This window comes from Achroia grisella, unplaced genomic scaffold, assembly GCF_030625045.1.
Source record: "Achroia grisella isolate CSIRO2021 unplaced genomic scaffold, CSIRO_AGI_Agris_v1 utg2706, whole genome shotgun sequence".
NCBI classification, from domain to species: Eukaryota; Metazoa; Arthropoda; class Insecta; order Lepidoptera; family Pyralidae; genus Achroia; species Achroia grisella.
Window position 1 is genome coordinate 1 of NW_026712760.1, and position 109543 is coordinate 109543.

The window sequence follows — 109543 nt, forward strand, 5'->3', positions numbered from 1 at the left end:
AATATCAAAATCGGTCCAGCCATTTCAGAGATTAGCGGAACAAACAGATAGACAGACAAAAATTGTAAAAAATGTTATTTTGGTGTGTGTACCATATTTACATTCATAAGTATGTACTAAAAAAATGGTTATTTTGATATTACAAACAGACACTCCAATTTTTTTATATGTATGTATAGATAAAATTTCACTATTATATTTTAATTAATTTATACTCAACTAGCAAACCATCCGAATTTCATTTAAGTGAAATTAGTATTGAAATTTCCATTTTGTTTTAAATAAAATCCTTTCTACAGGTCAAAGAATTCATAAAATCAATCAAGTATTTTTGACTACATTGTTTACTGAGGGACAATCTTAAACATTTCTTTTTTATAATATTAATTTAGTGTAATTATATTATTGAAATGAAATTAAATGAAATGAAATAAAATAAAATTTATTTATTTGATGGTATGGTTATTTATGTTATATAGCTCTCACTTTTAGTCTTTACGGACATACAAATACATATTAGACTTAATATATTACTATTTTTTATACAATTTAATTAAAGTTACATATAATAATAATAATTAATATAATTTAGCTTAGGCTCGTACATACCAAGATTACCAGCGAAAGTCGAGAGTAAAAATAATAATAATAATAATAAAATTACAATAGTAATAAATGTATAATTTATTATTATTATAAAAGTAATAAAATTTATTTTTATAATACTGTTATATATTAATTACAAATGTTAAAATTATGTCAAGTTCGTATTGTCAATATATTATGTTTTCTAATAATCATAGTTCAACATTGTTTATATAATCACTTATTGTATAGTAACATTTGTCAAGTAATAAATTAAATAATTGTATTTTAAATGTGTCTATGGCAATTCCTTTATTTAATTTGTTGTATATCGGAATAGCCTTTGGATAACATCTTCTTCTATATAGGTCCGTTAACATTATAGGCAATATCAGGTCATTTGGATGTCTTCTACGATAATTATCGACATTATTACAATACTTTTCAAATAAATAAGTAAGTATGTATTATTTGTGTGACATGTATCAGATTTAACAAATTTGAATAAAGCATTCAAATAGTGATACTCAAAGCCAAATTGTGCTACTTATATGTGGATTTGGTGACTTATATATAATTAAAGTCGTCATAAATTATATATACATAATAAACTGTGCTCCACTTACATCTTGGCTCTTTTCGTCTTAAGTTCAGGTACATTGTGCAATTTGTCCAAATCCTCAATGCATTTTCCAAGGCGAAGTTGTCTATGTGTATCCGTCATATTGGTAAATATTACGCCTTTTTATATAGACGGTGAAATTAAGAATACCGTAATAAGTTTCACAGACTACTTATCACTACATTTGTTTTGTTAAATATTAAACAATAGGAGTATAGCAAAATTCAGAAGAAACAAATAATTCAGCAAGCAAATTCTATTCAACGAAAAATGACATATTGAATGTTGCCCACTCAATGTAAGTTTTTCAAGCTAATCATATAAACAATCTCTAAGATCGGTCTTAATTTGAAAATCAAGGTATATCATACGTTTAATTATTCACTATTTAGCATGTGTAGTTTTAAAAAAAATAAAACATTTTTGTAAAGATATGTACAAAACCATATTATACAACATAATTGCCTATAGGATTTAAATCTTTTTAAGAAATAATTGCTCTTTTTTTAATTTCCACAAATCTGAATAATTTGAAGCTAAATGCCCTTTTCCTATTCGTCTAATTCATTGCGCCATTTATTTATTCATGAAGAACCGTAAAGAGTAGTATTAAATTGGCAACACTATAAATATTTTTTTAATTCCAATAGTGATGGGATATGTGCATAAAAAACATACAATACTGGTTCACATTTCCTTAATTCATTATCATATTCCTATTTTTTTATTTATAAAAAACGAGAACAATATTATGTGAACAATTAAAGTACATATTCTATTATTTGTTTAAACTGGTTGCTTCCAATTATACACAAAATATAGATAGATTATTTGTTATTGTGTATTAAACGATTATACCTCCAACTCTAACGTTTTCCATAAAAATCTATCAACCAAACTTCAAAAATATTCGTTTCATGAAGTATTAGTCTTAGTAATGTTTGATATTAAATTCTGAAGTAACTAAACGAATTTGACAGCTGGACGTAATGTCGTTCTGACGTTTGCCCTCACGAACAAAAACCAGTCTTATTACTTTGCGATAAAGTACATATTTGGCTGTTATACTACCTGAACTGATGAAAATACTACATCTATCGAAGCAAATAACGCATGAGCGCAAGTTTTCATGCGCAGTGAACTCTTCAGTTTCCTGGTCGATTCTGGTTTTGCATTTAGTTTTTCAGCTGATCACGCTTTCCGTAGCCGCATCGCAGACTGTCCGCGTCGTGTGTCATGTGCGAAACTGTCGCAGCGTTGTGAAATCGCTGAGTGATTGTGCTGTGTGTTGATTTAGCTAGTGTCAGTGATAATGTTTTCAGGGCTTACGAATCAGGTCAGCTCGTGGATGGGGGCCGCGAAGGGCGAGCCTCAGGATGAGGAGGTCCCCACCCCAACCAAAGACGCGACCGGAGAAGCCTCGGCGGAAGGTGAAAGACAAAGGTACTCGGTTATTGATTCTTTGTTTACATTTTTCTTGTGTATGTAATATAGATATATTGTAAAAATTTCTGTACATATAGGAAAAGGATAGCAACATTAAACATTTCTGTTGAAATTGTAATGTAAAAATAATGTTTATGTGCTTTTCTATGAATATAAACTAAGATTTAGATTTCACATTGTTATGAAACTTGGTATTGATTCTTAAGGCGCGACTCTTATATAGGTCACTGATGCAGATATGCATATAATCTCATCTGCATACATAAAAACATAATACTAATACAAAAGCTTTTGAAAACGAAAAGAAATCCTAGAAAGAATATTTAAAATTTAACTAGAAGTATTTAAAATTTCTACATACATATTATTGCAATAAGTGTTAGAATAAATATAATTCATTTCACTAAGATTCTTGTATTTGTATAAGAGATATATGTTTTTAAATAGTTGATTTGTACATTTGTACATTATCACACTTTTTAAAAAATCAATATCTTTATTCTAAGATACAATTGTGTGGTTATTTAAATAAAATGAAGTTGTATATTAAAAAATAATTTCAATAATTGTAATTTCAAAATTATAATAAATATGGCAAATATTATTTAGCATATGCACAAGTTTTTGACTAGATGGCGTTGTTGTGTGATCTGTGAAACTTGTATTTTTTTATTGTAAAAATATTTTATTTTTTAAGCTTAGTTATACCCTGTATTATATTATATATTGATAACAATAAGATATAGGGTTTAACAAAAAAATAGATACACTGTTAAGACCAAAATATGTTACACTTATTACATAATTAGAGGAGAGGGGAGTGGAGTTTGACATAGTCCCACATTGTGTAAGAATGAATTACTATTATATATTTATAAACATAAAAAAATTACTTAAATTGGTGTAACATTGTTTAGAAGAGCCCCTAAGCTATTGCATACAGACACCTATGCTTAATCTTCTTGCTTATATTCCTGTTTGAAACACCATGACTGATACTGCAAATTTGATGCCAAATGGAGTTAAGCATCATGGAGATACTAGTCTACTGCCGACCAACACTGTTGGCGACAGCTCTTCAGGGTGTGCAGTGGACTATAAGTTGGTGGGATTTCAAACAAAAGGTTGTCTCTTGAAGCCTATTAATTCTCTCCACAGAAATATCACAATAGATTTACCGCTTTGTCTGTTGTTACATTTCAATTTCAGACTGTAGCTTGGACTGTATCACTGGAGAGGCAGTCAGAAATATTAATTGTAAGGTTTTCTGAGCATCCAGTGTCGAATTTTGGTCAGCAACATGCAATCACACCCCTGGTGTTTCAGGCTATGGTAATCATTTACCATCAGATAGACAATATGCTTGTCTGCCACCAAATTAGTATAATAAAAAAAAACACGACTTTGGTATGTTAAGTTGACTAGAAAACCATGACACTGAACTATGTATTTTATTCAATTTCGTATTTTAATGTAAAATCCCTTTGTTGCAGTCCAACGAAAGGCGCCAGTAAACTGGACCTCATCACCAACGTCAAATCACAAATGACGGGATGGTTGGGTTCCGGGATCCCCATTCCTGGGCTGAGGAAAAACGAGGCGCCACCACCAGAACCTGAGCCGGTGCCAGTTGAACCCGTTGAGGAACCGAAGCCAGAAGGGAAGGACGATGACGATAACTCTAGGTATAATAGGTACGCGGGGTGGGGCAGATGAAATGAGTTCGCGTATTATGCTTCGCAGTTGGTGTGTTTTTTTCTAATTGAAACAACATTGCACAGCCTTGATACTAATTAAAGAACAAATACACATATATATCATAACAGCTTCACAAATGGTAAGGTTCGGCTCTAACAATCGGGACGGTAGGGACATTGAGGTATTCGATGAAAAGGTACTAGATATACGATGATTATTATAATGATGATTTGAGTTGCTATTGCGGTGAGAGAATTGGCTAGCCTAGAAACTGTCTAGCTATGTTTCAGGTGCGCCGCGGGAGACACCTATCTTGCACCTAATAATATAATGATGGCCATAAAGACTTCAGTTGTCTTCACTTGCTTGCTGATATATTAAAATTTACTGTTGAAGTCACAATTGTTTTAGACCTTGTATGTTATTCTACAGAATTTAATTGTTTCGGACGTATAAATAAATAAATAGGTATACCGCACTTGACCTGGCCGCAATTATTCAAACATTTCTATAATAAAATAGTGATCTGCATAAAATAAACCTTAGTTTTTAGTAAATTAAACTGTCTACGATTCATTTACTATCTGTAGAAGAGATCGGTCGAGAATACTATTTTTTACACAGTATTTATTATCGTATCGGTGCTTTTTACAAAAAGAAACCTATTGCCTTGTCTGCTACATAAATAAATCTGAATATCGAATCATATTTTTCGCCACGTCGATTGTCAATTGTTCGATGTCTTATCTAGTAACTTGAAACCATAATGCCTCAATGGTTCGGAACGGCATTTTAATTGGCAATAAAGCAATTAAAACCTTATTTTAACAATCTCAAGATACTTATTACTCTATATTTAAACGACATTGTCTCACCCTTCCTTCGTCGTGTTACGGTAAATTCTCATTCATTCATAATTTAAGATTTCCTCTTTTCGACTGAGCTCTTGCTACTTACTGCCTTCCGGCATTCTCTTTAAGTGTTGATACGACACGATTCCAATTTTTTCTTTATCTGCTTGATATAATGCTTTGGTCTGTATTGCCGCTCTTTAAACGAAGGTTGCACTTGCTAGCACTAAGGATGTAGTCTGGCAAACAAAGTAGGGTGATGAATGAGCACAATGTCAGCTCTTGGAAGCGAATTATACATGTGGAATAATAACGCCATTGCTAGCACTGTAATGTGCAATGTGCCATGTTAGATTGACTTCCAGGCAGTTTCCCCTGGAAACCATTGTGGTAAATTGCCATTTGCCAAGATGGGCTAACTGATCTGACTTCATTCTCATTTTATCATCCTCCACTGGGGCACCAGCGATACTATAGCAGTTAGGTGCTCCATTTCATTATGACCCGTTTAAAAGTATATACATAGAAAATATATTATGAAACATGGATTAATGCTGGATTAATACCAGCTGCTGAGTTTCACCACCGTACCACCCGCCAGAAACTAAAATACCATCCTGATCATCTGGATGAATGGCAGTCCTCCACAGTGCGGTTTTCTAGAAACTTTTTGCCACGCACAATGTAATTGTGGAATCACCAGCAATGGTGTTTCCGAACAATACGATATTGAAACTTTCTCTCTCGCTCTCTTTCGCTCTCTAGAAAAGAGCTTATTCCTTTTTAAAAGGCCGACAACATACTTGCAATTCCCTTAGCGTTGCGGGTGCTCATGGGCTACGGTGATCACTTACCATCAGGTGAGCCGCATGCTTGTTTGTCCCCTGTGTTATAAAAAAATATATTATGAAATATAATAAAATCCTTTTTTAATAAAATAAATCGTGTCCCGATAGTTAGTGCCGGCCTTTATAAATCGCTTTCCCAATTGCAAGCTTTCATATTATCTCGAAAACAAAATAAATCAAACAGATTACAATTTTTTATTATTCCGGTTTCGTCTCTAGTTACAAATAAAAAATACATTGAATCGCTGAGCTTAATTTAAAAAACGGGCCGATAAGCTTTCGAGGCCGATAAATAGGGTTCCCCGACTTTTTAAATGTCGAACAGACAGAAAAACAAACACCAATTAAAATGGAATATTATGGCGAATTACAACTGTATTTTTTTATTTTGATTCTGATATTTTTTTTTATTTGAAAATTATATATACATTTTAATACTATCTGACATTTTAGGTACCTATTGGAATAAGGACAGACAGAAAAACAAACACCGATTAAATTGTATTAAAATGGAATATTTTGGCGAGTTAAACTGTATTTTATATTATGATTTTGTCAATTTCTTTTTTTTATTTGGAAATTAATTTAATATCATGTGGTGGCATATTTTTTTTTATCTGTCCGTCTGTTTGTTTTTGCTAATCTCTGAACTGTTTTTGACGGCACTTTCACTCGCAGATATCTAATGCTATAAAGATAACTTAAGCTTCTTAAAATTTCAATTATTTTATTTATTTAAATAAAAAAAGTTAAATTCCACTCGTATGAAGCCGCAGCTAACAGCTAGTATACATATATGTATGTTGGTTGTCCGTCGCCTGCAAACACCCTAATAAATTGTAAAAGTATATAAAAAGTCTAGTCATATAAAGAAGACTGGTTGTAAATGTGTCTCGAAACCAAAGTGGCCTAAAAAGTACTAACATAACGAAACGTCTGGTTTTATGTGGGTTTTGTGTTCACTTTTTTTACGATTGCTGAGAATCAGATTCTTCATTTTCTCCAATTCTCCATAAACTTCACGAACCAACAAATAATGACAAATTAATTATATTTTTTTTTTCTTTGAACGTGTTGGCTCAATGAAAAAACTAAACGCAATTTTTAAAGTTTTTATTAAAGTATTATACAGATTTTTTTTCATTATTTCATCTGTATGTGCATGGGGTTTTGCTTTTCACGAATTCTCATTATACATTATTTTATTCAATTACATTTTTGATGATTATTAAATAAGTACTTATTTTACTATAACCTAACAAAATCCACTCACTTTTTCATGCATTACTCACTAGATATTTAATTATAAAAAACTTATGTAACTCACTATTTTCATTAAGGCAAAGGAAGTGATATTCGTTTTCTTTTAATTCGTTAGTCGTAAGGCGCTTACGCACAATGGTTTAAATTACAAACAGAATCTACATGTAGTTAAACTTTCATTATTTATATTATTAATATAATTAAACTGTTTTAACATAAATAATTTTATGGTAAATAAAGTTATTTACCTCTCACGACGCGACGTTACGACTAGCACTAGCCGTGGTCACTCGCTGACTGGAGTAACGGTGATCTCAATGTTGATAGGTGCCGGCAGTTTGTTCAACTACCGTCATTAAATTGATGAAAAATCGCAAAACACAGCACTCACGGTATTCGTACACTTATTGACTATTGATGCTACTGAATTTTGAATCTATTTATGATTGGGTTTTCACGAGTTGATAATTTTAAGTCATCCTCTTTTAAAATTGAGATATTTGATTCAGTCAGCTCGTGACCACGGCTAGTCCAAGTCGAAACGTCGAAAGGTAAATACCTTTATTTACCATAAAATTATTCGTGTTAAAACCCGGTTAACAACTACATGTAGTGTTTAATATTTGTAATAATGTTGCCAATTACAGAGTATTGCCAGTGTTTGAACTATTTTTAATTGTGTGTAAGCGCTGTATTTTTTTTTTCAATAATCTTCTAGAAGCACACACCGAGTTTTTAAACTCATTTATTCTGCTCAAACCCCATTTTTTATTTATCATTGTTGTGCATCCTATTGTATGTTTTCAATCAATCTTTCGGTACAGTCACATGCATCAGATATATTCTCTTAAATTCGTGATTGAATTAAAAACTGTTGTTTTAATTTTTTTGTCTACTGTGTTTTTGTATTTTATATTTATTGCATATCCGTCGTTTTAAATGTTTAACAATTGTATTGAAATGTAATAATAATGACTCTGAACAACTTACACAGCACCATCTATTCCCAAGATAAGAAATTGTGTTATGAGTACTGGACAGCAGATATACGTACATAGATACATTTTTTTTATAAATACATACATAATATACATTGTAAATACCCAAACAATAATACGATACAAATAATCATACTCATGAATACAAATGCTTGTGCTGTGCGAGGAATCGAACCCGCTACCACCTGGACTTAAGCAATGTGCTAAACTGCTGACCACCGATGCCGTCAGATAAGGTTTGTTTTTATAAAACAGACAAGAATAACATTATAGAGCCGCGGCAATATTTTGGCATCAGTAGTTTTTTATATTTATGCGTTATAGCAAAACTTTTTTTCGAAGAAATCGATTTTGATTATTCTTTTATTGTTTCAAAGGAAAGGTGGTCCTTCTTATATATATGTATAGTAAGATATATCCTACTCATATATCTTATTAAAGTTATAAACGCGCAAGTTTGTGAGTATGGATGGATGTTTGTTACTCTTTCACGCAAAAACTGTTGAACGGATTTCGATGAAACTTTACAGTACTATAGCTTATACATCAGAATAACATATAGGCTATAAATTTCACGCAGGTGAAACCGCGGACCCACGAGTAGTATTTGAATTCTCCTGACTAAAGCGTATTTTTAGTATCCATCAATATATCAATCGCTAATGATTGAGATAGCTTTTTTTATTGCTTGAACACGCGAATAATTATTAATTGGTCTGCATTAGGTACATGTTACAACATGTCTGAACAATCACAGAGGAATAATTACACCTTTGTCTTCACTTGATGTGAACACAAACAATTGTGTGTGTTAGACAAACGACGGGTATAGTTGTCTATTTGTCTCTGCTTTGACAGGCGAAACCCCAAAGGGTATACTGTGTAAAGTCTGGAGTAGACGTGAAATAATTACATTAGTAATTGTATTATTTATTTAATTAAATCAGACTACTAATGGATCATAATATTATAATTTTTTATTTCGATTTATTGAGAGGACAAAAAACGCCAAAATGGACATTCCGATTTCCATTGATCGAAATTTGGTTTAAGAGTACACAGGAATAATGAGTTTTATACATTTTCCATTTTTTTTTTCGTCACACTCAACCAGACTGTTGATCAAAGTTCAGCTCAGCACAAGTATTTCTGATCCAACTTAATTCAATTTTAAGCAATAAAAAACTATTGTAACATCTACATAATCACGTTCAAGGTAAGTTACAGGGAAGTAATTTATTACCGTGTATATAAAATATAGTATTTGAAATATCTGATGCATATGGCTAGACTGAAATCTTTGTACGTATACCCGTTTTATATAAGGTCTTTATCGCCGTTTTTTACTATTGTAACTGACAAGAAAAGCAAATCTTTCAAATTCTCTTTTAGTATTAATTAGATTACTTGATTAATGGTACTAGAGTAAGATCAGCCTACCAGGTTAACATAAATAATTAGGAATAACATACACCGGTGACGCTATAAATTGTGCTGTCTTTGTCACACATACCAAATCATAAATTTAAAAGACTCTAGAGAGACGTCTACGACGTGTGTCCCTATCTCACCTATTAGAACACAAGCCAAGCCATTCAAATCAAATCTAAATATCTTTATTGATAATAAGATGTGAATCGGTTGTAGGATGTGAGGTATTACAGTGAACTTACAGGGTATAGAGGCAGATATTTGATCGTCCGGAATGGCAACGCTTATTACCAAGGACACCACATGATAACACGATGTCCGTGATGCTGCTCATATATATTAGCGACAGCTATCAGTCCATCAGCCGCTCCGATCGATTCTCCGTTCTATTCAAATGGGGATCGAAATTACGACGGCTCAGCGATCTATCCCCCGTCCAATTAAAAAAATCAAAATTACAACGGCCTGAGCCGAGGTTCGAACACCTAGCGGTGACCTCAGTCTAAAGTGGTATCCGTCAGATAGGAGTTGGCCATCAGCCGCTCCATAAGTCCTTGCGTGGATTTTAAGTGCCATCAGCACTTGCCCCCTATTGTCCGGTGAAGCTGTAAAGGCCATCTGCAGCCAAGAGTATTAGAGTAGTCCCAAATAAAAAACTCCACCAGGTCAGTTGCCATTTTAATTACTTAAAAAGAAATTGTCGTATTTTTATTTGCTTTTATATACGTATGTGTAGCATCATCGGTGTAGAGTTGCCAATTTACCCATAAATATTGATGTTGATCTTTCTATTACTACTAGTTCTTAAGATGCACTAATTGTAGGTTCAAATATAAACGGCAATCTGGAATTTATTTTGTGCGCAATTCTGAGACTATCTCTCTCACTCCGTCACCGACTAACTTGAATTTTGGAAGCTCTTGCCGTTCCAAAATCCAAGTCAGAATAAATTCAACTCTTTATGATAGTTTGTTTAATTATTCTATCTTTAGAAGCTAAGATAATTTAGGTTTACCATCAAAATCATTTATAGGAAGAAGCTTAGTCTTAGCATAGTTTAATGAATTTAGTCAAATTTCTACTCTACACGCACAACGGCCCAAATGCGAGGCTAAATCCAAAGAGAGTCTACTTAACACTTGTGACCTATTTTGGTTTAACACCAATATATAAAGTATATCTGGAGGAGTTTTATATCGATTTGTCACATGAACATTCTGGAAGAAGTCCTCGAAACAATAGTGCAAACCCTACTAAAATCCGTAGCTTGTTTCACAAGTAGTAAGCGTAGAAACATTCCGTCTGTTTCGCAGATTAGTTCTGTGAAAACACCGCCGGCGAGTTATACCTCCTTCATAATAATCTTGATTACTGTTTCATAAATTTTAACCAATGTTTTGATATATGTGTCATGTGATGTAGTGCAACTGGTGGGGCCGATAGCAGACCAGCGTCCACCGGAGGCACGCCTACTGAGGAGCCGCCAGCGGGCGTTGGCAATGGTAAGGCATTTTAAGTCTCTATATTCCATTATTTATCACCTTCTTGCATGGTAGTAGAGTAGTAATTACAGCTACCACTCGACACAGTCCTGTTTACAATTTTAGGCTCTTATTTAGAATATTTGAATTCAGACTTTCCTAATAGGATGTAATCAGGTTGAACTAAATCTCGCGAGTTACGAAGAGTTTGAAATTTGACTTAAGTTTCTCGTAATAGAATAATGAGGTTGTACTTAATCTCGAAAGTCATGAATAGCTGGAAACGATCTAAATTACACGAGAAATTTAATTTGAAATTAGAATCCCTATACCAAACTTCATATTATAAATAAATGATCATCACTCGTATTTTGTACTCTGAGTATATGCAAATCTGGAGGTTAGTGTTGCCAATATAAGATATTTTGCTCTATATTTAGGATATGAATTTTTGGGGTAATAATTTATAGAAAGGCTACTGAATAGATGTAATTAAAAAAACTAATCAGGAATAAAGGATAATGAGCAACTGGCAAGTTTCTTGTGTATTCTTCTGGACTGAATTTTGTATTTACCGTATAGTTAAATAAATAACTGTAATAGTTTATTAGATTAAAGATAATTTCTGTATCTAATTCATGAAAAACATAGAACCCCATTAGTATAATATGATAGCTATTGATATAGCATTACATATATGTAACCATATCAGAAACTAATAGCCCAATATATAGCATTGCACGTTATTTTTTCTTATATATGATGTTCGTTTTTTTTGCCAGTTCTTGTCATTTTTATTATATTTTTTCTTACATGTTTGCTAGATTTTATTTTTTTATTTCTCCACAAATTCCAGGTCATCAAAGTAGACTATTCACAGATGCTATTGAGGTACCGGACATGCAGGAATGTTAGTATTTTCTTTTGTTTTTTTAATGATTTTATTTTTTATACTTACTGTATCTGTTTTGTTTATTAATTTATTTCTTATACATACTTTACTTTAGAGCTCAACCCTTCATTACTAGTTAAGCCATTCATCAACTGCTGAAAATTCTATACAGTGTTGGATAGTTTAAAAATGTTTTGTGGGTAGTCTGTGTGAATTCACAAAAACATCATTATATGTTATATAGTAGGTTAACGAAGATGTATAATATAGTATTAGATACACTATTGTATTGAGTTTAGGTCTATAATAATAGTAGTGTAAATAAAAAAAAAATAACAGTCAGAGCTTTTTCTGAATTGAATGTAGGCACTTTACTATATCGACCTAGACCCCCAGATCCCCAGGTGTGTCTTAGAATTTGCTAGACCGAAAATACTTTGTGTGTACATACTTCCGACTTACTCTTCGGTGATGGTAACATCGGTAATAAATTAAAGTAATCTTAAAGCTGTAGACCTATTCCACAGTGGATTTGGCTTTATCAACACATTGTAAGAAGAACGTTCCTAACGTTCCGAATGAGTGGTAGAATAAAAAAATATGACCATTCAGAAGTGCTTATAATTAGTTTATTTGAATAAATATTATTTCTATTTCTATTTATTAAGACACAAAAAAACAGAATTAGGTAAATAGTGTGTTACCCAAATAATGAATTTTGAATATTGAATTTCCTTGAAACTATATGTATATTGTATACATATATGTGTATCGTATATATGTATATCCTACCATAATGTGAACTCATAAAGTGTTGACTCTGACCGTCCCATCTGTGTATATTTACCCAGGTGCGTTTATAATGTTATAAAGTTGTCTAGGTAACTCTGTCTCGCCTATTCTAGTGGCAAACACCTTACTTTTTAAGATATAGTTTATAGGCAGTGAAATTTCAGGGTGCATGATATGTCTGGACTGACAACGCATAATTGGTCCTACTGGCGTATGATAACATAATTATAATTACCCTGAACAATACACACAGCGCCATCTAGTTCCAAATTAAGCACAGCTTATATTTGTGTTATTTAGTAAGTATGGGACACAGTCACCTAGATACATAAAATAATAATTGCATTTAATAATGTCTAGTAAGACAAATTCAATATTGTCTACTAGGCACTGCTGTATCTAAACTGTGTCACCCCACCTTACAATTTCCTATTTTTATTTAGTATATAAGATCATTATTTCTATGTACATATTGTCAGTTTATCATCATCTGTAATATACATCGTCTCGACCAGCAACATCGTATTATCCCACCCGCAACAGTAAGCAATACAAACAATCATACTCATCAATACAATGTTTGATTGTGGAATCGAACCCGCAACCATCGGGTGTAAGTTGGTGAGCTAAACCGCTAGACCACCGAGGCCGTCAAACTTAGACAAAGGAACTTGCGGCTCACTGACGGCGTCTTACTGACGCCCATGAGCATCCGCGACACGGAAAGGAGATTGTTATGGTATTGTATATTGTCTAGGATGCCATCTGGAGCTTATAGAAATAGAAATAATCTTTATTCAAATAAACTCATTACAAGCACTTTTGAATAGTCATATTTTGATTCTATCACTCATTCGGAATGCAGATTCATCACAAGAAGAATGAGCAAGAAACTTGTGTGTTGCTCATTTTAATAGATGTTTTTTTTATATAAATAATTACAGTATAACAAGTAAGAGGCATGCGATAATCAACATAGAAGTCGCTACGCACTCATTATTAATGTATTCAGATAATATTGTCAGTGCTATAGATTTAAAGTTTTCTATAAAAACATTATTATCGTTAACGAATTCTTCAATTTTATAGTAAGCTTTTTTGCAAAGGAACTGTTTTATTTGACATTTAAATCTTTTTTCTGGCAGATTTATAACAGACTCTGGTATTTTATTGTAAAACCTTACGCAATTGCCATAAAACGAATTACTAACTTTAGCCAAACGACATTTAGGTAAAATCTTCTTATGGTTCTTATGCTTCTTATGGTTATATAGAGAAACTCTTTTTTTTGTTGAATATAAGATTTATTGCTTCATGTACAATTTACTTGTTTAAAGAATGTATAAAAATGTGTATAACTGTATGGATGGATGCGAATGTAATGGCTGTCTAGTAGAAAGTGTTTGAATCACATTGCTCTTCAATTTCAAAGTAATAATTTGTCTACCCTTTATTTATAAGCGCCTTTATGAATAATTAAACAATAACCAAAAAAAATAAATTGCTGTATGGAACTTTGTAGGCGCGAACATATATGATTGGTATGGTATATATGGACTAGTGATCTAATTGCTGGCAATGTACCATATTAGGTTTATCTCCATGCGTTTCCTCCTGGAAACCATCGTGATAAATTCCAGATGAATATATCACAATGGCCTAACTGACCTGACTTTATGTTCATCCTATCATCCTCCTGGTGCCCCACCAGCGTAAATCGTTAGCGCAGACGGGTGCATCATTCCATTGTCATTAACAAAAAAACAACACGGGTATTCGCATACGGTGCCGATCTTGAATGTTCTGCCCTTGTTATAGTGACCACGAAGGCTGTAGCTGGTGCCAAGTCCCTGGGCAACTTCCTGTACTCGGCCGTGAACAAGGCAGGTGCGAAGGTGAGCGAGGCCAGCGCCAAGATCAAGAAGACCGTCGAAGAGAACGTGAGTACATTCTAGAACTTTTTTCCACGGATATTTAGATATATCAACTCTATGTACTAGTAAAAGTATGTATTATAATAAAATAACAACTATATAACATTAATTTAACTAGGCCTCTAACACAATTCACTTTAGCAATTAAAATACAACCAGCACATCCTGTGCTCAAAGACCGAATGCCGCGGCCTACAAAAACCCTCCCTTTTATACAGAGAAGATATGAGTGGGGGTTATATGCAACTAGTTTAACGATACCGAGTAATAATGAAACTACCTTCTTTTAATATAAAATATTAGATTTTTCGACAATATCGATGTGAACCCTAACATTTACAATTCTATACATTATACTAGTACGTTGACCCTCGTACTACCCTTCAGAAAATAAAATACCATCGTGATCGTGGATGAGTGGTGGTCCACCATCGTGCGTTTCTTCAAGAACCTTTTTTTTTTGTTTAAATTATATGTATCTGTATGTAGTAAAAAACCCGCATCTTAGTTTTTTTATGAGTAATGGGGGCTGCCTGAAAACCAGCGCTGTATAGGTGCACCTCATTAAGTTTGTGCTTATATCAGCAACAGTTGAGGCAGCTCCTATTGCCAACTTTCTATGTTATTATTTATTTCTTAATTTGTGTCTTATTGTAAATTGTATTATTTATGTTATGTTGGCAATAAATCAATTATCTAACCCTTAAATATTCACACACAGTATAAACCAAAAGATTCATCAAAAATTCTTATTAAGAGAGAAATTTATTTATGATCTTATATCTCAAGAAACTTATATATGCTGTTTTGCTCGGCTTACAAGGAACTTAGAGATATGTTGGCCAAACACCTTTATAAAAAACATATCTGACAATTTCATACGCATTCAAACAAAGAGTCCTTCAGAGTTATGTATTGTCACAGCGCCATCTAGACCCAAACTATAGAGTTCCAGTACTATGGGTACTAAACAACTAATATAAATACTTAAACAGACAGATTTTATATACATACGCATAATATGGAGAACACTCTGCTCACCAACTTATAAATGAAGTTGAATTATAAATCGCGAGAGACTTCTCCGATCGATCCCCCGTCCAATTCAAACGGGGATCGAAATTACGACGGCCTGAACCGAGGTTCGAACCCATTGCCTTCAGGCGGGAGTTGGCCTTCAACCGCTCCATAAGTCCTTTGGTTTGTAGTGCCATTTGGATTCGCCCCCTATGGACCAGTGAAGCTGTAAAGGCCAGCTGCGGCCAACAGCATTAGAGTAGTCTGAAAAAAGACGAGAGTCAAACTAGCGAGTATCAGATGTAAGGCGACGTACTAAATCACTAGACCACTGAGATATTAGTGTAAATATAATGATAAGATATATTCTCATAATAGTCTTGGTATAATAGTATAGTATTACGTCCATATTTACTCTTCTGTAGCTATTAATTTCCTATCCTGAAGCAATATCTTGCTAATGAGTTCTCTATTTTGATAGTCGGTTACGAATAATCAACTATTGAGGATAATGTTTGAGATGTGGTTTTGATATTGAGAATGTGGTATTCCGGCCTTTATTTCTTATTTAAGACTAGCCGTCCCCGTAACTTCGTCCGCGTGGAATTTAACTATATTTTTCTAAAATAAAAGAACTTTTCTATAAAAGTAGCTAAGTTACTCCTTATTATATTAGCCAAAAAAAGTCCCGTCAAAATAGGTTCAGCCATTTCAGAGATTAACCCGAAAGAACAGATAGACAGACAAAAATTGTAAAAAATTATATTTTGGTGTATGTAGCGTATTTATATTCATAAGCATGTAGTACAAAACGGTTACTTCAATATTACAAACAGACACTCCAATTTTATTTATATAGATTTACGACTAGCTAAGCCTGCGACATTGTACACGTAATGTTCGGATTAATAATATCCCTGAACAAAAAGCACAGCGCCATCTAGTCTCAAGCTAAGCAGAACTTGTGTTATGGGTACCAGACAACTGATATAAATAATTAAATGTATAATTTTATAAATATATGTACCTAAGATACATAAAAAAACACCCAGACCGATCCAAACAACCATAGGAAAGAATATCGTTACATAGTATAAAACAAAGTCGCTGTCGCTGTCTGTCCGTCATCCTTAAATTTTTATAACTACGCAACGGATTTTGAAGCAGTTTTTTTTTAATAGATAGAGTGATTCAAGAGGAAGTTTTATATATATATAATACACGTACACCCGTGCGAACCCGGGGCGAATAGCTAGTATAATATAAGCCATAATCAACAATCATAAGCTGTGCTTTCGCACTGCAAATCGCAAAAGCATTAGAAAAGAAAAAAGATATATGTTAAATGGATCAGATGGTAACATGTTCATGTATACATATAGGCGATGGTACTCACCATCAGGTGAGCACTTAACTCGTTTGTCATTTCAGTTATTATACGCCGTGAATGGCAATTCATCACAATTTGTGACATGACCAGCAATTAAGAGTACGTTGTTTAATTACCCTTAATATTTATCACCCGAGATAAATGGATTACTCTGTGAAACTTTATGAATGGGAAGGATTATATACTGTATAATATTATTGATATACATGTTAGAGTTCACATCAATATTATAGAAAAAATCCGATATTTAAAAAAGATATTAAAAGAAGGTAGTATTGAGAGAAGGGGGTAACGGTTATCTTATGATAAACAACTTAGTTAATAATCTTTATATTAGGTACTTTTAGTACTAAACAGTACTAAGATTATTACAAATATTGTAAATAGCGCCATCTAGTATTTATGGACCGAACTAAGTTGTTTATCATAAGATAACCGTTACCCCCTTCTCTCAATACTACACTGACTTCAGTCTATAAATACGGAGGTCGGTAGTCGAATAATGCTCTTTCGTTCTGTGAATCGCGGCATTCAGTCGACGAGCGCAGAGCGTGCCGGTTGTGTTTTGGATACTAAAGTGAATTGTATTAGAAATGGGTTTATCCCGGTCTTAGTTGGGCCTGGGGGGAAGCTGCAATTAGTGTCACAAGTCACGGGCGCTGCTTGAGGTTTACCTCCCGGTAGTGGCTTCAAAGCCTAAGTCATTATTAGTGCTTCTTACATACACATATATTGTTGGAAACTATTTTAAATACCTTTTTTAGTGTCTATATTTTTTATAATATTATATTGTTTTTATATATATCATCATCATTGCCTTGCCTTTATCCCATTATTTGGGGTCGGCGCAGTGCTCTCTATCAGTCGTCATATCTAAACATACTCTTCTTTTATTCATATCATCTTTCACACAATCTATCCATCTTTTCTTAGGGCGTCCCCTCCCTTTACATCCATCCACATTCATATTATACACTTTCCATAAGACATGGTCCTCATTCCTCCGCATAACATGCCCATACCAGCTCAATCTGTTACCTCGCAACATTTCTATAACCGGCGCAACTTTCAAACATATACATAAGTCAATTTAATACAAAAATATTCTACAACTACAACGGTGCCGTTTTACTTTTTGCTCGTCATCTTGGTCTCCATCTTTCATATATATATTTGATATACACTGTACGATCTCTTCTAGAGATATGTCCACCTCAGTTTATTATCTGTGCAATAAAGCATGGGGTTTTTTAAGAACGGTATATTAAGGTTTCTTAAGTCGGCAACGCGCACGTGGTACCCCTGATCAGGCGTTCATAGGCTTCGGTAACCATTTACCATCAGATAGGCTTAATTGCCACCATCGTAGTATAAAAAAAAATAAGGTGTGGTGCTATATTCTCATGAACGACCCTCGATTATTCAACGTCAACGTAATCCAGTTCAGAATGCATAAATATCAATTTACACACGCCCTTCATCTGTTTTGGTAAAACCTGAAAACATGTAGAGCTATTCTGTAAGCATCACTTACGAATTCGAAAGCGGAATCCGCTGTGAGATAGTACATTGGTATTCTGTAAAACTCGACAGCGACTGCAGCGCCACACTCTCGAGAGCGGGATAGAGGTGAAAAAGGCTGTAGTGATTTTTTTAGAAATATAGGCAAACTCGATAGCTCAGTAGGAACTATATATTTGTAAACGGATACGATTGCCTAGAGTGAAATATATTTATTTATTTATTTATTAGCATACAAAACAGATTACAGTCAATATAATAATATAATAGGAGCGTGTAGTTCGGTACAGAACTGGATTGTAATCCAACACTATGTATGCCTAAGAGCTAAATTATATAGACGCATTCAATATACGCTAGATAGCTAGATAAGGTTATATAATAAAAAGTAAACTAAATAGAAAATGATATATAACTACGCAATGCAATAAATTATCATGTTAACAGAATTTTATTTATATTTATATTAAAGAAAAGAAAATTGGTATAATGTTAAATATAATTTGTCACTTTACGGTGGAAATTTAATTGTCTCCGGAATTGGACCAGCGTTGAAATCATCATTACATAGTTGAAATCATCATTACATAGTATAAAACAAAGTCGCTGTCGCTCTCTGTCCGTCCCTATGTATACTTAAATCTGTAAAACTACGCAACGGATTTTGAAGCTGTTTTTTTAATAGATAGATTCAAGAGGAAGGTTTATATGTATAATACATATACATCCGGGCGAATCCGGGGCGAGTAGCTAGTGAGTTGATAAAACGCTTACAGAATACCAATGCACTTTATTTGAATACGTTCGATATACTGTAGTGGAAACTGTAGAAATGAGTGAGCGCTTTATCAAGTTAGGATGGTAAAATACAGCTGGTTACTCGTCAGATTATACAAATTCGAGCATTGTTCAATTAGCGCTGAATAATTAAAACAATATAATTGTTGGATTACGAATCCTTATAAATTAATATATAAAAGAGAGAGTGGACTGTATTTATTGAAAAGAAAATAATTAATGGAAAAGGAAGTAAAAATACGATTTCGACCTGGAAGAACGTCTTCCACACTCCGAACACCCCAAAGTAAGCAATGTAACACCAAACTTACTCACCTTTGCTCAGAAACGTCCCGATGTGTAGTAATGTTTAGTGGCCACGCACTCTACAGTGTATATTTTCATCAAAAACAATTATATTCTATTAAATAAATCATTAATTATCTTGTTTTATATAGATAAAAATACGGAGCGTCCTTTTAATTCCAGTTCTTATTTTCAATTGTTTTTTTTATTCTTTTTTTTGAAATTTAAGTGGCCACATGTTTTTATATGTGGCCAGTATTACCGAGCGCCCTTTGCTTCAGTAAGCAAGCCGGTGATACAACCTGCTTAAATTAAGGAGGTTCGGAATACGGAACAATAATTAAGTTATAATGGACTATATATATTTTGCTGATTTTACACCAGTGCAGTTTTTATAGTTTGTTTACAAATAGAAAGGGATGGCAAGTCAGTTAGAACGGAACTTTTTCAATTTAAAATGTTTAGGATTAGACGGGCTGGGTCGAGCGGTTTAGCGGTCTACTTCCGATGATCACGGGTTCGATTCATCGCACGGTGCGTATTTGTATTTATAAGTATGAATACAAGTTGTTTAATCGGTCTGGGTGTTTTCTATGTATCTTATGTATATATTTATGAAAAAAATCGAAGTATTTGTATCAGTTGTCTACTACCTATGGGTATGGGTATGACACGAGTCTGCTTAACATGGGACTTGATGGAGTTGTGTATTAATTATTATTAATGCTAAAAGAAATTTTATGTTTAACAAAACGCATTTGAATGCCGCCCACTTTTAAACAGAACGACCATTGCACCAAATGCGACGATCTCATCTTGAGGAAAAACCGACTGTATATTACCAGCCTAAGCTCGGTTACTTTGCTGAAAAATTGCTAGTACACATACTGTACTACAATAAAACTCTATATCCAACAGATAAACACACCACTACCTAAAGTTACATTTTATCTGCCTCCATTAACCCTCACAATGCTGCTAATGAACCGGACGCGTCAAAGTATATATCATTAGTTGGATCACCAGGCCGTGTTTGATCATTACATTTTATGGGCACAGCTTGACTCGAGTATCGGTCTACGTGACCGTACTCTCAAAGTGCTGCATGATTGGTATCCTTGTTATTAAAAGATGTTAATAAAATCGTTAGGGTTAATATAGTCTGTGTTATTCTGATGTATATTGTAAAGTTTCATCAAAATCTCTTTCACGCAAAAACTACTGTTTTAAGAGTAACAAACATTCATCCATCGATCCATCCATCCATACTCACAAACTTTCATATTTAATAGAAATAGAAATAATCTTTATTCAAATAAACTTAATACAAGCAGTTTTGAATAGTCAAGTTTTTTTATTCTACCGCTTATTCCGAATGCAGATGAACAATGCATCACAAGAAGAATAAGCAAGAAACTTGTGTGTTGCTCTTTTAAATAAATATTGAATTACTTATATTTAATTAACAACAAGGATTAGGCATGCGACAATCAACATAGAAACCGCTACGCACTTAATCTATGTTCAATCATATAACATTGTCAGCGCTATGAATTATAATAATCTATACTTATAATAAATCTGTAGAAAGGTCAATCCTGTACATGAAATATATTTCCAAAGTAACTATCAGGGGTCATGGTCAACTGATCAGTGATCGATACTGATGCCAAAATGCAATCAGTAAAATTTTTGTCTGTCTGTCTGTATGTATGTTCGTTATAGAAACAAAAACTACTCGACGGATTTTAACGAAATTTCTTACAATTATTCTTCATACTCCCGGGCAGGTATAGTATACTTTTCATCACGCTACGATCAATAGGAGCTGAGCAGTGAAGGGAAATGTTAGGAAAACATATCAAAACCACTGACCCGTGAGGAAGGACATGAGCTACTTATTTTACGAAAAACGACGGAAACGCAGACGAAGTCGCAGGCAATAGGTAGTTAATAATATGTATGATTATTTATTCCGAAGTGCAGTTCATAAAAAAAAACACTTGATACCTTCAATACTATACAAATAGTGGGACAAGTTTTATACAAAGACTATTTAGGTAAAATCTACTTTTTACAGAGTTCTATTCTGCTTATACTAATTAGGAATCTGGACAGGGTAGCGTCTATGACCTGAGAAAAGCCTCGTTCGATTGTATCCTATATGGGTACAATAAAGTGTTTTACAAAAACTATTCAGTTAAAATGTATTTATTACAGATTTTTAATTTTATCTAAATATATATAACTCAAAGGTGACTGACATAGTGATCGCACAGCCCAAACCACTGAACGGATCGGACTGAAATTTGGCATGCAGGTAGATGTTATGTTGTAGGCATCCGCTAAGAAAGGATTTGATTAATTCTACCCCCAAGGGAATAAAATAAGGGATGAACGTTTGTATGAAACTTTGTCAATTTTAAACCGGTCTGGTTGAGACTTTGCATGCATAAAGCTACTATGACGTAAGCATCCCCTAAGAAAGGATTTTGATACATTCCATCCCTAAGGGAATAAATTAACGCGAGCGAAGCCGCGGCCAAAAGCTAGTTAAGACATAATTTACAAAGCATATTATATAAAGCAGGCCCTAGAACGTTGAAATAGATGATACAGGTATCTTACAAAGACTATGTACGTAGAATCTATTTTTCATCGAGATTTACTCTGCAAAGACATAATTTAGATTCTGGGTAGGTTAGTCTCAGTGACCTGATAAAAGCCTCAATTGTAACTCATATATTGATATGGCTACATTAACCTCTCCCCTGCAGTATATCTGCCATATTCCTGGCATGGCGCCAGAAAACGGGGCGTTTTCAATTTATCAAATGGAAGATTGCTTTTCCGTTTTGCAGCACTGCAACAATAATTCTAATTTTATTTCGCGTACAGTGCAATTTTATTTGTAGAATACAAAAATTTGAAACTGCGCAATCCAATAATAATATCACAGGACAAATTACACAGCGCCATCTAGTCCTCACCTAACCTAAACTTTTCTTATTCGTACTACAACTGATATAAATACTTAGATACATTTTGACCCCTGCATTAGATCCTCCGTCCAATTCAAACGGGGATCGAAATTAGGACGGCCTGAGCCGAGGTTCGAACCGCTAACGGTGCCCTCAGACTAAAGTCATATCCATCAGGCGGGAGTTGGCCTTCAGCCACTCTATCGATCCGCGGGTTTGGAGTGCCATCTGCACTCGCCCCCTATCGTCCGGTGAAGCTGTAAAGGCTGCTGCGGCCAACAACATTACAGTCCAAATCTGAAAAAAGTTTTTTTTTGGTAAATATGTACATAATATATATAAAAACACCCAGTCCAATGCAAAAATTCATACTCGTTAAATAATCAAATTTGGGCTAGTATGTATGTTGGTTTTTATTGTAAAAAAAATTTAATTATCTTAATTATTTCATTATTAATAGAGTATATATTATAATTCCTTTATTCTAAAGCAATTAGTTCAGATTTTCGAGCTTAGCGATCAAAGTTTTAGATTAGGAAGATATTGTTCCGCGTAACTACACAGAACATTTATCAGAAAGTACCATTGTTCGCAAGTTGCCTTGACAACGCGCTTTCATCTCTTGAAATTAGGACTCGCGTCTTACGAGAATATACGTTCTATATGTCTCCGGAATTATATGATTCTTTTTTTTAAGTAAATGGATTTGAAAAGTAGCTCACGTCCAATTTAATAATAAATTGTAACCGTTTCGTATATACACCTTTATTTATTACGTGGGTAGAATCCTTCATGGATACTCGCCCGTCTTAGGGGATGGACGGACGGGTACTGTGAGACTCCTACTCACCAAAAACCCCACGATATTCTTCTTCGCTGCTATAGTGCCGGGGTCGAGTTAAGAATCAACAGCGACCCCAGCGGCGATTGCCCGCTAACCTCCTTAGCGGGCAACCGTCGCCTCCTCAACGCGTAAGAAAAACCCTTCCCAGTTCCCCCGCCTCCGCCCACGGGGTAGACGCACCGGAATACGGCATGCGCGTCCCTCCATCTCGGATCCTGGTGTGTGGACGGCAGACTTGAACCCCTGAGACTGCCGCCCACATAGTCATAGCAGGAGCGGGTCACCCACGCGACACTTAACGGCCGGGACGGGCCCCACCCGGGCCCATTGTCCCAGCTTGCGCCGGCCCCATCATCGGACTATTCGTCAATATGCTAATGATAACCCGAAAGCATTATTAACATACCGTCCGGAACACACCAGAACCAAATACTGCTCAGCCACCGCTTCCCGCGGACGAGTCTACGAGGATGGGGGATTGCCGGAATATGTTAGGAAGACGTGTCCATGGGATGGGGGACCTAATATTGCCGGAATATACTAGGAGGTTGTCCGACCAGTGCCCCTTCCTATACCCACCTAATACAAGCTCTGCTTAGCTTGGGACTAGATGACATTGTGTAAATTGTCCTGCGTTATTATTATTATATTAAAAATACTAATACATAAATAATACTTAAAACATTTTCTATTTCATTTTTAAATTTTGATTTTATAAAATTACCATACACACTTGTTAAAGATTGTTTTATTTTTAATTCAGTTTTAGTCTTTTATAGGTGATGGAATTTAGAATAGATTTGAGCTACTAATAAAAAGCTATTTTCTTACAGTAAGACCATTTATTTCTTATATAATGTAGTTGTAGAACCTGCTGGAGCTGATCTTTGGTCTATTGCGACCTCCATCTTTCGTGGATTCCCTGTACTTATATAGAACAGTATAGTATTGCGTGTAAAATATAGAGTTATTGTTGTGTAAAAATTAATTAAAATAACGTACATGAAAAACCGATATTTAATTACTTGAACAGCATCGCAGGGAGCGTTAATAAATGAAAAACTGATGAATGGATCCCAATATTTCACTTTACAACGAGTGACCCACATCTGCGACCCAGTTGAGGTGGCCTCCAGCCGCTGACCTCCAGCGCTGCAGCGCTTTCAAGCGATCACCTTCATTTAGAGTTTCCTGTGAAGCCTTCCGTCGCATAATAATTCTACCTTGAACTTTGTTATTGTATACAAGAAGCAATTTAGTTAACTCTTGTATAATCCAATTATTTTATTTATTTACTAGCTGTACTCTCGACTTCGTCAGCGTGGAATTTAACTTTATTTTACTAAAATAAAAGTAGCCTAAATTACTCCTTATTACATCAGCTACCTTCCAATAAAAGCCCCGTCAAAATCGGTCCAGCCATGTCAGAGATTAGACTGAACAGACAGACAGACAAAAATTGTAAAAAATGTTATTGTATGTATGTACCATATTTATATTCGTATGCATGTAATAAAAAAACGGTTATTTTAATATTACAAACAGACACTCCAATTTTATTTGTATGTATAGATGAGGTCTGGCCACTATAGTAACAATATCTCGGGACAATTCAGTACAGACATCTAGTACCAAGTTAAACAGAGCTTGTATTATAGATCCTAGACAATTGATATAAATACTTAGACATATTTATTTTTATAAATACATAGAAAACATCCAGATCGATAAAAACAATCATACTCTTGAATACAATTATGCGTCGTGTGTGAAATCGAACCCGTGACCAGTAGTAAAGCGGCGTGTTCAACCGCTACACCACCGAGGTCGTCATAATAAAACTACATTCTATTTCAAGCACATAACAACACCTATACTTGAATTATTTTCTGAAACGACCCCAAAACATCCCCGTTAGCAAAGTCGAGCTTTAAATATTCAGTCTGTCTGTCCCAAGAGTATGTTACCCCTCAACACGCGTACTCGGATATTTTCAAGCATCCCCTCTACAGGGGTGGTACTTAACCCGATTTTATTCAACCCTTGGTACACGAAATATAGTTAAAATAGCGTGGCACAATTCGATATACCAGTTTTGGAGTACAATAATCACAATAGAATAGAAGAACTTTCTATCCTATTAATATTATAAACAGGATGTATAATATATATATATTTATATAAAAAAAATGTATTTAAGTATCTGAGATCGATACTTAAAAATATATATTGTTCGAGTCAAAATAGTTTTATACTAGTACAACTAGATGGCGCTGTATTTTTGCATACATATTTCTAAAACACGCTAATAAGATATTTTAGTTATTCCTTATATAAATATGTAATTTTTTATTTAGGCACTTAGATCAATATATACGGTTGTAACCTCATAACTGTATTTCATTCTATAAGTACAAACTCGCCTGATCTGCAGAACCTCAAATTTATACATATATATATATTGACAGCCTCGGTGGTTTAGTGATTTAGCACACCGCTTTACTATCCGATGGTCGTGGGTTCGATTCCTCGCACGGTACAAACATTTATATTCATGAGTATATCTGTTTGTATCGGTCTGGGTGTTTTCTATGTGTAATATGTATTTATTTACAAAAAAAGATGTATCCATGTATTTATATCAGTTGTCTAGTACCCATAACACAAACTCTGCTTAGCTTGGGACTAGATGGCGCTGTGTGAATTGTCCTGAAATATTATTATTATTATTTATTATATATATATATAGATAGGTACTAGTTACTCTAGGTGGGTCCTCAAGTTTAATCAATCAGACTTACAGACGTAAGTCGCACACGGACATCGCACATACAATACACTTATTAAACCCGGTATTGTCTACGTATTGGACGAAGTCGCGGGAACAGCTAGTGTTTCTATAAGACATAGTATCATATATGTGCCTACCTTTTATCTTTCTTTCCCTTTTTTTTACGTATCTACGTTGTCCGCTTTTATTACTTCATACATATAACTAATGCCCAATTTACACTCAGCCCGAGTGGGCAGGGAAGTGAGCAGCGCGAGTGGAAACACTTCCCATGCCATTGGCGCTGCCACTCGCGCTGCCCGGCGCTCCCTCGATTGTAGGTTTTTCGTGCGCGAGTCAAAGGACTGGCAGCGCGAGTGGCAGCGTGTTTTTACATTCAGCCCTCTCGCTTAGTTGTCGCCGGCAATATTTCCGGGAGCGCGAGTGGCAGGGGAAGCGGCTGAATGTAAACGTAGCACAACATAATCTACTGTAACAACATCATCATCTGCTTCTTCCTTATCCCATTTATTTGTGGCGTAATATGTTTTTCTGTGCCATTCATCCCTGTTCGCAGTCATCTCGTTATTTACTTCCTTTCTCATCATATCATCTTACACACAGTCCATCCATCTCTTTTTCGGCCTTCCTCTGCCCTTAAAACCATCCACATTCATATGTAACACCTTGTTTAAAATAAAATAAAATCTAAAAAAGAATCCTCGGAACTGTAACAATGAATGTATATATATGTATACAATTAAAAAGGATTTCAAACACCCGTGAAGTTATACCTACATTCTGAATAATGTTCTCATTTGAATACGTGGATAGTTAAAATGATAAAGGGCCTCGCAAGTGGTCACACGATAATATTTGTGGGAACCTAGTTTCAGACGCCATTTTGTTAAATGTACGGAGATTTTTTAATGTAAAAATCGTACAATTAAATGTAAAAATGAGTTGTATTTTGATTTCAATATCTAAAAAGAGACATCTGAAAAACATGACGACCTAGGTGGTCTACCGATGGGTACATAGATTTACTTCCGATGGTCATAGGTTCGATTTCTCGCACGGTACAAAAAGTGGTCACACGATAGTGTTTGTAGGAACCTAGTTTCAGACGCCATTTTGTTAAATGCACGGAGTCTTTTAAATGTAAAAATGTAAAATATTTTGATTTAAAAAACTAAAAAGAGTCAAGCTCCATAAGTCGTTCCTTTGGTTTGGAGTGCCATCTACAAATAATCACCTCTTCCTCCCCTGGAAGGAAGGGTGGATAGGAGGGATCATTGCAGTCTGTAAGTAGGGATAGGAAGTCACCAGGACATATAATAAATGTGAGGTATGATACGTGTATTTTAAAAACGGCATTCAGAATAATGTTATATTTCAATAAGCAGCGTATTCCCTGTTGCGGCAGAAAAATCCGCAACGCTTGGATTACGTGAGAGGCATTTCTGATATGCTTTACACTAGGTGTATATACAATTCAATTGTGGACGAAACTTTTGTGATGGTCGTAAGGTATGGTATGAAACAGCGAAGTAAAATAGTTTAGTAGGTAATAGGTTTCGAATATAGGAAAGATCATTATACCGGATACGGATACGGATGCGGATATGAAGTTATTTCGGATTATCCGTTAGTGTCGGATAATTTCGCTTACGGATATTAATGTTTTAAGGAATTTCAAAAGTAAAATACAAATTGCTAATAAAATGGTTACATAACGTGTCTCATTTAGGCTCCGCCCCTATCCGATATTGTCCGAAGCTTTTATTTCGGATTCGGTTACAGTTAAGGATATTTTTTTTATATCGGATATCCGATAGTTTCGGTTACGGTTACGGAAACAACACTTGTTTAATTTAATAATTTAAAGGGACATCCATAAATTAACAGAGTTGTTTTTTTTTTTATTTTCTGTCCCTACCGCACCAACCTGGTGAGATGTCGTGAGATTTTATTCAACCACCTCCCCAAATTTCACGTGAGATTTTTCAAAATGTGGGTTTCTTACGCAAACGCGTTGGATTGTTATTGTAAAAAGTAAAAAAAATTTTGCTTCGTGCTTTTGTTTGTCTTAATCGTATTACGATTACGTTTAAGATTAAATCTTAAGCATGTACAATCCAGGTTAAATGGACCAAAATATTATATGTATGTTTTTTTTATTTCAATTAGAAAAAAAAATGCATGATATATGCCGAGAGCCCCCCTCTCTCCAACGTAAGATTAGATGAGATTTGACTCGACCCCCCCTTAAACATCTCACGTAATTTATGGACGCCCCCTAATGTTTGTGTTTTCAATAGTATCAATGTCCACTTGTCGTATCGCTAATTTATTTTGAATAACAATTAGATAACTTAGAAGATCCAAAACTTCTATACTCTACACTAGCTGTACACGCGACTTCATCTGCGTGGAATTTAACTTTATTTTTCTAAAATAAAAGTAGTCTAAGTGACTCCTTATTACATCAGCTACCTGCCAAAAAAAGTTCCGTCAAAATCGGTCCAGCCATTTCAGAGATTAGCCGGAACAAACACACAGACAGACAAAGATTGTAAAAAATGTTATTTTGGTGTATGTACCATATTTATATTCATATGCATATAGTAACAAAACGGTCATTTCAATATTACAAACAGACACTCCAATTTTATTTATATGTATAGATGGTTATATATATTCCTAATAATGGTTTACTACTTTCTTACTCCATGAATCCGAACTAAAACAGTTATAGTTGCGTCAAAAAAAAAACAATTTTTAGTACTATGATTATTATTAATAATGATAGAAAGATAAATATGAATCCTATTGCTTCTACTAAATACATATTACCCACAATATCGTCACCCTTGGCCGTAATTGCTTTAGCGCCTTAGCACGAGGCTCAAATTGAATCACGAGCGGCGACAAATAAAATGCCACTACTAAAACCGATAACAAGACAAACTGTTCTGACAAATCATTTAGAACAGTATTTCCTTCCTATTTTGTGCCAAGCCTTAAACTTTCTAAAATTCTTATACCGCAGTCATCATCATCTGCTTCTTCCTTATCTCATTTATTTGTGGTCATCTTAATATGTTTTTCTATGAATTTTATGGATGGTTATAAGGGCAGAGGAAGGCCAAAAAAAGAGATGGATGGACTGTGTGAAAGATGATATGGTAAGAAAGGAATTAAATAACGCGATGACTGCGAACAGGGATGAATGGAAGCGAGAAACATATTACGCCGACCCCAAATAAATGGGATAAGGAAGAAGCAGATGATGATGTCTTAATATGTTTTTCTCTTCATTCATCCCTGTTCGCAGTCATCTCGTTATTTATTTCCTTTCATACCATATCTTTCACACAGTCCATCCATGTCTTTTTGGGTTTTGCTCTGCCCTTATAACCATCCATATTCATATGTAACACCATCCTTAGGATATGATCTTCATTCCTACGCATTACATGCCCATACCACGATAGACGATTACTCTTCAACCTCTCTGACACCGGCACCACTTTCTTACTTCCTCTAATGTATTCGTTCTTTATCTTAGCCCTTCTTGTCACACCACACATCCATCTCACTATTCGCATTTTCTTATACCTTTCTTTATTTAATTCGTAGACCTAACGAGGTCACCGCAATTATTTAAGAATTTGTTTTTCTTTTGTTTTAATTTTGGCACCAAAATCTAGCATTGCATGACTCGGAATTGAAGGGCTAAACTCATATCAAGTCCATTCGCAAATTGCCTCCCTTTAACAATCAAATTGAACCCTTTGAGGTGTGGTCACAATGTTGGGATACAATTATTAGGAAATAAAAAATTAAAATAATAATAATATAAGTAATAATGAATCGGGGTCAATTTTTATAATAATTAACACAGCGCCATCTTAATCCAAGGCAAAAGAGAGCTAGTATTATAGAAAGAAGAAGAAGAAGATATGGGAAATAATGTTGCAAAATAAAAAAATAGAATAATAAGTAATAATGGTAGGGGCGGACAGACAGCGACAGCGACTTTGTTTTATACTATTTAAAGATAAGTGTGCGAAATTTCTGTCCGCGCATTTTTCATGAAATGGGGTAAAAAGTTTTTCCTTCTCGTTATATTATAAATACTAAAGTTTGTAAGTATGGATATTTGTTACTCAATCACGTAAAAACTACTGAACAGATTTTGACGAAACGTTACATTAATATAGCTTATACATCAGAATAACACATAGGCTATATGTTTATTGAAATTTAAGGCTGGTAAAACCGCGAGCACAGTTAGTAGCAGTAATATAAAAGACTAGCTTTTGCCCGCGGCTTCGCTCGCGTCAATTTATCCCCTTAGGGGTGGAATTTATCAAAATTCTTTCTCAGGGAATGCTTACGTCATAGTAGCTTTGTGCATGCAAATTCTCAGCCCGATCGGTTTAAAATTGACAGTTTTATAAAAACTTTCTTCCCCTATTTATCCCCTTGGGGATAGAATTAATCAAAATCCTTTCTTAGCGGATGGCTACGTCATAACATCTACCTGCATGCTAAATTTCAGCCCGATCCGTCCAGTGATTTGGGCTGTGCGTTGATAGATCGCTATGTCAGTCACCTTTGAGTTATATATATATATATATTACAGATACCATTGAATTCGCGAGAACATTGAAATTCAATTCAACATTAGCTGTATAACAATATGATAAATACGTGCCGAGGCATATTTTGTTGCTCGAGGGCTGTTAGAAATTGAAAACCAAGGCGAGTACGCGGAAAGTAATCGAGTGAAAATACAACGGTCCTTATTTGCTGACTCTATGAATTCATAATGAGTATAAGAGAGCCTTGGTTATGGAATAATGAAATTTATGTGTACATAAATGTCATTACTAATATAAGATTATGAGGGTCACCTTTATTAATCTATTAAGCTTAGATTTTATGTGATGTATTATTATTTAATAATGGTTCATTGTTATTATCTCTACATAATCTGACGAGCACGGCTAGCTCTTATTCTTTTCAAATGTGCTTGGACATGTTTACAAAAATACAGAATCAGTTTTAAATTCAATTAGGGAGAATAAAGTACAAGCAAATGCTATAGAATTTTTGCCAAAGGCAAATAGTCTAATCAGTGGCTACAGCCACGAGGATATCTGCCGAGGATTTCTCACGACAGCACGGGGTTTTTCAAGAAGGTTATATTATTTCTAAAGGGTCGGCAACGCGCACGTGACACCTCTGGTGTTTCAGGCGTCCATAGGCTATAGGTTTACCATCAAATAGGCCGTGTGATTCTAGATAGCAAACATGGTATAAAAAACAGATCTATTGATATTTCAATTACATACAAAAATATATTATGTATAAAGTATCGGGGAATTTAAAATTCATGTATATGTCTATTACGATAGGTCAAAACTACCATCAGTTCGGAATGTACATTAGTTTGACCTAAAATAATACTTCTTCTTTTCTCCTGGTCTATAGAAAATAACCGCTATATGCCTTGTTAATTTATCTGACCGTTTTCTTATTCTTTTACTACATAGACCTTCACTATTACTACTACTTTAAAACAGTGTTCATTACTATCTACTTTGCATAGTTGAAGCCCTCAATGTGAAGTATCTCTAGATTAAACTAATATAACAATAGTTCCATATATATTGCGACTTTGAAGTGGCAATGGGCAGGGCACATAGCTCGTAGGACAGATGGCCGTTGGGGCAGTAAAGTCCTCGAGTGGCGAACACGAACCGGAAGACGCAGCGTGGGAAGGCCTCCAGCAAGGTGGACCGACGATCTGGCCAAGATCGCTGGAAGGCATTGGATGCGAGCAGCGCAGGACCGATCGTCGTGGAGAACTTTGGGGGAGGCCTATGGCCAGCAGTGGACATCTTTCGGGCTGCGACGACGATATATTACTATATTTATTTAAATCTACAATGTAATCTACTTTACACTGACCTTTTAATGTTTATTTAATCCTTTCACTAGACTATCATAGTTTTAGACATACATTGTCTATTTCTGACTTTAGACTACCTTAGTGGATAATTTTAGTCACTTTCATGTTTTCATTCCCTGAAATATTTTTGACTTCGTCTAGTTGAAGGTCGAAGGTATAAACATTGTTGTCGAATAATATTTGTAAGTTTATTACCTCAAATATCAAATGGTTCTTCGTTAAGTCGCTATGGTACCGTGGTTGTGGTTGTGGTTGTTACTGATTAGGTTCTGCTATTTTAGTATATCGTCTTTGATTTCTTCCAAGTTATTCAACTTCTAAATGGCTGTACCATGATTGTGGTCATTACTGAGAAGGTCCATTATTATTACGGACATGCAATGGGCGTACACGTAAATGATAAGAGAATTTAGCAAAACAAATAACAGAGAAATGAACAAAATTTCAAGCACATTAAATATATTAATTCGAAGACGCGTAATGTTTGGTGTTATAAAATTCGGCTATCAAAACAAAATTTTACAACTCCAGCATTCGCGTAGTGCGAAACAGTTAACCTTTAACATTTACAGAGGTATTATACTAAAAGAAAACATCTATAACGAGGCGTTCGACTCCCAAGTCAGCAATCCAATTACTCGTAAACTTCGCCAGCAGTAATAAACGTCTTCCTTTGTTGCTCTCAATTGTCTTGCCACGTCCCGACTTCAGTACCTATATCAAACTCTGCCCTTCGTTATGATATATAGTTACTTTTGTGGCCGTTTCCGACGCTTTAATATAACACTGCCTTTGATATTGGAATTGAACTGATGATTTCTTTATTGTCATTTGCTATATTACCAGAATTCTGTTTTTAAAAATTCAACTGACTATTTATATAGCTTTGGCAGTGTCCCTTCAAAATATTGGGTAATCCTTTCCTAGTGTTAAGTTATACGAACCTATATTCACAACCGAAAGTTTCTAATCCAAACTATTTAGGTGTGCGTTGATATATTAATCAACAATTTTAGATAGTGAAACAATAGATTCTTAGTTGATTTATATTTTTTGTAAGCATTTGATCCTTTGTCGATCAGTTTTATTAGTTTATGTGTGGTGTCATCAATATTAAATTTGAATTGATAAGGTTCATCGTATGCAGAAGACTTTTCATAGACAAGATCACGAAATTTGTGATTATCATTCATGACGAAAGAAACTTAAATCATGATTTGTATTCCCGATTACTTTTTGACTTTTCTCCCTGGCAGTCATTTATTTCTCCGGAAACAGGACGGACGTGAAATAAAATAGTGTGTGCCAACATTAGATAACCTTTCACTTTCAAGTGATTCTGAGTTTCAATGGTAGAGCAATTCGAGTGAATCAACACGTCACATCAGCCGATGCCCTTCAGAAAAGGTTGAATTGGTCCTTTCCCGTTCATCTTATAAGACGCTCTTGGCGTCCAGATTGAGAACAAAGTACTTTATCGCTATATCAGGGCACGAACCCTTTCTTTTCCGTTCCTTATATTTTATTTCATTCTTAGCTTTCCAAATGTACCGTAAAGATTCTAATAATATACCCACGATGAATTTACTTAATAATATACATATGCAGTATCTTAAGTTGACATTTCTAAGGTTAAGAAATGTGTACAAGTATTATATGCTTTCAGCTGTCTTCAAGGTTCGCAATTCGGCGGAATTTATTGAGTTACTATGTTACGCAATGTCTTTAAGAATTCTGAAGAGATTTTTATAATTCTTCTTGCAAATAACGGGATTTATTCTTTGATACTGGATTGTTTCTTGATTGAATTCGATTTTTTAGGAAGCAATGTAGAACGAAGTTTTCAATTCAATTGTATTTTAAATAAGAAATTGGTTCTTTGTAAGATATTTTAGGCTACATGAATGGTGTAGGTATAGATTCATTATATAATATTTCTTAGCGGCTATTTGAACAAGCAATCTTTGCTGAGAAGCACTAACAACTACCATTTAACGTGAATGATTTGTCAATACCATGATATTGACAGTCAACAATATCCCTTAATACCTCATCTTGTATAAATATCACAAAAGCATACTTTCACCTATTTATATTTATAAGTCTGTTACCTTTTATAGACGGATTAAGTTGGGTCCACTCGCCGTCCCTGGACGTAATCTTTTTACGAACTTCCTAAAATTCGAAAGGAAAAGCCCTTTAAAAAGCTTATAAGTAAACCAATCAATCTCCTTGTTGCGAACTTTCAAGTAGAAAGGACAGAGAGTAGAAGAATCGATACTTGCAAACTGTTGGGATGTTTGCCTGTTAGTTACTTTATTATATTCTTTTAAAAGGCCGAGTTTACAGCTTTAAGTTTTCGTAAGGACTATTATAGCAATAGTACTTTCTATATATACATAAACTAAATTATTACGTAGACCACTTTTACTATAATTTCTGCAAAGTAGCCAGATATGAGTAGTTGTAAATTAAATTTTTATTGTCAACTATGTCGATTTATCTTAATTGTATAAGTTTGCTACATTTGCTTTAAGACTCCATGACGACAGTAAAAAATTTTGTTTACTCTGAACTATTTCATGGTGCAATCTAAAGTCTATTGTTCAAAGAGGAGAATTAACTGATCCCATATTAGTCCGTATAGTAATCAGTCCCCAATAACTGCAAACATACCGTATCAGGTGGACCTCTACATGGTCCCACTAGGAAACCATCGAAATTAATTCCTAGTCACAATAAGCTACTTGACTTATATCAGCTCCTCATATTAGCTTCTTCCGCTTGTGTATAACGTTAGCGCAGGCGGATGCAACATTCCAGAGACATACATATACAAACTAAAGGACTTTGTAGTGCAAAGGCGTCTGGGCGGAGACTACATCTGGCTCGATTATTTCCGCTGCCAAGCAGCGTGCTTTGCGTGTTTCGTCTGACTTTGAGATGTAAAGTATGGCTGTGAAATTACGGGATTCAGAGGCTTGACATTTTAATGCACTGGGAACGTACTGGGAATTCAGCGAGAGCCACATTCTGTCTATTCTATTCATCTCTACAGGCAACGGTTTCTACTTTCGTGTATGTTAGCTCTTTGGTTGTTTGCGTTTCTAATTACACGATAAAAATACTTTTGCTCAGTGGTCCTTCTAGCTAATCAATCTAATCGTTAACGTTAATATTATAAAGTACAAAGATTTTATTTTGTTTCTCTTGTTTTTATTTAATACATTTAAAAATACTTATAATATCCTATCCCTATTATTTACCTTTATATATATATATATTCTTCCATTCTATTCATGCGCCACCTACCACTTTTGTTGTATTTTCTCTACCTAAAGGTTGTCTGGAAGAGATTGCTTCTAGCGATAAGACCGCCTTTTGTACTTCCATATCTCTTTTCTGTATAAATCTTATGTATTAATTCTATTGGTGCAATAAAGAGTTTATAAATAAATAAATAAATACTTGAACAATTTTTATTATTCTTGTATCGATAGAAAACTGAATTGTCCATGACTAACTGTACTGTACTTGTACTTATGTAAAGTCGCAACGACACGCTAGTAATTAATGAATACCAATATTAAAGTGTCATTCTGTTATATATACATTATTTGACGACCTCGGTCTAGCGGTCTAGCACACCGCTATACGACCGATGGTCGCGGGTTCGATTCCTCGCTCAGCACAAACATTTGTATTCATGAGTATGATTATTTGTATCGGTCTGGGTGTTTTCTATGTATAATATGGATTTACAAAAAAATATATATTAATGTATATATGTATCAGTTATCTAATACCCATAACACAAGCTTTAGCTAGCTTAACTTGGATCTAGATGGCGCTGTGTGAATGTACTGAGATTATTATTATTCATTAGAATTTGCCATATAACTACCTGAAGAATGTAGAATGGAAATTCACTTGGACCACATTTACTTCAATAGTAAATTAATAACAGTAACAGTCTTAGTTGTGGTTAGAATCTAGTCCAATACTTGACTATAAGACTTGAAATAAACTTTCAGAACTCAAATAGAATTGTAACATAGAATGCGGCAACCACAACGTTCCTGAGTTATTTATATGTAAATGTTGCAGCAAAAGATCTTAGTTTCTGTATAGGGATATATCCGGATAGAGAAATGGTTTCTGACTTCTTCCCAACGTTGGAAGTTATTCCGTAGCAAACGGCAAAACTTAGTCAATTCATTGTAGTCGGGCTATAAATTTATAAAACAGAATAAATCAATTAGACACAAAACAGATTTACAAACTCACACCTTTTCTCAACCGAACTTGGAATAACAAATCACCATACACGTTGACTTTTATGTGCCTAAGGGTAAGTCAAATAAGAAAATGTTCGTATATTTGAAGATAATATTTTATTTATAAGCGCTACGTCCTCTGCTTTTATTATAGTAATAGATAGCCAATATAGGTTATCGTGATACTTATCTTTACGTAAAAGTCCATTAAGATCCGTTCAGCCGTTGAAAAGGTAAACACGGGCAGATAGACGCACTGTCGTATTTGTAATATCAATATAAGTATATTCATTAACCGTGTGAAATTAAAGCTCTTTAACCAAATTTACGTAGTTAATGAAGAATTTACTGCGTTTGCGTCATCGGAATGAGACCGTTTAACATTGGTTGGTGGAAAGCAATTTCAAGTTTTCCAACGCTAATGTACATTAACTTTTTCCTGAGCTCTGTCTAAAATGTAATATCAAAGTTTGTATAAATGTTTAGGCATTATATTTTAGATTACTTTTTGTGATCTAGAATATATTCGTTGTCATTATCCATGCCTGTATCTAGGATTTGAATGCTATGATCATATGCATTTCATTTCCAAACAGTATGTGCTATATTGATGAAACTTTTGTTATATATATAAATTTTGCTGAGATTATAATATAATATTACGTTGGATGTCGCAAATAATTTACATAGATATTAAATGTGAATGATAAGGAAGCCTAAAAAGAGGTAGATGTATGAAAGATGTTATGGCGAGATAGGGAGTTAAAACTGAGACGACTGCAAGTATAGGTGGACTGAAAAGAAAAACTGATTACGCTAATCCGAAAGATTTGGAATAAGAGTAGAAAGGTATTGGTGAATCATGCAGACTTGTGAATGTAAAATAAATGCGAAATTACATAATTGATTAAATCCGACATTTTTGAAAAAATATGTATATATTTGCTTTTGTGCCACATTTCTTTCCCATCTAAACTGTTTGTCATAATATAATTATTTACAGTGTAAATACATTATCTACTACTACTATTACTACTGTAATGACAGTATTTAGTGGTTGGCCAGTGTTGATGATAGTGAATCAATTCAGTGGTCAGGCAGTCATGACAAAAAAAAAAAGAAAAAATAAAGTAATTCAATTGAGTTTCTTGCCAGTTCTTCTCAATTGGATCTATATACCGAACAGGACGGTAGGGAAAAAAATATAATGTAAAAACTTGACGTTCACAAGCGGCTAAAATGTCCTACATGAATAAATGATTTTTGAATTTGATTTGAATTTGAATTTGGCAGATACTTATGGAATTTACTAACGTAAGAAGTGTTCACTAAACTTTACACCACAAAATGTTCTCTAATTAATCTTCGCTTATGTATACGTATTCCTTTTAGAATTCAATTTGATTGCAGGCTTTTCAGAGTTCAACCGCGGACCCGCTTCAGCGGAAAGCCAAATTGATTTTTAATATTACGCTGCAATGTAATTGAGAATATTTCCAGGAGCCTTTGAATGAATTACTAATGACAGCGACTCAAATATATTTTTATATTTCTCGCTAGTGAACGTTGAATATAGAAATTTCATGTAGATTATATAAAACTTGCTGTGCCCGCGATTTCGTTCGCGCACAACGGAAGTCCTCAAATTGAATAATTTTCCACAATTTTGCATCTTTTTCACCGATGCTTCGCTACTATTGGTCGTAGCGTAATGTTCTATAGCTTAAAGCCTTCCTCGACAAATGCAAAAAAAATATTTTTTTAAATCGAGCCAGGATTTCCTGATATTAACGCGTTCAAACAAACTCTTCAGCTTTATACTATTAGTATACATTCATACGGAAAGCATTGATTTTATTTACAAAATTCCCTGACAAAATTCTTGCATCCTATACCTAACTATTATTATATGTATCCTATTACTATAAAGAAAGGATATAAAGACTCATAGAGTAGTCTGAAATTTACATGACGTCGCAATGTGGCAGTAACGTTCTTACGTTCTTATTGGATCAGCGAACTAAGTTTGCCTGTATTATCCCTGTCGAAAGAAATTAAATTGGCTAGAAAAGATCCGGGTATGAGAACGAATTTTTTTGATACACCTCTTTACTATACTATCCGAGGCTCCACTAACCGTAGCAAATTTATAGGATGAAGCCTTCCTTTGTCTAAACTAGCTTCACGGATTATTTTCATTTTTACTTTAGCGCTGGCAAATGCAGTGAATCACCTGCGTGGTATTTATATCATTTGTGTTATTCTGATATTCAAGCTATATTACTGTAAAGTTTTATTAAAGTCGCTTAAGTAGTTTTTGCGTGAAAGTGTAAACATCCATTCACCTATCCATCCATTTATTCATCAATAGTCACAAATAGAATTTCAAATTTTTAAAGTTTATTTATAACAAGTCCCAAAAACATAATTAAATATTTCCTCTTTGTAATATTACTCTCTTTATAACTTACAACATTCTCAGCAATGTGGTTTAAAAAGAGACGTTTCCGTTGCAACGCGTGCATGTAATTTATCCGATTTCTTATACGACCGCTGCCATGCATTTGACACGCGAAGTTTATAAAACATTCCTATTCTTGACATTATTGTATACTCCAGTTCCTAGAAAATTCTAGATCGATAACTATAAAAGATTTAATAAATTATTGTATAGCTGTGTTAGTGAAATTACTGAGTACTGTCGTAACTGTAGTTGTTAGAAGCATAAACATATAAAAGGTAGCATGTAGGCATATATCTGGATTGTTGTACGCGTTCTTTGTGTCTATAAATGATAGGTAACCATTATCTATAGATAGACTAGCAGACACAGCGTCGCTGTGGCTAATAGTAGACAAATAATTTGCACTGAAATAATATTGCGACTATAAATTGAGATGTAAGCTATCCTATCTTTCAAGTTGGATCAAATTGCACACAATGTGCAAATCAAATTTGCAATCGGTTCAGTATTTTAGGAGTCCACCGCGGACAAACAACGTGACACGTAATTTCTATATATAAAGATATACTGCCTATATATAAAGATAGACATTCGTTATAACAATTATATAATAAAGCAGAATTCACGGCATATGTTGCATGCTTTTTTACATAGTTAAGTACTTACCCTTAAATTCAAAATACATCTTACAAAGCAAGCTTCTTAACGGCAGAAATAGTTCAGGTAGACGACTTTCAAAATCTTCCTCTAAGCAATAGACATTTCGCACTTCAATGATTCCATTTTCATAAAAAGCTGAAATAACAGCATATGTTCCATCTTTGTTGCATAGTATAGTTTCATACCCTTAAAACCTAAACACATCTTCAAAGCAAGCTACTTGACGGTAGTTATAGAATAATCCATGTAGACGACTTTGTACCTTAGCAATATGGCAATAGTGAAAGACTTTTCAATCTTCAATGAGTTTCAAATGACCAGTTGGACCGTTAATATGTTTGTTATTACAATTATATAAAATCGAGCTTCTCGCCTCAGCTTCGCCCGGGTATACATGTATTATATATATAAACCTTCCTCTAGAAACTCTATCTATTAAAAAAACCGCTTCAAAATGCGTAATTTTAAAGATTCAAGCATACATAGGAACGGACAGACAGCGACAGCGACTTTGTTTTATACTATGTAATGAAGCAGAATTCACGGCATGCGTTGCATGCTTTGTTATACTGTAGTGATATTATTTCGTCCTTACCCTTAAAACTACAATACATCTTATAAAGCTTTATGGCAGGAATAGATCAGGTAGACGACTTTCAAAATCTACCTCTGCAAAATAGCAATAGACATTTCACACGATATATGTCCCATCTTTGTTACATAGTATAGTTTCATATCCTTAAAACCAAAATACGTATTCATTAAAGCAAGCTACTTGATAGCAGATATAGAATAGGTAAGGCAGAAGATCCTTTTTTTTCCGGACTACTCTAATGCTGTTGACCGCAGCTGGCCTTTACAGCTTCATCGGACGTTAGGGGCGAGTGCAGATGGCACTCCAAACCCGCGGAAGGACTTATGGAGCGGCTGAAGGCCAACTCCTGCCTGATGGATACCACTTTAGTCTGAGGGCACTACTAGAGGTTCGAACCTTGGCTCAGGCCGTCGTAATATCGATCCCCGTTTGAATTGGACGGGGGATCGATCGGAGGGGTCAGAAGAATCCATGCATACGACTTTGTACCTCAGCAAAATGGCGATAGTGAAAGATATTTCAAACTTGAATGAGTTTCATATGAATTTATATAATGAAATGTAACGAAATAAAAGATAGGATGGGAAATGCCATGACCCCGACTTTAACTTAATAAATATGAATGAAGGGGAAATAAAATTAAGGATGAATGGAATACACTTATGCGGAAAATCTTCTAGTCCTCTTATATTTGTTACATTTGAGCACGTTACAATAGAATGTGTAATTAATGGTCTAATTTTCTTTACTATTTAAAATTGAGTTTTAATAAAATGGCGTAAATAGCGTTTACCATTTTATAGCATCTTCGAAATTTAATAATAATATCCCAAAACAATTCACACAGCGACATCTAGTCTCAAGCTAAGTAGAGATTATGTTGTGGTACTAGACAACTGATAGAAATATTTAAATACATATATAATATACCTAGAAAACATCCAGACCGATACAAAAAATCATACTCATGAGTACAAATGTTTGTACCGTGCGAGAAGTAAAACCATCCATCGGACGTAAAGTGTGGTAAACATCTATACCAGCAGGGCCGTCAATAGTAGATGGTGTATTTAAAATTAATAAGAAAATTGTTTTCTTTATTCTAGTAATATATTAACTCTATTGAATTAGTGCTAGTTGGGTTGTCTGTATTTATACATCTATAATATATAAAGCTGCATTACGGTCACTGACTGATTGACATAGTTGTTCTCCCAGAAGGAGTGCCGGGGGGTCGTGACGATGTATGGGGGGAGTGTACCTCTCGCTAGGGTGACCACGAGAAAATTCCGAAAGTTGGGAAAATCCAAGATGGCGGACCAAGATGGCGGCTGAACTTTGTCAATTTCCGTCGGATCGATTTCGTTCAAGCGGTAGTTCGTAGCGGGCCGCAAACGGTTGCATTTCAGGTTAAAATAAAAAAATAAAATCCAAGATGGCGGCGTGAAAAATGAAAATGAAAATTTTAATTATTCGAGGGTTTCAAAAACCGAAATTCCCAGGGTAGTTGCGGGGGTGCTGGCGACACCGGTTGTAGGGCATAGGAAAGTTGAAGGACCCGGCCTCTAGGGAAAATTATGAAATTTCGAAAATCCAAGATGGCCGCCGAGTTGGGGGCGTGTGAAATTGGTCCTAAAAATCCGGATTATTTTTAAAGTCATTTTTTAGGTACAGGGCAACCCCGCAGCGAGTCGGCTTCTATGGGGCGATGATGGGTCTCGGTATAAAGTATTGCCAGCGCTAAAAAGAATTCCCGAATTTGGGGTAATTTGGGAGAAATGGTCCAAAAAGTGGGAAAAATTTTTTTCGACATTTTTGACAAAAGAGGCATCAAGGCCTATTGAAAAACATCCCCTAAAGGGTTTTAGGTGGGTTTTGTTGAAATTTGCTGGCAACACCCATACATGGTTTGACCAAAATAGAAATAGGGGTGTCTCTCCAAAAACTGAAATTCCTAGGGTACTTGCGGGGATGCTACCGATCCCTATTGTAGGGCATTGGGAGGCTGAAAGACCCGGCCTCTAGGGAAAATTATGAAATTTCAGAAATCCAAGATGGCGGCCAAGCTATGGGAGATTAAGTTTTTGGAAAAATTTTGGGATATTTTCAATCGCGTTTTTGCTGCACATGGCAACCTCGAAGCTTGTCTCTTCCTACGGACTTGGATAACTCTCAGTAGAAAGGTTTATAAAGCCTAAAAAATTTCCCCGATTTTGGGTTAAATTTGGAGAAAAGTCCCATAAAGTGGGAAAAATTTTTTTCGACATTTTAAATGAAAAAGTCTTGTTGGTCTACCAAAAATCGTCCCCCGAAGGGGTTTAGGTGGATTTTATCGATATTTGCTGGCAACACCCATACAACATGGTACAAATTTTGAAATTGAGATGTAGCTTCAAAAACTGAAATTGATAGGGTACCTACGAGTGTGCAAGCTCAACAGACTGTGCGGCGTCGGATAGCCAAAGGACCCGGCCTCTAGGGAAAATTATGAAATTTTAGAAATCCAAGATGGCGGCGCAGATAGGGGAGTTTTGCTTTTCGGAGAAAATTTGGGACATTTTTAAATGTTGTTTTAGGACACATGGCAACCCCGCAGCGAGTCGACTTCTATGGAGAGATGATGTCTCTTAACACAAAGTATTACCTGGTATGAAAATTTTCCCCGATTTTGGGGTATTTTTTGAGACAGGTCCTAAAAAGTGGGAAAATTTTTTTTCGACATTTCAAACAAAAGAATGATGAAAATCTGTCAAAAGTCATCCCTTTAAGGATTTTTGGTGGTTTTTGTCAAAATTATCTGGCAACACCTCAGATCAGTTTTCTTAGGGAATAGTACAAGAAGAAGTCACCGAGGCTCTACATAATGTATGGACGAAATGTTTCTGCTACTAGGGTGAATACGTCAAAAGTATTAAGAAGTAAAAATCCAAAATGGCGGCAGAGATAGGGGAGTTTTGCTTTTCGGAGAAAATTTGGGATATTTTTAAATGTAGTTTTAGGACACTTGGCAACCCCACAGCCAGTCGACTTCTATGGAGAGATGATGTGTTTCCACACAAAGTATTACCTGGTATGAAAATTTTCCCCGATTATAGGGTAATTTTTGAGATAGGTCTTAAAAAGTGGGAAAATATTTTTTGGACATTTCAAACAAAAGAATGATGAAAATCTGTCAAAAACAATCCCCCTATTGATTTTAGCTGGTTTTTGTCAGAATTATCTGGCAACACCTTACATTAGTTTTCTTAGAGAATAGTACTAGAAGGAGTCACCGAGGCTCTATACAATGTATGAACGAAATGTTTCTGTCATTTGGGTGAATACGTCAAAAGTATTAAAAAGTAAAAATCTAAGATCGCGGCCGAGTTAGGGTACTTAATTTATGTTGACAATTTTAGGGACTTTTTGAAATTCAATTTTGGGGTATATTTAATCCTTGCAGCGAGTTGACTTTTATGGAGCAGTGGGAACTCTCGATGGAAAATATTACCTGGTCTAAAAAAATACCCCGATTTTGGGTTAATTTCGGAGAAAAATTAAAAAACGTGGGAAATTATTTTTTTCGTTAAGTTGAACAAAACAGTTATGAGCGTTGGTCCAAAATCATCCCCCAAAGGGCCCTAGGTGGTTTTTGTCAAAATCTCCTGGCAACACCATACATCGATTTTCATAGTAAACCGTACTAAGGAACTCCTAGGTGTATGTAACCTGGGCTCTGTGTATATGTTAAAAGTATTTCAATAGGAAAAATCCAAGATGGCGGCCGAATTAGGATACTTTATCTATGATGACAATTTTAAGAACATTTTAAAATTCAGTTTTGTGGCACCTATCATCCCTGCAACGAATTGACTTGTATTGAGGAATGGAAACTCTCGGTGCGAAGTATTAACTAATTTTCATAGTAAACAGTACTAAGGAACTACTAGAAGGAGTCACCTTAGCTCTGTACAATGTATGGAAATGTTACTGTCACCAAAGTCGATAAGTTAAAAATATTCAAAAAGGAAAAATCCAAGATGGCGGCCGAGTTTAAGTATTTTATCTCTGATGATAAATTTAGGAATATATTTTGGGGTACCTGGCTTCCCTGCAGCGAGTCGACCTTTATTGAGCCATGGTAGATTTCGATTCGAAATATTATCTAGGCTACAAATTTTCCCCGATTTTTGGGTAATTTTGCAAACCTTAAATGTGGGAAATTTTTTTTCGACATTTAAACATAAAAGTGACGGGTATCTATAATAAATCTCATCTTAATAGTTTTATGCATTTTTTTGTAAAATTAGGGGGCAACACCATGCATAGATTTTCGTAGAAAGTAATATTTACTAAGGAACCGACCGAATATTTTAAAAGGACCGTGTCTCTGTACAATATATGGACGAAATATATCTGTCGTCATGTAATATATACGTCAGAAGTATCAAAATGGAAAAATCCAAGATGGCCGCCGAGGTTGACTTTGAACAAAATTTGGAAGATTTTTTTATTTTGGTACATGGTAACCATGCAGCGAGTCCGCTTTTATGGGATGGCATTGAATCTTAGTATTGCCAGCGCTAAAAACTTTCTCCGATTTTAATATTTATGATATTTTAATTAAAAGAGTGTTGAGTGGTTATTATTTATCATAGGTCCTTTACCTACGATAAATAATAACCCTAAGGCTTTTATCAAAATTATTTGGAAAACTTTACTATGAAAACCGATGTAAGATGTTACATAGGTTTTCATAGTAAACTATTAGAAGGAGTTGACAATGTATGGACGAAATGTTTTTGTCACCCGGGTAGCTAAGCCAAAATAAAAAAAAATAAAAAGTCGAAATGGTATATAGAATGGTAGGTTAGGTTAGGTTTTGTATTGCGACTCTTACAGTAGAAATTATGGCCTCAGAATAATATAGTATACAAAAAGGTAGGTTAGGTTAGGTTTTGTATTATGATTTCTACATTAGAAACTGTGAACCCAAATTAATATAGTATACAGAAAGGTAGGTAATGTGAGGTTTTGTATTGTGACCATGCAATAAAAATTAAAGCCATAGGTCGAAATGGTATATAGAAAGGTCGGTTAGGTTAGGTTTTGTATTGCGACTCTTACAGTAGAAATTATGCCCTCGGAATAATATAGTAAACAAAAAAGTAGGTTAGGTTAGGTTTCGTATTATGATCTCTACATTAAAAAATTTTGACCCCAAACTAATATAGTATACAGAAAGGTAGGTTAGGTTAGGTTTTGTATTGCGACTCTTACAGTAGAAATTATGCCCTCAGAATAATATAGTAAACAAAAAGGTAGGTTAGGTTAGGTTTCGTATTATGATCTCTACATTAAACACTTTGACCCCAGACTAATATAGTATACAGAAAGGTAGGTTAGGTTAGGTTTTGTATTGCGACTCTTACAGTAGAAATTATGCCCTCAGAATAATATAGTAAACAAAAAGGTAGGATAGGTTAGGTTTCGTATTATGGTCTCTACATTAAAAACTTTGACCCCAGACTAATATAGTATACAGAAAGGTAGGTTAGGTTAGGTTTGGTATTGCGATTCTTTACAGTAGAAATTATGGCCTCAGAATAATATAGTAAACAAAAAGGTAGGTTTCGTATTATGATCTCTACATTAAAAACTTTGACCCCAGACTAATATAGTATACAGAAAGGTAGGTTAGGTTAAGTTTTGTATTGTGACCATTACAATACAAAGTTTCGCCACAGGATGGTACACGTGAAACAGAAATTCACTGTTACAATAGGAAGTCACCTAATCGTATCAAAACAGACAACTCTAACAACGAAAAGAAAACCGTCTTCACAAAAAAAATCAACGACAACGCCTCGCGGGCCTCTTGAGGCCCGCGCACACACGCACCCTCTAGTTTTAATATAAAAGTGTAAAGTTACAACAGTTATTGAAAATAGCTAAGACAGCTTTCTGAATTAGCGGTATATTTAAAAAGTGTAACTATTTAACGTTGCTCGAATTTAAATTTATTTGAATAAAGAATTTACTGTTCTATTTGTCTAAAAAAATTTAATGTTGCTCGAATTTAAATTTATTTGAATAAAGAATTTACTGTTCTATTTGTCTAAAAAAATTTAATGTTGCTCGAATTTAAATTTATTTGAATAAAGAATTTACTGTTCTATTTGTCTAAAAATATTTAATGTTGCTCGAATTAAAATTTATTTGAATAAAGAATTTACTGTTCTATTTGTCTAAAAATATTTAATGTTGCTCGAATTTAAATTTATTTGAATAAAGAATTTACTTTTTGTTTAAAACAAATCCCATAAATTTAAAAAGTAATATAATTAAAATTCGGTGGACGACTGCGGTTAGATCCGGGATTTTTATTAAACTACACAAGTTCAGAGTGTTTAAGTTAAGGTTTTTGTAATTGAGAGAGTTTGGTAACAAAACGGGACTGCCGACGATATTAATTACTTCAAAACACAAAGTGATGGAGCCACGGAGTTTAACAGCGCAAAACCTTCCGTTTGAGTCGTTTTCGTGAATATTTTGTCGGTTTTAATGACAAAACATCGTTTTTCATTAACAGACACTGCTGTCCGACCGTAAAAAAGGTCATGACGACTATTAAACGGTTTAGCTTTTTAAATGTGATTGGAATGGTAGAAGCTGACGGCTGATGGTAAGTGGTGATGGTAATTGCCTATAATGTCAGAAAAGACGACGATAAACAGGAAGCAGGAGATAGAGCAAGTCATCATAACTCTCAGAAATCCCTTCATACTAGCTATATATACATATATATATTAATACATGAAGCAAAAACTTTATACTCCTTAATACGAAAAATTATGATTATAATTTAGCAAAAAAATATATAGATCAATAAAAAAAAATACATTCACTCCTATCTATACATATAAATAAAATTGGAGTGTCTGTTCTCAATATTGAAATAACCGTTTTTTACTACATGCATATGAATATGAATACGGTACATACACAAATATAATATTTTTTACAATCTTTGTATGTCTATTTGTTCCGGCTAATCTCTGAAATGGCTGGACCGATTTTGACGGGACTTTTTTTTTGGGTAGCTGATGTAATAAGGAGTAACTTAGGCTACTTTTATTTTAGAAAAATAAAGTTAAATTCCATGCAGACGAAGTCGCGAGTACAGCTAGATCTAAGTTTTTGGACTCATTAACTGAACGCTATTGGGAATTTAATATCAGGGAAGCGCGTCGGGATTAGCGGAGACTGAGGTCGTCGGAGATCAATACAGATCAGACACGTTTCGTCGCACAACTGGGTCTTGGCTAAATAACATTCGTTGTCATAAGGAAAAATTACGCAAGAGCGTAACATTTATGTATTTCAGTTATTTTTCATACGATCTATATTTAATACATCGCTGTTTAATTATATCTGAAAAAATAGTATTACACGCTAGTTTATTAAGTTATAAGGATAAATAAATAATTCAATTGAGTTTCTTGCCAGTTCCTCTCAATTGGATCAATATACCGAACTATATAGGGAAAAAATTATAATATAAAAAAAATTGACGTTAGTTAGACATAAGTGGCTAAAATGTCCTACATTAATTAATACATATATTTGAATTTATATTTATATTTTAAATGTACCATCTACCATCATCTAGTCCCGGGACCGGTTCCTTCCGACCCAGGATATATATATCTTGGTATAGATTTTGTAAAAAATCATATACTTTAAATTTAACGCGATTATCACGCTATACCAGGTTGAAGCTCATTCTTTAAAATTAAAATAAAAAATCAAAATATATTTATTCGTATAAGTCTATTATATTGCTTGGTCTGTTCTGATTACGGCTGCTGGTAAGACAATTTCCTTTTAATAAAACTGCAATAGGATATGCTGGTGGTCACTCTATTCTCCCTAATTTTAATTTAAAAATGAATCTGTATTTTTATAAACGTGTAAAAGCAAATTTGAAAAGCATAAGAGCTGAGTTTCTGGTCAGTTCTTAGCCCAAAGGCACTGTGAATTGACAGTAGATTTAGACATATCATACTCGTAAGAGTCTGTAAGAGACCTACATGAATAAAGATATTTTGATTTTGGTTAGGAAAATAGTTCTCTGTAGATCCTACTGCTATATATAAATCACTAGCTGTCCCGGCAAACGTTGTTTTGCCTTAAAATAAAATAAAAAATTACGGGTGGACTAACATTTGGGGGGATGAAAAATAGATGTTGGCCGATTCTTAGATCTACTCAATACGCTCACAAAATTTCATGAGAATCGGTGAAGCCGTTTCGGAGGAGTATGGGAACGAAAACTGTGACACGAGAATTTTATATATAAGATTTAGCAATACAACAGAATACAATAGTTAAGAACAAAACAGAAGATAAGAACAGTTCATTAGTACGGTGAAAACTTGTATTCATAAGTATGATTGTCTGTATCGGTCTGAGTTTTTTCTATGTATGTTATGTATTTAGAAAAAAAGTATATATCTAAGTATTTATATCAGTTATCTAGTACCCATAACACAAGCTCTGCTTACCGTGGGACTAGGTGGCGCTGTGTTAATTGTTCAGGGTTATTTATTTATTTATATATTCAATCGAATATTGGTGTCTAAGGCACAGGCTATTGCTTAGTTTGGGCTCCAGATTTCCCACAAATTATATTTGTGATTTTTATTGTTGGCATTTATAATAAAACTGGAATTATGTAATTTGTGGACATGAAATAAAAAATTAGGGGTTACTTTGCGGAAGTCCATTTCACTACTTGATGTCTTTATATTATTTTGTATAATTCCGCGAAGTCGCCAATGAGTCAACACTAGGCTTCAGAGCTGTACTCGAACTCTATTCAACGCCTGATGATGCTTCGTTCAGAGGCGAAATACGTGTCGCGATATGGGTGTAGACTCAATGACGGTCGGAATTTGATCGCTGTTAGAGAAGGTCGTAATGGTAGTCAAGTTTCCACACCGAATATTTGTGGTCTCACACATGATAATTGTAGCGGAAATAAACAAAATAATGTAAATCCATCGAGTAATATTTATTTATAACTAATAATAATAATCTATAATAATAATAATCTCAGGACAATTCACACAGCGCCATCTAGACCAAAGTTAAGCTAGCTAAAGCTTGTGTTATGGGTACTAGATCATCATCATCATCATAGCAGCCCGGAAGATGTCTGGACATAGGCCTCCCCCAAAGATCTCCACGACGATCGGTCCTGCGCTGCTCGCATCCAATGCCTTCCTTCCTTCTCGCATTCAATGGTACTAGATAACTGATACAAATACATAGATACTTTTTTTTCGTAAATACATACATATTATACACAGAAAACACCCAGACCGATACAAACAATCATACTCATGAATACAAATGGTTGTGATGTGCGAGGAATCGAACCCGCGACCATCGGACGTAAAGCGGTGTGCTAGACCGCTAGACCACCGAGGCCGTCAAAACCTCGAAAATGAATTTTGAACTCTATAACAAAGCAATGAACTTTCTTCTTCTTTTGCTTGGCCTTGGTCCTATTTATTTGGGGTCGGCCCGTCTGGTCAAACTTCGCCAGGAAGTTCTGTCCTGGGTCGTCTGGGATGTTATTTTTGGCGCTTTTTATATCCCTCTCAATAACGGACATCCATGTGAGACGGGGTCTGCCGCGTCTTCTGGGCTGGGTACTTATGTCAAGCACTGTTCTTGTCATGTGGTCTGATGGTCGCCGCATGACATGACCGTACCACCTTAGGCGGCTCTCTAAAATCTTCTCCTGTATGGAAGTCACCTTATAACAAAGCAATGAACGATGAAAATAAATTACACTTTCCAAGCTCAGAAGTGTATACGTACGTTGAAAATTATCACGGAACATCAAATTATTTTTGCGCTCGTAAAGCAACAATAAGGTTTCTTAAGTGGCCACAAACAGGCGACAGAAGAGCGAGGGGCGCCTCCAGCTAGGGTTGCCAACCATACTTTATAATAATAATAATAATAATAATAATCTCAGGACAATTCACACAGCGCCATCTAGACCCAAGTTAAGCTACCTAAAGCTTGTGTTATGGGTACTAGATAACTGATACAAATACATAGTTTTTTTTCGTAAATACATACATATTATACATAGAAAACACGCAGACCGATACAAACAATCATACTCATGAATACAAATGTTTGTGCCGTGCGAAGAATCGAACCCGCGACCATCGGATGTAAAGCGGTGTGCTAGACCGCTAGACCACCGAGGTCGTCAATAACGTATCCTACTTTATTTTTGGTAATTATACTTTATATTTTTACATAACATATTCAAAAAACCTTATCTTCAACCTTTACTGTGATGCGTAAAACAAAATACTCATTATGGATACTTAACGATTTATAATTACTGAACGAAATGTTAGATGTCAATCGTAAGTTGTGACATTGTCACAGCTATAGTGCCGAAAGCACAAAAAATACGTTTTTATTGCAAAAAACATTGAAATAACTATTTTTTTCCTATGCAAACAAGTTTATATGTTTTTTTTGTCAAAAAAAAGTTGGCAACCCTACCTCAAGCTTACAATTCAATTGGGGCGGATTCCACCAGGGAGGCTGGTAAATAAATTCACTCAAGGTCTAACCGAAATAGTGTTTAATATTTTTTTAAAGATCAAATAACTATCTCGTATACTATGTTTTGTATACAAAAATGTCAATAATATAAAAAAAAAAAATTAGGGGTGGACCCTTATTACTTAGGGGTGTATTATAGTAGTAGTAGTGTAGTACAGTAGCTGATTCTCAGTGCTACTGAATATGCATATAAAATTTAAACATCGTATCAAGCCATTTCGAAGGAGTATAGTAAGTAACATTGTGACTCGAGACTAGCTGTACACGATCTTCGTCCGCGTGGAGTTTAACTTTAAAAATAAAAGTAGCCAAGTTACTCCTTATTACATCAGCTATCTGGCAATAAAAGTTCCGTCAAAATCTGTCCAGCCATTTCAGAGATTAACCGGAAACAGATAGACAAAATTGTAAAAATATGTTATTTTGGTGTATGTATCTATATTCATAAGCATGTAGTAAAAAACTGTTATTTTAATATTACAAACAGACACTCCAATATTATTTATATGTATAGATTATAAGGTACATTGGCTGTATTGCACGAAGGCAGCGCCGGAGATAAGGCCACCTCTTTTATGAATGATGTTTATACAGTGTTATTTTTGTAATTATTTCCTAAGTTCGCAATAACGAGTTTTATTATTTATTTTTCATTACATAGTGTTGCCGATGGCAACCTTTTTGATAGTTTTTATGTTTTTTATATATATTTGAATAGAATAGAAAATCATTTATTCAAATAAACTTCTTCTTCTTTTCTTCTATGGCAATCGGTCGTTATTTTTACGACCATTTATGCCAGCGTCATGTATCAGAGGCACGCACTGGAGACAAAAAGTATATCCAAAAGACCAAGTAATTTTAGTCTTTCTGGTGTAGAAACTGGAAAGGACAACACAAATTTGGTTAGTAGTTAATAGAGTACATATATAATATATAGGTAGATATATTTTGTAAGTTTCAAATAAACTTAATTTAAGCATTTTTGAACAGTCAACATTTTTTTAAATCTACCTATTCTGAATATATATATTTGAATTTTATATTTTGACGTTCTGTTTTTATATACCTTTTGTTTTCTTATGCCATATTGATTATTTTTATATTGTTGCTAGCGAGCTGATTACACTTATTTTACCTCACCTAGGAACCTGTCTCATTTTAAACCAGCCTTAATACAGTACTTCCGTAACACATAGTATAAAAACAAAGTCGCTGTCGCTGTCTGTCCGTCCATATGTATGCTTAAATCTTTAAAACTGCGCAACGGATTTTGAAGCGGTTTTTTTAATAGATAGAGCGATTCAAGAGGAAGGTTTATATATATAATACATGTACACCCGTGCGAAGCCGGGGCGAGTAGCTAGTGTTTAATAAATGATAATGAAATGTAAGGGAGATAGCGGAAACTCGTGGAGGTCAACCTGACATGGTAGGGGGAAGGGGATTGTTAATAATGTGGACTCATCACCCAATTACTAGCAATGTACCATGTTAGGTTGACCTCCACGCGGTTCCCCCTGGAAACCATCGTGATAAATTCCTGATGAATTTGTCACGATGGGCTAACTGACCTGACCTCATGCTCATCCTATCATCCTCCACTGGTGCCCCGCCAGCGTAAACCGTTAGCGCAGGCAGGTGCACCATTCCATTATCATCCATAAAAAAAAACCTGACATGGTACTTTGCTAGTAATAAGTCAGTCGTAAGTCCACATCTAACAATCCCCTTTCCCCCTCGGTCTGGGTGTTTTCTATGTATATATTTAGAAAAAAAAAATATCTAATTAGTAGTACCTATAACCAATACCGTCTTTGCCATAAGGGCACACGGGCCCAATTCTCAGGGGCCCCCCGAAGGACTGACAATTTTTCTCACACATTTATTCTCAAAAGATTTTTGTCAGGCACACTACACTTATTTTACAAATCAGTAATGTTATCAGAAGGTATTTACAAGGCTTATACTACGCCATTATACCGATTACGTTGCCTATTCCTATGTTCGTGTACTTATACCTAATGAGCTTTTTTTTTACCCGAATTCTTGTGTGCCCAAGGGCCCCAGCCTAGTTTAAGAAGGCGGTGCCTATACCACAAGCTCTGCTTACAGTGGGACTAGATAATTAAGACGGTAGAATAACAAGAAACACGTGCTATGTTTAAAATACATTGAACTGTGACGTAACAGTTTGACAAATCACAAGAGCCGTTGGTTCTAAACGGCTATCGAATTAAAATTAAACCACGCTCTCCGATTGGCGGATAGCGGCGCGTTGCGGGGGTGGGGTGCGGGTGGTGACGCGCGGCGCGCCCGCGATCAATACGCGTCTAGTTACGTAACAACGAAGTCGCTCGCCTTGGGAGTTGGGACACCCTGTATGTACAGTACAGGGTGGATCCTACAGATACGACATTTTGAGGATACGTTCTCACTCATTATATTACTTTTGCTGGATAGTTTTAGATATTTTAGCTTAGCAAATGATAATTCGTATGGTTCCTGCAGGACAAGCCCAGTCTAGTGTTGGAATGAATGAATATGTGAAACAATTTTGGTTAATAAATAATTATTATATATTATTATATTGCACACTAATAATAAAGAAAATATTTGACGTTCATAAGCGGCTGAAATGTCCTACATTAATAAATTATTTTGAATTTGGATACGTGAATATGAATGAACTACGAAGTATGGTATGTATTTTAAAAGACGCAAAAAGTACTCTACCTTGATCCTAGACTGATATAAACAGTATGAAATAGATACATTCAAAATACAAAATATCTTTATTCATGTAGGTCTATTACAGACTCTTATAATATGTCAAATCTACCGTCAGTACTATTCTACAAAACTAGTATTGTAGAATAACTATATGTGATGATGAAACTTTGTACCCGTTTTGAGAAAATAAATTGATCTTCTTGCCAGTTCTTCTCAATTGAAACTGTATACTGAATTGGACGGTAGGAAAAAGTTATACAACAAAAAGAATTACGTTCATAAGCGGCTAAAATATAGTACATGTATAAATGATTTTTGAATTTAAATTTCAATTAAACATGGATAGTCTTATGATCGTGAATCTACATTGTTCTTCAACACATGCAAAGTCAGGAGAGGGCGCTAGTTCTGCATAGAAATAGTTGGTGTGTATGTTCCTGGCATAAAAAGGATTATCTGTGTAGATTATATATTCACATGATATGCTCTGTGCGTTTGACATATGAAATTTGCGAACTGTGAACGCTTTGTAGTTAAAAAGCTATTGTGCATATAGGGATAAACATAAATTTAACCGTTTAAACTTTTAGACAATTTAATCTATACATCTATACATATAAATAAAATTGTCTGTTTGTAATATTGAAATATATATTATATATAATATATTGTGTCTGTTTGTAATATTGAAATAACCGTTTTTTACTACATGCATATGAATATAAATACGGTACATATACCAAAATAACATTTTTTATCATTTTTGTCTGTCTGTCGGTCTGTTTGTTCCGGCTAATCTCTGAAATGGCTGGACCGATCTTGACGCGACTTTTTTTGGCAGGTAGCTGATGTAATAAGGAGTAGCTTAGGCTACTTTTATTTTCGAAAAATAAAGTTAATCTCCACGCGGACGAAGTCGCGGGAACAGCTAGTCAGCTAGAATTAGTCATAAATAAAATATTCATGCATGTACCATCATGACTATATATAAAATACAGTGGTCAGAGACCATATAAACTAAAGATCTTGTGTTTTTTTTTATACTACAATGTTGTCAATCAAGCATACGGCCCATCTGATGGTAAATGGTAACCGTAGCCTATATTTGATATGCCCACATTTTGTTGAGTATATTTGAATTCAATATAGCCTCAGGAAATAATTCATTTCCGTTTCCACTATTAATTTGTTTAATTGTAGGTGTACACATTATATTAATATATCGGATTAATTATTGAACTATTAACATCTCTATTATATATAAAGCAGATATTAATAATAATCTCTAAGGATAATTCAGATACAATTATCAATATATGAACCAAATTTGACAGGTTTGTGTGAAAGAGTTTTTGAGTTATGAGGGGGTCAAAAGTGGCTCCAAATGGTTCGTGTAGATATGCACACGGTGCTGCAGGCCAGTTGTCTTACTTGAAACTCGGCTTGACACGCTACCGCTTGTCTAGATCTAGTACCTGGGTTGTGAGATCGAGAGCTCGTGTTATTTGTACCAGACAACTGATATAAGTACATTCTTTTTTAAATAGAAAAAAATACATTTATTAACAACTATTATTGATATAAATATACATTTACACATTTGACATAGGTACATTTGACACATATATATATATATATATATGTATGCACACACATATGTATTTATCTTATATATAAAATTCTCGTGTCACAGTTTTCGTTCCCATACTCCTCCGAATCGGCTTTACCGATTCTCATGAAATTTTGTGAGCGTATTGAGTAGGTCTGAGAATCGGCCAACATCTATTTTTCATCCTCCTAAATTTTTTTATTTTATTTTAAGGCAAAACAACGTTTGCCGGGACAACTAGTAATATATATACACATACATACACACGTAGAACAATTACAAAAAAACATCTTATCTTATATTATTTTAAATACATACATAATATACATAGAAAATACTCAGACCGGTACAGTGTTAATCATGAATACAAGTATTTGTACCGTGCGAGGAATCGAACTCGCGACTATCGGAAGTAAGGCAGTAAACCATAGAGGCTGTCAATTAGATGACATTGCATATTATTATAAAATATTCAATAACTTTGTAACTTCCATATATATTTAACTTATTGTAATCAAAGGGATCCCACAACCACACAATGCCCGCAACTTAATTATGGAAACCTTTTAACAATAGGTCGATGACTTTTAACTTTGAACAAGATGGCGTCACGGGCGCCATTTTGTATTACATGTAACCTTGCAAAACGTGTTAAAAGTTATTTCAGACGTGTAGAGTTATTTCTGAATATAGTTAGTTTAAAGTTAAACAAATAATACTTAAAGGTTTCTTTAATTTTAGTATTGATAGTGATATAGGTACTATCGAGTTCAATTATGGAAAGTTTTAACACAATATATCGTGGGATTTAAGCTTTCAATAATGGCGCATTGTCGGCCATTTTGATTTTATAGGTTCTTGATAGTTTTATTTGTTATTTTGGATTATTAGGTTGCTTCTAGATATTGGTAATTTTAAAGGATTTTATAGTTACCGACGTGTAATAATAATAAATAACTCTGGACAATTAACACAGCGCCATCTAGTTCCATGGTAAACATTGCTTTTGTTACGAGTACTAGGCAACTGATATAAATACTTAGATATATACATTATTTTGTAAATACATACATAATATACATATAAAACAACCACACGGATACAAATGTTCGCACCGTGCGAGGTATCGGAATCGAACCCGCGTCTATCGGAAGTAAAGTGGTGTGCTAAACCGCTAGACCACCGAGGCCGTCAAACGTACATTTATATGGAATTGAGAAAATACTGTAGAAACTGGAAATGAAATAAATTTGCTTATTTATAAACCATAAGACATGTATATCGCGTCTAATAAGAAATTTATGCGAAGGGCGCCCTTCGACGGGCGTCAGAATTTATCAGACAGATATTTTTTTTGTAATATGCGTCCGGTGGTGCTATTAATATTATGTCTTGCCTATTATCCCTAGAAAGGGTTGGGATGAAAAGGGACGAAGTCGATAAAGGAATACTGTATATTCTACCGATTTGCAAAAATGATGAGCTCAATTCGCCGCAATTTTTATAATGTACTATATCTTAGAAATATAAAGTTAAATTCCACGCGGACGAAGTCGCGGGTACAGCCAGTTATATATATAAAACTTCCTCTAGAATCATTCTATCTGTTTAAAGAAACCGCGTCAAAAATCCGTTGATGAGCTTCTCAATTCGCCGCAATTTTTATAGGTAATACTATATCTTAGAAAAATAAAGTTAAATTCCACGCGGACGAAGTTGCGGGTACAACTAGTTATATATATAAAGCTTCCTCTAGAATCACTCTTATCTATTTAAAGAAACCGCGTCACAAAATCCGTTGCGTAGTTTTAAAGATTTAAGCATACATAGCGACGGACAGACAGCGACAGCAACTTTGTTTTATACTCGATCTGTGACTCGATCTCGGTCATAAATATTAATATGTAATGTCCCCACAAACCGCACATTATATATTATTCATCATCATCGTCATAATTATCATCTCAGCCTGGAAGACGTCTACTACTGGACAAAGGTCTCCTCCAAAGATCTCCACGACGATCGCTCCTGCGCTTCTCGCATCCATCGCCTTCCCACACTGCATCTTCCGGTTCGTGGTCGCCACTCGAAGACTTTATTGCGCCAACGGACATCTGTCCTACGAGCTATGTGCCCTGCCCATTGCCACTTCAGTTTCGCAATTTTTCGGGCTATGTCAGTCACTCTGGTTCTTCTGCGTATCTCCTCATTTCTGATTCGATCACGCAGAGAAACTCCTAGCCCTCTCCATTGCCCTCTGAGTGACTCTGAGCTTGTTCATAAGGCCCATCTTATATATGATTCTATTATTATAAACCCTTTTATTTCCATATCCATCCAGAAGTTTGTACAAATAAAAATAAAATAAAATTATAGATTTTTTTTTCTTCTTATGTTCTACTTGTTAGTATTACAATTTCAAGTATGCTATTTGTGGATATGGACCCCTCTTTGGGTGAAGGCCTCCTCCATCTTTTTCCATAATTCTCTGTTTTTGCCTATATTTAAACAGTATTTTCCTATATCCCCATTATCATCAGTCCTCCTTCTTATTGGTCTTCCAACTTTCCTATTTCCCTTTGGTCCTTTCCATTTTGTAGCTTTGATAGTCTATCTGTCATCTGTGACCCGTGAGATATGACCTGCTCATTGCCGTTTGAGTTGCAGGCCTTGACTGCGTCTGTTAATTTAGTTTGCTTAAGGTATGACCTGCCCATTGCCGTTTGAGATGCAGGGCTTGACTGCGTCTGTTAATTTAGTTTGCTTAAGGTCCGACCTGCCCATTGCCGTTTGAGTTGCAGGGCTTGACTGCGTCTCTTAATTTAGTTTGCTTAAGGTATGACCTGCCCATTGCCATTTCAGTTGCAGGGCTTGACTGCGTCTGTTAATTTAGTTTGCTTAAGGTATGACCTGCCCATTGCCATTTGAGTTACAGGGCTTGACTGCGTCTGTTAATTTAGTTTGCTTAAGGTATGATCTGCTCATTGCCATTTGAGTTGCAGGGCTTGACTGCGTCTGTTAATTTAGTTTGCTTAAGGTATGACCTGCCCATTGCCATTTGAGTTGCAGGGCTTGACTGCGTCTGTTAATTTAGTTTGCTTAAGGTACGACCTGCCCATTGCCATTTCAGTTACAGGGCTTGACTGCGTCTGTTAAATTAGTTTGCTTAAGGTATGACCTGCCCATTGCCATTTGAGTTGCCTGCATCTCAAATGGCAATGGGCAGGTCCTGGCTTGACTGCGTCTATTAATTTAGTTTGCTTGAGATATGACCTGCCCATTGCCATTTGAGTTGCATGGCTTTACTGCGTCTGTTAATTTAGTTTGTTGTCTAATTTTTTCACTTCTTACTTTGTTTCTTTCTTATGCCCAGTAAACTTTGTATCGCAATATCACTTGTATTTTAATAAATGAGATCACAGATTCGACTCTCGGTCATAAACATTAATATATAATGTCCCCACAAACCGGCACATTATCACATTAAATATTAACAAATTGCGCACAGATAAGGGGCCATTCATAAGTTAACTTCAAATTTTTTTTTATTACTCTCAGCCTCAGTGGCACCGATGTCGGAGAAGTTAAAGAGTAATCGTCTATCGTGGTATGGACATGTAATGCGTAGGAATGAAGATCATATCCTAAGGACGGTGTTACATATGAATGTGGATGGTTATAAAGGTAGAGGAAGACCGAAAAAGAGATGGATGGACTGTGTGAAAGATGATATGATGAGAATGGGAGTAAATAACGGGATGACTGCGAACAGAGATGAATGGAAGAGAAAAACATATTACGCCGACCCCAAATAAATGGGATAAGGAAGAAGCAGATGATGATGTATTTTTTACTCTCTTTTTTGTCACTAATAGTTCAAATTTCGTATTTAAATAATCCTTATCTTTACTAGTTTTTACTAGTATTATAAATGCGAAAGTAACTCTGTCTATCTGTCTGTATGTCTCGCTTTAACGCCAAAACTATTGAACCGATATAAATGAAATTTAGTACACAGATAGTCTAGAACCTTAGAAAGGATATAGGCTACTTTTTAATCCGAATAAGGATGAAAGGGGAGATGAAAGGTTATATGAAAGTATCGACAATTTACGCGGACGAAATCGCGGGCACATCTAGTACTTAATATATTAGATTTTGAAATCTAACATTACGTATTTTCGGATACCCCTTGGCGACCTCTCTCCTCCTCATATTTTATGTTTTTTTTTAAAGTTTAGTGTAAACTCGTCAATAAATCGTTTTAAACCTTATATTTATATAGACAAAGATGTAAATAATATGAATATTTTCGTTAATACTTAAAATTTTGTGATTTAATACAAAAAATTAGAGAATTTTGAAATCTAACGTCACGTAATTAAAAAACCCCTTGTCACAGTTTGTCACCTCTCTCTACCCTACGTTCACAGTTTGTCACACCGTCTCTACCGTCGTAATGTGTGGATGGCCCCTAACGCATTATATCGATTGTCCTGAATTAATTTTTAACAGTAAAGCTTTTATCGTCACATCGTTGTACAATATACGTAAGTAGCTACTATTTTTGGGTAAGTAATATTTTATGTGCGGATAGGATTCTTTTTTTTTATTGTGGATGGTAATAGAATGGTGCACCGACCTTTGTTAATTGCTGACGTCGTGTTAGACACAAAATTAGATAAGCTGTTAGACATTCTATTCTGAGGTGGCGGCTGGCGAACCTACAGCTTTTCTTGAATAAATTTTGTATTTTTTATTTTTTATAACACCCCTGTGTTATAAAAAAAAAATATAAAATTTACATTGGACAAACGAGCATGCGGCTCACCTGATGGTAAATGATTACCGCCGCCCATGAGCACTCGCAACACTAGGGGAATTGCAAGTACATTGTCGGCCTTTTAAAAAGGAATAAGCTCTAAGGATCATTTTTATCAGTATTATCATAATTACAAATAGAAATGGGCCGGGCCGATGTGCTCCCTCAAATACGGTTGAGTGTAATGATGGCTGACTCATCCGTGACTGCTCACTCGTGAACAGGTGCTGCTTGTGGGGACTGGTCTGTTTGGGTTGCGAACACTGATTAGACTGTTTGCTTTTGCAATAGCATATGCTGGTGGTCATTATATTCTTCCAAATTTGAATTTCAAAACTAATCTGTATTATTGTCACATCGAAATCATTCCGAACTGACGGTAGATTTGACATATCATAAGAATCTGTAATAGACCTACATGAAATTGAATTTTGAAAATAAATGGTAAGAGTGCACCGACCTTTGTCAATTGCTAACGTCGTGTTAGACACAAAATTAGATAAGCTGTTAGTTGGATACATTTGATTCTGGACAGAGCATTAGATGAACCTGCGATTTGTTTGGTACACTTGTCAGGTGGCAGAAGGCGAACTTACAGATGTTTCTTCAATAAATTATGTATTGTTATTGGTATTTTCATTAGAAATAGAAATAAATGGTTAGAGAATGGTGCACCGACCTTTGTCAATTGCTGACGTCGTGTTAGAGACGACATTAGATGGACCTTCGTTTAGTTGAGTACATTTGATTCTAGGGTGGCAGAAGTCGAGCCTACTGCAGTTTCTTGAATTAATCTTGTATTGTTATCTGTGATTTCATTAGAAGTAGAAATAAATGGTAAAGAATAAGCACGAAACTTCCATTTTGCTCTGTAATTGTAATAGTAATTAGAGTTGTGAAATTGGAACTCAAACCCTTTGAAATTCCTGTCGAGCTAGTAAATCATTAGCTACGAAGCTCCAACGTAATATGGTAAAGGAAATTAAACTGTCTTCCCGTTTATTTAGTGTACATATTTGCATGTAAGCTTTCACACAACAGTCTTGTGCACGCGTATTCCGCACACATTCATTCTAATACGGTTGGTTAATAATGGAATGTGTATGGATGGTAATATACACTCGATTAGTCGTCAGGTTACCCGAATGTTACTAACGTTCTAATTCGTGCATGTATAGGACCCCGCTCATCTTCAAAATGAATGAGTCGATCGGAAAGTTAATCACATTCGAGTGACGAGTAACCGAATGTATAATACCAGCCTAAGTTGGAATAGCTTTTTCATCTTCTAACGGATGTACTCTACATCCGAGTCTTCCGCTCGCATCCGACTCGAGCCGTTTGATGTAAATTGTAATTGAAAATGGCTGTAGGGATTTCTCTGCTTTATTTACAGCGACTTTTCCTACTTATATGACTTTGAACATAATCGTCTGCTTAGGTACCTCTGTATCACAAACAGCTTCACGGAACAATAGGGGCTGAGTGCAGATGGTACTCGAAACCCGCGGAAGGAATTACTGAGCGGCTGAAAGCCAACTCCCGCCTGACGGATATGACTTTAGTCTGAAGGCACCGCTAGAGGTTCTAGCCTCGGCTCGGGCCGTCGAAATTTCGATTCCCGTTTGAATTTGATGTGATATTGAAACCTTCAAGAAATTAGCTTATTCCATCTTAAAAGGCCGGCAACGCACTTGCAATTCCCTTGGTGTTGCGGGTGCTCATTGGCAAAAGTAATTACTTACCATCAGGTTAGCCGCAAGGTCGTTTGTCCCCATGCCCCTGTCCCCATTCCAGTTCCACAGAAAAGCAAGTTCTAATGTCAAACGAGTTGCTATAGATTGAAAATCTATCTCAATATATCAAGGTGCCTGAATTATAAGATATTATAAGATTCCTAAATTGATTTTACCGTTAGATGTACATCTACCGGTAGAGTAATCAGAAATCTTATACGATTTAAAGATTTAAGATTTCTGAATACTCTACCGGTAGAATCAATTCAGGTATATGTACTGAATTTCTGCGGTAGATGTAAATCTACCGGTAGAGTAATCAGAAATCTTATACGATTTAAAGATTTAAGATTTTACTCTACCGGTAGAATCAATTCAGGTATATACTGAATTTCTGAATACTCTAACGGTAGATGTTCTACCGGTAGAGTAATCAGAAATCTTAGCAAGATTTAGTGAATACTCTACCGGTAGAATCAATTCAGGTAATGTATGAAGAATACTCTAACGGTAGATGTATAGATCAGAAATCTTATACGATTTAAAGATTTAAGATTTCTGAATACTCTACCGGTAGAATCAATTCAGGTATATGTACTGAATTTCTGAATACTCTAACGGTAGATGTAAATCTACCGGTAGAGTAATCAGAAATCTTATACGATTTAAAGATTTAAGATTTCTGAATACTCTACCGGTAGAATCAATTCAGGTATATGTACTGAATTTCTGAATACTCTAACGGTAGATGTAAATCTACCGGTAGAGTAGAAATCTTATACGATTTAAAGATTTAAGATTTCTGAATACTCTAACGGTAGATGTATATCTTATATATTATTATATACATCTACCGGTAGAATCAATTCAGATAGATGTACTGAATTTCTGAATACTCTACCGGTAGATGTAAATCTAGAGAGTATATCTTATACGATTTAAAGATTTAAGATGAATACTCTTAGAATCAATTCAGGTATATGTACTGAATTTCTGAATACGGTAGATGTAAATCTACCGGTAGAGTAAATCTTATACGATTTAAAGATTTAAGATTTCTGAATACTCTACCGGTAGAATCAATTCAGGTATATGTACTGAATTTCTGAATACTCTAACGGTAGATGTAAATCTACCGGTAGAGTAATCAGAAATCTTATACGATTTAAAGATTTAAGATTTCTGAATACTCTACCGGTAGAATCAATTCAGGTATATGTACTGAATTTCTGAATACTCTACCGGTAGATGTATATCTACCGGTAGAGTATTCAGGAATCTTATACAACGACATTTTAAAGATTTACCGCATAATACCTATATTGAATCCCCCCCCCCTTCCTCCCCTACTCTTACCTCAATCCGAGACGTAATCTGGGCGTATAGTATTTGGGGGTGAATGGGGGTGAATACGACTGTCGCCCACTGACGAATATAGACGTATGAAAACTCGATAAGTATTTATTACCTGCACAGCTCAGTCGGTTTGAGGATTATCTACGAGGTTACAGTAATACTAGCCAAGTAAATTGATATCGCTATAAAAAAATAGGGGTTGGTGGTGGAAGGGTGTAAATTTAGGAGTGTATTTTTTAATTCCACGCACAAAAAAAAATTGGCCAAAATATAAATATAAATGGGCCGGACCATCCTTATTAGGGACTTAGGGGTATAAAAAATAGATAACAACCTATTCTCAGACCTACCGAGTATATATATAATATTTCATCAAAATCGTTTAAGCCGTTTCGTAGAAATATATACTTGTAATGCAAGTAAAAGATTTTTTTAGTTTATTTGTGTTTGTGCCTAAGACGTTATTGGTAGATATTAATTTATATTTCTAACCACCTCTCTGCCAATGCAAGCACAGGTAACAACCATAAGTAATACAATGAACACAATTATAAATTAATTACATGTTCTAATAAAATTCTTTTATTTGTTTCAGGTAAGTGAAATCTTTTTCAAGGAATCTCGGGTATAAAACATAGTCCATTTATGTTTGTAAGTATGTAGTACGTATATTAATATATTAATTCTACAGTACATGTGTTGGTCACCTAAGTTCTAAACGCTTGGACCGATGGTATCGGTGATCGAACTCATAGCCTTAGAAGTCTAATGGGTGTAGACTACCACTAAACCATGACACTATTTAAGTAACAATAATAATTCACAAACACTGATATTCATCCAAGTAAAAATCTCTTACAAAAAGCCATAACTGAATACTGAGAAGTCAGAAAATTTGTAGTAATGGTGTCCCATTACTAGAAAATAAAGTGTAATATATAAACATTCACGTATATATGTATATAAGTATGTATTTAATTATAGGAGCCAACAGAATATCAGCGCTGCAGACTTATCTGTAGCTTCATGCTGAGTTGGTTGCCGCTTCATCATTGCGACACATAAAGCCACCTCCATTTTTATTTTATTTTGTAATATTATACAAATATATCTGACTTCTCAGTAAAAAATATCTTGACATAGCGCAACCTCTCCCACACTTGGCTAAAGCCCGTACGGATGAATAATACCTTCTTTTATACCAGTTAAAAGAAGAGAAAAGTTAAAAATATTAATAATAATCACCCAGGACTTTCAACTCCCGCTACGTCAGTTCCATCCATCCATCAATCTACTTGCCAATGTCACAGATTACTTAGGCTCTAGCCTCTGCCGTTCCGTTTTAGGTTACTCTGAATGCCTCAGATAAAAAACATGATTATTGTCTTTACCATCTTTAATTAATGGTGCCTCACACGATAGTTAACACGAGTTGCCAGATTTTTTTTCAGCCTAGCTTAAATAGGCAATAAATATGGGAATTTAGTTTTTTACCCGGGACAAATAAAAAACAAATTATATAATGACATTCTTTATTTTTTTATATATTTCTTTGAGAAGTAAGTCTTTTTTACATATTTTTTATTGGTTTTATCATATTAAAAACCAATTCATTTATAATCATAAGTAAAATGATCTTCAGCTCGCTTTTTATTAAATTAGGGGTGCGTGAGTATTTTTGACAACCATAGATCGATCGATTGAATAATAAAAAACGGAGCACGGTTCGATTACGGGACACTTTAAACTAAGCCTGAAATACGGGACGTCCCGGGAAATACGGGACGTCTGGCAACGGTAGTTCACACTATCTACTACTGTATCCTACACTCGGGTAACCATTACACTAGCCTATCTAAGTAGAATTCAAATATAATGTTACGTAATGGATGTTTCTAGAAATTAATTCCCCGCCGTCGCGCCGCGAGACATCGTCTCGTATAACGGACATTCAAGGAAACAGTTTTTATTGAACAGTTTGCGAATCTTACAGCCACGGTCATTGAACTTTGAAACATTGCCAAGAGAAACTTGGGAGATTTCTTCTCTACGTTATTTATTAAATAACTAGCTTTTGCCCGCGGCTTCGCTCGCGTTAATTTATCCCCTTAGGGGTGGAATTTATCAAAATTCTTTCTTAGGGTACGCCAACGTCATAGTAGATTTATGCATGCAAAGTCTCAGCCCGATCGGCTTAAAATTGACAAAGTTTCATACAAAATTTCATCTCCTATTTTATCCCCTTGGGGGTGGAATTAATCAAAATCCTTCCTTAGCGGATGCCTACGTTATAACATCTACCTGCATGCCAAATTTCAGCCCGATCCGTCCAGTGGTTTGGGCTGTGCGTTGATAGATCACTATATCAGTCACCTTTGAGTTATATATATTTATAATAGATAACGTTCTTCCATTGCTATGTACGTACATTAAACTTTATTAAAATAGTCAGAATGTTCTGTTGCAAATTTAAGAGAACATCTGAAATATATTCTATGAAATTATCACAATGCCAGTAGATAAATGTGTGGTTGTTTGCTGTCTTGCTTATAATTCTGAATCTTAAATATAGGACATTAAATAAAAAGAAATAATGATAAAAGTATTAAAGCTTAAAAAAAGCGACAGCGACTTTGTTTTATAGTATGTAATGATGTATTTTCTGTAACTCATGTATGTTATGTGTAATTGGTGAATAAAGAATTTATCTATCTATATTTCTATCGCCCACACTGATACAACTGACGTCACGTCAGAATTTTATTCTAGAGACCTTTGTGTACAAAAACACAAAAGCTATATCTTCAGGCGCTGAATAATTCAGATCCCAACGGGTCATGTAAACATTTGGAAACGTTCTAAAGAAATCATTATGTATTCACTAGGAGGTGGAGTCTCAGGAGTCTCTCTAGTGCAGGGTAGGCGAACCTTTATGCATCAACGTGCCATTTCCAGAAAATGTTAAATTGATCATTGTTAATTGTATCATTGACGTGCCATCAAATAATTTTGACTTTCTGATTATTTGGAAAATAATAACAATAAATACTATCAAAACTCTCTATGAAGTAAAGTAAACAAAAGAGGTACATTTTGGATTGTTTTCATTACAGGCATAAATTAAATTAATGTAATATCAGTGTTATCTGTGTTGCTGCAGGTTAGGTGACAAATAATTTGTCAGGCTTGTACGATGTTACTTTTAGCAAAATGCATTCTGATCTGGATACATCTGTCAAACGGTTTCTAATAGAGTTTTTAATGTTATTTTTCTAAAATAAATGTAGCCTAAGTTACTCCTTGTTACATCAGCTACCTGACAAAAAAAGTCCCGTCAAAATCGGTCTAGCCATTTCAGAGATTAGCCAGAACAAACAGACCGATAGACAGACAAAAATTGTAAAAAAAATAATTTTGTTGTATGTACCGTATTTATATAAATAAAATTGGAGCGTCTGTTTATAATATTGAAATAACCGTTTTTTAATATATTCGTATGAATATAAATACATACACACAACAAAATAACATATTTGTCTGTCTGTTTGTTCCGGCTAATCTCCGAGACGGCTGGACCGATTTTGACGCGATTTCTTTTGGCAGGTAGCTGATGTAATAAGGAGTAACTTAGGCTACTTTTATTTTGGAAAAATTATTTTATTTTAGAAAAATAAAGTTAAATTCCACGCGGACGAAGTCGCGGGTATAGATAGTGTACACTATAACACATCGTTTGAACGCTCTAATCTCAGAAACTAACTGGTTTGAATTGAAAAATTCTTTTTGTGTTGCATAGTCCATTTCTCGAGGAAGGTTTTAAGTTATATAACATTACGCTACGACCAATAGGAGCGGAGCTGCAATGAAAAATGTTACAAAATGTACAAAATGCAACGCAGACGGAGTCGTGCGAATCAGCTAGTTACAATATAATGCTATCAAACATTGTAATATTATTGATCTTAAAAACTTGGCACAGCATAACTGCCCTAATTTTCCGTATACAATTTGAACCATGGATTAGGTCTGACTTTATTCCAAGTTTTAAAGCAAGTCGATAACCCCATTTGGCTGTTCCGTTTAAACTTCGCCAATTGGTCCCGACGCTGAAAAGCTCCAAATAAGGTTGTATTTGTTATGCAAATGTTATCTCGACTGTTCATTTCTCTAAATCTATACATATAAATTAAAATAAAATTGGAGTGCCTGTTTGTAATGTTGAAATAACCATTTTACTATATGCACATGAATATAAATACGGTACCAAAATAACATTAGGATCATTTAAAAGAGCAACACACAAGTTTCTTGCTCGTTCTTCTTGTGATGAGACAGCTTTCCGAACGAGTGGTAGATAAAAAACAAATTGTTATGACTATTCAAAAGTGCTTAAATTAAGTTTATTTGAATAAATGATTTTCTATTCTATTCTATTCTATTTATTTTTTACAATTTTCGTCTGTCTGTCTGTCTGTTTGTTCCAGCTAATCTCTGAAATCTGGAAACAGACAAAAATTGGCTATTCCATCCTTAATTTGACATCCATTGTGAAAGTTTACACAGTTCACTAATTAACAGTAAAGTTAAATAAACATAGTTATTAAAATCTTTAATTATTATAATACATAATACACAAATAGTAAATTTATTATAAAGGATTAACATTTAACCGCGTTATCTGCCATTTTCGTAGTTATCTCCGAATAAACTAGGGCAGACAATATTTTGTTGGCAATTACATATTATAAAAAGAATTATATATATTAAAACAAATACAGACAGTCAAGGTAATGAAACCTCCGGCTGTATCTAAATAGACTTCGTTCTCTCTGACTATCGACGCAATGCAATAACTACTAAATCTAAAAATGTTAAATTTATTATTTATGTTGGTAACTTACATATCAATCAAATTGTCTGTATGTATGTAGGTTTTTGTTACCGTGTTATTATATTATTGACGCCTAGGAACACAAATATAAATATCAAATTAACAAATATAAATACTGCATATGATATGCGTAAGCGATGTGATAGTGAAATTACAGAGAATTGCACCGGCTGTACAGATTTTAATAGGACTTTCACTCGCAGATGATATTAATAATAATAATAATCTCAGGACAATTCACACAGCGCCATCAAGACCAAAGTTAAGCTAGCTAAAGCTTGTGTTATGTGTCCTAGACAACAGATACAAATACATAGATAATTTTTTTTTCGTAAATACATACTTATTATACATAGAAAATACCCAGACCGATACAAACAATTATACTCTTGAATACAAATGTTTGTGCCGTGCGAGGAATCAAACCCGGGACCATCGGACGTAAAGCGGTGATAAAATTACTAAAAAATAAAAGTAGCCAAAGTTAAGTTAAAGGTAAGGAAGGTAAGTAAAGGCTACTTTTATTTTTTAGTAATTGTATTTTATTTAATTAAAAAGGGACTGAATTCCACGCGGACGAAGTCGCGGGTAATAGTAATAAAAATTACGACAATAGATAAAAACAGGGTACGAGAAGGGAGTATAATCCTAAGAACTATGATATTTTTCTGATATTTTTTGTATTTCGTATGATTTTCTTTTTGATACGGTCATAAATTTCGAATAAAATAAATAAATAAAGAAATGGAATACAATAGTAATCTTATATATAAAATTCTCGTGTCACAGTTTTCGTTCTCATACTCCTCCGAAACGGCTTGCCGATTCTCATGAAATTTTGTGAACGTATTGAGTGGGTCTGAGAATCGGCTAGATTTTTCATTCCCCTAAATGTTAGGGGTAGTCCACCCCTAAATTTATTTTTTATATTTTAGACAAAATTTTTAGTTTCTATTTTTTTATGATACAACATACAAAAATACATACAATCCTAAATTTTCACCCTTCTATCATCAACCCCTATTTTTTTATAGCGTTATTAATTTATATGGCAAAACGTTTGCCGGGACAGCTAGTAATAATATATTTATTGACTTGGTGTCAATAAATATATTATGTACGTAGTTACAGTTATTCTTATAAACTATTATATTTTTGTTAAATTCGATACATGTATGCAGAAGGACAGCATAGTCGATGGTATGTGAGTTCAAGCTATAAAAAAAAGTCATATCGATACTTAAAAATTGTTTATTAAATACATAAACATTATAATTTTTTATTACAACTATCACCCGTATTAATGTACTCACAATATTATTTTCAATTAATCATCTCCCACGCTTATATTTAAACTAGCTACTTGCCCCGGCTTCGCCCGGGTGTACATATAATTAAACATATAAACCTTCATCTTGAATCACTCTATCTATTAAAAAACTGCTTCAAATTCTGTTGCGAGGGGGAAGGGGATTGTTAGTAATGTGGATTGATAACCCCATTGCTAGCAATGTACCATGTCAGGTCGACCTCCACGCGGTTCCCCCTGGAAACCATCGTGTTAAATTCCTGGTGAATTTGCAATACGGGCTAACTGACCTGACCTCATGCTCATTTTATCATCCTCCACTGGTGCCCCGCCAGCGTAAACCGTTAGCGCGGGCGGGTGCACCATTCCATTATCAACCCTAAAAAAAAAATTCTGTTGCGTAGTTTTAAAGATTTAAGCATACATAGGGTCGGACAGACAGCGACAGCGACATCGTTTTATACTATGTAACGATACTCACATGCTATTACACTACTCTCTATATTTCAGATAAAAAAAAAAAATAGAAAAAGAAAGAAGGAAAGAAAAAAATATATTACAATAAAAACAACTATATCTAGTATATATACTATAGCGAGTATTGTAACTCGCTATTTTTTGATTGATAAAACCGACTATGTCTTGATATTTTGGTTATTTCGATAAAAATATTCCACGCTAACTAAGTCGACGGGTAACAGAAATATAAAACTTTTGGTTTTAATAACGTAAAACAACTAGTAAGACGTAGTTTATATAATTTCTTTTCAAAAATTTTGGCCTAATATTTATTCATAATTATTTAATTTAATAAAATAAGTAAAACATCGTATACTATAATAATATCAGGTCACCAAATATTTATAAACTCACAACCTATAAATTTATCGACGCAATCTAATAATGGCGTGAAATCAGAATAGACTTTTAACCATTTTGATATAGTTCATTTCAAGAATGATAATATTAACTTATTAGTTACTAATAGTCCAATCAGTGTTCCACAGGAAAGCTTATATGCAACTCATCACGTTCACCAACATTGTGATGAATATTGTGACAAAGATATTATCTAAGCGTTTATGACTGACGTGCACTCATTGAAAGGTCGTTCTGTTCGTATCTGAATTTATTTAAATGAATAACAACAATAACAATAAACTCAGGACAATTCACACAGCGCCATCTAGACCCAAGTTAAGCTAGCTAGACCTTGTGTTATGGGTACTAGATAACTGATACAAATACATAGATATTTTTTTTGTAAATACATACATATTATATATAGAAAACACCCAGACCGATACAAACAATCATACTCATGAATACAAAATGTTTGTGCCGTGCGAGGAATCGAACCCGCGACCATCGGTCGTAAAGCGGTGTGCTTGACCGCTAGACCACCGAGGTTGTCAATTTAAATGAATATTGGGACCCTAACGGCTTCTGCAGTTTATTTATTAACACCATATCGCTACTATATGAAAATGTCTAAAAGAATTGTAATTAAAAAGAATTGGAAAACGAAGAAGGTTGTTGACAAAATAGCCAATCGTGAAGTATCGCCTGGCTAAGAACAAGAGCCTCAAAGAAATATGTAATTAAATAAAATGAAACAATGAGAACGTAGTGGATGTTGACAAAAAAGACCATCGTGAGGAACCGCTTCACTTAGAACAAGAACCACCTTTCAATCCTGATAAAAATAGCAACTCTTTTACATTTAACATATTTTGACTAATATATATATATAAAGCTACGTAACACTTATTGATATTGTGAACACAAATATTTCTTTATTCTGTCGTTCGGAAATAATGAGCCAATGACGCAATACGTAAAACCGTGAAGACATTAGGTACGCTCCATTACTAGCGAAGTCATGTGTATAAGGATTAGTAAAAAAAATACCGTCGATTTGAGACCCTCCGCTTCGAAAATCAATTTAAACTATAGATAAATATTAGAATCTAGTCCCTGTGATGGAATACCCAGTCATTTTAGAACAGAGGCTAGCATTCATCTAAATGGTCTGCCAGTTTCTTGCCCTTAGTTTCCGGAAGACATAAACATGCTAGTACTGCTAGAAGGGGGACGAGGCTGAAGATGGTCGGTGGAAGCCAGAGGGCTCCTTTGTAACCAGCAATGAATGGTGCTATCATAGATCCCAGTCTGGAACACGTGGAAGATGCACCAATAGCCATGTTCCGCGCCACAGTTGGAAATAATTCCGATGTAAATATATACCTGAAAACAAGAGCAATGAATGTTATCTGTAATATAGTACTTATGCAATATGATAATAATAACAAGAAGACTCTGTATAAACAACAGTTCACTGTACAACTGATTATAACTAAACAAATAAATATTCATTCTTTTGTTCATAGTGTTCTACATTTGAAAATGTGTAATTGAGAAGATGTTATAAATGAACAAACTTATAAAAGCAATTTAATTCAACGATCATTAAATAATATCAACAGCCAACTCTTGACATTTCCATATTTTTCGCTGGGTATGTTTATAATTCAACTTAGCAAGAAGCGAACTTACTACCGGTTCTGGCTTTTAATTTGTTACCGTTTAGTCTCCATTATTGGTTTTTCTTTAATTTACCTTCGCTTTGATTATATATACTTACATAGTACTAAAAGCACCAGCGGCGCAGGCGGCAGCTATAGCACCAGAGACTAGTTTCACGTAATGCCAGCTCTCAGGCAATGCGAGTATGGCGTTACTGATAGCGCAAATGGTGAAGAAGGCGATTGAGGTATTGCGTCTTCCGAATTTCTTATAAAAATAACCACTGAATGCTATTCCTGGGACCTGCAACACCAAATAAATAAATAACCATGGACAATTAACACAGCGCCATCTAGTAGCACGGTACGCAGAGCTTGTGTTATGGAACAACTAATATAAATACTTATATATTTTTGTAAACATAATTTATAAATACATGGAAAACACCCAGCCAAAATATAGATACAAACAATCATACTCATTAATACAAAATGTTTGTTCCGCGCGGAGAATCGAACCCTCGACCATCGGAAGTAATGCAGTGTGTTATACCTCTAGACTACAGAGGTCAATATTATAAATTAATATAATAAGTTAATAAATAAACATTAACATAATTTTATGAACCGACTGTTGAATTCGTAAATAATTATAGAACACAAGATGAATGATAATGATTAGGGAAAACCAGGCCAGGCTAACATTATACAGATTTAGAAAAAAAGTATAACTCGAGTCAAAAGATGTAAAAGGGTATAAATATAGTATAATGAAGGAATGAAGAAGTCAAAGCAAGAGCTCTACTGAAAGAGGCAGCAGAGCAGAGTAAATAAATAAAATTTAAGAAAAACAAATGAGATTTATCTTTATGTCTATGTTATTATGTTTTGATCAGGTGCTAGAAAGTTTGTTTATTATATACATTAGAAGCCCTTACCTGGAATGCCGCTGCGAGAACTACACTAAGAAATGGATCAGAACTGGTCTGTCCTACATACTGAGTGCCGCCGTAGAAGCTCACTCCCAAGATGAACCAGGCAACACAGGAGTAAATGTTCTTCATCCTCAATGATGGCAGCCTAACCAAATCCCAATAAGATGCTTTCTCCTCTTCCCTTCTAGCTCGATCCACATTACATTCATGGTTTATAGAATCAACTACGTTTCTCATGCCTTCCGTTGGTAATTTATTTCTGAAAGCAAAAACAGTCATAATTCAGTTTGTTTTAGGAAGTTTGTTGTAACAAATTAATTTTAGAAGTGCTTATGTTCTCTAAGAGGACTGCGGGCTCATGTCATTGTTAGAGACACCATCTACAGGGTGGGCCAATGCCGCTGGACTCGCGGTAGAATGCTTATGTGACCTCGTGACTCCAGCAATAGCGCTCGTAGGTACCCAGTATGTTTTTTTTGAAATTTATTATTTTTGAAAGTAACAATTACACACACCCCCTCGTCATCTCTCTGCCTAGCGGTATTTTGAAAATGTTTCCATATGGTAAAAAAAAAGGTTCTCCCACTAGCACTTTGTATTTGATTATACTCGACTGAGTAACGCAAGACTAAATAATTGGCTAATTTATTTAGTGTTGCCTTAACCATCGACAATTCACAATATAGTATCACATCTATATACATAATATCTGTTAAGAATTACCTTGCAGCAGCTTTTATCATCGTTTCACTTGCTTCATCGTATCTTCCTACAGATATCAACCATTTGGGTGATTCTGGCATCAAAAATATATACGTTAAGAATATACAATGGGGTATAGCCAATCCAATACTGTATATATTCCACCTCCTCAAATAGTACGCAAAAAGTGGCATTAGCATTTCTCCAATCGATAACGGTATGTGGTAGAGGGAGGCCACCAGCTCCCTCTTACTGGGTCCAACTATCTCGACTACAATCACGAAGGATATGACCAGAATGCCTGCTGTGGCGGTGCCCAGGATGAATCTGATGGCAGTGAAGGTCCAATAGTTGGGGCAGAACGGTACAGCAGCGCTACAGCATAATTGTAGAAGACCAGCAATGGTTATGCCTGGACGTCGGCCATATCTAGAAAGAGGAAATGGAAATGATTTTTTTTTTATTAATCTCTAAGTTCAAAATATCTCATCATGGGAGATATCATCGTCATCTGCTTCTTCCTTATCCTATTTATTTGGGGTCGGCGTAATTTGTTTTTCTCTTCCATTCATCCCTAATCGCAGTCAGATATATTCTTCTAAAAAAACTGTAACATTTATGAGACCCCTCTAGTGTGACGTCATACAATTTGCAAATATACATTATTAAATTAAAACTGTGTATTCTAAACTGTATATTATGTAACGTGGTGATTATGAAATGTGTCATCATGAAATTTCGAACCTTCCTTCCTTGTTCGAAACAACATTTATTTAAAAGAGCAACACACAAGTTTCTTGCTCATTCTTCTAGTGAAGAGTCTGCAGTCCGAATGAGTGGTAGACTAAAAAAAGTGACAATTTAAAAGTGCTTATATTAAGTTTATTTGAATAAAGATTATTTCATATTTAATTTTATTTCCCACCCCTTGACACACTATGTCATACTTTCTCGACCCCCTCTCGCCCTTGAAGTGTGACTTAGTTTATAGACACCCTCTTATGATACAAACTGTTGAACTTACAACCCATACAGACAAATCGGTAGGTATTTCTAATAATCTAATACAAACAAAGTAAACATGGTAACAACAGCTGTTTATTTCTTATGCACATGACTATCTTATTACAAATTGCACACACAAGGGGGTGACCCTTGTCACACTCACACTTTGTCGACCCCTCTCCCCCTTGAGGTGTGACTTAGTTTATAGATACCCCTTGTGATACTTGTGTTGAACTAACAACCCATACAGACAAATCGGTAGATATTTCTAATAATCTAATACAAACAAAGTAAACATGGTAGCAACAGTTGTTTATTTCTTATGCACATGACTATCTTATTACAAATTGCACACACAAGGGGGTGGCCCTTGTCACACTCACACTTTGTCGACCCCTCTTCCCCTTTGAAGTGTGACTTAGTTTATAGATACCCCTTGTGATACTTGTGTTGAACTAACAACCCATACATTCCCACCCTCTTGTCACACTATGTCACACTTTTCAACCCCCTCTTTCCTCCATAAAGCGTGACTGAGTTTATAGACTGTTGAACTAACAACCCATACAGACAAATTGGTAGATATTTCTAATAATCTAATACAAACAATGTAAATATGATAGCAACAGTTGTTTATTTCTTATGCGCATGACTATCTTATCATCTTACAAATTGCACACATTATACCAGTGAGAGCACGTGTCACGGCTACAAAAATTGTTTTCTACACTTTAACGAGTTACGGTTCTCGTGGGGTTATCTGTAAATCGCCCACCAGATGGTTATGTCGAATATATTGTATGAAGGTGATGATCGGTGATAACATCTACAGATACATATATATCTAATAATATTATATAATATAATCTTATATATAAAATTTTCATGTCACAATGTTAGGTATTGTACTCCTCCGAAACGATTTTTATCAACTTTTGTATGCATGTTCAGTACGTCTGAGAATTGGCTACTATCTTATTCACACCCCTACCCCTAAGTGATAAGGGTTGTCCACTCATTACATTATTTTTATTTTTTTTATAATGTGGCATTAAAAAATACATACAAACCTATATTTTCACCCTTCTCACCGTATTTTTTAATGACATATAATAAAAAAATATAAATAAACAATTGCCCTAAATATAAAAAAATAATGTTAGGGGAGGACAACCCATATCACTTAGGGGTATAAAAAATAGATAGTAGCCGCAGACCTACTGAATATGCATATAAAATTTTATAAAAATCCGTCGAGCCGTTTCAGAGGAGTATGGTAACTAACATTGTGACACGATAATTTTATATATAAGATTATGTATTTACAAAAAAATTATACATTTTTTTGTGTATATGTAATATACATAGAAAATATCCATACCCATATAAAAAAGCTTACTTAAGCTTAGCTTAGCTTAGAACTGACACTGTGTAAATTTTATATATATATATGTATATATATATATATATTTGGTCTACGATGTAACAATTACATTTATATTTACAATTAGTGCGTATAGCCTATCACTGGGATAAGGGAGAGGTCGATACGCTCACAATGGAAAATTTTAAACAATAGATAGTAATCGCACATTAATTTATTGAACAACTAAAGTGTATCATATAGTGAGATAATTTTAATTGGCCCGTATGTTATCGCACTACTGGTATACAAGGGTACCAGTGTAAACAGGTTACAACAGACAAGACTAGGTGTCTTCATTATACTCTAGACGATTATTTGTATCATAAATATATCTTTACATAGTATAAAATGGAGTCGCTTCCGGTGTCTGTTCGTTTAGGTCAGAGGTTCCCAAACTTTTTCGTGTCGTATTTTCGGTTTTGGGTAGACCCCCCATTCTTACCTGGTATTGATTTTTTGTAATTTTCTTTTTTTGTAAGTTTAGTGTTAAAAACATAAATAAAACAACACGATTACCTCTATCGTATACCCCTTGCAGTTTGTCATAGACCCCTAGGGGTCGATATAGACTTTAGGAGTTAGATCTTTAAAACTACGCGACGGATTCTAATGGAAGTTTTAGCAATAGAGTGATTCAAGAGGTAGATTTATATGTAAAATACAAATATATTTATAAACTTTTCAAAAACGAATTACAAATTACGAATTTGTAATTAGTTTATAGAAAAATGTTTTATTATTATTAAGAAAAACTTTTCATAAATAAGAAATATAATTGATTTATAGAAAGAAAAAAATTAGTACTAAGGAATCTCATGACATTTAAAATATTTTTTTGTTGACATATTTTAATATTAGCTGTGCCCTTCGTTCGCGTGGAATAGTGAACTTGGTTATCATAAAATATTTAATAATCTAATTCAATAAAGGCAAATAGAAATAGAAATAATAGAAATAGAAATAATCTTTATTCAAATAAACTCATTACAAGCACTTTGAATAGTCATATTTTGATTCTACCACTCATTCGGAATGCAGATTCATCACAAGAAGAATGAGCAAGAAACTTGTGTGTTGCTCTTTTTAATAGATGTTTTTTTTTTATATAAATAATTACAGTGTAACAAGTAAGAGGCATGCGATAATCAACATAGAAATCGCTACGCACTCATTATTAGTGTAATCAGATAATATTGTCAGTGCTATGTATTTAAAATTTTTCTACAAAAACATTATTATCGTTAACGAATTCTTCAATTTTTTTGCAAAGAGAAATGTTTCATCGTTTTAGCTTGAAAAATGACGAATTTCTATACAAACTTTCATGTCTTATTTTATTACCATGGGCCAAATTCTTTAAAAACGAAATAATTTGCTACAGACCTCGCTATGGCGTCTAGCATTGAATCCATTCAATTGTTTTTACTTGAAAAATTAACAATCATACATTCATCTGACGGTCTTAAAACACAAGCTTTCGCGTTACTTATATTAGCGGGATAAACATACAAAATGTTTTGTTAGAAATAGAAACAATAATTTTTCAAATAAACTCAATACAAGTACTTTTGAATTGTCATATTTAATGGGAACGTAGACTCATCACAAGAAAAATAACAAACTTTTGAATAAAATATTTAAAATAAATAATTACAAACTCGATAATCAATTTTATAATAAGTGCAATCAGATAATTTTCAAATGAATTTTAAGCGTTTTATACAAACTCTTCAATTTTATAATAAGAATTTTTCAAAAGAAAGCGTTTTATACGACATTTAAATCGTTTATCGGGCAGATTTACAATTGTTTGTTGTAAAACTTTACGCAAATACCATAAAACGAATTACTTAGATCAGGGTTTCCCAAACTGTGCCCCATGGCTTCACGGCGATGTCTCAAGGGCGTCGCGTCTCGATGTGATATTGCGACTGAGTCCAGAGAGCGCCGGGCACATTAACAGAAAAATATTATTTGAACAATAGTGTATTTCTGGTAAACCTATTACTAGACTAGTACTAAAATTGGTCGCAATCGCAAAAAAATAGAAAATCATTTATTCAAATAAAGATTTCCAATACGAAACATGCGAATACAAACCACCAACTAGCACTGATTTATTAGCTTCAGATATTAAGTACACAATATGATTGAAACAGTCGTAGTGATAAGAGCAGGCCAGTCCCTACAAGCAGCACTCGTTCACGAGTATGACGGATTAGCCAGCCATCACTGCGCTCGACCATATTTTAGGGAAAAGTCCCAAGGGCTTCTTTTTCGGACTAATCTAATGCTGTTGGCCGCAGCTGGCCTTTACAGCTTCACCGGACGTTAGGGGGCGAGTGCAGATGGCACTCCAAATCCGCGGAAGGACTTATGGAGCGGCTGCAGGCCAACTCCTGCCTGACGGATACGACTTTAGTCTGAAGTCACCACTAGGGGTTCGAACCTCGGCTCAGGCCGTCGTAATTTCGATCCCCGTTTGAATTGGACGGGGGTGTCACAAGGGCGTCACAATGCGATTAAGTTTGGGAAGCCCTGACTTAGATGATAATCTGTAGCTAAAAATAATAATACACATACATTCATACTGAAGGACTGTATTAAGGCTGGTTTAAAATGAGACAGGTTCCTAGGTGAGGTAAAATAAGTGTAATCAGCTCGCTAGCAAAAATGTAAAGAAAATCAATATGGCATAAGAAAACAAAAGGTATACAAAAACAGAACGTCAAAATATAAAATTCAAATAGATATAAAAAACATCAAAACTATCGAAAAGGTTGCCATCGGCAACATACAATACAAATACGAAATTGATTGTTGATCTTCCATTTGGTGGTATTGCGTCAAACTAAGACGAATCGTGGACAATATCGTTTAAGATTTTACGTATGCATCTAAATTTGAGAAAAATACGATCCGAGTAATGTAAATTATAATGACAATGCATTGGTTTAGTATATCGCTATTGTTTCCAATTTCATACAGCGTAAATAATGTGTGAAACAATTACTAATGGTTTGGCAAACCTTGGTAGTGCGACGGTTTAAAATCATAAGCGATAATAGCAGATTCGATCCTTACATAATAGAAATATTTGTACGCGTCAGTATGATGTCAATATTTACATTTTTTTTAATAGTATATTAATCTCGTGGTATGTAAGTATAAATTTCGTATATTTATTTTTACTGTATAAATGAATATAATAATAATAATAATCTATGACCAATTTTCACGTTAGTAGTTATTCACTCCCAAACTAAGCAGATTACTAAAGCTACTAAACAACTTATAGAAAATATTCATTTATTGAAAATACATACGAGCACAATCATACTCATGAATACAAATATTTTTATAGTGCAAGGAATTGAACCGACGATCGTTGGAAGTAATACGGTATACACTATTCGAAATCCGGTTTCGATTATAAATTCTATAATGATATATTAACTAATTGCAGTAAATGGCGTGATGACTGTACAGGAATGGAAGAAAAAATGACGCCGACCCAAAATGCATAATGTGATAATGGAGAAGTAGATGATGATGACATTAATTGTAATATGTTCTAGAAGATAGGTAAAAAATACACAAAACTTGACTTACATAAGCGACTAAAGTTTACTAAATGTATAAATTATTGTTTATTTAAGAAAAAATTAAAATATCAAAAAGTTTTGGTTGCAGAAAGTACAAGTAGAAAGTACAAAGTACATGTAGAAATAATGTATAAAACCTTTGAGGCGGTTAATAAAAAAATGAACACTTACCGATCCGCAATAAATCCAAACACTATACTACCAACTAGTACACCAAACATATACATGGTCTGTGTAAAATTTGCGAGCCAAGCCTTCTCGCAAATTAAGCCCCACTCGGAGATAATACTGCTCTCAAATATTGAGAAATATTCATATTCCACGCAATCCTCATAGCATGTAGAATTCTGGATGTCAGCTGTAGTGTTCCCTCGGTCTACACACACGAAGGTGGTCTTCGGCGCCAAATATATGATGCTTAACTGGGCCCATATACCTGATATCTTCGACGGCACCGTCGCTAACAAAAATATAAGAATTTGCCACGTCCCAAAACTCCCAATAGCTTTAGCTAGTTTATCTCCCTGATCGGCTTTCTCTTCAGGCTTATCGACGTTGTTCTCATGTTTTGTAGCATCAAATCTATTGCTGATTGTATACACTTTTATATTGTCGTCTCTGTTATTCATTTTAGGTGTCGCAATAAGCGTCTCGTTTACAGTAATGGTCGTATTAAAATAATACGAACAGACACCAAGTATACAGTTTTATCGCTACTGATAATACTGGAACGTGCTGTGAATGAAGTTTATACATATATTATATTGTATGTCGCTATGTTAATTATAGTTATTTAAATTGTATGTTTATTAGTTTTAGGTAAGGTCGTAGTGTAGTTGTAAGTTGAGTTCAGTTTGAGACTGAAAAGGTTGTGAGTTCGAATGTGACCAAAATTTGTTGTCAATTTATATATCGGACTGATCGTCTGGTGATGGGAACACTAATTTAATCCAAGAGATTCAAAGATGTCAAAGACAATTTACCATTTGCCGTGAAGACGGTGGACCCATAGAGCCCAGAAACCAACTAGTTTTTGACGTGTATTTTAACGCGTCTCATCGAGGTTACTAGTGACCCGAGGGCTGGTAGCTACTTTGCCCAGAAGGTAAGTATGGATATTTAAAGAGGTAACGCTGCCAGTATCTTGGGTAAGCTGCCTCGATGTGCCGTGTTGGATTACAATGATATTTTTTGTGTGAATGAATGAAATTGTTGTGACTTATACCTATAAAAAAAATTGGGCATAATATAGAGTATTGCGTTCACTATGACGTTTACAATGCCTCTGACTATACCATCTGGAGTAATAGTTCTGAATATATATTTTCTATATAAATATATCTGATGGCCTCAGTGATTTAGCGGTATAGCAAACAGCTTTAATTCATGTGTTGCGGTTCGGATCCATGTACGGTACAAAGATTTATATTCATGAGTATGATTGTCTTTATCAGGCTGGGTGTTTTCTATGTATTTACAAAAAATATATAAAGTACTAGCTGTCCCGTCAAACGTTGTTTTGCCATATAAATTAATAACGCTATAAAAAAATAGGGGTTGATGATAGAATGGTGAAAATTTAGGATTGTATGTATTTTTGTATGTTGTGTCATAAAAAAATAGAAACTAAAAATTTTGTCTAAAAAATAAAAAATAAAAATTTAGGGTGGACTACCCCTAATATTTAGGGGGATGAAAAATAGATGTTGGCCGATTCTCAGACCTACACAATACGCTCACAAAATTTCATGAGACTCGGTCAAGCCGTTTCGGATGAGTATGGGAACGAAAACTGTGACACGAAGAATTTTATATATAAGATTATATTACTTGTCTAGTGACCATAACACGACTTACCTTGGAACTAGATGGCGTTGTGTTACTTGTTCAAGTGTACGATTAGTATTATATAAAAATATATTTTCATATGTTTTAAAACATACCTATTGGTGCACGTTATAAACGTGTGTATCAGAACACATTCCTTTACGAAATGCTTTATAGACAATTGTTATTTATAATCTTTTGTAGTCGTTTGTATTATGGACAAATATATGTACATTTCGTGTCTGTGAATTTGTATGGCAACGTTTATTTCGCTGTTATAATAGATCGCTTAGTATGGCGACAGTAAATGGCATGAAGTGACGGCAAACACGAAGGTTCTATTTTACGTGTATTTTTTCTTATGGTATCTATTTCATGTTTGAGTCTATGGTAATAGTAATGCATAAGTGCCAGAGGGTGGCACCATTGAATTCTTGTTCTCTCTGGTTTCTACGATTTTGTCTAACATACTTTGGTCAGTGTATTTAAATTCTTGAGTGATTTAAATATAATAACTTTGGTCCAGCAAAGATGTTTTTATCATCAACAATATTCACCTGGAAACTATCAAAGTAAATTCCTTGTTAGTTCTCCATGATGATCTGGCTTCGCATTTATCTTATCATGCTCGACTGATGCCCCACCAACCTAAATCATTAGGCTGGTGGGGCACCAGTCGAGCTTTACCCCCACTTTGTATTTTTTTTTAATTGATGATAATGGAATGGTGCCTGCGCTGACGGTTTACGCTGGCGGAGCATCAGTGGAGGATGATAAGATGAATAAGAGGTTAGGTATGTCGTTAGCTCATTGTGGTAAATTCTCCATGAACTTATCTCAATGGTTTCCGGGGGGAGCCACGTGGAGGTCAACCAGACTTTAGTAGCAATGGGTTCAACCAGGGACCAGTGTCAAAATTTGACCCATTATATGTTGTCCCGTCTTGACTAATTTTTTTTCACACAACGCCATCTAGTCCCGCTGTAAGCAAAGCTTGTCTTAAGAGTACTAAACAACTCATATAAATACATATATATTTTTTTTTAAATACATACATAACATAGAAAATACCCAAACAAATATAATCAATCATGAATACAAATTTTTCCACCGTGCGAGGAATCGAACCTGCAACCATCGGAAGTAAGGCGGTGTGCTAAACCGCTAAACCACCGAGGTCGTCAACGCAATGCAGGAAATGTTCCCCCCATAATATAGGTTTAAGTATGTCAGGTAAGTGGGGCATTGGATAGACGCCAAAAGGCCTCGGAAACAGGGTGCCAAGTACTCTCTTAGTGCTCCATTGTTGCGCCCTTAGTAATGGATCTATTTATTTATTTATCCATCTAAAACAATATAAATTGTGCAGGATAACATATTCGTTGGTTTAACACAGCCTTCCTTCCGATAGTCGCGTGTTCGATTCCTCGCACGGCACAAACTTTTATATCATTACATAGTATAAAATAAAGTCGCTGTCGCTGTCTGTCCCTATGTATGATTAAATCTTTAAAACTACGCAACGGATTTTGAAGCGCTTTTTTTAATAGATAGAGTAATTCAAGAGGAAGCTGTTTTGATGGTCTAGTACCATCGAAACAGTCTATTTATTATTATATTATTCATATCAGTCAGTCAATTCGAAACCGTATATATCTCAGTCAGGATCTTTTCTTGGTATTCAAAACCCGCCCCAAACCATTACATAATCCACTGAATGAACGATGATTCATGAATATTTAATACCATTCTACCAAAAGTTACCAAACAAATGGTAATAATACGAAAGGATCAAAAGCCACGCTATTAAGATAATTAAGAATTTTTCCTCCGACATACAAAAGGGAATATAAATTAGCGGATTGTAATACCAATATTGCCTCGGATTATTCATAATTTATTCATATTTCTTTATAATTTTACATTTCTTTTTGAAATGTATTAATAAATATATAATATGTATAAATACGTAAAATATAAGTATTTATCTATATATATATATATTAAATTGGAGTTTGTATTGTTTTTGTTATTGTTTGTAATTGTAATATTGAAATAACCGTTTTTTACTACATGCATATGAATATAAATACGGTACATACACCAAAATAACACTTTATTACAATTTTTCTCTGTCTATGTCTGAACCGATTTTGACGGGTATTTCTTTGGCACGTAGCTGCTGTAATAAGGAATAACTTAGGCTACTTTTATTTTAGAAAAATAAAGTTATATTCCACGCGGACGAAGTTGCGGGAACAGCTAGTTTAACATTTAAAATCGACTTTTTCCAAATTAGTATAGAAATAACATGAGAAAAAAATTACAAACGCATACTGAACACATAAGCACTGAAAACATTCAGTGCAGAATTATTATTATTATTTCCTGACAGTTCGTATTGTCCACAGAGCATCCTGGGAGATTTCAACCGTGAGCAGGACGCCTTTATCAAGGGCCAGGAGGGGCGCGGAGGGTCGGCCGCCGTGGCGCCCTGGATCGGGGCTCCCAATGAGGCGGCCCTCAAAGACGAGTGCCTGTCACTTTCCACTGTAAGTACCTAACCATATACTACTTCTCTCCAGAGGAACACATTAAGCAATTAAAACTTTGGCCGTATCAAATCTCGGCTGAAGTACTAGTTAATATCATAATTCAAATAATGTGATAATGAACACAATAGGGAAACAAATAAAATTATTAAAATAAAAAAAAACTATTATACCACACTGTTTTTTTTTAAATTGGAATGGCAAACATCAAATCAAAAAATTATATTTATATATAATGTTTTTTTCCCTACCGTCCAGTTCAGTATACAGATTCAATTGAAAGAAAGAAAGAAAGAAAAATATTTTATTCAGTGCAATGTAAAAAATAGAATATAAACAACAAATAAAAAAAATTGTGAAGAACTGGCAAGAAACTCGACTGATTTTTTTTTTATGTCAGTTTATATACATTGTGTATTTATGTAGGTGTCTATGTCTAACATTAAATGAAAATCCCGTGCATGGACTACTATTGCCATGAACGTTTGTTACATGCATAGTGGTAAGTGGTAACAGTCGTCTATATAAATGAGTAGCACTACGTACATCATGTCCCCTCCGATCCCCCATTCAGTTCAAACGGGGATCGAAATTACGGCCTGAGCCGAGGTTCGAACCCCTAGCGGTGCCCTCAGGATAAAGTCGTATCCGTCAAGCTTGAGTTGGCCTTCAGCCGCTCCATAAGTCCTTCCGAGGGTTTGGAGTGCCATCTGCACTCGTCCCATATCGTCCGGTGAAGCTGTAAAGGTTAACAGTATTAGAGTAGTTCGAAAAAATCAAATTGTTCATACTGTTCGGACTACTCTAATGCTGTTGACCGCAGCTGGCCTTTACAGCTTCACCGGACGATAGGGGGCGAGTGCAGATGGCACTCCACACCGCCAAATAAAAAAAGGACATCACGTTATCATTTGACGCCAGAATATCAAAACGTGAGTGGTGTACTCACGTTTTGCTATTCTGGGGGACTATAAAGTCATGAGTCTTATCCAGTAATTTTACTCCCAAATCTCACTCTTCAACAGAAACAATTTATAAAACAAACTCCTTGATTGCTGAAATAGTGAACACTGAATTACTAATAAATAAATGACTAGATTAGGAAAACGACTACGTAACGTAACGTAAGTTCGTACGTACGTTACGTTACGTAGTCGTTTCCGTCGTGTGTGGATAAGAAAGTCATTTTATTTGCTTATAAAATGACTTTCATATCTGCTATTAGTAGACGACTACTAATAGCAGATAAGAAAGTCATTTTATAAGCAAATAAAATGACTTTCTTATCCACACAGAGACAGATTTAATAATAATAATAATAATAATCTCAGGACAATTCACACAACGCCAACTAGACCCAAGTTAAGCTAGCTAAAGCTTGTGTTATGAGTACTTGATAACTGATACATATACATAGATATTTTTTTTGTAAATACATACATAGAAAACACCCAGACCGATACAAACAATCATACTCATGAATACAAATGTTTGTGCCGTGCGAGGAATCGAATCTGCGACCGTCGGTCGCAAAGCGCTGTGCTAGACCCCTAGACCACCGAGGTCGTCAATTGAGATTTGTATTATCTTTTCTGGTTAAGTTGTTTTGCCATATAAAAACCAAATGGTGGAAGGGTAAAAGTTTAGGGTTGTACATAAATAAAATGAAGAAATTAATAATATTTGCTCAAACATTAAAAAAGACATTTTTGGGCTGAACTACCTTTATCTCTTAGGTGTAGGAAAAATAGTTTCATCTTATTTGTAGTACACATAACACGAGCTCTCCTTAGCTTGGGACTAGATAGCGTTGTGTAAATTGTCCCGAGATACTATTTTTGTTATTATTAATGAAATAGTCCTTAATTCATCTTAAAATTGTTCCACCAAATGGCGCGTGGCCTGCCTCTACCTCTGGTCGAGTTTGGTATCTTGAGCATACTTTGGTTTTTGAGACGACTGTCCTCGCGTCTTTGGAACATGGTTAAAAAGTGAATTAAAAAAGATATGGCCATAACAACGTAAGCGACTTTCTCTTAATGTACTCGACATTAGAAGTTCCTTCAGAGTAGTTCCTATCGTAGAAAAAGTGATAGAAGTGCATTTTACTTTATTATTATCATTTATTATTGGCTTTTTTATTATTATTATTTATTTGTTTGTTACTATGTTGTTCTTTTATTTATTTTTTTTGTATATAATGATTTCATCTCTAATTTAATGAATTGTTTTTTATTTACGTTTATCTTATATAATAATTTATATGCAGCTATCGGCATCGTTTTTATTGTGTTGTGATGTGTGATGTAATAAATGTTATTCTATTCTGTTCTATTCTAAGTGAAATGGGTGTACCCGACTTTATCCAAGCATGCCACACCACTTATTAATACATAAGTTATTTTTATATAAGGAAGTGAAATATTCCTAGCATATCTGAGTTCAATGGTTCAAGACATATGCAGATAATACGCGGTCATACAGAAACCGGGCCGGGAGTGTTCAAGAAGAGTTGAGATTTAAAAACATATTTTTTTTATTTATTAATATTTTACGGCTCTGGATACAGGTCCTTCTTAGCCCAACTTTAAAAACATATGTAGCTATATTTATATAATTACCGGGTCTTAACACGAATAATTTTATGGCAAATAAAGATTTACTCGACGAAGCGTCGAGAGAGGCTGTATATTTTGGGGTAGGTGATCAAATTTGATTCGATTTGACTTTCTCGGTTGTATATTTTTAGTACATCGCTTTACTTCGGATGGTAACGGATTTGACTCCTCGCATAGTGCAATTATTTGTATTCATCAGTATGATTGTTTGTATCTGTTCTGGAATTTTCAAAAATGTTAGCAAACATGGCAGACTCAACAATTTTTTTTTTCTTTTTTGGCCAATGACCACTAAAATTGGTACAAAAAGTGGACTTAATATGATTTTTCATTCTCTCCCAGTCAAGCTTTGGGATGTGTAGAGATATATGAATGCGATATTATGATAATTAAAATTAAAATAGAATTATAATAAAAAAATACACATAAATACATACATTAATAGAATTGATCTACTTTTTAATATAATAAATACACTAATTACATACACTTACATTCAGTGCGGAGGTAATGGAGTCTTTTCTGGTGATGGAACCACAAGGTCAATCTGTCGTTATTAGCACCACTCCCATAATGCGCCATGACTAGGTAGAAGAAAAGCCGATCGATAAACTGCCTGATGAAGCCTCGTTTATGGAAACTTGGAGTAATCATAATAAATAATAATCTCAGGACAATTTACACAGCGCCATCTAGACCCAAGTTAAGCTAGCTAACGCTTGTGTTATGGATACTAGATATCTGATACAAATTATATTATACATAGAAAAGACCCAGACCGATACAAACAATCATACTCATGAATACAAATGTTTGTGCCGTGCGAGGAATCGAACCCGCGACCATCGGACGTAAAGCGGTGTGCTAGACCGCTAGACCACCGAGGTCGTCAATAACATTAATACAAAGGAAGGAAACATATTTACAAAGAGAGAAAGTAGGGTTTGACTAAGTTCCACTGTGTATTACGTATGGAATTGTTTTTTATGGTAATTGCGTAAGGTTTTACAACAAAGTATCAGAGTCTGATCTAAATCTGTCTGAAAAAAGATTTATATGTCGTAAATGTAAATGTATGTTGGGACTCCAGTCTCCGCAATTAGCCTCTCATTCGGGCCGTTGTGCGTGCAGAGCCAGACTACTAAAGTAGTCAGCCAAGCTCCTCCCACAAGCGCAGAAGACTGCTGGTGTCTTCACAGACTTCACGGAGCGACCTCACCGTTCCGAGGATTTGTTTTCGTTGTTGGGCCACTGCCGTGCACTCCAGGATTACGTAAGCCGCAGTTTCTTCAGCTTCAAAACAGCCCCGCCAAAGCGGACTGTCTGTAGCATCAATTTTGTATATGTGTTTGTTTAAGGAACAATGGTCCGTTATTGTCCCTATCATTATTTTGAGGTTATGTCTATCTAGATTAAGTAGACGTGTTGTTAATCGATGGTTCGTGTTTGGAATTGCCACTTTAGATTGTTTGCAATCAGTGGTTTTTTTTATATTTAAGTACATTTTTCCACAGACATATTCGTCCGTGCCTTTTTTAATTTACTTTAATATTATTATATTTATTTAATTTCCATTTTTTTCCAGCCGAGATGTTACAATTTTTTGTATTTCGGTGGATTTGGAAGATTAGATTTATCAATATGATTATATATACACTACTACTAAACACAGTTTTCCATTTTGTAAAAAAGCATATTACAAAATAGAAGAGTTCGTTAACGATAATGTTTTTGTAGAAAAAAATTAAATTCATAGCGCTGACAATATTATCTGATTGCACTAAGAATGAGTGCGTAGCGGTTTCTATAAGCAATTGTAGTATTATATAAAATTGCATTATTTCTATAACTTAAGTATAATCGTAAATTAATTGTTAAATAAAAAAAAAACTGTGCCTACATCTAAATATATATAACTCATGACTGACGTAGTGATCTATCAACGCACAGCCCAAACCACTGGACGGATCGGGCTGGAATTTGGCATGCAGGTAGATGTTATGACGTAGGCATCGCTAAGAAAGGATTTTGATTAATTCTACCCCCAAGGGGATAAAATAGGGGATGAAATTTTGTATGACACTTTGTCAATTTTAAACCGATCGGGCTGAGACTTTGCATGCATAAAGCTACTATGACGTAGGCATCCCCTAAGAAAGGATTTTGATAAATTCCACCCCTAATGAGATAAATTGACGCGAGCGAAGCCGCGGGCAAAAGTTAGTTATTTATATAAAAAAAATTATATATATTTTTTTTTGTTAATATTTTAGGATCGACGGAACTTCGTGCGCGCTCCACCCGCAGGTGTGGAGTTCGATTTCGACTACGACAAGATGTATCCGGTAGCAGTCGCGATCATGGCAGAGGACCCCAATCTTGAGAAGATGCGCTTCGATCTTGTGCCAAAAGTGTAAGTATGAACTCACTTTTTTATAACTATATATGAAACTAGCTGTTCCCACGACTTCGTCCGCGTGGAATTTAACTTTATTTTTCTAAAATAAAAGTAGCCTAAGTCCTTATTACATCAGCTACCTGCCAAAAGTCCCGTCATAATCGGACCAACCCTTTTAAAAATTAGCCGGAACAAACAGACACAGACAGACAGACAAAATTTGTAAAAAATGTTATTTTGGTGTATGTATCGTATATATTCATATGCATGTAGTAAAAATCGGTTATTTCAATATCACAAACAGACACTCCAATTTTATTTATATGTATAGATTAAGATTGTGTAATTATGGAGGCTTTGATACGACATACAGACGTACAGTTTCATTTATAATATTAGTAGAGCTTAGTAATTGGTACCAAAACCGCCAACCTGTTAACCATACCAAACCAATTTACATAGATGGTCGCGGGTTCGATTCCTCGCACGATGCAAACATTTGTATTCATGAGTATCATTGTTTATATTGCTCTGTGTATCTTCTATGTTTATATTTAAAAAAGTATTTAAGTATTTATAGAAGTGGAACGGAAGTGTCCCTAACACAAGTTTTGCTTAGCTGCGTTAATGGTTTACGCTACGTTTACATTCAGCTGCGTCCCCTGCCACTCGCGCTGCCGGAAATATTGCCGGGCGACAACTGAGCGAGAGGGCTGAATGTAAAAACACGCTGCCACTCGCGCTGCCAGTCCTTTGACTCGCGCACGAGAAACCGACAATCGAGGGAGCGCCGGGCAGCGCGAGTGGCAGCGTCAATGGCCTGGGAAGTGTTTCGCTGGTCACTTCCCTGCCAACTCGGACTGAGTGTAAATTGGGCACGAAAGGATCGATTGAAATGTGTATGAAGTAATTCATTTTATAGGTAATTATAAAACCATCTTGGTTTTCAGAACCACGTGGAGGTAATCCTGACATGGTACATCGTTAGTATATTGCTAGCGATGGAGTAATTACTTCACATTACTAACAATACCCTCTAGCTTTGGACTAGATGGCGCTGTGTGAATTATCCAGTGTGTAAAAAAAAATATCCAAATTAAAAATATTTTTTTTTCGACGACCTCTGTGGTTTAGCGGTCTAGCATACCGCTTTACGACCGATGGTCGTGGGTTCGATTCCTCGCACGGCACAAACATGAGTTGAGTATGATTGTTTGTATCGGTCTGAGTGTTTTCTATGTATTTACAAAAAAAAAATATTATTATTATTATATATATTAGATTTTCTATTCTATAAATTTAACATTCCATCCTGTCGTTTCCAGCATCACAGAGGAGAACTTCTGGCGGAACTACTTCTACCGCCTGTCGCTGATCTGCCAGGCCAACGAGGCTGACGCGGCGGCCGGCCGTCAGCAGAGCACTGATGACTCCCAGGGTATGATCTCTGTCAATAATCACCCTATATGTAGTCAGCTAGACTCCTGAGAGCAAAGATAGAACGTTTCGTTTAAAACAGTACAAAAAATATTATGATCTGCGTCTTCCTTATCCCATTTATTTGGGGTCGGCGTAAATCGTCTCTTCCATTCATCCCTGTTCGTAATCAGTAAATATATATATACTTATTTAAAATATAAAATTAGATTACAGTCCAGCTTAGTACGCATGTACTAATAAAGAAAAACATATCCCCGTTACAGTATAACAATCAATATGTATATATAGGAACAATGCGTAGGTCCTTATTAGCGTTAAAAATGGTTAAAAATGCATCTTTCGTTATTAACGGTTAATTAACCGCATTTTATGATTGTTACGGTTAAATACGACCGCTAGATCCTGCTAGTGGTTGAATGATAATGGAATTGCACCCGCCTTATTTACGCTGGCGGGCACCAGTGGAGGATGATAAGATAAGCATGAGGTCAGGTCAGTTAGCCCATCGTGACAAATTCACCTAGAATTGATCACGATGGTTTCCAGGGGGAACCGCGTGGAGGTCGACCTAACATGGTACATTGCTAGCAATGGGAGTTAAGTACCCATTGCTAACAATCCCCTTCCCCCCTCCTGTCTAACCATCATCAGGGGCTAGTTGCCTGATGATGGTAGGCTTGTCGACTGGTGGCAAGTGGGCGGTGGCATTTTTAAAAGGTATAAGATAAGAAATTAACAAAAGTACAAAGTTGTCTGTTTAGGTTGCGAACACTGATTTAGATTTTTTGTTTTTATATAGCATATGTATATATTCTCCCAGATTTGAATTTAAATGATATAGTATTATTGTAAATATGTACAACATTAAAAAAAAAAATACAATCTTAGTTTCTTGTCAGTTCTTCTCATCTCGAAATCATTCCGAACTGACGGTAGATTTGACATATCATAAGAGTCTGTAGACCTATATGAATAAAGATATTTTGAAATTGGGTTTTATTTTTTATTTTTCAGTCGAATCCGTTTTTGTAAGTCGGTTATTCCCGGGAAATTTATGTTAAATAACTTTTCTGTATGTACATAGCAGACGGTACTTACTCGTTAGTATTGTAGAATGTGGTGGATTTATATAGATATATATTATGTACACAGGTGCAAATATATTTGACTATATACAAGGTCACGAAGGTTACTGTAATGCCATTGTTACAATCAAACATTTTAACGATACTGAATAACGTAGAAATAAAGAAAAAATAAGAAATAAAGAAATAAAGAAATAAAGAAAATAAAGAAAATAACGTAAATATACAATAACTAAAGAAAACCTTAATTATCAGGAATGGCAGGATGAGTGTCATGTAATGACGTAATGTCCCAAGTGCTGATCATCATTACATAGTTTGAAACAAAGTCGCTGTCGCTGTCTGTCCCTATGTATGCTTAAATCTTTACAACTACGCAACGGATTTTGAATTGTTTTTTTTTTAATAAATAGAATGATACAAGAGGAAGGTTTATATATATAATACATATACACTCGTGTGAAGCCGGGGCGAGTAGGTAGTCATATATATATATACTGGTTACGATGAACGTTTATATATAAAAAAGAAATATTATAAAAAAATCTAACAATAGAAAATAAATAATAACTCTTTATTAGGTACAGGAACAAAATAGTATTTTAAAGTCAAATTTATATATTACAAGCTGTACCCGCGACGTTCGCGTGTAATTTAACTTCATTTTTTTTAAATAAAAGTAGCCTAAATTACTCCTTACTACATCAGCTACGTGCCAATAAAAGTCCTGTCAAAATGGGTCTATCCATTTCAGAGGTTAGCCGGAACAAACAGACACAGTCAGATAAACAAAAAATGTTATGTTACAAATTTTTGTCTGTCTGTCGGTCTGTTTGTTCCGTATCTCTATATTTTCATTTTTTGTCAGGTAGCTGATGTAACAAGGAGTAACTTAGGCTACATTTATTTTAGAAAAATAAAGTTAAATAACCACGCGGACGAAGTCGCGGGAACAGCTAGTAGAGTATATAGTGGGGACGATTATCTCTTAGATTGTAAAAAATGTTATTTTGGTTTTGGTGTATGTACCGTATTTATATTCATATGCATGTAGTAAAAAACGGTTAATTCAATATTACTAACAGACGTTCCAATTTTATTTATATATAGGACATTTTTTCCTCTTAAGCACAGTAAAAAAAATTATGCATATGTAACATCTTACCTCCTTTTCTCACAATGCATGAGTTATTCCCTGAAAAGGGACGAAAGTGTGTAACTTGTACATCCTTCCTAGGGTTTAAAATGTCCTCTGCACGCTCTAGTGTATCGATTTATCTTTGCTCTCAACGTCTCTGTATTTTTATTCAATATTTACATCATCCGCGTCGGTAGGGAAGGACCAGCTGATTCAATTCCATCCGTAGATATGTTATGAAATATATAAACTTCTGTACATGATACAGTTAGCTTCATACACTAGTAGTCAATACAATATCTGTTCCCACCAATAATATAACTCTTAATCTTATCATGTCATTTATGTCTCGACATGTTTCGACACGCTTTTGTTCGTAAAGTAATTTTTTGTTTTTTGATGTTTGCTGGAAAGTAATGTAAACACTTCTGCTTGTCACTATTGTTAAAGATTTAAGTTAAAATGGCAGAGAAACGTAAAATGTGTTCCTTATCGGTCGCAGAAAAGCGAAACATCATTAATTATGTTGACCAAAATCCTATGACGAAAAAATTAGACATAAAATAAGTTCGGGATTCCCGCAAGTACAAAAATACAATTTTAAAATTTAAAGATAAGTTTTCAGAAGAAAGTGGTTTGAATGTAAACAGTAAAAGATTGAAATCATGCACTATTCTTTTACCTCTTTATAACGAGTTTTAGACCAACATAACAAACCTCAGTTCAACGAATTACTTGATATTACGAATATTTTCTTGTTCCCCTCCGATTTGTTATATCAAGGTTGCACTGTATATGCGAATAACACATTGGCTATAATCTAAAAATATATTATGGGAGAAAAGAAAATTGCAGATAAAGTTGCGCCGTACAACTAGTTACCATAGCCATAATCCTAAACAACGTATGTACAAGGTAGATTGACATATGCGTAAGTTGGCAATTAAATTTGAATATCCTTCAATTCTTGTCCCTGACTAAGTAGTGAACTCTAAAAAGGGCGAGCACAATAGATCTATGTAGGTCGCAGTGCTACAGGTCCAAGCACCTGATAATAGCCCAAACCACCAATAACAATAAAAAAGTTGGCAAGGAAGATTTTGAGATAAAAAATTGTCTACGTGGATACCACAGTCTCACTTATTTCAGTCCCCAAGCAGCTTGTTTGTAATCTGCTTTTCGGGTTACGGATAAGGATAAGGAAAATTACAGGATAAGAGGCATGATATCTTACTCAGGGGCGGATCGTGAATTTGTGGGGCCCTGGGCTAAGTCTACTTAGGGGCTTACCTAATTATATTACTCAACTGAAAGAATACACTGACCAAAAACAAGCGACCAGAGATTCCCCGTTCCTTTCGATGATTGAACTCAGGGTTGCCAACCTTATTATAGGTTTTTTAATATTCTAAATATCATTTCAGTGAGGACTGGGGTCTTTTGTATCCTCGGGGCCTTGGGCTGCAGCCCAAAAAGCCCTTAGGTAGATCCGCCCCTGATTTTATACCTCTAGAATGAGAATGCGTTAGCGGTATCACGCGCGTTACATGATAACGTGATATCCGTGATACTGTTCATGTATAGAGGATGACTATCACTTACCATCAGGTCAACTTGATTATTATACAAGGTTTATAATGTTAGAATCACTAGTTATGATGACTGCCGGCTACCAGAAGATAAACCCTAAGTAGCGCCCGTTACTTGTGACACGGGTGTAGGTTTAAAAGGGCCTTTTGGAATGCATTAACACTTGGGCCTGGGGGAAAGCTGCAAGAAGTGAAGGTGCACTTCTTGCAGCTTTCCCCCAGGCCCAACTAAATCCGGGATAAACCCGTTTCTAATATAATTCACTTTAGTGTCCAAAATACAACCGGCTCGTTCTGTGCTCGTCGATCGAATGCCGTGGTTTATAAAGACGACCTCCTGTACACAGCTATGCGTGGGGATTATACGCGACTAGCTTAACATCGATTAATAAAGAAACTACCTTCTTTTAATATTTTTAAAATGTAGGATTTTTCTACAATATCGATTTGAACCCTAACAATAAGCTACATCATGTTTGTTGATTTACGTGTACTTTGGTAATCCCTCTACTTTGTTAAGACTCTACCTACAGATATTTATATTAATTCGAGACGTTCATTACCAATATATATATGAAGCTGACTGTATTATTGTACTGAAAAATATAAGATTGCTACCATAGACGACACGAGTCGCGGGTTCGATTCCTCGCACATCACAAACATTTGTATTCATGAGTACGATTGTTTGTATCAGTCTGGGTGTTTTGTACGTATAATATGTATGTATTTACGAAAAAAATATCTATGTATTTGTATCAGTTATCTAGTACCCATAACACAAGCTTTAGCTAGCTTAACTTGGGTCTAGATGGCGCTGTGTGAATTGTTCTGAGATTATTATTACTATAGAATGTGTTCTATGTCGGCGCACATGAAATCATTGTAATAATAGCTTATAACCTTGTAATATACCATTACTGGATTTAATGTCGAATTACGCTCCTGCATTATTTCTCCCCAATCATTTTATTATATTTTTCCTTTTTTTTTTTGTTAAGTTTACTTTTGTTTCGAAACTCAATCAGATGACGATAAATCGGGAAACGAGGATCTCGTACCCAAAGGGGAACAGTCCCAGGAAACCATTGATGACGTGAAGAAGCGAATAAAGTCATTAAAAGTGGATAGAGAAAATGACGACGGTAAGGAATTAACATAAATATTTAACAATTAACTATTTATGTTAAATGAAATGTTAAAATTGGGCATTGGATATTGGCACCTTAGTATTTCATAAATGAAGGTCATATGACCGACTTAGTTACGAAACGTCATATATCTAATAAATCTATTTCAAAAATTGAAGCGTTTTGTCTTTTCCTTATAAACTATTTTTTAATCGACGCAAAAAGATGAGTCTCATGTTTAACGTGGCTATATCTGTTACATCCTAACTTCTAAAGTGGTGAATCTACATATTTTTTTTAAAGTTGATCTGATCAAAATATCTCTTATCTATATTTGTTTGCAACATATTTTTTCTATAATAATTGTATAAAATCGCGGTTCTGGAAATCAGCGTCTTGTCCTTATTATTAAATAAAATACAATTATGAGGTTACAACCGTATATTAGTTTAAACTCATAAATAAAAAATATCTTTATTACTTATAACAAAGACATCTTAATAGCGCGTTGTAGAAATTTATACAAAAAAAATACAGCGCCATCTAGTTGTACTGTGAAACAATATTGAAAAGAACAATAATGTATGATATGTTCTGTCCTTTGAAGACTATCAACTAATTTTCTATTTCACAAAGGAATGTCGTAAATTATTTATATTGTTTTACTTTTCATTTCAATGTAATTTTCTTCGTTACAAAGAAAGTGACAAAATGCTCCAATAGCTAAAATAGATTTTCAGATTCTAATTTTTTTTAATAAGGCGGTAACTCTATCAAAGTAACACGTAGGTATGATTATTTTAAGTTAAACCTTATCTTTATTTAAACACATAGCCATATTATTTCGTTTTATTTCTTATACGCTTTTTTCCCACACAATATGTATAAAAGCATAAATGTTCACACACGCTAGTATTTTCATCACAAATATATAACCAACTTTGAGGAATATGAGTTATATTTTGCATGCTCTTTATTTATATAAATTAAGAAATTTATATGAAGATGTCCGTGATTCCTTCATATCAAAAGGATATTTATTTTATACTTGTTATCTGTTCTGTTTCATGATTGGAATTGAATTATGTTGCAATTGTAATATTGTAATATATTTATCAAATATCTGACGATTATTAAGTTATTACTAATATTGCTAAACGTAAATATTTTCCTCCTGGAATGCAGCTTAAGCAAGACGCACGGACTACCGAGGGCTACTACTCACCCTATGATAACACCATGGTTTACACACCTATAGACCATCCACATTTTGTAATCTTAAAACAATTCTAGTGATACATGAAGAAAACGTACACCGTTTAGCGGTTTCATCTCGATAGCACACTTGTAGCAATAGAAACAATTGTTCAAGATTATAAAATACGATATTGCGAAACGTGGATAGTATATAGCATTATGATATTATATTTATTCGATACAAAGCTTGCGTTGGGCAATGTATTACGCTATTTAAGGGCTCTTAAGCGATATATTTGGTTGATGGGATAATGTCGTCAATGTTCGATATGAGTAAAGCGTATACACATATTTAAATCTTTGGTTTTGTATCCATTTCAATGGGATTTAAATAGAAAATATGGCTTAAAAATTGTTCATTTAATATATTATGGTTTATATTTGTACTGTATTGTCGATATATGTTATAAATATTACTTATTATGGTAGTCCTGAGGTGTATTTTTTATCTGGATGATTTATAATTTTTGGATATGCGTGTACGTTGATGACATTATTTGATCAAACAACATCACCGTATCACTGTTATCCTCCACACACCATATAGTTTCGACCGTTACAATTATATATAAAAAGTTTATTGCTGTTCCGTATTTGTTTTATTTGAATATAAAAGTTTATAATCTATTATATATCACTATATCATATCTTCATCCTTGTTGTTATATCGTGTGTCGTATATATAAATAAATTGAATGTTATGACAATATAGCTTCTTTATCCCGAAATGGAAGTATATAATATGAATTGTATATATTGCCTCTTTGTTTGACCTGATAATAAATTATCGGTCTGTAATTCAATAGCATTTATATGTCTTATCATAACTGAGACAAGTATTCTTTGTCTCCATATTCAAGTATTAGATCTTACGATATTAATATCACACGCTATTGAAGAATAGTCCACTAAGGTTGAACTGTATACTTATCTTTGATCAATTTTTCTCAATGGAACCTATTTTAATGTCTACTGAATGTTATATAAATGTCTAAGTATTAATTAAGATTATATAGCTATAACGTCACACAGTTCATTACAATTCGGCTCAGTAGTTTAAATATAAGTATCTATTGTTCAGGTTTTAACATTGCTACTACGATTTCGAACTTCTCTCCTTCCGCTTTGAATCTTGTCTTGTTTGCTTACAGCGTCTGTGTGTTTACGTTAACCTCTTAGCTTGCATATTTCTCAAAGTTGGTCATTATTATCTAAAGCATTTTCTTCGTACTGTCTCTGCATCGATTCCGTTGCGTAGCAATGTTGAAACTTATCTTTTGTACATAAACGTGTTGTCAGGTTTTCTGAAGGCCTTCCTTGAAGGAATTTTTAATGGTCCTCCCATATTGTCTGGAATGTAACACTTTCCAATAATGAATAGCCGCGACATATCACTTATGGGTGTCAGTCAATTATAGACAACTGCCGTCTGGTAAACTCAGGGAAAATTTGGAATATTTACGCTGACAACACTGACTTCCCGTTTCTTTTGTAATTATTTACAATTAGATTAGAGAGTTAATATTATATTCTGGGTAAAATAATCCAATGTTATAAAGTTGTGTAGACTTATAGTTGGTAATGACGTAAACACATTTTTAAAACGATATAATATTTGGGAGAGTTGAAACGACAAGTGATATCAAACTGGCCTAGCACCCTGTCGCTCGACATAAGTTCACAAGTGTTTTGTTGAATATATATAGCTTGAACAGTAACGCAGCAATAATTGGACGTGTGATTGTTTCTGGCTGAATGAAGCCTCACATACTGTTTGTGTCTATGATATCGTATAGAACGAATATGTAACGATGTGTCTTGTTGATTTTAAACTAAATAATTTGGCTATAGTGTGTCCTAATCTACTGGCTTTTACTGCATCGCATGTATTTCAAAGACCATACAAATTTTTATCATCCGTACTGTTTTCAACCTTCAGAAACAGTCTAATGAGAACGGTACAGCGTTATTTAGTTTCTAATTGTGCGCGTCCAGCGTCCTACATCATAATTGTATCACTTTCATTATTAACACTTGGAACATTGTTTAGCGAATTACAACGTATGGTTATTAAATGAATTGGCATTTATAGTTAGTTATTATGAATTGAAATAATTATATTATTCTAAAATAACATTTGCGTTGTTATTTCACTAGTATTTAGAAGACCTATTATTTTATTTACATGATTGACTAGCAATTTTATAACAATCTTTAAAAATAGGACATTAAATTGTTCACGTAAGTTTAGATTGTTGTTATTCTGTATTGTTACCTGGTTAATAATGTGAGAACAAACATCACTCGTTCTCATAATTAAAGTCTATCAAATATGATCACATGTAAACACTTGCTGTAATTTCAAACTATATATAAATTAAATACTAAATTTCCACAGCATGCTATACCAATATCGATCAAGAAGAATCATTTTGTATCTTATTGTACGGAACTAAATATTATTATTCATGCATTAGCTGGTCTAGAATTAATAATAAAGAACGCAGCGACCAACAACAGCTTACTAACACTATCGCATCCATTAGTTATGGTACAAATGAGGAAAGAAAAAAGAGTGTTAAAAAAAAGGATTTATTTTACAATAAGATCACTTACAGGTTACAATTGGGTACCTAATTATTGAGTATCAACTTCAATCAGATTAACAATATTAATAATGTATATTAAACACGAAAATTAAAAAATAATTTTGTTTTCTAAACAAACATTTACAGAACAATGGGAGAAAGAATTGGAGGCAGAACTTAAGGAATACGAAGTGGTTGCAGAGAAGACAGGTGATGACAAATGGGAGAAGGAGTGTGAAGATCTATTGGGGGAGGACGTTGACCTCAAATAGACAAGCGTAAAACCGTTTTGAATCTATAAGTTTAAAATATAGGTTACCCAAACGGAGGTATGTCATAAATATTGTCTATGCTCTGGCTTACAGTAAGAGAATCCGTTCAATCTATTAGATATTGTAATACTATAGGTTAGAATCCATTTTGCCATTGCTGGATACAAAACTCCCAGTAATATTGAGAATAATCCATCTCTATAGTAGCAATCTTTATGCCACAGGAATTTCGTGGTTTTTTTAGGTCTCCTTCCATCCCTATCATAGCTGGTCCCATTACTAGTACGTTCCTAGTTTGAACGTTACAGTTTTCAATTATGTTTTTTTTTTTATTTTTTTTTAAAGAGTTGGTTCAATGGATCAAATTTCGTGTTTCAATACTTAGTTTGTAATGGACTTTGTAATATGACATCACCGTATTTAAAACCCCTCCCAAACCTAACCCAAGAAGAATTACATAAGGGGCCGTTCAAGTATTACGTAAGCACCATAGGGGGACGGGGGGGTCTTTACTTTGCTTATTTTTGATGACATGGGGGTAGGGGGGTGTAGATGATGATTACGTCATCGCTAGTATTTATTTTTTACACGAATGGCAACCGTCACATAGTCTTTGCTAAAAAAACAATACATTAATTGAAAAATATTTACGTAATCGTCGGTTACTTTTGCTGACAAAGGTGGTGGGGTAAATAATTGTAATATATCTGCTTACGTAATACTTGAACGGCTCCTAACAATTATTCTTTCAAATTATTACTGGGTAATAAGTGTATGGATTAGTTGCGAACCAAAAGCTACGAGGACCCTGAATAAATAAAAGGGTTATATACCTTCTTTATATATAAAAATTACGTATCACGTTCTTTGTCCGCGATGGACTCCTAAATTACTGAATGCATTGCAAATTCAATCTGCACATTGTGCGTAATTTGATCCAACTTGAAAGATAGGATAGCTTACATCTCAATTTATAGTCGCAATATTATTTTATTCAAGAACCTTAGCTACAGCAACGCGTGGCCGGGTCGGATTATATATTTATCCCTGCATTATAAACAAACAGTGTTTTAACGCTATTTTATAAATATTTACAAGCACATAGCAATAATTCAGATGAGTAGGTCACATAATATTTGTAGACTCCATAAAAAGATTTTATAAAATGTTTGTGTCACAACTGTGCCCATCGGACTGTAAGGCAGCCGCTAGACTACGTCGTGGATACAAATAATCGCCAAACGAGGCTCATTTTGATTCTTGTTCTTATGAATATTATATATTTGTTAGTGTTCAGAATATGATTTTATTCTTATGAGAATATAAATAATATGTATTTTTATGTAATTTTAAATGATAATAATTTTAATTTTAATATAAACTGATTTATCGAATGGTATGTACAAAGTCAATACTTTGTTAAAAGCCTCTGCGTGGGTATCTCAGTCTTAATGATATTTTATTCAGCATAGCATATATACACATTTTAAAATCACTAGTATCCTGACGACTTAGGCGTAATGCCGGTTAGTCAGGAGAGAAACACCTCAATGCCTACAATATTCACAATTATCTATCTCTTATTTGTTTTTATAATAATATCAACACTTTCGCTCCAAAACTCCCGCTGCCTCCGTTCAATCGTCCGTCATCCACTTGTCAATGTCACATAGATTACTTTGGCTCTGGCCTCTGACGTTCCGTTTCAGGTTACATGATTATTGACTTTACCATTTTTAATTAATGGTGCGTCACACGATAGTTAACAGTCGGCCATCCTGCAATAGTGTCTGGCCCAGACACATAGGTAACTGATGAGCGTAGTCATGCTTATCAAAGGATATAGTGTCTACAGGATCATATAACAAATACTTAACTAAATAAACTAAAGATACACATTACTTTCATAACATTGACTATATTAGTAGACTGTCAAAGGTTTACAATCTAAAATCAATACTAACAGAGCTAAGTTTCGGCATGCATTCAGAATGCACAAAATATAACATAACATATATTAATTTACATAATACAAATCACCCAAAAACATGAACAACCTTTTAGAGTAACAAACAATTATTTGGCGGTGATTGACTTCTATGAGTCAGACTGTAACATATCACCATCACAATGTAAGTTTCCGATCTTATGAACATTGCATTTTTTTTTTATACCTCCAAAATAGAACTTGACATTTCTCATCATGAATATTTTAACGGATAAATTTAACATATCACATTACAAAAGGTAAAACTTAATTACCTACATATATAGAGAAAAAAATATAAAGAGAAAGTAATATTCTCGTGACATAAAATTAGAACAAAATCGCTGCCTGCCTTCACCTCACCAATAGAAAATAACAGGTCAATATTATTCAAGTGGTTCTAATACCCTCAATACTACTACTACTATTTTACTTCGACGATACTCTTGATTTACCAGAGAATTATTTTAATATAACATAATTCATTGAATTTCAGTTATGATTTACTTAACAATACCATCAGCTCACTGGTCAAGTAATCTATTGCACCCTTTGAACCCTGTACATTTAGGGAACTATAAATGATTGTAGATACTGATCTCAATTTTCTTTACAACACCAGTTTAACATAAACCAAAACCCACTGTTCCAGATTAATGTGAAATAGAAATAATCTTTATTCAAACAAACTTAATATAAGCACTTTTGAGTAGTCAAGATTTTTGAATCTATCGCTTATTCGGAACGCAGATTCATCACAAGAAGAATAAACAAGAAACCTGTGTGTTGCTCTTTTAAATAAATATTGATTTACTTATATTTAATTAACAACAAGGATTAGGCGTGCGGCAATCAACATAAAAACCGCTACGCACTTAATCTCCGTTCAATCAGACAACATTGACAGCGCTATGAATTTCAAGTTAGATATTTTCTAAAAAAAAACACTGATTTATAAATGATGACATTTATAAATTTTTCAATTTTATAATAAGCTTTTTTTTTTTTTTACAAAGAAAATATTTTATGACACATTTGATTTCTTTTTCTGGCAAATTGAGTACAGACTCTGGGAGTTTGTTGTAAAACCTTGCGCAATTTCCATAAAACGAATTACTAACTTTCGTCAAACGAACGTGAGTTTAGTAAGCCTACTATTCACTTTATATTTTATCGATGGTATTCGTAGCCACATCGGCCATCCAACGTTATCGAAGGGCCTCATTCGATATTATCATAACAGTTAACATCGGGTAATATAATAAAATTAAAATCATATAAAATTTAGTTTGAGATACTTTACATACTTAAAATATGAAAGTTGCCACTGACAACTACACATTACATTTCAACATCATGAATTCAGTCTTTGTTATATTTTTCCGCCTTAAGTTGTATCACTTAATTTTTCACACCAGGTACTAGTCAGCATCTCTGCAAACACGGCTGCCTAGCTAATTAGTGAAATACCTGTTAAAACAAAACATTAAAAAAATGCCACCGCTTGCCCACTATGACTACGGTCTCAACAGATCTGGATTTTATTAGACTCAGCCACCGCTTGCCCGCACAAGGAGCTACGGCCTCAAACTGGTCAAATTCTCATTAGACTCAGCCACCGCTTGCCCACACAAGGAGCTACGGCCTCAAACTGGTCAGATTCTCATTAGACTCAGCCACTGCTTGCCGCCACAAGGAACTACGGCCTCCAACTGAAACACATCAAATATTTAACAACTGGTCATTTTCTCAATGAGGCATTCACCGCTTGCGCACGCAAGGAGTTACGGCCTCCAACTAGTCATATTCTTTATGGTACTATGCTATTTTTACTTCAGCCTCAAGTGCTCTACATTGCAACTCAACTATGGGTTATATGCACTCCCATCAAAATTTACTATTACTTTTTATTCTATTACATATCTTTAAGAACTGGATTTCCTGGTTCCATTTTACTATTTCTCCAACGCTTTAAAGGACTTTATAACATTTAATCATAAGTTAATTCAATTTAATTATGTACCAAATTCGAATTATATATCTGGTTGATATATATCTAGTATCTACCAATTTCTGAACGAACATGCAATATATTACTACCACATACCCTACTCCTATTATTATCTACCAAATCTTGAGTAGCATCAACAAAAAGCGAGTCGTTCGTTGTACGTCGCATTGAGCACACGCGGATCCCCATTTTCTCCGTGAACTAACGTATACGGAACCATCAGCCGCGATCTCAGCGCAATCATCTCATCAGTATATCATCAAATCTAAATCACCATCATTTACCTTAAAATCCATAAATCGTATTCATAGTCATATGATTATTATATTAATCTCATAATTTCATCAAAGTATTGCAAATCATTTTTCATTGTCATATCAACCGCCCGTTCTATTAGCCATTTTGCTCATAATTCAGCTTGTCATCGATTGTAACTCATCATTGTATCACTAGCATTCCTTAATCTTTCAGATCTATTTGTTCATGTACAACTCTTCACCGCGTATATTTACCGACTATTTTCCATAGAGGTGTATCAAATTTTACCTTGTGATCGTCCTTACTACAATCTTGCAGTGTAACTATCTTGTACACCTCGAGCGCTTTATTCATAATATTTCTAAAGTGTCTGTATACGGTGTCTGGGTTCTATAAATTAGCACCTCTTCTAATTTCCCATTAATTACAACAGACACATAAAATCAGTTCTGAAAGGATTAATTTCAATTTAAACTATTTAGTTAGTACAATAGTCAATCCGATTTCTCCAAAGGGCGTTCAGCCACACATACAAGTGCATATAGGTGCTCAGACTAATCTATGGAATCAAATGCCCAGCATTTGATTGCGTTGATCATTACTTATAAAAATTTTAACTTCCGTCGTCGTCTAAGACAACGCTTTAAATTTAATTCAATCTTATTTATCTGATCAATATCAACCAAATATTTGAAAACAACATCACCGTTATTATTATAAACTTCCAAGATCTCTACACCTGTAATTTTGTACAATTCAACATTAAAACACCCTCACTTATTTAATACATCCGTTCTCGTATGCTATGCAAGTGACAACATCAATTCTTATATGTTGATGAGTTTACTATTAAAAGCCTTAGTTAACACTTTTATTTTACTTCAACTCAACAGTTATGTCAAAAGTGACAATGGTCTAAATACAACACATCCAATCTCATATTCCAGTCAATTGAGTCAACATGTATACCAACAATTCTTACATGCTCGTTAATTTAGCATTATACGCCTCGATTATACTCTTTTTTTTTTTCAACCAATTAAAATCTTAATAGATACAATATCTCAAGATTTAACAAAGGTTAACTAGAAATGAATAAAATTTGCAAAACCATATACAACAGTAATTTATAACTGTAAACTGTAATCTATTGTTAACAATATTTAACTTTCTTATATCTTAACTTTCATTTATATCCTCTAGTAACTTTTCTTATATATTCCTGGGATTAAATTGACAGATATAGCCTTACTTCCACAACTTATATTGTCTCTCATTTTATTTGCATTGGATATAAAGGTCTCTTAAAACAGTTATAGGTTCAATAGATAATTACTATTGGCGAAGATTATTAATTGGCATAGGACAATTCTATATGACAAGTAACATGTAAAATTACACCGTTAATCTTCCTAAATAAATAAATAAATAAATAAATAGGATTCTTTCAACTTAAATCTAGTATACCCATGTACACTTTTCAAAACTTTAATGCTCATACATTTAACAACAATCAATTGTCCTTTTGTTTATGTTTTTCTTTTAACTACCTGTGCTTCTTAAATTTATATTCACTATAATACCATTATAATTAAAGAACAATGGCTCAGCTCGCAAACATTTTCTCAACAAATAATTCTCTATAACATGTAAAACTTACAACTTAGACCATGCAGTATTTATTTTTCATTCTACATATATGCTATTCATAAAGTAGTTTATTATCCATCAGTAAACCATATAAAAATCTCATAAATTACGCCAGTATCCATATTCATAAACCAGCTCGTCCATGCTGACTATCCATCTCTCTCTCTATGGAAGTTTGCATCCAGTCTTCTCCTGCTGTTTCCTTTTTTTTTCTTATGGCATCTGCTTATCTTTTTTTCTGCTGTCCTACGTTTCTTTTGTCTGTCGTCTCTGCCATTTTCTTATATATATATATATATATGGCTTATAAATTTTTCATTTCATTATATGGCGTCCTACAATCCAAACAATCACAATACTATTTAAATGTTAAATAGGCATTACTATATGTATTTATACCTGTACATATGATACAATTTTCTTTTGAATCATTACTATTTATATATTTTTTTTTCTTCTATAAATTATACTGATACTGTGCTTGTGAATCACTGTTCATCCCAACGGATACCAACATCTCACTTTCAATCTAAGTTACATTTGCAGTGATTAACTTGTGTTCACAAGATATTGAGGATTTTTCCTATTCTTCTTCTTTTTTTTTTTTTTTTTATATATTCCTGTCATAGCTATACCGAAATCACCATGCACTGTCCTCTACAGTACAGTAGATTCACAGAAGATAATTGGAAGCTTGCCACAGTATAGAAGTGCTATCTTCATAAAACCGACTAACTTCAGTCTCATCCTCTTTGGTAACAAAGTTATATTAAATAAAACAAACCACATGCTTATAAAGGCATAGCATAAAACACCAACGATCAGGAATTCTCATAAATATATAACGGTTGTATAGAATGGGAACGAATTTCCATGCATGGACAATTATGCAGCCTATTAATAACCACATTACCAAGGTCATCAGCAAAGTTTTCTAGAATATCCATATCTCTTTACTTTCCTAACAATCTTGTCTGTCTGTGTCTCATAATTTTCCTCTATAATAATTTTAAAGCTTATGTACTTTGAATATCTTAACATTGCCTCCCACAGAGACTATTTAATAATAACTAATTAATATACAGAAACTTCATTAGTCAAATCATAAAATATTTTATAATCCTGTAGTCTACAAATACATAGAAGGTAAGTTACATAAACCATTTAAAAATAGTATCCAATTTTTCCTTTCTCCTCTATTTCACCATATCACAGTTTACATGTATTCACTTAATTCTCTCCCATCTGTCCATACCTATATACAACAAAAGAGTGCTATGCACTCATTTATTTCCATTTTCCTGCCATAATATCTGAATTATAAAGTTTATTATCCAAATTTCACAATTCTAGACCACACTGTTTGACACAATCCATGTGCTAACTTCAAGATGAGTTCATTATTAACTCATGAATGCTTTAAATCAGTTATTATCATCTTCTGATATACATTTATTTATATATATTATTTATTTATATTTATACAATAATATATTCTACTTGTTTTTTTTTTTTTATTATCTGTACTTCACAAATATATAATACAATTTGAATTTAAACAATGATTTCCTCCTTGGTTCACATTTCAATTCCAATACAGATTTAACAATGAATCTGTCCACTTTATAGTTTCTTAGTACTGTCATTCTACAAATGACACTAAATAATAAAACTCAATGGATAACTTAAGCTCAGATCCTTGCAGCAAATCTTCAGTTCATTAGCTTATGCACTACACAAGATTGGACAATATAGCAATACATTGCAATATATTACAATAGTCTACTTTCATTATTGTGATAACAATTGTCGTATGTTGTACATATTCATATTATAAAATCATGACATTTTGTGCAATTTACTGTATGGAGAGTTATAACTCATCAAAAGGCAAATACTCTCACTGTTGCGACTCAATATATATATCCAAACATTCTGTATGTACACAAATATTAGCTTATTTCCAAAAACTTTTATTCATATTCATAACACTAATAGTAAATTTAAAGACAAGCTTGTTGCTCAAGTATTATTTAGAAAATTCAACAGGTTTCTTGTACAATCAATAATACAATCAAGAGCCAACAACATTCATTTCTGGAGTTACCAAAAGCTTTTCTTTAGGTTAAAAGACAACTTCATAAATTATAAAACTGAACCATGTAAGAATAGTCTTACCTGTAATCTATCACTTTCTAACATGTCACATATTAATGTGGTGCTTATAAATTCCAACACTCACTTACTAAACATTGTCTCAAATGACAAATGTACATAGCTACAGGTACCTGCACAGGACCTTTAAGTACCTTTATTGATCAACAATGGCTGCTAAGGGCCATTCTAATGAATTTCAAGAGAAGCATCAAAGAAGTGAACCAATTGCTCAAACATATAATACATTCAATCTGAGCATACATATAATATATAATTCCAGCATAATATGACACCTTTGAGGAATTGGATATCATTTCTAGGTGCTTTTTCAACACATTAATAATCAATATTATATGATTATGATAACCTTGAGGATCCTAATAGATCTCAATTGGATTTTATACTAAATAATGATTAAATAAGGAACTATTAATAATAATAGTTTACAGTTATTCGGTTTTTTAACATTGGAGTTTACTACCAATAGTTAGCCATTGCTATATATATAAAATTCAAAACACAGCAAGAAATAAATATAATAATTGTACTATCAGAGTTAAGTACTATTTTCACTGAGAGCTTCACAGCTAATCATGAGATAGCATCTAAAATGTCTTTAATATCTAATATTATGAAATATAACATGTTATGTTGCTGGTATCAGTTTATGTCAACAATATACTGTGTCTATCTATATTAATATGCTTTATTAATTCATTAATAAACACATATCAAAGTATCAACCAATATAATATATATACATATGACAGTGTCTCAATTTGGGAATATAACCACCATCAAGACATATACCTGGACTATGCCTGTGATTGTCATTTATCTGAAATGGGATCATCAAACATATATGTGTACCTATGTAAAGAAATAATTACAATTCTTCAATTCAATTCACGTAGAACAAACACACAAAACTGAACAGTAAGTTTGACTAATTTACTGTGAATTAGCAACAAACTCAGTAATACCATTACACTGTTTATATGTATAACATGGTATGTGTTCTCATGTTCAACCTGTATGTCAACATAGTTAATGTAACTGTTTCTAATCTGTTGATATCCTATCATACTCTATCATAGGCATTAATAACATAACAATAGTTACTCTGTATTTTAAACTAATTAGATAGCCATGTTGTTCTATACTTAATGTATTCATAATACTTCTTTCTTAGGTATATTGTATACCTCAATATCGTGCTACATGTCATGTCATTACTCTCGCAAGTTATCGTACATACTAAATCTATTTAATATGTAGAAAGCAATTCATCCAAAAGTTCAATAAAACAAGTGAGAAACTGCGTTTAATGGTATGCGTGTTATTAACGTAAATTCACTTACCACAACTTCTAGTCAGAATTACCTTACAGTCGAATTTGTAGGCGGGATTGGTACCGCTTCTGAACTTTTAAAATCACTAGTATCCTGACGACTTAGGCGTAATGCCGGTTAGTCAGGGAGAGAAACACCTCAATGCCTACAATATTCACAATTATCTATCTCTTATTTGTTTTTATAATAATATCAACACTTTCGCTCCAAAACTCCCGCTGCCTCCGTTCAATCGTCCGTCATCCACTTGTCAATGTCACATAGATTACTTTGGCTCTGGCCTCTGACGTTCCGTTTCAGGTTACATGATTATTGACTTTACCATTTTTAATTAATGGTGCGTCACACGATAGTTAACACACACATAGCACATATAGTACATAGTACAGTGTGGAAAATTAAAAGAACTTAAAAACTAATATTTCGCTATAAGCTGAAAGAGTCTCCACTCAGCTGGTGCCGCAGCGTGTCACTGCAACGCTGATTTTCAGTATTTCAGCCGCCAAACAGTTT

The 109543-nt window shown here is 34.3% G+C and overlaps 2 protein-coding genes across 6 annotated transcripts; one reads left to right on the forward strand and one right to left on the reverse strand.

Annotated features, from left to right (window-relative positions):
- The first annotated feature begins 2313 nt into the window (after window positions 1-2313).
- On the forward strand, window positions 2314-99816 carry LOC131842976 (synapse-associated protein of 47 kDa). 5 transcript variants are annotated; one of them, XM_059191565.1, is made up of 10 exons: window positions 2314-2650; window positions 4147-4347; window positions 11165-11244; window positions 12080-12133; window positions 14726-14847; window positions 83960-84100; window positions 88992-89131; window positions 90442-90554; window positions 95397-95513; window positions 99491-99816. In XM_059191565.1, the coding sequence occupies exons 1-10, from the start codon at window positions 2520-2522 to the stop codon at window positions 99613-99615; spliced, it is 1224 nt and encodes a 407-aa protein (XP_059047548.1). In that variant the 5' UTR covers window positions 2314-2519; the 3' UTR covers window positions 99616-99816. The 5 variants fall into 5 exon arrangements, with proteins under 5 accessions (XP_059047548.1, XP_059047549.1, XP_059047551.1 ...); XM_059191566.1 differs by having other exon boundaries at window positions 4147-4338; XM_059191568.1 differs by lacking the exon at window positions 99491-99816 and adding an exon at window positions 96684-97033.
- Window positions 71258-80443, reverse strand: LOC131842975 (organic cation transporter protein-like). The gene is made up of 5 exons (XM_059191563.1): window positions 79893-80443; window positions 73707-74114; window positions 72987-73242; window positions 72168-72352; window positions 71258-71770 (listed from the first exon to the last, which is right to left on the reverse strand). The coding sequence occupies exons 1-5, from the start codon at window positions 80348-80350 to the stop codon at window positions 71536-71538; spliced, it is 1542 nt and encodes a 513-aa protein (XP_059047546.1). The 5' UTR covers window positions 80351-80443; the 3' UTR covers window positions 71258-71535.
- Window positions 99817-109543: the final 9727 nt, after the last annotated feature.

Bases quoted from the DNA above. Each gene is read 5' to 3' on its own strand.
- LOC131842976 (XM_059191565.1), top strand. From the start codon at position 2,520: ATGTTTTCAGGGCTTACGAATCAGGTCAGCTCGTGGATGGGGGCCGCG. The intron at 4,348-11,164 runs GTACGCGGGGTG...CATGTGATGTAG, and splicing joins GATAACTCTAGGTATAATAG to TGCAACTGGTGGGGCCGATA. The intron at 11,245-12,079 runs GTAAGGCATTTT...CACAAATTCCAG, and splicing joins GCCAGCGGGCGTTGGCAATG to GTCATCAAAGTAGACTATTC.
- LOC131842975 (XM_059191563.1), bottom strand. From the start codon at position 80,350: ATGAATAACAGAGACGACAATATAAAAGTGTATACAATCAGCAATAGA. The intron at 73,243-73,706 runs GTAATTCTTAAC...TTTTGCTTTCAG, and splicing joins ATGATAAAAGCTGCTGCAAG to AAATAAATTACCAACGGAAG. The intron at 71,771-72,167 runs GTAAGTATATAT...TCTTGTTTTCAG, and splicing joins GCTGGTGCTTTTAGTACTAT to GTATATATTTACATCGGAAT.